The following is a 120,799-nucleotide window of genomic DNA, read 5'->3' on the forward strand; positions in this document are numbered from 1 at the left end:
ACCTTGATGGTGACATTGACAAGAATGGATGCTAATTGTACGACTGAATCTCTACCTTGTGGCTTTTTAAGCAATGCAGTGTGCAAGTGAAAGAGTTTTTAAGGAGCATCAATCAACCGAACTGTGAATCTCTCTGCTGCAGAACTGAACTCCATGGCAACATTGATAATAAGTCAAAGTGAGGATATATTGCATCTTGCATCACACACAACCTGCAGATTATGATGATTATCTTCTGAGTGTCGGGGATCTCTCAATACTGCCATCGTGTTATTGATCACAAAAACAAAGTCCTTTAAATGTGCAGGATTAAAATATACATTCTCAGTGCCAGTCTATTTTGCTGATAAGCAAACTGAAACATCCAAAATAAATATACAGTTGTGCAACATCTCTAGTTCAGAAAGCATCTCATGGAAAGTATTAATAGTCCAGAGCCAATGCATTCCTGCTTCTTTACTTATAAATGTTCTTATATAAAGTGGAAACAGCTTTTTAATTTGGAAACATAATTTTAATTTGTTTTTCTTGTTTTTGAGCAAAGGGTGACTGCACATATTTCTCTGAATACATTTGCCATTATGATCTTACTAAACTGTGAACGATACTGTAGTTATATGGTATTGCTATAATGTTGAGTAGTGTTAATCACTGAGTTCTCCCTTTGTGAGTTAAAATGAATGCTTTAACATGGACTTAGTACAACAGAATGTAACTTATATGACAGTAAGGTAGTGTCTTTTTTTTCTTTACAGTAATAAGCAGACGGGTTATTTTTCGGAAAACCTTTGTACCTTTTATCTGTTTTTATTCAGTGGGGATTTTTTTGTCAGTTTCATATTCTTTTTCTTTCATGGGACTGAAACAAAGAGATACATTTTTAACTTACGGATAGGATATTCAAAGGTAATAGTAAAGTTTCAGGTTTCATGGAGCATGGAGAAGTGACCCGGAGGCCAGTGGCAAGTGTTGTAATGTCACACAAGGCACTTTAGACGAGCCAGAAAGAAGAGAAGGTTAGGATAGATGTTCTACTTGATAGGGCTTGTTGAGGAAGTACCTATAGAAAGACACACATGCCATTTCCTGCAGGAGGCCCAGCAGCTCTGATCTGTCCTCAGGCCTGTTTGTATCATGCGCTGGCGTACGTTAAAACCTGCGCTTGATTTGGCACACTGTTTACTGTAAAGAGCAGGCAAATATGTCCTGAACTGCTGATGTGTGTCCCACGTAAATCAGTCAGTGCCTGATAATAAAGTCGCTCTGTGATTTATCAGTCTGGTGCCACTGCCACCATTGCCCCACGATTACGGGCCTGCTGTCAGATGTGCACAACCGGACCTTTGAAGCCAGACCTGAGAGACTTCAAGGACCGGTGGGCTTCTCTGACAGCAGCCTCGTCTGTCAGGCAGGCGACTCTGGCTCTCCCTGGCCACGCCATTGGCCATCGCCCGGACTTTGATCCCATCAGCGCCTCAATCATTTTAAATCCCATAATTATTTGATTGAAATGATAACAGAGGCTTGTAATGCAGTGCGCTCACCCAGATCTGTGACACCAGGGCCCAATATGTCGCTTAAAATTCAAGGAGCGCGGAGGAGCGTGCTGTTAACAGTGAAACGATTATTACTATGATTATGTATACAGCGATTGATGTAGGGTAAAACAATGCACTGAGAAACCGTTTATGCAGTGGAGACGGACACTTACATACAGTACATGAACTTACAACTCACTCACAACTCAGCAGCAGAGTGTCGGGTCTGTCCTGCGGGGCTGAGAGGGGGTTTTCAGCACAGAGACGGGGTAGAAAGCTGCAGCTCGGGGTGGTGACAGGGGAGGAGTAGGGGTGGGGGACATTCTGGAGCCGGGGGAAGGCACAGGCGGCCCAGAGTTTTGTGGCGCTAAGCTAAGTTTAAACCGATTGTACAGGGTGCTCATCTGCTTTAAAGGCCTTAATTGACACACAAATAAACCTGATTACACACCATGAATATTGTGGAGAAGAAAACGAAAAAGGGGTTGAGGTTTTTGTAGGACAGGACACTTAAAAGGTCATCGGTTGAGGTTGCGTGACCCAGTTTGGAGGCTGACAAGAACTCTGCCTCTCATGACATTATTCATATCCAGTTCAATCTAGCTCAGTGGTTCTCAACCCTGGTCCTGGTGTAACACAGACCCTGCTGTTTTTTTTTTCCATTCGAGCTCTCAATTACTTAATTGAACCCATAATTTAATTAATAATTTCCTAAATCAGAGCTAATTTAAACAGTAGGGAGTTTAAGTTGTGTAAAATTGAATAAGGAACATATCTTATTAAGGAACCAACTGTTTATCAGTTACACAATTTAAAAAGTCAAATATAAGCAAATTATTACTTCAATTAAGGGTTCAATTAAGTAATTGAGAGCTCAGTTGGAACAAAAACTAGGCAGGGTAGGGGCTCCTCCAATACTGGTTTAGATACTGAGCAAGTAACACTCAGAGAGAAGGGGAGACGCACACTGACACCCCCACCTCTACCCTCAGAGCTCGGAAGCAATTTTTCAACCTGAAAAACACAAGGCCACAGTAAGCCAAGGTAATATTGTAGCAGGGTAGTATACAGTAAAATAAATATTGCTCTGGAATCCCCAGTAACTGTGGTTATGGTGCTGTTTAAACTGGACCTGGGACAAATGTAGTTGTGAATTATGAAAATGAACAAATGAAAATTGAGAATTAAAGGGTTCAGATATTGAAACAATACGCGCATTTACACAGCCATTTCTGATGCAGATCAAATGTACCTCTCAGGGAGATGGTACAGATCTGGATCAAATGCATTTGATGCTGGCAGTGTAAACGCTCGACCTGCTCAAGTTCCGGCATGCACTGCGGCAGCGTGTTTTAGAGACGGGGGGGCAGACCGACAACCTTCACGTCAGTGGAGCACACGTCCCTACTGCCCATATTATAAACACAATATTGTTAAAACAACACTAAATGGCACTTATTTTATGTTAGCAAAAATATATAATTGTATTTTTATCTTCAATGCTTCGGTTGTGAAAAAATATGCAAGTGCGTTGGTTTTACTTGTTATAATAATTCGTAACGAGATGAAGACAGTTTTCGGTACAGCACTGTGTTCTAAAAGACTAATTTAATAAATTCATATAATGAAGCTTGGACTTGCGTGCCAGTGCACATGCGAGGGCCCCTGTGGTGGCAGAAAGTTGATCCTGATCAAATGGCCGTGTAAATGCAACACCACTGATTGTGATCAAATTTTCTGATGCGTTTGATCCGGATCAGAAATAGTCGTGTAAATGCGCCTATTGTTTCACAAACTAAATACTGTTTTTTACGTAAACTTTCAAAGTTGAACATATGCATTTTGAAACAAAATAAACTACTCAGAAGAGCGACAGGTGTAAGTGGTAATTGATGAAAGCTGAACCGGTTCGGGACAGTTTCTGCTCTAATTATCAATTTTATTCTGATCAACATTTCTATGGATCACTGTGAAAACTACATGCATTTAAAAAAATCGTAATTTTGACTTTATATTACACAATAATATATATTTATTTTCACAGTTAAGCACAAACACAGTTTATGTCCTCTGTAGAAGCCCTCTGTAACGGTTGGCCACCCCCCACATTGAATAAAACTATGCAGGTGGATGGCCTGGTGTTTTACTAACCAGGAGGTTTACATCTCTTGCTGAATTCGAATTTACCAAGATTTTAGTTTAATTTTATGTTTGGAGGAAATAGTGACTTCATCAAAAATACATATATACACACACGAAAGATACTGCGGACTCCTGAAGTGTTTCTACACCTCTGAAACGCTGCACTTGTACAGCAGAAGAAAAAGATCTAAGCTGGCCACAGCAGGAACTTAGCACCCGCATTTGGCGAGATATTTTCTCTCGGTCTCTAGGCAACAGAAACCTCAGTGTCATGCTGTGCTGGAGTCGGGGGAAGTTGGGGGAGGGGGGCAGTGTAGGCCTCGCTGCAAAATAACCCTTTTGACACAGTCAGTTTCACAAAAGCACACGGGTTACAAACTTCACATCCGCAGGAGCGAAACTGAACTGAGTCAACGGGCAGATTTTTAACCCCCTAATTCGGCATATTTCGCTATAATTCATTTGGTCTTGCTGGGTCGTTGATGTTTTATTTTCTGGACCCAAACAGAAGGGCCTTAATAGAGTTTCGTTTCCCCTTCCAATGTGAAAACACTCTCACCAAAAGTGCACTACAATCATTCATCACAGACTTTCAGCTCATGGAGAAGGGGGGGGGCTGGTGAGAAGTTTGGGGAATAGGTAAGAGTTTAGATTTATGAATGATAAATCCGTTGCTGTACTGTCAAGATAAAGTGTAAAGCACTAGTCCACATCCCAGGCATGCAGAGAGAGGAGGATGGTCATTTCATAGAGCTATCTTTACCTCTGCTCTTCCTTCTGGTGACACTAAAGATCAGGTATTACAGTAAGAGGTCACAGTGTCCTCTCCAGTGTGTGAAAGTACTACGTTGCTCCTTCACAGGCCTCTGTCCTGCACGTAAGTCACAGCCGGCTTGACCATACCCTGGTACATACTAGGGAAGTGTATTGGATTGCATCAAGCGCCTATTTGTGTCTATCCCAGGATTACCCCTAAAAATAAGTGCTTAATACAATTCAGGGCGATTCTCCAGCGGTGTAAAATGTTCCAGTTAAAATCAGTATTATCCCAGTAGGTTAGAGAGCAGGATAATTAAATCACCGTCTCAGTTTAAAGTCAGTTCACTTCTGGGTTGCTAAAATAAAGTGAAGAAAGCATTTAAAAAGAAAACAAACTAAGACAATAACAAAAAAAACTATATATTTTGTTTATTTGGTTGGAAGAACCTTCAAAGATTCTAGATTTTAATTTCTTTGAATGTATTTATTTATTTATTTTGGGGGGGATATGGGGCTTTCCTGCTTGATTTAACCCCAAATTCACAGGCTTTGTATTTTAATTAAAGTACAGCGGTCTAAATATTGTATATATGTACACTGCCCTGCTGAATTTTTCTTTAATCCTTTAAAACAAAACTTAATTCTAAATAACACAGCTTACAAAACCTAGTATTTCATAAATGTTATTCACTGTTTCAACCACTTTTTGTAGTTTCCAAAGAAAAAAGTACTATTCCTCTTTCAGTTCGACAACATTTGCACAGGATATTCCCTGCCTTCAACATGTCCATTATCTCTAATTGTCAGCCGCTTTAAAATCTCTGTCATGTGGATAAATATATATATATATATTTAAATTCTGATAAAAACTACCTGACCTTTAACACACATTTCTGTGTTGTTTTTGTTGTTCAATATAGTCTTGGAACAGTGAGACTTGAGAGGGAAAAAATATAGTCACCAGGAACAAGTCTGAGATTATATTTTTCCTTCCTACACTGGAAAATATAGCATTGTTGTCCTTTGTGCTTCTCGGCATTGAAGAAGAGTTGAGAAGTGGGATTGACAGCTAGTGTGTTTTGAAGTGGCCGGTGGGGGAGGTTAAACCGAAGCGTGGCTTTTTTCTTAGCCTGTTTACAGCTAAAATAACGCGGGGACCCTAGCCATTTCTTCATAGTAAAGCATAAAGCAGACAAGAAAATCATTCCTAGGCAATAAAATGCAAAAGTAAATGCAGGCTTTTGTCAGCTTTAAACAGACTTTATATTTACACAGGGTGAAACTGATACAATAGATGAAAAACCTTCAGCTCCTGGGGACAGTAGTTAGTGTGTGTCCTTTTAATGTGCGTTTCCATATCCATATATCTGCTAATAAATATATACCATAATGAAGGGGTCTTGGGAGAGGAACTATGGGTAAGGGAGACACCGTGACGCTGAGCTGGAGGGTGTAGGAGAGGAAGTGCGGCCTGCCACCGAGGGACAGGGCCGAGGGACAGAGTGAAGGCCTGTCTGATCCCAGCCTGCCACTCGTGATAGGACTTATCTGAGTTCACAGGCATTTCCCTCCCCTCCTTCCCCAGGCCCACTCCGTCTCTCCCTGTTCTCAGGCTCATCAGATCCCTCACTCTCATCCTTATCTGCTTTATCTCGGCCCCAGGCTGCAACTTCTCATTGTTGGAATTACACCTCCTCCACGCACACACACATGCACACACACACGCACACACACATAGACACACGCACACACACTGCCAATTTCTGAGAATCAAAACGTAAACACAAACACTATATTTTTCTGCACAAGTCTTTGCCCTCAGATTGACTTTTGTTTTTTGTTTTTTTTAATGAAGCGTGGTAGAGGAATTGTAAAACCCACACTGTCCTGTGTTTGCCTCCTATGTGGCAGCGACACAGGCACATGGTGTTTCATGCAAAATTGCTTTTCCATCAGTCACTTTTCTTCCATTTTACCTGCAAATCAGTACACTATTCTGTCAGTCTTTGAACCCCAGCCAAAGATAAACCAATGCTGGTCGCTGAAACAAAAAGCTTTCAACAGGTCTCCATTGTTAAAAACCAAAACTGGAACTTTTTGGAAGTTACTCAATGCAGTCCAGCCTCAGAACTTATAGAACAACTTACAGATTTCAAAATACTTCATAGCAAGTGAGAGGGGGGAAAATAAATGTTATCGGTCTACAATTATATAATTTATGATTAATCTGATCTCCTAACATATAACCAGTATGCAAAATATAACCAGTACTTATTGATAATGAGTTGTCCGAATATTCAAAGTCCTAAAAGACTCCAGGGGTGAGTAATCAGGGAGTTTTTTGGGGAGATCCTCTTATAGTGCAATCTTTATTCTGTAATCAAAGACACAAACCACAGGCCAGTCCAGAGATGATAGGAAATAAAAATTCTCTGATTTATCTACTTAATGTTGCATCAGCTGTTGCTAAGATCACTTTGACCCCACCTCTTGCAGTGTCAGAAGAGGGATTGCCTAAGATATTTGGCCCAATACCTCATTTTATGTAAGCATTGCAAAAAGAATGAAGTGGTGTATTTCAATATGCAAGACACCTATTACCATAATTTGCTGAAAGATTTTACAAATAGTGCTTTAAGTCTATTGTTTGGAACTGGCATAGTGGTGACCAGGTGTCCTGGATGTTTGTGACACCAAATCAGACGCCCTTTTATTTTTAAAAGCACTGGACCTGTGCAACAGACAGCCGGCCGTGAAGACACTGCAGCTGCTAACCACGACACCGAAGCCTCTCCTTTACAGTAGGGAGGACATTCGTGCACTTAAGAAAAGTGAATTGTACGCCAAAGACTCGAAACTGCAAATAAGAGGAAGTTGCTCGAGTTTATGAAGCCTGTGAAAACAAAACAAAAAAAAAAGGTCTCATAAGCAAGACTTCCTCTTATGAAACTCAAATTGGTCTTATTGGGTGTGTGTGTGAGAGAGAGAAGGGAGAGCATTTTAGTGAAACTGCTTTTGCAGGAATTACAGATCCTTTTTCTCATAAAACAGACATGGCCATTGTCCAGCTTATGTTCTGCAATGTGTGTGTGTCATGAGTAAAAGATCAAGCACCAGACACCACCACTAAGGAAAGTTTATATTTATTTAGCTTATTTCCTGAAGGCTGCCAACATAATCTATTACTTTGCAAATTAACTTGCACAACAATCCCATTTTAAAAAATGTGTTGCAATACTACTTTCTAAAGCTATATATATCACATTAAAGTCATTTTTTTTGTTAGGGTTGCTATTTTACAAATGCCCAAACGGTAACTGAAATACAGCCAGACGTGCCAAGCTTTAAGCAACCAGAAAATAGAAAAGAAAAAGTGCAAAGGTTATGGTGTAGAAAGTGCCCTCATTAGCACTCAGATATATTAATACTCACTGGGGTTACAGTAAAAGGGGCTTAGTCTTTACCATATATGGCTAAAAGCACTGAAGGAGTCGACCAATAGAGGCCGACTGTCGCTCCGTGTGATAAGCCGCTGAGAGGGCTCGCAATGTATGTACGCTCTGTCTGGGGGTGGGGGGGCGGCGGTTTGGTGTGATAATCAGGTCCTTGTTTCTGTTTGAGTCATGATCGGTCTTCTTTTTCACCCTGTTTTATGGACCTGACTTTAATTTAAAAGGGATTTGTGATCAGGGGAAATACAGCTCCTATCTAGTTTTGTTTTTCTTTTCTAACCTGAACATTTTAGCTTCCAGGAATGGGTGCGAGGCGAGTTTGATAGCTTTGTAAGTTTGGAGAACATAGATGGAGGTTTGAACATTGAAAAAGGGGGCAAATAAACCACTGATTAATCAGATTTCTCCTCAGCAGGGTCCCAATCAGGCATGAATAAGATTTCAGCCAAAATGAAAAATGATACATGATTTTTCACCTCATGATTGGACAGACAGACACATAAACAAATATATATACATTCAACATGCTTACATAAACTGTCTGACCAAACAAGAAAAACACACTTTATTTATCATTTGAATGCACTACTGTATTCTGGACTACACAGTGGAAATTGTTATTCAAGCACACTTAATCCACACACACAACTTGGTACTATTAGTCATTTCTGGTGCAACTATTGAGCTAGTACTACGGTAGGTATATGAAGGTGTTTTCTGCTATTCCGGAAACTGCTTGTGTTTCTCGAGGACCGCACACATCTGCACACCCTGCACTTTTCACCACATGGGTCCAAATCTTTTTATTGTGGTCCGTTAATCAGAAATGTCCTTGTGTCACACTCCTTACATTGTGTTGCCAGCTCTGGTGGGATGTGCTCCACAAGGACGACTTGGTTCATATTTTTTATTAATGGGGCTTATGAAATCCGTCCTACATTTAACTGATGACGTGTGTTTGGTTGCTTGCTTGTTTATACATTTAATACCCGAATAACAGATAAGTACTCTTATAATTAAATAATGTTCTGAATCTTATACCTCAAGTATGAAAGTAGCCTGACTTGGCACTACTACAGGTACCTACACATAAACAATATACTGTACTGTACGCTACACTATAATCTAAATACAAATTTTCTGTTCAATTATTTTGGTATATATATATTGCATATTGTGCAATAATAAACGCCATTTAAGCATTGTATACACTGATTTTATGTAATAATAAGCATTTATCAGAAGTTTTTAACTATGCAATAATATTGATGCATCTTGGGTCTCCTCTGACACTATTTCTTGTCCCCTACGACATTTTTTATTTGTATCTGACTATTTGTGGTCATGTATGACACACTTTAGTCCTACATGTCATTTTTTGCTCTAGTAAGACATTGTGTGGTCACGTGGACTTTATGGTCGTGATGACATTTGTTATTTCGGTTTGACACTTTATCGCTGTTCAGTACCACAGTTATTGCTCTTGTATTTTTTATATAAAAACTATTATTAATTAGTAATAAAAATGGCTTAATTAGTCATGGAGGCAGTTTCCATTGTGTGAACAGTTCAGCTGTAGAAGGAAAACTCTTAGCAGTTTGGTTTTGTGCTACTGTAGTGTTACTGTAGTATTATTTCTAACCTAATGTATACCTCTACTACTTACACTAACCTATAAACTATCACTGACAGTAACCTGCATATGACCATACAAAATAATACATTTACACATGCAGCATATAGTTACATGAAGATAAAGTATCTTTGGATATTTTTATTTGTAGGTCAACAGAATTATTATTATTAATATTATTTGTATTGCAAGCCTGCTAGGATAGTTATCTGCATATATTTAATTTAAATCATAGATTTTAAAGACCATTAAATGACATAACCCTATTTCAGGCCTTTCCATTAGGTAAGTCCAACCCTGGTTTTGGTTTAGGCTTAACATTAGGAATAGATTCTTTTTAGAGTCCTAGTTAAGCTAGATTTGAATTTAGACATCAAAATAGAGGTAGTGTTTCAATTGTCAGGTTACTGGTTTAGATTTACTAGTGATTATAATTGTCTGCTACCGAATATGTAACGTTTCTTTGTTTTAATGTATGTTTTAACATTTATAAACTTAATATATATGGTGTGATTAATATATTTTAAGCAACACCATTTGCTGTGTGTCGGGGTCTGCAAAAGGTGAACTTTCAAACATGCTATAAGATGACCTCACATCTAAACTAAATGCCTTCTAACTGAACACTTAAAGAAAGTTATATATTGTAAATAAAAGCACATATCTTGATCTCTACATTTTCTATAAGCCCTCATAAATTGAAACAAATCCATTGTTTTAATTGAACTAGCTTTAAAAAAAATACGAAAGAAAGAAAAAAAGCAGGCAGATTGTGGTATTGACAAAGAAGAACAGTTTTAGCGACAGAATATGTGCATTTCCTGCCGTCTGTGCAGCACTTCAATGAAACGAGGCCAGGGCATAGCGTTACAGGAAGGAAATGGTGAGTGGAAAGCTAGTCCTATTTTGCAAAGGTGAGATCCAAGTCTCTCAGATAAAACTGATATATGTTGCCCGTTCTATTAAAGCAGCTTTATTCAACAGAGCTGCTATTACTGGCAAAACCAGGACAGACACCAAAAACTAGTGGCACCTGAGACTAGCATGCATTTCCTAGTCCACACGTCTGCGATACATGTATAGTCTGAGAGAAAGACAGCAAATCAGCAACCAAAAATACTTTCTACAGTAGTAAATGGTTTAATCTGTAACCATTCAAATTTCTCACTTGAGCACACAGATTTAGTACATTCAGTACCAGATAAAGGTGACACTCGATTTGATTATTATCATCAAAATTAAATGTGAATATAATGCAATAATATATTGGGCCAAAGAAAATGAGAAATTAATCTGTAAAAATAACCTTGAAGAGAAGAACATGTAGATGCAGAGAAAGATTAAAATTCATGGTTGTTAATAAATGATTACAATATGTATATGCTTTTGTACATAAACTGTAGCTGATTTAAGCCCCTTCATTTGGTATCTTTATATGTTCTGTGTTTAATGACTGATCACCTGCAGCATTGTGTTTTGTTTTTAGCAGGACACATCTTCTTTTCTCTGTAAGATTTTAAGCTGTTTTATAGTCCAATTAAACTTCAGTCAATTAAACCAACCAATTAAGTCTTAAACCAGTGTGGATGCCGCTCAGCCATCACCTACATTGAAGCCGTCTCACTGACAAATCAATAGACCCCTGACCTTTCACAAGTATATATTAAAAGTGTGACACTTCAGCATATTGCTAACCAAGAAGGAAAAAGGAGTCGCCGCAGATGTTTCTCTGAGGCACGGAGATCAACAGCAAACTGTTTGTTTTCTGGTGCTAAAATACATGAAGCTGCTACTCATTAGCTGTCTGAGAAATATGAAACGGTTCCTTTAACCCAGAGCATGCGTTTCTGAAGCTGTGGTGAAGAGGTTCTCAGGCAGCAGGAGAGGGCTGGGCGGGGAGGGCGAGAGCTTGCTGAAGTTGTCTATGCAGCTCGATGGTTATCAGAGCTCCAGCGCGCTTGTGTCTAATACCTGCGGTCAGAAGCCACACATCATTGTGCAGACAGAAAACTAAGTGAGCAAATTAAAAAATATATTTTCAAAGTAGCTCTGACCTTTCCTCTGACCAAAGGATTTTCACACCAACTGCAGTTTCCATTCCGAAACATGTCCTAAAAAAGACCTCTTGGAGAAAATGTTTGTTTGTACTTTGTTGAAACCATAGTTACTATGTTGAGAGACAGGAATAAAGGTGGTTTCCATCATTACCACATACATAATCCTCATCTGTAAGATTTAAACATGTTACACAAGCAGAGTAAGGTTTACTTCTGAAGCATGCTGCAGGCCCAGCCATTGGTGCTGTCCACCGGGAGCACAGTGTGTGTCTCCAGCCTTCCTTTCCATGAAAAATGGGTGGAAAAGTGTTGAAATTGTTCTGTTCCCTCCAGATTTGATTGGGGATACATTAGGAACTCTGAGGTCTATATCCATCTGCTCTTTAACCAATAATTGTCTTGATTTTCCACAAGATGTTCTTACCCCCTCTACACACTCTTTGTCTGTTGAAGGCTTGTTGAACACCTTCATCTCTGATGATCTTCTTCTGCAAACAGATACTATTTGCCAAGTTGATCTGATGCTCTTGAGAAATCCAGTGGAGTATCTAAAGATGGCTACTAAAGCCATTTGAAAAACACTCTACTCAAAAACTCGATCCCGAGCCTGTCCTACATAAAAACAAATCCAAAACAAGGAAATGGATGACAAAGCTAGAATTGGATTGGATTGGATTCTAAATGAATGCACAAAAGCACTAGGTAGCCATCTTGGTGCCGCTCCTGCCACTGAACCACAAACTGTGACTTTAGAATTTACATTCATGGGACTAACACTGAATTAACCCCGTGAGGGACAGACACTTGACAAGACTTGATTTTACCCGACACAGCAGCCTGCATCAGCCTTAAAAGATCACTGGGCTACTTCCTGTTCCTGGTCCTTCCTCTCTCATAGAAATGCACAGTTCTAGTCTTCCTACTTAAAAGCATTTGTATCAGTGCCGAATCCCTCCAGGTGGACCGATGTACAGCCTGTAATCAGCATTGTTTACCCCAGATTACAGTAATCTCCTTTACCCTACACTAAAGGCGCTTATGTTTCCACACACTGCGAGGGCCAGGTACAATTTATCATCTTCACGAGTCCTTTGGTAGCTCTGAAGGTCACACTATAACCGTGCCTTTTGAGACAAAAGCAAGTGACCCGTGCTTAGCTTTCTGTGGGGGATAAAGACTCCAGGAAGATTGTCTATGGCAATTTTCCTCTCTATTATTATATTTAGTTCTGCCTTTGTTTGCTGTCTCAGAACATGAAGCTCTACTTTATCGAACAGGAAGGATCCGATTGTGCTTTTTAATATAATCGTGTGACTATTTCATCATTGTTTCAAACAAGAAATGTAAATAATAAAGAAATGTCTCCAAAAGTGCACTTAGTCAACTGCTAACATTGTGGATTCATTACTCAGTTTATTGGTTGTAATGGAGTTCACACTGATGCCTCAAATTCAAGAGTTATTTTATTTCTTACAGATCTGGGATAGATTTTATAAATCCAACAGCAGTGTATAATTTCCTTTTCAATGGTGCCTATGTCTGCAGTAAGGGTTTGCCAACTGGGCCAGTAATAAGTAATAAGTAATGTTTGGCCTGTTTATACAAAATGATAATTATTTTATTTAATCCTACAATTTCAACATGGGGGAATTCATTCTGGTATATATGATTAAACTGTACTGAGAAAATCACCCTGTCAAGACATTTAGATCTCTTCTTTTGAAAACATTTTGTTTCTTCATTCAGTCCCAAAATTGTGAAACCAAAACCTAGGCCATGATTTTGATGTTTTCACCTATTGCAAATATTTTTGTATTTTCTGTAAACTAAACAAGAAAAATACAAGTTGATTTCGTATTAGGTTTTTCTTTTCTTTTTTTCATGAATGTGCTCAGGGAGTCTGAACCTATTTTTAAGAGGGGATTTCCCATTTTTAACAGTTAGTGATTATGCAAAAGTATTCTGAGTGTTCTTTGACAAGGGCCATGAGTGCCTTTACTAATCAGGGTTTTCATCAAACTTGGGTTGAACGATTTTTAAAGCCAGAGATATCAAGTTCAAGAACCATGTATGGCTTTTCATGACAGAAAAGTGTTTTTCACTTCAGAAAGGAAGACTCACAGACTTTAAATATCCTCTTAAACAAAGAGGCAAATGGTTTCAGTTGGAAATGCATTTGAGAACCCTTCACTTTCAACTTGGTTTATTTGCAATGACACAAGATCTCAGGATAATTGTTTGGAATAATAATTAGAATATAATTGAGGTTGCAGCTATTTTCTCACTACTCCACCTTCTCTGCAGTGTAGTAAGCTGCTAGTGTACGATATAAGAAAGTATGAATGGCATTGTCTTCAACCTCTAAAGCATTTTGGTTTCCTAGAGGTGAGAGGTGGCCTAATCTTCTATTTTTTGATTGTGGACAAATTTAACATGCCTCTAGGTGTCGCAGTGTTTTATGGGTAATCTGGATCAAAAAGCAGGGTTGAATGGAAACAGTTTCAGGGAAGCTGATTGGAAATGTCATGGTCAGTCCCTGAAACACAGAACTACATTTTCAGTCAATTGCTTCTTATATTTATGCATTATAAAACCTCTTGAAAAAAAGTTCCATTTGAACCAATAATAAGACCAGTGAAGTCCAATGAGAGTGAAGAAAAGCCTATGGGCCTTATGAGCCGACACCAGTGCTATCCTGGTATAAACCACATCCATGTTGGTATCTGAATGGGCAGTGTGGGAGAGATTACACATTCAGTCCTATGAATTTAAGAGAGTCCATTTATCCCATCCTGCCTTGAAACGTTTTGCAAATGGTCAGCGAACTCTGATCCAAGAACTTAATCAGGTGAACCATTGTCAGGTGTAGCCAAGAACAAATCTTGACCCAAACACTGTCCACCCCATGAAGTAAAGACCAGAGCTGTATGTTGACAGCATATTTGGGTTCCTGTTCAGTGGGTTAGGGCGGTACCATGACAGTAAACTTTTTTTTAAATAAAAATGTGAAACTGACAGTTTTGCTTATTGGGGGCTCCCCTTGAATACTTACCGAAAATCTTAATGAGTCTGAAAAACATGTTTCTAAGAAATTACTGTAAGTGTTTACAATGTTTAAGTTGCCTCCCTCGTGCATTTTGTGAAGTCTGCAGTGAATACTCCTGGCCCCCTTAAAGGTAGTGTGAAAAGTGATGTGGGCACCGAACTCAGGGGAAAGGGCAACAGTGGCATCTTCAGGATTGTGATATCTGTGCTTTAATTCAAAATTAAAGCAAAACATAATTTTAATGAAAATGCCAAGCTGGTGGTGTGTGACCGTTTAATCAAGAACGGTCCACCGAGAACTCCACACAGCAGGATAACATATTGCCCCTCGGGGACAATAAAAATTGATTGATTGATCAATCACACCTGGCAACTCCCTTTTAAGTGACTTTACGTAGGGGTTTCCATTTTTGGCCCCAACCTGAACGTTGCTTCAAAACAATTTGTTGAAAGCATTGGATTTGGGGTTGATTTACATTGCAGCAAGTAGGTACAACTGATTAATGTCTTTAGAACAACCTAGTAACTGGGTTACAAGTCAAGTTCGTTAATTAATCAGTACAAACATCTGTGGAGCTATTTTTTTTTTCTTCTGGAGGGTTAGGTGTTTTCATTTACTAGAAAATAAGTTTGTGGAAGAACAAAAGTGCTTTCAAGTAAAGTTTGATCTGTAAGCTGCTTTATTTGACTGCCCTTGCAGAAATACATCATGTCTGACATTTGCTGTCACACAGAAACTGTTAGAGCTGGGAAACCAGTTGTAGGCCATATACTTCAATGCATTTAGGCAGAGCGTTAAACCACAACAGCTCCCCGCCACAATCAAGTAAGCTTATGTAACTGTTTTTTTGTAATCTGTAGGTTACAATAATGCTCTCCTGTGCTTCTTAAATGTTAAAATTTTCATAGCGTTGGTTTTTGCTGGAGCATAGACTGTGTGAGAAGGTGTGATGGGGGCTGGGCGACAGGGGTGAAAACATGCAACCTGCAGAAGCCAGTCCTGTACTTTTTTTTTTCAGCAGTTTGTGGTATTGAAATGAAAGTTTCCATCTGAAGCACGTGACGCTTCTTATCGGAGAGGCATCAAACCCCGCGCCCCACAAAAATTGAGAAAAACAGGCGATGCATTTATAAGAAGGATTTTGTTTTCTTTCTTTCTGCGAAGGAAAGAAAAAAAAAAACGTTTTGGGTGGCACACTTTCACAAGTGAACTGAAAACTGCACGTCACATCTAGTGATGCACTTGTGATTTTTTTTAATGAATAATTGTGTAGTTTCTCGCTTTCTTTTCTTTGCACTTCAAGTCATTCCTCTCAAGCAGCCCACACATGATCTCCCACACAGAAATCATGCACGATTACTGTACAAGTCAATATGTATTTCCTTAGACATCCCATAGGAACCCTTAATTTTTCCTGAGCAACCCATTGTCTTGTATACTTACATAGTCCCCCATTCAGCAGAAAAGATCTCTCTAGCACCCACTGATTGTATCTCAAAGTGTACATTAGACTTCTTTTTAGTGTGTTGTCCCCCTGTCATGTATGTTTTACCACCATTAACATTTTAGGCTTTTATAGGTTAGGTGAAAGGATGGCACTCCAAAATAAGTCCACCTGCCTTGTTTTTTATAGACAAACCCAAATTCTACTCAGCATATCGTTTAGTTTTCTCTATGGTAGCTGCCCAACCTCTGACAAATGTGTCCACACACCCCAGCCACTATGGCACCATAACACAATCGCAGCTCCTATTTTGAAACTCTCTCTGGGGCCACGGGTGCAGGAGGCCTGGGTCTGATCTTATCCTCACCTTTTACCTCAGGAAAGTGTTTTATGAGTAACAATAACATCTTCAGCTTCCTCTGAGAGCTGTCCCTAGATCATTATCCAATCTTGCTATGTGACTGCCCTGGAGTGTCTGCTAAATTGGTAAAGCCAGGAAGTGAGGAAACCGCTCTCTGTTGATTGATATCTCGGGTGTTGGAATGCAACCTCACCAGGCCGGCACAGAGATCGACCGGGCCCCTTAGCCACGTCCACAGGCACACGGCTTTAGTCTACATATGAAGAAACCTGCTCACTGAAGCTTCCTGTCGCTGTTTCACCGACTCTTACACTCATTTTCTAACTCCAGAGTTGGTCTGTTCAATTAAAACCAGGGATGATTCTCCAACAATGCCCTGGAGTACTGTGTCCAAAGCAACAAGACTGCTGTCCATAGCCATCCGAGGCCAGGTTTCAAATGTGACGGGCATGGGAGAAGTTTATTTTCCTTGATGTTTATAGTATTTTATTGTAATTATTATTAATAATGAGTGTCATAGCAGAAACTCTTACTCAGGGCCAGTAGTAAAAGTGAAAAAAACAAGCCTACATAAGGAAGTGCCCTACTTACGTGGGTCTGGAACTGGATTACTAAGCGACACTGAAATCGATGCTGATAGTCTTTTGTGATTGATAAGGAGAGCGCATGTAAGGAGTTATATGAGACTGTCCAATCTCATTACAATCTCTCATAACTAAAAATAACATTCCTATTGCACATTTTTTCTGTAATGATAGCTGGATAGGTGTGTACATAAAGCTAAATAGTCATTTTATTTTCTCTTTTACATTGTCAATTGTTCAGTTTTTTTAATCGCATGATAATTGATAAAATGGGATGATACTGGATTAATACAACACATATTTATCTGCACTGTCCCAAAAGAAAGTACCTTTGTGCACAAATCTACATTCTTAATCAATTTCCCATCTTAGATATTAAATGTAACTGAATGCACTGAACACCTGCAATACACAAGTGGATTACAATTTCTCCACACGTGTCCCTCATGGAGAACTTTTTTTCTCTTTTGAAAATGTCGATACACCAAGTTCTATTCTCTGATTTTCTTTTACTTTTAGTGCTTGTGAAAGGCAGGAGAAAATGGTGTCAACAGGAAGCGAAAGGGCTTCCTCTCGCGTCTCCACACGACCACCTTCACGCTGATCTGAACAGCGAACCGGAACCGATGTCTGTGTAAAAGCCACGGGCGTCAGCCAAACCAAGGCTGCTAAACTGTCAACAACTGAACCTCACTTTTGTGGATGAGGGTTTAAGGTGAGTCAACCAAACCCAGCTCCACTTGTGAGCCAAACACGGCAGCTCTATCCTGAAACTACACCACTCACAGATAATTCATACCCATTGACTGTAGCTGGGTGATACTTTCGTGCTGAAGGGCTTGTGTAGTTCTAGCACCACCTAGTCCTCTTCTGTGTCACTACACTTCCTGTGAGCCCCGGTGTCTTTCGGTTTTCATTCTAGTAGAGCTCTGTTACGTAACTGACTCAGTTGAAACTAAAAAAAAAAAAACAACACATTTAAGATTACTGGGAAGTGAAAGATTGGGAAACACCCTTTAAAAGGTTTATATAAGCAAAGATCAGTCAGATTACAACACTGCACCCTGAGCTGCTAGCCCAGGAAAAAACATGTTTGTATAGATAATATATAGTAGCGCTTTGCTGCCACTACATGGCCTCCAAAAAGTACAGCAGGGGTTTTCAACACTGCTACTGCAGTACTTCTTAATCTCATCATTTTCCTTAGTCCCTAGTTTGAAAAATACCCTTTAATTTGCTATTGCATTGCTATCAAGAAATACATACAAAAAGCCGTTGCCAACTTGTTTGATAAACTGTTCCTCACCTACACCAGTCTAAACTCTTTATAGGTTAACAATTAAGTGGGAATTACATTATCATAAACTTCTATAATGAGCATTTTTTGTAATTTACATTCCATTTATAATTTAAAATTGCCCCTAAATTAAACCCTGCCCTGCGTTAAGTCAAAAATATTAAGAGTGGTTTAATGCTTTAATGAATGAATCAAGAGTAAACAGTCTAATTAAATTATAGACAAGGTTTGTTTATTCTGGTGACAATAACCCATTTTTAATGTGTTCCTTTCACATTCATCTTTAATTAAAGTCAAAACAACTTTATTATAGGACCACAAGCTCCAAATGATATTGATATTACCAAAAATATATCAAGGTTAACAATTCTAACTACCAAACTGTATTTTACTACAATGGCAGCCGACATCCCTTGCCCATCTTTTAGTGGAATGAAGACACATGTGATGTTACTCACTGGATGTTTAATTAACAAAATAAATCTTCGCACAACACTACAGAACAAAAACTTGATTGTGACTGTCGTTAAAAATGGATTTGTTGAGTACTGAGGGAGTATTTGCTGCCATTAAAGCAATACCGTGTCCAAGTTTAACAGGCATATCTGAAGTCTAAATATTTACATGAACCCTCCCAAAGGAGAAAGCCGGTTATGTCTTGACGGCCGTGTCTCTGGATTTGTAAATCACTCCTCTGCTTTTCAGTTCTCTCACAATGCCTGGAAGGAAAACAAAACAGATTAGTAAATAAAATGGTAACTCCCAGGAAGACCTCAGGAATGAGTTTAGCTTAACAAGCCTAAAATAATGCTCCTGTCCCTTTTCCGTCAGGGAGATCCGTTTCAGTTCAGAACTTCGACTCTGAACAGGACAACACAAGTCTTTGACATGAAAGCATTTCAGTTTTAACACAGAACACAGTGGGGGGGGGGGGGGATGTCTAGGTTGACATTACTCTAGGCCTTGGATAAGTTCAAGTGTACAGTACCCCAAGTACAAAGAAATGGTGGGTGTTTAGACTGATACAGTAGTTATTTTCTTCACATTATCATGGGGTGGTTCACTTAATGGGCTGTAAACAGAAAACAACCTCTTTTATTAAGGGTTGTCTCTCCACAGATTTCTGAAGACTCCACAGATTTTATAGAGCCTTAGAATAGCTTTCTTGGAGGATCACAGATGACATCTTCTTGCTTAGAAACGCACTGAGCTGCACCGAATTCAAGCACAACCCTATCAACTGTGATTGTGCAGATTTCCGGATTCCAAAAGAACTACAGGACTCTTGGTAGCACCAGAACTAGTTGCAGGGGCGGCCAGAATAGTTGTGTATGTTGTTCTTCAATGACTAATGAGAGGACCTTCACGTTGGAAAAAATACAAATATAATAAAACAATGGGGCACACCTGGAGGTAATCTTCCGGTCACTGTGACGCCATAGACACCTGGCTTGAAGTTACCTGGAACAAAAAGATCGAGATACAGTAATTCAGTGGAGAATGATGAACACCTTGTGTGTCACAGGCGTTCCTGTATATTTAAATGCCAGGGTAATCACCATAGTACAACAAATATGATCAACACAAGCACACTTACTGATTCTTTGCCATTTTGCCACCCAGCTATCTTCTGGGCTCATCATTGCGATGACCCTGCAAGGCAGAAACAGTGCAGTTTGCATTTCGGACAAAACAGATCTGTACCCCTTTTCTGTGCACAAACCGAGTCATGCATGGCCACTGATGGCTAAATATATCACTAAAACAGGAACAGACTGACTTGAACGATAAGGCTTAGATGTGCATTGCCAATGTGAGCCCAACACTGTCACTGACCCGTCAAACGAGGAACTAGTGCAGTCATACACCATCTCCCGGTTTCCCTTCATCTGCAGGTAGGCTTCACAGTTATCGCAGCCGTCGTACTCGAACTGGTCAATAGTCTGCGTAGAAAACAGGAACACAAACAGGCACATGGCTGCCATCACCATAGTATAGAGATAAGGAGTTAGTGCGTTTTCTTATAAACTATTTACTGCAATACACTCACAACGTCACATTAGAGGTTATAGTTAATTGTATACTTTATGCTCAAAATTGAGACTCAGTTTGTCTAGTATTTAGACACGCACATGCACTAAAAACCACTACACATGCATAGTAATATGTAGATACTACGGATAAGAAAATGTTATATTGCAAAGATAAATATATAGCGTTTGCCCCAAATTCAAAACAGTGATTGTTAGTTTTCAGATAATAAATACGTTACAAATACAAAACGTATTTCTACTGCAAATCAAAACAAGCCGAGAGGCTGCTTTAACCAATGCACCTACGACAACAAACGTGAAGGCCTTGCTTGTACAAAATCAAGCTATATCACAGTCATACCTTGATGAGGGAGCACAGGAGACAAGCCCGCAGATGCCGGAGGTCCTTCGGGACCGTTTCCAACGCCATTCCGGAGAAAGGGGGATAGTCTGTAACTCTATTTCAACGAGGATAGCAATGCCGTTTTCTGCTTTCTTGCAAATCAACAGTACACGGGCACTTCCGTCGAGGTGCAGAGTACGTCATCTCTCTGCGTCGGAGACACGCTGCGTCACATGTCTGCGCTGCTTGTCGCATTTGTGCAAGAGACAGCTGTCATATTCCTGTGATTGTTTTACCTCATAGAGCGCTATGTATTAATTTATACAACACTATACATTATAATGGAAAGAAAACTGTAGGACGGCCCTCATCACAAGCTTGTGTGTTAGTGTACAATTAGGTCCTGCTGTGTCAATTAAACATGATTGCCATTACTAAATACAGGGGCGCTTTTTTATATTGACCCACAGTTTTCATTTTAAGGGTATAATAAACTCACTTTCTCACGACGTAGTTTTGTACGTTTCTCTTTAAATGTATAATGACGTTGTGCATGGTCATTCCCTGGTCACCCAAACATAAAATAAATGAATGCCTTAATAAATATAATACAAAAAAAGTGTGCAAATTAATGGATCAAAGACTGATGTCAAAAGGAGATGGTGGACAAATGCAAAAGTCTGCATTAAGTGATTTGATCTTGTAATTTTGTGAGTTGAGTCAATAAGATGTATTATTATTATTATTATTATTATTATTATTATTATTATTATTATGAATGCCGGCTCGCGGGCACATCTGGCGGCGCGCGGGATCTGAAGAGCCCCGGGGGCTGCGCGCGCAGAAACGGTTCGGTTCGGGAACCCAACTCAACGGTTCCGAGCTGCGACCTGCGGACGACATGCTGAGGCAACCCGGTCCAGGTGATACTGACCAAATCCGACTTTAGATGAGTGATCGGAAACGACGCGAAGACGACACGAACGGGCTCGATCCACGTGTTAAAGCAGTATGAGCTGAGGGCTCACGGCCGCCATCTTCCCTGAGCAAAATCAGCGCATCGCGAGTGACCGCTGCAAACGAGCTCCAAACACATTAACATACACACCGTGTGATCAATAGAGTATTAGATTTTTTTGTTTTAATGATTAAGAATGGCAGATCTGCTATTATTCTGTGCCCTAACTCCACTATACTCCTGGCGGGTGTGTTTTAATGTCTCGGCAGCGGCGGGGAGCCCCAGCCAGGATAATGAGGAGGCGCTGCTCGTCGTGCCCATCAACCCTAACAACTTCCCCGCCAAACTGTGGCGCATCGTGGGCGACCCCGACCTCGGCTCGATCCGCTGGGACCCGGCGGGCGAGGGCATCGTCATCGACCAGCGGCGCTTCGAGGCCGAGCTGCTGTCGCCCCGCAAGAGGGAGCAGCACGCACAGCTCTTCAAGACCTGCAACTTCACCAGCTTCGTCCGCCAGCTCAACCTCTACGGCTTCCGCAAGGCCGTGCTGGGGCGCCTGGCCTCGGGGGAGCCGCCCGCGCCTCAGTCGGGGGTGCAGCACTACTTCCGCAACCGGCATTTCAAGAGAGATCAGCCGGAGCTGCTGGTCCATATGAAGAGGCTGACGAGCGGCAACAAGGCCAAGATGGAGGCGGGGCAGGAGGTGCCCAGTCGGCCCCCCAGTCGCCAGCGGAGGCTGCTGGCCAATCCGCCTGACAAACCCGGTAAACAAACTAATTTGACAGTTTGAGGAGCTCTGTGTTGAAATCTAAAACGTGTTTATTCTATTTATGTCAAAATCCGTCCTTCAAAACACGTGTGGCCTACAGATGTCGCCGAATTGTTATTGTTAATTGTGCTACATGTCATTTACTCTTTGTAAAATGATCTAAACATGTTTATAAGACCAGGTTGAGGACATAAAAGGATTTTGGGTGACCCTGATTGTTTTGCTTGGTTTGGGGTTTTGTGTTTGCTGACAGGTGCTGGGACGGCTGGTCTGACCCATCGTGGCTTTCATGGGGGGAACACGTCCCCCTACCCGCGTCACCTGAGCGTGATGCCCCCCGTGAAGGGTTACGACCGCACCCCAGTCCCGCTGCCCAACTGGCCCAGGGCCGTGGGCTTCCACCTGGGGCAGGGTGACGTCTCGCAGAAGGGAATGCCTTTATCAGCCACCCCACACTTCCCCAATGGGGGGCCGAGCACGGGAGCCCCCGGACAGAAATACAGTGACTTCATCCACCCCTCCGGCCAATACCGCCCTAGCTTTTACTCTTCAGGTAGGCCCTGTTGTCCAGCGTCACACTATCGCCTTGGTACGTTTCTAGTTTGGACAGGGTTCAAGTGCCATGAGCGGCTATTAATGAACATTAATACGGAGGCTTAGTTATCAATAAATGGTGACGGGTCAGTGTGTGTGGGTACGTGGTTCTAGTGATTTATTTCTTGGCGGACTGCCTTATACAGGGCTACATTTCACAGGAAGGGTTAGACAGAGGTCAGGGCCTCATGTATAGGAGCTCAGTCACACCTTCGCATTGTTCCGAAGGAAGTACATCAATTAAAGATAAGTGCTCTGGCTACAGGCAGCCTCTCAGGGCCGATGGAATCTGGTTTTTGCTGCTTCTCGTTCAGACGAGGAGGACTCATCGCGTGCCGCCAAAGAGCTGTGAATGTGTCGGGTGTGTCTGCCCAGGAAGCTCATTTAAATAACACATTCCACTGTGCTGCATTTGTTTTCCAGCCGTGTGTCAGTGCTGTTCCCCCGGCCCGGCTGTGACAGGGTGTCCCGACCAGAATCCTCCCTTCTCTCCTTACAGCTACTATCAAGTGGGTGAAAACTGTAGTATTTTCAGACAAGGTTCCCTTACTAATTTTAGAGTCTCTTAACAACAAAAGAAAACCTCCCCAGGACAGACACACCTATATTATAGCCAAATGTGAACAATTCTCATGTTGTTCAGTCTAAAAACGATCCTCAATTAGGGTGATGCAATGGAGGTAATAGAGATTGATTTTAAAATATGCTACATGATGGAAAGGTGATGATATGAGTGATATGCATAGGATTCAGATGGTGAAAAACAAATCTCAACACAGCTGAGTAATACAAGTCCTTTTCTGTGTACAGTGAACGGCTGGCAGACACAAACTGAACAACGGACAGGCCTGCTTGCTCTGGAGGGCCTCGGGCAGGTCATTTTTAGAGACCCACCTCGCCTCCTGTTGAAAAAACATATACTTCTGTGCAGAATATATACAATTTTGTAAAGTGGGCTATAGCTTCTTTTGGGGGGGATTAATTGAATTGTTAATGATTGAATTGAAATTACGCATCAGTCACCACAGTAAAAAGACTGAGCATTTTTTCAAGCTGCCTTCTGGCAACTCGGCTACTGATCAAAGTGAGACAGAGGATTGAATTCCCATTTATGCCTCAATATGGTCTCATAATTTAATGCTAAAACTCAGGTTAATATGCACAAATACTTTGAAATCCTTCCAACATGGCAGACCCTTATATGTCAGTGATGAAGTTGGTAATTGTCGTACAAAAAATAATCCTTGAACAGAGCTCTGCCAGAAAAACAAGTATTTTATGTCAGATTTAGATTCAGCCACATTCAGATCTTTCAGAGTATTATAATACAGTCAGGGTCAGAATGGCAAAGTAGCTACTGTGAGTCACTGGACACCTGGGTTTGTTTATCAGAAATGCCTTAACACTAATGCCCAGTTTCGGTGAATCTGTGTTCCCCCTAAAATAAACAGTGGACAAGCTCTCTGAGGTATATTGTGAATGTATGGCTTTATTTTCAATGCTATACAGACATAAACCAATGGGAAGTCAAAGGGTTTTCTGGTCTGCGTACTCAACACTGTAATACTTATTATAATTCTTCACAATCTTAATAGATATATATATATTATTTTTGTCTTGTCTTGTATGTAGCATCCATATCCATTGGAATTCCTGCACCCTGGCAATCAGAGCTGGCAGGCCGGCCCAGTGGAAGAAGCGAAGAAGACTGACATTTGCCTGGACACGGTCTTCCAGATGGCGAATGAGCTTCAGGACTCTCCGAAGCATCCGGTGGTCAAAGTGGAAATCCCGGTGAGGCAGTCACAGGCAGTCAACCCCCTGCCTCGACCCAGCTGTGCTCTAGCCCCTGTCTGCTCCAATGCTTTACCTTTAGTTATGGATTCCACCCAGAAGTCCTCCTATGGTCGTACCACTGTGACCAGCTATAGCTACTCTGTGCCGCCTAGTTCTAGTTCCACCCTTCCAGATGTTAGCCCAATGAAAGGCAAAATGAAAGGTGTATGTTTGGCCATACAGCCCTGTTTCTCAGAGGAGGTGAGGCCAGCCATTCGGGTCTTTGCCGGGTTGAAAATTAAAAAACGGAAGACTGTTGTACTCTGTAGGTCGGAAGCTGTGGTTACAGTATTTGGTGACGTTCTGATCTTATTTCAGGTTCTGGACGATGCGGAGGATCTCTCCATTCGCCGTATAAAAGTTTCTGAACTTCTGTCTGCTAGCCAACCCTCTGAAGATGGTGATACAGAGAAGACAACCTCGTCTTCTCCTCCCGAGACCAGCGAGATAAGGAGCAAACAACAAAACAGGTCCCCCAGTAAGAGCCAAACCTTGTACCCCTTCCAAACAGATTCTAAATCTAAATAAATATATAGTGCTGTTTATTGTAAAGCTTGTATGTATAATAGTAACCTCAAAGCTTTTCCAGTGCCAAATGAAGGAGTTTTGAATGATCTGAACTTGTTTGACCGGCTAGTGTAATTCCTAGATGTTGGCCATTGAAATATATTTTAAACCATATATGTTTAACAATTTCAAACAGTTATTCGTGGTATGTATATAGACAATACATGTTTTTATTTGTTCAGATCTTAATCTGCTGGTGGATGTGGCCTGCAAACAAGAGCCCTGTCTGGAAATTGAGGAGAACTGAAAGGATGACCAAGAGAAACCGACTCCTGGGCACAGCACCGTAGAGATGAAGTCCTAAGAACTGCCTGTTGGGTCTCCTGATCCCTGCAATCCGTCAGGTAAAGAGAGAGAGACGAAGATCTGATGAATACTGCCAGAAATACTGTGTTTTTGAGTCATTTAGTTCCTGAAGTATTTATTCGAATTAATTGAGTTTAGTTCTGTTCTCATCTATTTATTTATTGTACATGTTGTGTATTTATCAGCCTTGAGTAATCAGCTATGTTATGTTGTTTTGGGGACTTTCTATCTAAAATATATTTAGTATATTGGTGAAAAAACTTTTTTTTAAACATGATACTTGTAGTTTCCAATATGACGATGTTGGTGTTTATGTTTTGTTTAATTTATTTTTTAAGTGTCATTGCAATTTTTAATATAGTATTTAATAATATATTTATATGGACATGAAACAAATACAATGGATCGTTTAGGTCTGTATTTAACTACTAACTTACATATTTTATTTTAAGAAAATCGTCCGTGTCAGTGTGATATTTATTAATTGAAATATGTTATTTATAATATTTTATGGATCAGTTTTTCTTATGATAGCAATACAGCATCTGCATTTTATTTGAATTGTACAAAATGATCTGTGGAAAAAAGTTTAATAAACACGTTACCTGTCATTAAAAAAAGAAAAGGAAATAAAGTATGTATTTTGTTTTCTGGCACTTTGCTCTGCTTTTGCAGGTTGTGTTGATCTTTTTCAAAGTTCTTCATGTGTACAGATATATCTCACAATGGGAGCCGGCTGGGGCCACAGTCAGGTGTTTATACTGCAAATTCCACAGCGCTGAGTCAAAGGAGGGCTAATGATACTCGGAAAGGAAGTTGGAAAGCATCTTGATAACCATTTCACAGCTGCACATCTCACACAGAGTTATTTAACCCAGCGAGGTGGAATGGACACCCCAGGAGGAACACTCCCCTTGCAAAAGAGTGTGATTGGACGATTTAGCAGTCAAAAGTACATGGCATCTACTCTACTGAAGTCTCTGCTCTGATTCTTAGCAAGGATCCATCTTGGGCTCTCAGGACTTCAGCACACGCATACTACTACTGCTGTGCAAAAATAGCCAGAACGCTCGGCAGGGCTGGTACGATGTACACACAACGCAGTTGGCAACAACAGATGCGGTGCAAACAGCGCCAGGACATTTTGCTTGTGTTACCGTCACTTAACTTAATTTTTCCCCAAGTGGAATCTAAATAGTCGATCTAATCTGTAGAAAAGCAACCGAGTCAGTCTAGGGGGGGGTGCCGAGGAAAACCGGCACACGTAGCTAGAGTCACTTTTTTCTTTTCTTAAGTGAGCAGCTGAGAAACTGTCAATAAGAAAAGAAAATCCATTAGATTACCGTCAGTGGCGTCTGTCTCCTCTTCCAGTGAGAGGCGAGCGTCTTCAAAGGTTTGAGATAGTGATCGAGATGTGCCTGCGTTTCTATTAATTTAAACCGGGACAATGAAAGACGGTTGTACAAACAGTCGCCCCCACCACCCATGGAGGCGAGTCTAGCTGTAGATGGAGTCGACAGAGCCAGATAGATCGAGATCTGAGGCATTATCCAACATGAAACGGCTGTGGGGAGATTAAGGGTGTTGGGGTTTGATCAGTGGAGCTGTGAGTCATTCGAAAAACCGAATTCACCCCTAATCCTTTAATGTAGCTGCAGAGAGAAACGGGACCCAAATGTAGCATTAGTGTAAGATTCCATTACCTCAAGTGTGGGTTGGATTAAGCCTGCTGGAGTGTAACAACAAATACAGGAGAAAGGAAGGTCTCTGCTCGTATTATTATTATTATATTATCATATTTAGCAGTGGTTTACTGCTAAAAGATTACATTTTTAAAGAGGGCCTGTACAACGACTAACTCAAAAGCCCCCCTGAGAGATCCGACTGAGTTTGAGCGTATGGTTGGAAATGCCAGGAGAGAATTGCGACAGTTTTAGCGCCTAAATTCAAACCGGGACAGAAGGAAGCTTACCTGCCATTTGTTGTTTTAACAATGAGACCTGATTAAAAATCTGAGCATCCATAGGGGGTTGAAACCTGTGTAATGCTCTGTTGCAGCCATTATAAAGTGCTGGCATAATAACGCCCCATCATATTGGTGTAGTGCACCTGCCATGCCCCTAGAGGGTGCTTGAATTCAATAACAGTCGAGTGATGTGGACACAAGCAATTAATGCCCATTGGATGGGTTTAGTGGGTTTAGCAGCGTTACACGATGACTCTTTCATCGGAGGCAGCAGAGCGGGCCAGGCCACGATGACTCACCCTTCTGATTTCTCATTAGGGAGTTTTTGGCAGGGGTTTTTTTTTGGGGGGGGGGGAGTTACACCACCTTTGGGTGATACGAAGGGAGCCAAAGCAATAAGCCCTGGGCTGAGGAACGGTATGCATCCGCAGCTCTCGCTAGTAAACTATGAAGCAAGGTGGAGCCCCAGCCTTTAAAATAGAGACACAGCGCAGAACGTTTTGATGTGACCGAGTCGGAGAAGGAATCGGTAATTATGGAGGAATTTGGCTTCCCATCAGACATTTCGTTTAACCCTTTTCAACCTGAACTCAATGGTGCACTTCTCTCTTAAATGAACTTCTTCTCTCTATCATATGAGTTCTGGTTTATATCTCAGGTCTTCATGGCACATCACTCAAAGTGGGCCTATTCAGACTGGTTTACATTTCAGAACCGCTCTTAATTATTGGACCCCTTAATTTTCAAGTTTGAGAAGCAATGACAAGGTATCTGTAATGTCGAGTCCGTGCCAACTGAAGCCAGCTTCTCATGGGAGATTTTCATTCAGACAAATTCCCAATCTACATTTTGTCAGTCCAGTGAATTATTTGTGGAAAACAAAAAGCTTCTGAGAGGTCACTGGGAGGAAGTGTACGAGAGGAGGAAAACGGCTGTTGCACCATGGCTCTGCAGACACCAGTCAGGCAGCATCCACCGAAACGTACACAGCGCTGACCTACTTCTCCACGGCATTCATCGCGCTCGGTCAGAGAAGTCTTTTCACAATCTGTGTTGGCTGCTGGCAGCGTACATCAGCGGGGCTGGTGACCATCCGAACAGACACAAGACACAGTTGCACTGAATAGACATCATAGGAAAGGCAACTGGGAAGAGATGGAGGAGGAGGAAAAGGCAGATGGTACTTTAATCTTAAATTCTCTCATGCGTCTCTTATTATTTCAGACTGGTAGGAAACTCAAATCGATGCTCTGTATACATGATATATTTTTAAGAAAGCAGGAGAAAATATGTAATTGTAATAATGCCATATACAAATTTGATTATGCATGATACCCAATACATAGCAATGCAGTCTAAAAAGTGTGCAGCAAACTGATCTCACTTTAAAACAAATGCATTGTCCGATCAAAGAAAACACATATGCATTCATGAGCCTTAATAAATATGATCAGTTGCACATTTTTTTTGTGCTTATTAATTTCACGTATTAATTATTATCAGCTTGTGTGTGTGTGTGTGTGTGTGTGTGTGTGTGTGTGTGGAGGGGTAGTTTATTTTGCTTTGAAACTTCCCCCAACTTCTTATGCATGCACAGACTGCACACATGGCCACATTGTTGGTCAGTTTAATGGCCTGGGGTGGCTGTTTTCCATTTGTACTGTATTTATTTGAAGAGCAAGGCTGTCCTCACGGCCGCTGCCTGTGTTCCCGGTAGAGGGAGCCTGCGGTGGCCGTGCTGCTCCACCCTCAGTGACAGGCAGTCAGCAGGTAGACAGTGAATGAGATCCCAGGGGAGGCAGGCTGGGAGCAGGCAAAGCAGACATTGCCAATCGGCTGCCTTTCTCCGCGCAAACGTCTGCTCTTCTGCCCGATTGATCCTCCGAGACCCCTCTTGGGACTCATTTCACCCGCATCGAGATCCGACACGACTTTAAAACCGCCTTTGGACACACTTTATTGATACCTATTGGATTTGTTTCTCTCTCTCTCTCTCTCTCTCTCTCGGTACGCAGGGATTTCCACGTCTGAAATGAAGTCGTTGCGGAAGGATTGCGGCTGGATCTGACATGCGGGGACTGATCAAGTTTCAGCTGCGGGAGAAATCCCGAGTAGGTCTGAACAGTCATCGGGGGGAAAGCGTGCCTGGATCATGATTGATCAGCTTCATTGCATACGAGTCAATAAACGTCCCCCCTGCGCACCAGAGCTCTGAGCTCCACGGATTTGCTTGCTGAAGTTACGGGTCTTTTCTAAAACTTTTGCAAGCAGCACAACACGCTGCAGCCACCGGCTCTCGTCCTGGGTTGGTTGCACGCACCCACGGTGGATATTTGCGCAGTTTCACGCCTGTTTCGACACAGGGATTTGCTCTGGAGGAGTTTTCAAACCACTGCTGTCATTGTGGGACGTGTGGATTAAATACAACGTGTTTTTCTCATTGAGTTGTTCCAGCCAGGCATGACCCGTGTCCAGTGTTTACAGCGGGGGGGGGTCATCATATTTCTGTCCTGCTACACATTTCCGAAAGGGGTTTTTATAAAGCCTCATGCAACTCTGTACTAAACCCTTGGAAAGCACACATCCGCGGCTTTCGAAGCGTGGATTGACCGCCCCGCTGGAGAAAAGGCAGATGAGACGGCCAGCGGGGAATGGGACATCTTAAAATGTGTCCAGCGAGACGGAGGTGTCCCTGCATATTTTGAACCTGCTTTTGCATGCGATCATGTCGTCTCATGTGTGGAGACAATGTCTGGCCTTTCCTGCGTGTCTTGTTTGCAATGTTTTCTGGAGCAAAATAACGTGTTCGCCCGAAAACAGAATGGGCATCACGGTTACAACTGCACTCATGCTGGCGAATTAGACGTCCGCAGTGCATCTTAAATCAGCCGACCACACACGGTTTGGGATACAAGATAACAACTTTGAACCTGTGATCCATTAATAAAAGTTTGGATTTTGTTGCTACAACCCACGTGTACTCATCCTTGGATACAACTCGGACTTGCACAGGCTGTTGGACACTCTTGAAGGTGTCGGAAAAGCGCTGGATTTGCCCTCTCCTTCTCCTCTTCTCTACTTTGCTGGCCGAGTAACCCGAGTAGGTTGACCGCTTTGCAGTGCACAATGTGCGGCTGGGGCCCGCCGCTGCAGCCGGTGCAATGACCCTCACTCCGCGGCAACTGGCCGGGCTCTGGCCGTGGCTGGTCATGGCGGCCCTGCAGGTGGTGCTCGGGCAGGCGGGGCTGGAGTTGGCGGCCGCGGTGGAGACGGAGCGCTCGGCGCCCAAGGCTGTCATCAAGGTGACCCTGGTGAAGCAGGAGCCGCCGGGCAAGTCCATCACCCTGGAGGGGGTGTTCGCGGGAGACAAGGCGAAGGGCTCCGCGGAAGGGAAGCTGATGCAGGTAGGTCTGGACAGCGGCACTGGAGGGTCAAGGGGCTGCAAAGCTTGAGCCTTCTCCACCTTTGCATGTCATGTTGCCAAAGAGCTAGCATAAGACGTGAAATACCATTACATACTGTTTAGTGTGTTTTATTTCTGTCCAGTTATATAATTGCCCCCTTTCCTTTAAATTAGGTAAGTATGTTGGTTTTAATACCAGTTCACCTATTTGATATCGCATAATAGCCTAATAATAATATAATGACAGGATTTATAGTAATAACAAGAAGAATAGCACAATATCGAGTGAATATATGGATACATCTCTCTTCTCCAAGGCCTCGTAATGTATCTCCAGTAGTGGATGGGTTTCTCTGAAGTGTTGGGAAGGTATGCAGAAGTTATCCTAAAACAATGTGCACATCTCTAATCAAATGCAAGGTGCTGGAGGATTGGAGGGCCACAGGTGATGCTTAGTGGTTATGGATCCACCTCCTGTCTTCAAAATATCTCGACCCTTTGGCTTCTATTGTGAACATGAACCTCAAAATGGATCACTGTATCGGTGGTGATGGACACAAGCATGTAGACGTACTCCAGATTATTACAATTGGGGGGACAAATTCATGTTTATTCTTTAATAAAATAGGTTGCTGCGTGAATTTATTAGCCTGCAGCCTGTGTTGAGATTTTTGATTTATTGAGGGCTGTAGTTGGGGGAAAGCTAAATGACAAAACTATTGTGCTTTGCAGCCCAGTTACTGTACTGCTCAAGAACTGTTGCTATCCACAGTTACCCCAGTGTCAATCCCAGATGTGAAGTCTTGCCCTTGCAAATGAGTCGAGCCACTGAGCCAGAGCTGGTTGCATTATCAGGGATGCTCTACGCAGCGAGCCCAGGCTGCCGGCCCGTTTGGTATGTGTGATATGCTTTGACACAGCAGATGATGACAGAAGTCCAAAATGCTTTGACCGAGTCTGTTGACATACAGATTCATCTCGCCGTCTTCCACCTGTTTTTCTATCCTTATATTTTACTCATTGTCGGCCTCCGTAAATAAAATGTGGGGTCTTAAAAAGCATGTTAGTATTTTTGTCTCCATAAGATATAGATTTGCAGATTTTAAAAGCCTCCAGGCCCAGATCTGACTTTGAGGTGCCACAAACTGAACCGTTAACCACATTCATTGCTTTTGAACTCAGTATTTCTGTACAAAAATAAGGAAAATCTTAAGGTCTTGAAACTTCCAGGCATTAGGTCAGTGCTTTTTCTCAGTGTGTCTTAGCAAGATTGAGGCACAAAAACTACAGCACCATAATTTTTTGACATAACCTCCATGCGACATATTTTTTCCAAAGGGGAACAGATTATCCAGACATCTCATGGGTTATCAACACTTCTGCCTTTTCCATCTTATACTCTGTCTTAGCATAAATAAGATATCTATGTGTTTTTGTGCCGCTTTATCCCTTGGTAGAGAGGGTTTGCTTCTGTACTGTGCCTAACCAGCCCGTCTCTTAGATGCCTTTATTGTCTTTAAGAAAGGCTGAAACGATAGACAGAGGTACAGTATTATAATTATTATTGTTCATTTCTTGGCAGACACCCGTATCCAGGGTGACTTACAGTTTACACAAGCATGACAAAAGTGCAGGAATACCAATCAATACAAAATTCAATTTTAGCACCAACTTGTGTTGATCTCTCTCTGTTCGCCAGGTGCGAGCGAGAACCTAAATGGAAAAACCAGACACTATAATCTTCTGTACTAAGCAGGCAGTCTCTAGTAGTTTGGGGATTAAAATGGCCTCATTGGTAGGCAAAGCCCAGAACACTTTCCAGCAAGGAAGTATGAAAGCAGGAGGGTATGGTTATTGAGAAAAACTTGTTTATGAGTTTTGGACCCTTTTAAAAATATATACAGACACTATATATAGACACTTACCTCCTGAAAAGATTTTGGCTTCAATCTCCCTTGAAGTGTAAAGGTCGTGCACCCAGCCATGCTCTACTTTTCTTGTCCGAGTTTCTCTAAAGTAAAATGCAACCAATTTTGCGTCCTCTTTTATTTCAGAGGTGCTGTCCAAAGACCAATTATCAGCCTAACATGAGGTCTTGATTTTGCTTCCCTGTCTTCTCTACAGAAAAGCAGGGATGGTTTGTGTTTAGCTGCTGGGGTGAAAGATGGGAGAGTGTGATATTGTGAACAGGGGTAGCGTTCCAAAAAGCAACTCGGAGTCACCGCTTTTCGTCTGACTAACGGGACTCTTCGGCTTGCGGAAACACAAACGTTCCGCGATGGCAGCCGATCGGAACTAGCCGAAGTTGAGTTTTGAATGAAGCGCAGGGAGACGGCAACGTGGGCTGTGAAGCTGCTTCCCTAAAGGTGGTTGTTCTGAAAGTGCACTGTGCAGCCGGGCTGGCCTGTTCAGACAGGCCTCTCCCACTCGGCACATTGCTTTATGTTCCTGTCCTCGGGGGGATGTGGAGGTAATTCAGAAATGTAGAGGCCCTTTCTATTCTTCTCTCTGTTCACACCCTCCCCAAGTTTGTTGAACAAAAGTAAATAGTAAGCTTCGGATACTATATAGGTCCAAGGTATGGAGGACTGGGGCAAAAAATGACAATGTTAATTACTGAATCTGGAGATGTGGCTGAACAAAATGTACCAAAATCACAGTTACTTTAGATTTTTGATCATTTGTGTAAATTTGTTTTGGTTGGTCATTGCTTGGCTCACCATCGTGACGTGTACGCAGTGGTTATCTCTTCAGAATATCAACAGTTACATCTTTGTAAGTCTATCTGTTTGAATGCCCCCAACTATCTAAAGATGTTTTGGTTGTGTTCATTCACTTTGATCTTCAGACAGGGTGTCTATTAAAGTTCCAGTGATCGTTAAAGAACTTGACTCGTTTTAAAGTACCGCATGATTGCAATGGGTTGTCAGATCAGTTGAAGGTTTTTTTTTTTTTTATGGAAAGAGAGTTATTCTAAACTATTGTGGTTGTTTTAATGTGTTGCCGACTACTTCCCCAAACCCCTTTTGAAAATGAGATGCGAATTGTCAAGGGGTTTTATCCCAGATAGACACTTTTTTAAATAAATGCATACATTTTAAATTATGATTTGTAGTTCTTAAGTGTTCAGGCACCACAGCGTACATTGTATACGGATCAGTTACTGAGGGGTGAAAAAACGCAGACAACTCATCTAAAACAACGAACCACTTAAGTCTCTTTCTGAACAAAAACTCCTGAAGGTGAATCTTCCCACTTTGCGGGTGTGTCCTCCGCCGAGATCCGCAGGCTACTGTGAAATTCAGCTCCCTCAGCCAGACTGGAGCATGACGGCACAGTCTTCATACCCCAGTGTAATTACACCTCTTTGACCACGTTTGATCTGTCAAACAGAAACCTTTTTTTTAAATTCCCTCAATGTTTTTCTTTCTGTTACTGCAAGCCACAGGTTGATTAACACCAGAACCAATCTACGTTCTTGAATTTTCCAATCGTTAATGAAAAACAAGAACAGACACGGTATTCAAAAAGAAATAAAGATCCATGTGTATGCAGTGCCTATAGAAAGTCTGCATCCCCTTTAAAAAAAATGTAACTTTTCATTACCTTATAGACTGGAAATAAAATATATATTTTATCCCCATTTATCAACACATCCTACCCCATGATTTCCTAGTGAAAGAAATATTCTAGACATTTGTAGAACATTTTAAATAAAAACAGAAATATCTTGGTTGAATAAGTGTCCACCCCCCTAATATCAATCCCAAATTAGCTTGGGTCTAAACAGTTGCCTTCAAAATCACACACAAAGTTAAGTGGCCCCCACCTGTGATAAATTGTAGTGAATCACATGATTGCAGGATAAATTCAGCAGTTCCTGTAGGTTCCCTCTGCTGGGTCGTGCATTTCCAAGCAAAGACCACAAACGCCAAGGAGCTTTCAGATGAACTCCGGGACAAAGTTGTTTTAAGGCACAGATCAGGGGATGCATATAAAAAAAACATCGGAGCTCCCAAAGAACACCATCCCTATTGTGAAGCATGGTGGTGGCAGCATCATGGTATGGGGATGTTTCTCATTGTCAGGGACTGGGGCGCTTGTTAGGATAGAAGGGAAAATCAATGGAGCAAAGTACAGAAACGTCCCTGAGGAAAGCCTGCTGGGAGACTGGCAGAGAAGTTCACCTTTCAGCAGGCCAATGACCCGAAGCACACAGCCAATTATGATATCTTAATTTAGTATTTTTAATATCATTTTTTTCACAATAAAACACGTTTTCCCCTTAACAGTGTGGAGTATGGTGTGTAGTGGAAGAAAATCCTAATTTAAATGCATGAGACTGGGAGCATGGTCATTAATCTAGGAGTTGTCTCATCTACGGCTTGTTTTTACTCACCTTGTTGTGTAGTGGTTTCGCTCCTTGCTTTTAGGTGAAACTTGAAAACAGTACAAACTGAACTGACTGGAGCCTGATAGTGTGTAAAATATAGTATTGGAACTCAAACTTCAGATGCTAAAGCCTGGGTTAACTGGGTCATTGTTTACTTGGCAAACCTTTTGCCATAACAGTTGGATCTTTACATGTTTACAGTCTGAGCTGAATGTGACTGAGGTCTGCTGCCTCATCATAGCTGGGAATTCAGTAGCTGACAAATCCCTACTGTTCTAAATTATCTACTGAAAATCACCACTTTCCTTTCCATATAAGTTGATTTACTGAAATAAGAATGAAGTGTTCATTTTTTAATAAAGCATCTGCTCTGAGGGACCAATTTTCTCATGCCTTTGATGTTGATTTATGCAGCATCTCATATGTTTAAAAATGTGTGAGGTTAACCAGGCTCAGCCATGCATGTCCAGACACAGCCAGCGTGTCAGGCACGGTAACTCGTCTCGCCCAAGTCAGTGAGCGAGTGACGGAGGGGTTCGCCGATAACTTGGGCTGCTTTGAACGCAGGAGAGAGGAGAGGGCCATCCGTCGTCTTGGGTTTGCAAATGCAAAGACTGGTGCACCTTTGAAGTTAATCCTGCATCGGGCTTCTGCCCAATTAAAACCAGCTAAATGATGTTCAAGAGCTCGCTTGCGCTAGGACCCCTTTTAATTTTCGACTGTGAACTTTGTGCCGATGAAAGGTGGGATTGACCTTTGAGAGTTCTTCTGAAAGCCTCAGCTATAATTGGAGCAGACACAATGCGAGACATTTTAAATGCTGATTCCCTCTAATTAGCTACCATGCTTGTTATGCTAAGATATCGTCTTTGAACATCAGTATTTATGTAGGTCATGGCGATTTTGAAAGACGTGTTTTATTTATCCTAACTAAGTAATATGTTAGCAGGCTTGTAGTGGTGCATTATATACGTCTGGCTTCGCAATGGCTGGACGGCCTGCAGGTTTTGTAGGACACATAACATATCTGATCGCTAGGGTCGCCGGCATACAGGAGAAACCATGTACAGGGTGATGTTACATATAATTGATGTATCCTTTTGGCTTCATCTGCAAAATCTTGACATACATTGAACATGTTGCCATATGTGTGCACACTTTTCTAAAAGTATGTGTTATGATTTAAATCATAATAAAAGGCATACACTAACTAGTTAACCTATTTTTAGCAACGTGGACTAGTCCTTGAGGGCTGGGGTGCAGATAACACTGTTTTATTCTTGAGCGAGGTATTGTACCTCTTTCTTCAGTCAACCAGGTTATAGAGAAGCAGCATTCAGGGAGGGGTTAACTGAAACTAGTGTAGGTTTGCATAGGCCTGATGTTTGTTACCTAATTTATTAAGGTAATACAACAAGGCACATATTCTTAATTTAATCTTTTACAGCACACCGATCTCTGTTGAATTCTGTCCCCAGCCTATTTTATTTAAATTAATAAGAAGTATAGTCTATTATTGTGTTTTTCTCAAGTGGGAACACTTCTGTGGCACACCCTTCATGCCTGAATGCGCACCAATGCTACGGCACCCTGGTTGGAAAATATTGGATTATAATTGTATGCTCTGCGCCAATAACACCAAAGATGTCATTGGAGAAAGACCTGGCCTTGTGAGACACTTTTCAACTTGTTTGACGGGTGTAATTTTCTTTAGAAGAGTTTCCTTCCACATGAATCTTGCTTCTGTGATTTTAGGATTCAAAAGCATGTTCGTTATGAAAGATGATGCATCCAGCAGCAAGGAGAAGCAGCTTTCTGTACAACCTAATATCCCAGTTGTGTTTCCCATGCCGTGTGTTGCCTACAGTGTTGAACACAGACCTCCCTGTTGTGCGGTGAGACCAGGAGAACGAGAGGAGCTCGGCTGTGGACTCCCTGGCAATACGGTTTACAGTTTAGTCTGCTGGGGGCGATCAAAATGAGTAAAGTTGAAACATGAGATGAAATAATTTAACCGGACTGTTTACACTGCACTTCCGATTTCCCCCGGCCCAGCTCCCTCTCTCCTGCTCGATTTCCTGATAACGGCCTTTGAAATCCCAGAGATAACAACCTCCGCGCAACTCCCAGTCCCCCCACTGATCCCATCGGGGCATATTTTTATCCATTTGTATACTGCCCTGGGTGCAGCTGTCAGCAATCAAAGTACAGTGCATTTTTATAGTCTAGCGGGCCCGGCCGTGGTGGGGGCCAGCTATCATAAGTGCTTTGCTGTTTAGTTTTTCTTTGTCTTGCCACTGCAGGTAGTCTGGTGCGTTTTAACTTTGTTCAGACCATTTCAGCTGGAAGAAACCCACTGAGCCGTTTGATCTCCAGTTAGGAGGGAATTTCACCGACACGCGCTCTTCTTTCTTTTTTAGCTTTTTTGACTGAGCTGCCCATCTGTAATTAACAGTACCAGCCCGTCGACGTCCACACGTGATTTGCGAGTGCGTTGCGTTGCTAGAGAGGGTAGCAGTTGTCCGCGATCCCTCAATTGCCTGCACCACCACGTTTAGTCTGACAGTTTGATTCTAATTCGCCGTGTCTACAAACATATTTGACAGTCCTGATGTGGTTCGCTGTTGAATTTTGATGTGGAAAAACTGGGGGGCCAAAATTTTTTAATTTGACTGCATCTGTATGTCACTGTGCAAGTCAATCAAAAACCAGTAAATGCATCTATTTGTGATTTATATTAAGCAGCTCAGTCACAGTCACATTTATTTTTCATAAAATTAGGCATGCTTAATTTCTGATTGGCCTTCAGATACATTTGCTTGTGTTGAGTCAAGCGAGCGCTTGTTTGTGCGACTGTCGGTGCAAGAAGGAGTTTATCTTGTCCAGAAGAGGGCAAGGCTCCGTACGTGGGGTGTCCTAGCCAGTAGCTTTTACACCTTCGGCCATTATGTACCGGTCTAGTTTAAAGGAAGGATGCATATATACTGTACAGTTACTGTAATTGCAGTTAAGTGTAAACAGGCTTACGGAGTATACGAGCCAACCATGATGGTGTCCCTCCCTGTGTTCCCAAGAGTTCAAATAAAGAAATAAACTTCTGTAGAATCCAATAGGAAAGCAGACCCACTTTCTTACCCTAAGTGAAATGTATCCCGAAACAGTCTACATGATCTGACATGATTGGTTTAATGTATAGATATATTCTTTTCAACTAAACTAAAGTCGACTATTTGGAAAGACAATGCCGATGTCATCTGTCTGCTGCCTGGAAATGAGATTGTTCACGTCTTCCTCTCCGGCTACATCCTCTTTTCACCAAGTGAACCTTATCAGCAGCTACTGTGCCCTGAGGAAATGCTGCGCAATTATAGGAGGCTAATTCCCGTTGTCTTCGGCCCCATCTCGAGAAAAAATGTAGCTATATTTTGAAGCTGCACTGTTTGTTTATGTGAGTAAGTATGTATTGTGCCATCTCCTCTCTTCGACATCACCAGGACTGTGACACCAAGTTTTGCTCCAGTTGCATAATGTGTAGAACAAATACCAAGTCCTGTTTCCCCCCTTTTAGGATTTGATACACAGATAACAAATGAAAACTTTAGGCACTGTCAGATAAGGGTTACTTTGGTCCTTTGTCTGCAACAGTTTAGACTTTTACTGGGTATTTTTAAGTAGGGGGGGCGCTAATATTTTCAGTTTTGCACTCTTTAAAATTCTGTAATTTCCCATCTTCCTGAATGTACTTTTGTTTGTTTCTTTCCCTTTGGGTTTTCATTTTTCTCTGCTTCCTTGGTGCAAACGCCTGCAAGAGACTGTGGCCCTCTTGGTCTCGCACACGATTTTAAACTTTGAGGCCCTTGCTGTCAGCTGGGGGTCCCCAGTGATGCCTGCTCCGCTGTTTTGTTACGGCTGCATGTCCCTCTACATGGCGCAATATGGTAAAGGCATTAATAGAGCCGCATCCTTGAACCAGGCCGGGGAAGCTTTCGGCCCCCTGAAGAAAGGGAATAATGGGATGGATGAATGAATGAATGCAATTGGTTGTAGAAGGAAGCTTGTAAAATGTTTGTTAATGTAGTAATATAATAATAATGATTTCCCTGAGCCTACAAGCTTATATACATAGGAATCTCTCGTGTGCATAGTACAGTGTAAGAGAAAATGTTCTTACTGTCCCCTTGTTGTTTTTCTTTAGTGTTGCTCTCATTCCACAAGCTTCTGTTTGCATAGCTGTTGTATCATGGGAGGACTGGCACATTTCGCCTCCATTTGTTAAAGGAAACCGTACAGAAGGGTGGCTTATTTTCCTAATTGTCTGATGTTCTTTTTCCTGGATCAGGGTTTTTGATTTTTTTTCTAATCAAAGACAGTATTGCATCATGTAGTCTGCCGTTGGCTCGTGTATCTCTGCCTGCTCTCTTGTCCGTCATCAACCAGATAAAGTGGGACCGGCCGCCCAGCCGCCCATGACCTCGGCTCACTCCTGTACCTTTGATAACGGTGGCAGGCAGCCGTGCAGTCGCAGTCCTGCCTCTCTCAAGGCCTCGCTGCGTTGTGCAGAGACGGAAACTGTCTCTTAACAGCTCCTGTGAACGGCTTGTGACTGATGTGTGAAACTGTCCGGGGGTCAAGACTTTTGTCCTCAGACATTTGGAAATGAATGCAGGGTTGAAAAATGTAAGCAAACATTTTTAGACTTAACCCCCCCACCCGATGGATTTCTCTCGCAGTGTTTTATGTTCTCGGAAAAACTGAGTACGTTTCGATTTTTCTTTAGCATGCAGAGAGGTTGAGGTTATTTTATTTGCATCATTTATCAAACCCGACCAGCAAACCAAGGGGACTGAGTTATGGCATGCATGAAAACATATGCAATTACAATCACATATGACACTTCCTTTGTGCTGTGTTGTGTATTTCTGCTCTGGCAATGTGTTTGTAAAAGCGGTGAAAATAACAGGTCACGAGAATTTTAAATGTAAAGGTCATTGCGATTAAATTGTTATAGCAAAAAGCCAGTTTTCTGTTACAGATTATGTTTGCATACATTGGATGTGTCCTATAATAGCCTTTTTGGCATCTTTCTCTCATCTGGTGTTTGATGAGCACTTTCAGAGCTCGGAGCTGGCAGTGAGGATCAATCTTAAAGACGCAAATGACTACGGTTAGGTTTTCTTGCTGCCTGCTCTGCAGTAAAAGCAAAAATAGCAGCGCAACGCAAACACTGGAGACAGGAAACACTTCATTTTCAAAGAGACTCTCCGGGGGGAATGCATTCATCACGATCTGATAATTAAATGCTTTCTCTTCAAATTTATATATATATATATATGTAAGTGATAGACAGTCTGTGTAAATGGTAATTTAAACAGGTTAGTTTCAGAACAGCTTTGTATACAATACACAACTTCTCTAAGCTGCAGTGCTTCTAGCTTGTTTAAAGACAAACAAGAATATTTAATCTATGTCATTGTGGCCGAATCGGAGAGTGCACCAGGTTTTCTCTGATTTGAGCTTCGTCCTTCAGCTTTCAAAAGAACTAAACGCACACGTTGCTCCTTCATTGTGTATTCTGATCTATAAATCATGGGCACACAACGTAGTGTTAAATGCAGGCTAGTCAGAGGCAGAGGTTTCCCATAACTCTCCCTCCTTTTTATGTCAGCCTCACACAGGAGAGACCCTTACCGATGTTCTCTACCGCAGCCCAAACTTCTGCATTTTATAGCTGTCCCATTTAACTTGTTTTCTGGGCTGATTTCATTACTTTCTTATCTCTTTAGGGTTCCCTCTGATGCCGTCCTTTAATCCCTGTTAGATTAGGACTTCTGCGGCGCAATGGGAACTTCATTAACAAAGCAGGACTGCCTTTATTAGAGGCCTGTTTGTACATTTATCTGTTTAGGGAGGGAAATCATGCAGGCCAGTCTATCCAGGAACATTGCGTCTGGGAAACCGTTTGGTAGGGAAAAGGAATCGCAGTAAAATGAATGATTAATAATAATTTACTTTTCTAGGATATTGGTTGCAGTTCTGCTGTTTTTTGTGCTTTTTTTTGTTTGTGTTTTATGATATCATACATGAACGCTGCTTTAATGGGGAAAAAAAAACCTTTATTGTTGCACCCTTGAGGAATCGATTCAGGATCTCTATCTCGCCACGTGAAATGGGAATTTAATCAATCATCCTTCACTGCAGCTCAAGGTTTTTACGGATGTTTGTGAGCGGGAGCAACAACAAAAGCAGTATTGTGCCATCCCGCAGACACACAGGCAGACGGGGAGATGCTCAACTCTGTGCACAGTCACATGAGTGACTTTTTGCTCTGTCTTTGACCTCTTCCTTGTCATAGTTACTTAGCTAAGTCATATCGTTCTTTTAAGATAAAGGTGCCCCTTCCTTATCCCCCCCCCCTTTCTTTCATCCAGGAATAAACAGTTATCATCCTTGTCTTCATGAAAACACACATGCTCATACACACCCTGTGAAGGAGACGGGTTTCGCCTTCATCCACCCAGAACAGCGGTGTTTATCAGTACGCCGTGTGTCCCGACACTTAGTCACCATGACAGCATCTCTACATAGGGTTCAATAAAGTAAGAAAGTAAAACAGAGCAGACAAAAAGAAAAAAAAAAAGAGACAAAAAAATCTCACCACAAGTTCAAACAGCCAGAGTTTAATTTGCGGTGGCACCTTTTGGCAGTGCGAGGGTAGCTGGTGAGAGATGCAGCTTAAGATACTGTTCCTCAAAATAGATCGTACGAAGGAGGAGTGTTCTTCCAAAAAAACAAACCAAAAAAACATTTGGCTTATTTATATTTTTTGTATTTATAGCCGGGTTTCTCAATTCTAGTCCTGCAGTGCTCCTGTCCCTGAAGCGTTTTCATTCCAGCTGCATTCTTGGGCGCTTCGTTTAACCCTTAATGAAGCAGGCGGATGAGCTGTCGAACGCCCTGCTGTTGTGACTTCGAATCTGCAGCCCTTCTGTTTGTCCTTCTCTGGCATGTTAATCATTTAGAGACCATGTTCAGATGTGTTATGGATAGTAGATCACAGATCAACATTACTTAGCCCTCAGTTTGTTTCCTTGGCCTCTGTATTAGTGGAGTGCGAGTACGTGGACAGTGGTAGAGGTAGATCTACAACGATGTCTTCTCTGCCTTTGAGCCTTATTTTGGTACGTGTGATGCTACGAGGCATTAAGCACCTTTTCTCCCCAGCGTTCATCATGTTTGTATTTGGCTTCATGCATTCAGTAAGTCATGGGCGTTGCCTTCTATGCTCATATTTAGACAACACGTCTCATTTTCGTGTATTCCTAGCGGCCACCTACGGAGTTTGGGTAAGCCGCTGTTCAGCTGGAGACGTTGCTTCTTATACTTCACGGATGTATATGCTTTACTCTGTTGGTCCAATAATAATGTATTACAATCCCAAACCAGGTTGTTGACGTGTGCAGAGTTTGACCTCTCTCACGCTCACACACCTGTGAAGGAGGGAGGAAGAGGAGGTGCTTTTAAATTGATTTGTGGGGGATCTGTAGGTTAAACAGCTCTTAATCCCAGTGAATAAAGAAAAAATATGTATTATAGTGGGACATTGCCCTAATCACTATACAAATAAGCAGATGTCATCATAGTAGAGTGAATACTGTAACCAGGTGATGTCACATGTTAAATCAAACATGTCTACAGTACGACTCCCAGATCAGACAGTCTTGGCTACCCATCTCTCCATCTGTAACCTTTCCTGTACTCGGATGTTTGTAAGCATGGAAGAGATGTTTCAGGGAAGATGAAGCGGCCCGTTGCATTCCTGTCAGAAATGTAGTTGGTGCATCTGCCTTTTCGTGGTGTCCCACTTGTGTGAGTCTTGTAAATCAAGGTCTCTTCATACCCCCCAGCAAAACGGCACCCTGGACCTCAGCAACTGGCAGCTTGAAGTGCTTATCATGTACACATGCGGACAGCCCTGCGCTCTGTTATGATTAGATGATTCACGAATGTGTTTAAAACCGGCATGCCATGCATTCTTTTGGCAGCGTGCGTCTAAGTGTTTGTTTCCAGTGAATATGCATAAGAATTAGTGCTGACCTCAAGCCTGGCTTCTCCTCATTAAATGCCGTTGTTCGTGTCTCGCTTTGTTTCAAGTAAACACTTTGGCAATGAGTTGGAACCCACACGTAAAGCCTCACAGCTGCGTTATTTGGCCCGCTGGGACTCCCTCCATCATTGTCTTTGATATGCTTTTAGCCGCCTCCCCACACTCAGAGATACGAGGCACTGCCTAGAAGCCTTGAGGCCCAAATCCCAGTAGTATGGCTTCACACCGCAAGAGCAGAACTCTCGGTTCAGTTATTGTGTGGCGGATGGATGGAACGAGATAATGAACTCAGAACCAACTCCGATAGTGAGTCATTCCCCCCTGGATACAGAAAGGCCTCTGTTAACAACACAAGTGGCTCCACTTAGATCCTCCTAGATGTTTGCACTGCTTTAACAGCCCTGCAGTTTTAGATGAGTTCCCTACTATAGCCTATGTGAAGAGCTAAAGACCACATGATGGTGTCCTCCAAAAGGTGACCTCTTGGGCCAATAGGCTTTGTATGTCATTGACTATTTTTCAGGAGCCCAAACTCCTTTAAACCTATCCCAGTCTTTCCTCTCAAACCCCCCCCTCCCTTATTGGGTTTATTTATTTTCAAATAAAACCCAATTCCTACAAATATTGTTTTGGGGAAAGAGTACGTTTATTTAATTGAACAGATTATGACTGACGGGTTCATTCCCAGCAGTGTGTAAAGGAGTGATTGGAACGGGGAGACGTTTGTGTTCCATGCAAGACAGGTGACGACATTCACTTGCATATTTCCGTTTTATTACGGCCATAAATACTTTCATCCTGGCCGTTTAGGGAATGAAAAGTTAGTATTCCTGAAGGAAGAGTTCCCTGCGACGCAGTAAGTGCCAGTCAGTGTGAGGAGGCCAGTGCACGTTGTCTGTACCCTCTCCTGAAGCCAAGTTAAACAAATCTAACCCCATTATACAGGTCGGTTTATCTTGATTGCTTTCTTCTGCTTGCACTTCACATTATGCGCTCTTTAATTAACCGCGACACGCAGAATGAGAACTGGTCTCTTGTACTTTGAAACGGCCTCTATCAGGGACTACTAGCAGGTCTGTTTTGATAACAGCGGCTATTTAAAGTGAGGAGAGTTTACCCACTCGTTGCTTTGTTCTGACTGCAAGGCAAACAGTCTGTCTTTGTGGCCAGCCCAGCTTACGGTTGCCTCCTTACCCGATAGTGTGTGTATTTAAATCCGTGGGTTGAACTTAACCACAGACTGGGGTCTATGTAGGCCTTTTGTAGATCTTTCTACAAGCAGACTTCATGAGGTTGGGTGTGGATTGGACCCTACCGATGTCGTGGTATAACCTGCATCTTAGCATCCCCTTCGTTAGCTGCAGTTTGGCTGGTCCAATGCGTGTTGTTCGCCTCACAAATTTTGATTTAAATGATCTAAGAAGCTGTGGAAAGCTAGACACCCAACGAAGCATCAAAGCAACTCATTAAATCATTTTTTTTGAGATCTACACACCTAGCTTGGAAATCTAATGTGTTCAGTGACATGGTGTCATAATGGGATATAGTCACTGCAATGGGAAAAACAGGCTGTGATGGGGAGCCTCGATGACAGTCATATTCACAGTAGATGATATGGAGAATGGCATCAGTGTGTTTAACACCCCCCCACACACTTTATCGCAGGATATACAAGTGAGACTGTCACACAAATGTGTCTTTGGAAAGATGAGAGGGATGCTAAAGGCAAAACTAGTTTTATTGGATAAAATCAAAGACCGTCGCCAACAGTGTCCTGACAGTTGCAGACAAATCTGTGTGCAGCCGTTGTATTACACCCGAGCTGTAAACACCTGCTGTTAGTGTGTGTGGGGGGAGTGGGGGATAGGGACAGACTTCTTTCACTGTCTCCCACTGGAAACAAATTCAATATCTGTAACTACCTTGCAAATATTATACAGAATATCTTCAAGCCCAGGTTGTTTACAGGTTTCTGTTTGAACCTGGCACTGACTGGCAGAGCAGGCTTTATTTAGATTCGTTAAAAAAAAAAAAAAAGAAAGAAAGGCCCAGGCTGAATATTTAAATGAACACTAAACACCAGTTCAATCCAACGTGGAGAGATGAAAGGCGATTTCTAATGTAGTTCCTGACCTCCCTCCGCGGTGCTGCCTGAACTGTTTGCCGTCTCTGTTAACTATTACCAACACTGTGTACTTTGGCAGAGCTCCCAAAACTGTTACACACACGCGGGCGATTATCAAAGGAGACGGCAATACAGGGCTGGAGACCTTCCAAAACCCCAGCAATCTGCCGTGTCACTGCAGCGCTTCACGCACCGCGACTGCGCCGTGCACAGTGTTGCTCAACCGTCACCAGAATTCGGCTCGTTTCATTATGCACTGATTTATAAAATTGGTATTCCACAATATTCCCCTTTTTTCTGCTCAGTACATAAGCTGTATCAAACTTATTTGTTTCCCATGTGAATGTATACATGCAATAACACGGACACAATGTGTCATACTTCTTATGTAAGACAGCAGGGTGATTTCCACATTGTGTGAGTGAGATCAGCGGTGCACAGGCCCTTGGGGAATACTGCCCAGCTAAACACGTTGCTCAGATTCAAGACAGAGATGTAACTGGGGATACAAATCTTTTTCTCTAATGGGAATGACCTGTTTTGTGGGTGCGTAGACCGTCTTAAGTATGTGGTGGGGATACACGCCTAGGACAGGCCATACTTACATCTCGGCAACAGCACCCACATTCCCAGCCGAGCCTCGGAAGGAAATGCATTCTGGGACGCTGTTGATCTTTGAACTCTGACCTTCAGAGTTACTCGATACCCGACAATAGGAAAGTACTGAATAGATACCCACATCCGTGAATTGCCACACTGTTTTGTTTCCGTTGTTGTTGTTTGTCACTGGATAGGATAGGCGGTAAATTGATTGTATATATATATTTTAAACCTTTTTATAGCCCCCCAACTGGACTGGATTCAGGGTTGTAATCCCTGGCCAATTTTCTTCTTACCTTTCATGGGAAAAAAAAGGCGGCAGACAATGCCAGCTCCGAGCTCTTTCATCCACGACCTGAATACATGATTCAAGGCATCTTAAATAAGTCAAAATAAAAGCCATTTTGAAGCGCTGCTTATCTTTTCATTGAAGCCTGAAAACAATGCTCCCGCACAGCTGGGAAACCAAACAGAGATGTTAAAGGGAGCAGATCCGTTTTAGTAGCGAACAAAGGCCGAGGAGAAAACGCATACTGTGGATTTGCTTCCCAGACAAAAACAAAGTACAATAAAACCATGTGAAGACAAACACCGAATGTCCTAATATTTCTTGTCCATAAACCAAAAACTAGCAATTATGGTTGTGTGTGTGTTTATACGTATATAAACAAATCCTGATTTGAGTTGATGCATTTGGCACATGAAATAAAACCAATGTTGTTAATTGCATGAGAGCCAATAAAATTGTTATCTAATCATGGATATCAAAGTCTTCCAGGTGACTCGGAAGCACCAGCTGTTTGTTGCAGTCCATGCTGTGTGAGCCCTTTCACTTTACTCTACCAACCTCTCTGTGTAATCTAGATTTAGTGTCTGGGTTATTTAATGCATGGAGTTTTGTATCCAATCAAATGGCTGACTACCAGTCAGGCGGTTATAAATGAGAGCAGCGTAGCACTTGTGTGAGCAGAGAGGACATGTATGGTGGTATAAATCTGAGATCAGGAGGAGGACCTGGTGGCTTTGATTTTCTCCAAGTCTGGTCGAGTAACGCTTTTGTTTTCGGGTATAATAATTTCCATTTGACTCATTTCCTCACGCTTTTCAGATGCCGAAACGGGATACTGTAAGAACTTGCTATTCCAGGCATATTCATTACATAGAAGATCTGATAAAGAAAATCAGATAAGTTCCAATATAATAAACTCCAAATATTTGATCTTCAAAGGTATGGCGGCTCATTTCGCCGAGAACTAAAACGACTATGCTGCCAGTGGAGAGACGTGGCCCGATCTGTTTCCTTTGACATTGTACTACAGGCACATAGAGGTGAAAGTTGAACGTGTCATTGCTTATTCAGTCTCTGACCCTCTGAGAAGGTGACACAAGCCTCCTCGATGAATAAACTAGTTCATCAGCGCTTTGCTGGTGAAGAAAAGGCTCAGTTTCACCCTTTGAAAGTTTAAAGCTTATACTCTGGATCTGCCTCAAACCAGAGATTGTTATTAACCAAGATACACTATTTGAAGCAACTAATCCATTATATAAGAAATTAAATTGAATCTAAAAGCTATTTGTACTCAAGGGCGAAACTGACAGTCCATGCTGAGTGATCAATTAAGTGATTTATTTGTTTGAAAAAAATCTTAAGCTGTTTTTATTGTATAGATTTTTTAAATAATTTTCTGCATTAAAGCTCATGCTCACACAATATCCATCACATTAACCTTACATGCAACACATTCCGAAGTAGTGATGTTTTCATCAGGGGCTTGATATACATGCATGTGATTGAATGCTTTTTTGGCTTCACCTGACCTTGGGTTGCTGGTGGTTTCAACAATAAGCTTTCTTTTGCATGACATATTTTATAATATCTCAAGGTGCTTTACCGTGCTTCAGAACACAAGGATGAACTGAAATGGGGATGCAATCTGAACTTCTGCCATAACTGGATCGGTCAGCTTGAAATCATTTAAAATAAAATCTTATTGGAAGAGAAAGCCAAATGAAAATAGCTTGTTTTTATAAGAGGTGTAAAAGTCCACACAGACAGAGAGTTTCTAATGAGCCCCGGGCAATTTCCCCGGTCTGGGCACTGAAACACAGAACGTCCTGTCACCCAAACGACACGGAGAACAGCCTGGCCATAACTTGCCAACAGCAACGCATTGGGCAAGCCAATAGGTAGCACACAAAGGACCAAAACCATGTAAGCCAGCAATAACGTTTAAAATATCGAAATGCAGGTATGCAAGTCCACCTCCCAGAAGCTTTGGCATTTGCAAATCTCATTTTTATCAAGATCTGCATTACACAATTCATTCTAATGTAAACTGTTGAGGCCTGATAGAGCACCATAAACCATTCTCCTAGCAAGGCTCCATTTTTAAAGCTTTGTTTCCGAGCCAGAAAAACTTTATTGAACTTATTTCTGTGCTGCGCATTCATGTTTAACCTTGAGAATGGCATCTTGCGTAATTCACTAAATTGTGGCGGTTTAACTAGTTTCTAATGGTCTCTAACAAGACATGAGTTTTAATTAGGTTTATACTAGTAGAATGTAGGAACACTTATACATTTAGGTGTTTTTTAGAGTAATACTTTGGCTGCTTTAAATGAGTAAATGCCCAGGAAGGCAAAAACATGATTTTACAAATACAAGTGTAACATTAGACCCATAATGCAACACTGCTCAACTGACACAACCTTTTTCCGACTTCTACCTAGGTTTTGTTATCTTTTGTTAAGCCAATGAAAAGCTTTCACATGTCCACAAACAGACTGGGGTGTGATGGCCGTCATTTTGAAAAGGTTTCCCTAATAATAATCTGTGGTAATTAGGCGCGTGTTGCCATTTTTAAATTTCTTGCAAGGATAACGACTGTGGGCAGCCCCTCTCTCTTTGGCGGCCGCCCCCCCAACACGGCCTCTGCAGTCATGTGGCCGCTACAGCTGATGCACCAATAAAACGTGTAACCAGAACACAGAAACACTAATTCCCTTCAGTCTTTCCTCACAGATAACTGCCCGCATGCATTCGTCGGCGGCTAAGTAGGGCTCAGTCTGCAGCACAGGAAAAAGGATGCTCTGTGTGACTAGCAAACATGTTTGTGTGTGCAGTCTCTATCCCTCCCTCACTGCACCGTCAAACGGCCCAGCTGGCTTTCGCACTGACACTGGATTGCTGACACAGAAGTGTTTGCACGTCAGGGTGGTGCTGTTGCTTGAACGCTGCTTTTGGGCCCGTGCGCTCCTACCACCCGACGTCTGTGAGCGATGTTTGTGCAGTTTTGATGCCGCATTTAATTCAAGGGCATCTGTGGCAGAGTAAGACAAAGATGCGTTTATGCCGCAGATAATAGCCACAGGCTGCTGTTCCGATAACTTCTTCCAGGCAAAGTGGATCTGGCAGCAGTCGGGGGAGAAATTGAATTGGGTCACGACAAGAAGTTCTGCACGTTCTGAGTTTTCCGTTTAATTCAGTTAACGGAGAGCACCGTAGCTGTGCCAGATCTCTGCTTAAGAAACCTTTTGAAGAGAGGGATCATTGAGGTGATTATGCATATGTCCGTGTTGATTTAATTGTTATGCATGTATCAGCTGAAGATTTGGGTGTTTAAGAAAAGCTGACAGTTTGAAAATGGTAAGTTTTAGGAATCTGTAGGAAAACAGATTAAGGTAGAAATAGTTTTATATTTACATGTAGAGCTGTTTCAGATTTTTGCATTGATTGATTTAGTTTCATTTTGCATTAAAATTATTTGTTTATTAATACAGTTTGGGTTACATAGAGAAGGGGTGTGTTAGGGTTCAGGCTTTTTGGCCTAAAATGGTGTAGGTAATCTTACAATGGTATCAAGTCTCTGTTTGGCACTACAATGCAGAATCACAGGTCAGAATAGGCCGCATCCAATTTTTTTGCTGATACAGGTATAACTATCGATAAGTCTAACACTAAAATGGAATTAAGGCTGGGAATAAATCAAAACTTTGACCCACCCGCTAATAGAAAACTACAAACCTGTACATCATAGCCATTACATTTATGATTAGAAGAAAGTGGCATCTTACTAAAAATGAAACTTAAGCTTAGTTCAGTTCTGTGGTTTCTATTAGCGAGTGGGCCAAAGTTTTGATTTAATCCCAGCCTTAATTCCATTTTGGTGTTAGACTTATCAATAGTTATACCTGTATCGGCAAAATTGGATACTAAAGACATTTCATAGTTAAAAAAAAAAAAGACTCCTGTTTTTCACTTTTTCTGTTCATACTTGTACTTGGGCTATTTCCTTTAATCTTTTCCCCTTTGCACTCCTTCACAAGTGAAGTTAGTGTAGCCTAAATGCTACTCTTTCAAATATAATGCTTGTACTTTCCTTTTTTTTCTTCCTTGAATCAGATATGCAGTATTGTCATGGTAATGCAACATAAACAAACAGAGCCGATCCAGGTATGTTTTCTTAAAAAGAGTTGGAACCTGCCTGATGGCATTTCTGATTCACAGCCTTTGATCAAAGCCTCTTGCTGCCAAATAGCCCAGACAGACTGTAACAATATTGTATATTGGTAGCGGTGATGCAAATCACTCATCAAACGATAAGGATGTTGTCTGGAGGATCCTGCCACTGAAGGGAACCGCCAAATCACCTGTCGCTGCGTCGGCCCATGAGTCGGCACTCTTATCATCTCAGGTCCATGCTTTCATTCATTTCAAACAATGTTTTTGCAATTTAATTTAGTTGAATGAATATTGTTCTTTAAACTATTGTTATTTTTCATTCATTTCGTTTTTTGTTTTTTTTTAATATTGATTCAGCCAAGAAAAACCGTCAAGATACCAGTCAAGTGAACTACGTACGCCCAAAAAAAGTGCCTATGCCGCTATTTATGCATTTTAGACCCCAGTCCACTTGCGTGTGCTGTGATGTCATTTTACTATCCCTGGGGACCCGTGGATTGTCCTTTTGTGAGGCGGTGGCTTCAGAATTGGACCCCAGCAGGCCCCCCATCCACCCCTCTATAACATGGGGTATAAAAATAAATAAAAACCCTGTTTGGCCCCCATTAAGAGGGCACGGATATTCTTTCAATCTCGGAGTGAAACAATGCGAAACACACCATGGCTTCACTCCGCTGCCCAGAGAGACTGATGGCAGCCTGCCGTTCACATGTGATGTTCCCCAAAGGATCAGCACTGACTCTCTGCTCCTGGTATTTCCCCCCCAGTGTCATTGCTGTGTGAGGCGCCCACGGGGATCGGGGCAGAGGCAGCACGAAGGGCATGGGGAGACCAGCCGTAATGAGGCTGCTGTTGGGGTGTGCTTTTGTGCATCCCGTGGGCAGGCTTTCGGTTTTGTCATTGTGTGTTTAAGGAGTCGTATGTAACAAACTAATTACTGGCTGAATAAAAAGATGCTTTGTTTGTTTTCGATTGGGAGCTATATAATGGGCTAGAAGTCCTTACAGGAAAGCAGGGAACAGTGGAAACCGGCTTGGTGCCAGCCCCTAAACCCCACCGCCTCTTTCTCATGTGGACTAGGGGGTTTATATGCTGGTGGTGATCTCTGAAATATGATCAACACACACATACACTCCCTCTCTCTCTCAGGAGGTTTCCCCCTGTAAGAATGCAGGCAAAACCCAGACTCCAGTTGGGTGGCATACAGGAAGTGAAGGATTTTTCTCTAGAGTCCCCTGAGCAATCTTGGCATGGGCTCCCCTGGTCTGGCTAAATGTCCCCCAGGATCCCCCGTACAAAAACAAAACATTTTTCATAGTGTTAACACGTACTTCATCTCCCATCAGAACATCGCAGAAGGGAATTGTGTGCATTTGTCTGGTGAAATCCTAACTCTGAGCATTTGAAGCCTGTCAATGAAATGCCAGCAGCTGTTTACCGCCTTGATGCTGAAATTCCTCTTCTGTTCTCTAGTCCAAAGCCCCACCTCCATACCCCACCCAAGGAAAACAAAGGTTTCTGTGAGTATGGAACCACATTCCCAGCTGGCATCGTTACTGGGGCACAATGCAAAGTGTACGTTTTCTTTCTTTGATACGGAAGTGGTGAATTACATGGCGTAATAAAGATAAATTGCTAGAAGAGCAATACCAACATTCAGCAGAGATGAGTTTATCTGGTCCAAGTAGCTGCATTATATCCCTAATTAGAGGAAAGTATTTGTATGGTTTTTGCAGCGTCTCCAAAAGGAAAATCATGCATTCATAGCGAAATCGCACTTATTTGTACATATAGAGATTTGTGAAACGCCACTTTGTGCTGTGGCTTTGCATTTCCAAAAGAATCTGATTTCCTGTCTGTGCATGTTTTGGAGGACATGTGCCTGTCATCTTTGTCTCTCCGGTGCAATGGGTATAATGGGCAGCCACTATTAGCACCTAGAGATTTTCTAAATTTGGGTATGTGAAATTAAAAACAATTGCAGATTCGAAATAATAATGGAAAAGAGTTATTTACAATCTATTTTCTTTTACATTTTTGTAATTAAAGGCTCACAAAGGCATCTCCCCGCCAGCCTGCATTGTGTTATTACAGAGTCTCTTGTTCCCCACTCTGAAATCCAGTATGTGTGCAGTGACATGTATTTGTGCCGTTTTAAAGTCTTTCAAGGCAAGTGTTGAAAAGGCCTATCAGCCATCTTTAAGCCCCTACATTGCCTAAACAATATGATAGACAGCTTTTAATAGACTCTAAGCCGAACCGAAGACGGGGGAAAAAAAAAAGAAAAAACTGCTTTATTTAAAAAAAAGTAATAATAAAGAAAACAAAAGCTCAGGCTTGGCTGGTTTAGGAAATTCATTTTCACGTGTCGGAGGCATGCTTTCCTTGGCAGAGCGCCACGAGACCGCTGTTTGTGTAGCCCTTGCCACTGATCTTATCTTTGCCCACGTCCATTCGGATTATTAACCCACGCCGTGTGCGATCGGCAGCTCCGCCACACATCCACATTTTTCCAATACTCCAGTGACAAATGGGATTAGGTAACAGAAATATGGCGCGGTTCTAATTAAGGAACAGCTGGAAATGTTTCACGCGTCCCGAAGGCTGTTTGCGGCCAGCGACGTGTGTTGGCTCAGCCTTGAAAATCCAGGGATGTCTACGGGCAGGGGTTTTCGCTGCGGTTCCCTCTACGCTAATCCTTTATCTGCAGGGAAAAACACTTGTTTGTTCATTTAATAGTCTTAGTCTTCCACACATACAGTAGACCTGCTCAGGCTGCAGCTAACGAGAAGCCAGGAAAACCCTGTGTCTGTGTTCTGGGAAGCAGTTGGGATGGAAGGACACCAGTTATGGAGTTGACTAGATTGAATGGTGGTGGGTTTGAATTGATGTTGGGTAGAGCTGTGCAAAAATGCTCAAGTGATTAATGTTTGGAAACCCTCAGATATCAACTGGGCATAGCAATAGTAATATATATTTTATTTAATATATTTACATTTATTTACTTATTTTCTTATTAACTTCCAAGATGATTCTCCAATTCATTTTAAAAATGGTGCAGTATTTTTTTTACTTTCACCACCTGGTATTATTTGCTAAATATGCACTTACAAAATATTTCTTTAAAGATTCCAGATTTTCATGTTTGGTGATATTCTAGCCTTTGGTGGCTTGAGAACAGAGGGCACAGCTAAGCTTTCTTTTCCATGGTATTTAGACACACGCTGTTGGTGATGTGTAGAACTTGGCCACAAAAGATTGTCCACTTTTGTAGTTCCCGCTGCCATATGGAAGAAATATTTGTATTGAGGAGGGGAAAGAGAAAAGATAATTGGCTGTGACTTGTGTAACATCATAAGAGAAAAATAAGTAGTCAGGTTTAGAGGACATTTCTATTGGGCCAGAGACGGGCCATCTTAATGAGAGACTTTCATTGTTTTTAAGAACCACCGCCTGCACGCAGCTGTGGATAAACCATCCAATATATTTGGCACGATGCAATTTATAGTTACAGGATTACAAAAAAGAGAGAGAATGAGAAAAAAATGAAAAACAAGCTAAACTCTGAACACAGAGAGAGACACTCGCCTGCTCGGCTGTGACTGTGTGGTCTTTTTCAAAGCAGGAACAAATAACTCAAGGCCTTGATCAACCCAAATAAAACACAGATAAAATCAAATCAAAGGGGAGCGGAGGGGGGGTAAAGTTAGTGTTCTGGCGCAGGAGGACAGCTGAGTCGAGCAGTGAGTGAGGAAGGGGTGGATTTTGCTTCTGCATCTCAGGAAGAATCGGCAGGTACGTGTCAGCGTGGGAGTAGGACAGAGCCAAGTCTATGGTGACACCGGGATTCTTAGCGGAAGTTGAGGGGAAATGTGGTAGACTCCAGGTGATTTGAGATGGAGAGATCAATAGGAGGTGAAGAGGACAAGAGACCGAAGAACAGATCAGATTTGGAAAGGTTAAGCTTGACATGATGGAGGAGATAGCAGAGAGTCAGGAAGAGGTGCGAGATGGGGTCAGGGGGATATGGGGGTCAGAAGAGTGAAAAGACGGGAAGATCTTGGGCATCTTCTGCATAGAAGTGGTAGGAGAACCTATGGGATGTGATGAGGTATCCCAAAGAGTGGTTGTAAAGAGAAAATAGGAGGGGGCCCAGGACGGGGCCTTGAGGCACACCTGTATGGAGAGGTTGAGGTGTGGAACGAAGATCCAATAATTTGTACACTGGAAGTCAAGGGGTTCAGCTTGTAAAAAAAAAAACAAGCAAAAAAACTTTGACACACTTTAACAATGCCTTGAATATGTTGCCTGGTATTTTTCCTTTGCAGTGTGTGTGGCTGTCTATTCGTATGTTCCTCTGTCCTTCTTCTGAATATTACAGGGGACTGGGTCATTTAGTGGCAGCCATCCTTTAAACGAACTGTACCAATTGGCTGCAGATTTTCAGATTAACAACCGAGAGAAATAAATATTTAAATCATGGTTTATAAAGTCCCGAGAAAACAGGAACAGAGCACACACAGACACTTCTCTTTGCTGCTCATTCTCTGAAACAGTGGTTTAGGAACAGTTTGTACACAGCGTGCTTCTCTCGTGGGCATGGCCTTAGGCCCTTCTCCAGTTTGAAACTGAAGGGGTTGCACACACCGCATTCAGAGAGGAACTGAGAAAACAGTTGAGCGCTTTTCACTGTCCGCACTGATTGCAGTCTATTCCAAACTGCTGCTTGCTTTCAGAGGGCAGGAATGGCCCTTTATCTCCATGTATCAGATATTGTTTATAGTCATAACACGAGCTGTTATCGACACATAGATCTCCACTAACAATCGGGATCCAATTGCTTTTCTATGTCACCATGCTTCTATGGAGAGACAAGAGCCTGTAACACTGGGGCAGTGCGAGAAGTCGATCTCTGAGATCTGAAAGGTTGCACGTGGAAGAAGGGCTCTGAAAGTTACTCTCGAATCTCAGGTCAGGTACGGCATGTGTGTATTTAACTTCTGCACCTGTAGGTGTCGAGAAGGTGTTAATGTAAGGCCAACACTGCAGTTAGCATCCCAAACTAAAACGTTAAAAAAAAAAAAGTCAAACTATAAGAAACGTAATCTAATTGTAATCCCTATTATATATAGGCCATCTTGTAATGTATTTATAAAAGCAAAATACTGATAAATGAGTGTATAAATAAAGTGCAACCAAGCTGTCTAGAACTAATAGAATCCAGATTGTGCGGATTGTTGGCAGTCTGGTCTTCAGCCTTGCTGTCGCTGAATGAAATATATCAGTTAATCAAGGGAGCAGTTTGTCAGGATCTGCTTTAAGAGTGGACATCAGTCCAGAGCAGTTGTTCTGAGTCCCAATCTTCTGTTTTTTTGTTCCAGTCAAGCCCTCAGTTATTTAATTCCTTCCTTACCTGAACTCTCTCTGAATTGTTTAACAGCTGGAAGTAATTAAAAATGGCCAATTAAGTAATTAGTGTTTAATTAAGTTTCTAATGTAGTCCATTTGACAACAGAAAACTGCAGACCAGCATACCTAGACACCCACCGGTCTAGAGCACCTACATGTGAAATGCCTTCGAAAAGTCATGTGTGCTACGGCTGACAATGGTGTTTGGTGGTCCAGCAGGCGACTCCCCTCTTTCCCGAACCTCCCTCCAGCGTTCCCCCAGCCCCTGCACCCCCCCACCCACTGCACGTCAACGCAAAATCCCACAGCTGACCTGGCGCTATTAAGGGAGAAAAGACGACAAGGAAAAGCTGAATAGCATAAATAGAGATGAAAAGCAGAAGATTACGAATTCATCCGGGCCTTTGAGGAGAACTGATGCCTGCTGTGTTTTTGCCGAGGGGGTCTATGAATCTAAAACAAATTCCCCTCACAGGTGCTGAGAATGGGCCGGCCTCTGTAAAGACTGTGTCACCCACCCTGCCCTCTCTTAAAGGCATTGGTTTTGATTCTGAACACCTCCCCCACCAACCTACAGCCTTATCTCTACATCTCCAGGTTCTTGGCGTGTTTCTGCACGTACTCTTTTATCCCCAATCAAGATTGCTTATCAGTCTTTTATGTGGAGGCATTTATTTTTCTCTCCGCTCACCGGTCTTTATTTTTGCAAGCCTTCATCATAAACCCCACTACAAGGCTTCGGCCCCAAAGGGCTGATGTCTCAGGAATGCCAATAAACTGAATAAAAGTGCCTACTGAGGTTATTATTACGGTGATAACATCTCTTTATGTTGATGTATTGAGAAGCTCGAGAGAACGGCCGTGCAGGAGCTATCCACGACCCTGTGCCCCAATAAAACAGTCATTTTTAACTTGCGTCTGTCTTAAAGAAATTCGAGGAATTTGAAAAGGCTCTCTTTAAATATCGTGCTGTTAATCATTGTAATTGGCGCTTGTTCCGGCAGGAGCAGTGTGATGATGTGAAGACTGAAATAATAGTGGTGAAAGTTCATTTCATTAGGAAAAAAAAAAATAGATTACCACACCATTCACTGGAGGAAGTAGTAATCTCACACAATGGGTTATTTTAATTTCTGTCCAGCAGGGACACAACAGCACATGTCTGACAGACTTTCAGTTGCCCGCGAGGAACAAAACTTAAAATTCCTTCTACTTAAGACAGAGGTATTGTTCTGTTTACATTTGCAAATCAGGAAAGTGGATTTGTGGTGTTATTTATGGCCATACCGATACAAGAATATGAAACGCAATACAATATGCACACACAATATTAAGCTGCATTACATTCCAAACATCATTATTGTTATTATTGTTTATAACCATTCAATCTGTCCCGGGACCTTTGTACACATTGTTAATATGGGCAGCCTTACATTGACACTGTACTTGTGAGATTGAGATCAACATGTTTCTTTTTTTTCCCAGCATGCCCACTGCATGAAGTGGGTAGCGTCACAGCTAAGGTATACCACATGCATACACAGTTGTAAAGCGCTTTATGGCTCCTGTAAGCGGCGAGGTCCCCTGCCCTGTTCAGTATGTCAATTGCAGCTCCTCGGTTGGGGAAGCACATGACCCCAAGTTGCACACCATTAGTAATAAAAGGTGTTCTCACAGCGTAACACAGTTAGTAGAGCCACTTGGGCCCCCGGGGGACGGCTGCCGCGCTTCTTCAAAGGAGAGGGTGGTGGGAGCCGGCTCTGCGTCCCTCTCGTCTGGGGGTTCAACGCTGCGTTCCTTCCACCGTTACTGAGCCAACCTCGCCTGCAGGGCTTTCGTTTGAATTTCACGGACATGTAAAGCAGCACTTGCACACAAGAGAAAAAAGGTACAACTGCCCGGAGCAGATCTGTAACTCTGCAGTATTTATAGCCTCTAATTAAGTCTTTAAAGGTTCGGCATCTTTTATTGCCACGATGGCGGCTCAGCGCGTGTTCTGGGGTTAATTGGAGTATCCTGAGTCACCTGCAGGGCCCGGTTTCTTCACATTTTGTTTTTTTTTAATCTGTTCCCCTTAGAAAAGACTTGGCCCAGAAAGACTGCGTCTTAATTGAGCTGCTGTAGATCATTTTAATTTCAACACAGCGCCTTCATAGAAACCTCGTTGAATGTTGACACACGCAATTATGTAAGGGTTTTGTTTATATATGTATTTAAGCTATCGCAGCCACGCTGATGGGTTTCTCCGACATTTTGGCGTGTGTGTACACTTGTAAATATTTTTTTTTCTTCTTCTTCATAGCTCACTCAAAAGGGGGTTATTTATAATGTGTCCGGTGACAGCGCACATTGGAAGTCTGTGCACATCGCAGCTGGCGCATTGTAAAAGGATGAGGAGGCCTCTATCACAGGGAACGAGTCCTCCAGATGACTGTCTTATACCAGCGCAGAATGCCGCAGCTGGTATTGCTATCTCGCTTTGATAAAGGGACACATGTAATGTGGAAAACACCCCGTTCCAACTAGACTTCCTTCTCAAGTTGGGAGCTAGCTTGCCAGTTGTTTTTATATTTCACTTGAGTTTCTGGAGCGCCGGAGGAATCCGACTCCACGACGCGAGGTTTTTGATGTTGTTTTGGTCTGCTTTTGTACTTGGCTTCCTTTTAAAGACATCGGAGTTCTAGAACCATTTCAACAGCAGTCCAGATTGTGTTGTCGCCGTCCAACTTTGTATCTTTATTTTTTTTTTGCACGTTTTAAAACATATTCATCTGTTCTGTTTTTATGGGATACTTTCTGGACTGCTACGCCATGCAGATAAATGTACTTGTCAGATCTGAGCCACTACATATTCCAGTTTTCGCCCGGCACTGTTTTATCCTTTGCTTCTCATTTTCCTCTTCACATGAGGCCAAGCATCTAAAAAAAAAAAAAAAAGGACAGTGCCATATTCAAAATCAATAGCTATCATCTGAACTGAAAGATCATTGTGACTTATTTTTAATTATCCTCTGTCACTTTCTCCATGTCTGCTTAATGTACAGTGGACTAAATTATTCAAACCATTGACTACAACCAACAAAGACTCAACTTTTCAAACTGTTTGTGACATTTTTCTCCAGTTTCTACCTAGACACCCCTGTGCCTGGGGTCAAAGCATTGGAGAAATGAGATCAGCGTGTTTTTTTACTCTCTTCAGCTCTCACTCCATTAATGCAGGCGTACACATTAGAGATGTAATCATCTTCCATTATGTCAAGAGAGAAAATATCTTCTTTCTTTGAAGCACTGCGTTTAAATTCCAGGATGCGTCTCCCGTGTTATTGCACGACTGCACGAGAGGAGAGCACTCCTGCGAAAGCCTTCACAAAGGGAACCGGCTCAAAGCGAGCTCCTCTGAAGAGCACAAAGGCAAGGCGAGGTTCAAGTCAGCACCACAAGGGTGTTTCATGACTATATGAAAGGGTTTGCCAAGGTATTTGTTATCTTTTCAAAAACCTACAATTAAAAATAATTAAAAAAAGAAAAATCTCTGTACCGAAATGGATTGTGATTATGGCCCGGTGGCTTTGTAAAGAGACCGCAGTCGAAAAGCTGGTGAGGGTTAAAGCGCAGTAGAGGAGATTGCTTAAGCTTAGTGAGCAAAAAGTCCCTGCAAATAACGTTGAACCACAAAGCTTTAAGACTGTGGTGCAGTGTATAGCACCTTGCTGACAAGAGGGATCCTAATGCACAGCAGTGTCTTCTAATTTTGACCGTAGTCTTGCTTGTAACAACAAAGATTAAATTGTAAATATCACAAGAGTCCATTTTGTCCCGATAAATGTTTTTTGGCAGTAGTGTACCTGCATGGGAAAGCAAGAGTTTTGGTCCATGACACCTGGTAGATCCCAGACTGATGCACAACAATCCATGAAAAAAAAAAACCTTGCCTCATTGGTTTCTGCTGATGAAATACCCAGTGTGATCAGATCTAAACTGAGATAACAGGGTGAAATATTAGCTTTCATGGCATTAATGAAACATTGGTGCTTTTCAGTCTTAATAAAGCTGTCTATTGGCCAAGAAACACATACTATAAGAGGTACTCTTTTAATAATGACAGATTCTTTTGGCACAGACGTTTGAGCAAATTAATTACTCTACTTGTACTTGGCGATTCCAGCTCTCGGTTGTCAGACGTCAACCCATGGAAGTCTAACTGACAGATTTTGTGGAGAAGATGCCAAACCTATATGTTTCAAGGGCACTCTCAGCACGAGCTTTGAATATTCTGAGAGATCTTCTACATCATCAGCTGTGATTCTGTTTCACCAAAGTGATTGCACTGAAAGCTGCTGTTCCATGATCTCCTCTAAAAATGACTTTTGTACTGTACTGCCAACGAACAGTGGTCATCTTTTGGCAAGGATGGAGTATGGAGCTGTTTACCCATACCTTCTGTCTCTCGTTCCACAGAAAAACTGTACTTATTTTCTACTCGTGGTCTCGGGGCCTCTGTCCATTATGGATCTTGAAGTTGTGGGGCCGCTGAAGTAGTCCTGTGACCCTCTTATGGGATTGAATGTGAAATATTGGTGTAATCACATGACATTGGACAGAAGGCCGCAACATTTGTCCTGTCCTGCTTGTTTGGTTGTTAGCAGCATTTAAAGCTTTACAAAGTAAGACAATGTGAAGGCAAACCCTGCAAACCCTGCAAACACTACAAAAAGATTGCACAATTCATGTTCTGAAGATGTATCTTGTAATTGTGCGGGATTTATTTTTCTTTCAGTGTCCTTTCTACTGACAATAAAATATTCCCATTAACTCTGCATGCATTTTTTTTTGGTACCGATTTATTGTTTCTGCTTAAAGAGTATTGTCATATTTCTGAGTAGTAATTCTACTAGTCTGTAAAAATATAATTTCAGTGATTCCAATAGGCAAAAGAGGTGATCGAGGGGGTTGTTGGAACCAAAAAATCAATTAGTCTAACATGGGTTAAAAGAGAGGGGTTGGGGGGGGGGGGCATTCTTGTGTGTTTTGCACAATATCTTTGAATCCCAGCGGCTCCAGAAGCTGCCAAAGCCAAGGGAACGATTCCCCCGAAACATTCCTGTGCTGTCGTTAAATCATTACTCCCAACGAGGCATTCCTAGTTTGTTTGAATTTGTGTTTTTTGATTTTTCTCCTTATGTTTCATTGTGGTTTTCTTGATTAAGGTGTAATTCATAACACCTGTCTCTAGCCTCCTCTGGGCGTGATGAAAGCTGGTTATGACTTTTTTTTTAACTGCCGAAAAGCCGGAGAGATTAAAAGAGATACCCCCCCCAATCTACGACCCCCCTCCCCTCCCACACACGAACCCTTACATAAAAAAAAAAAAAAACCTTCTGGCTAGATAGTTTGAAGAAGGTTTCTTCGCTGTAATTATACTATCTATCAGTCTGCATTCCTGTGTGTGTGTCTCCCCCCTCTTCAATGTACTTTGTGTTGAATCGGTGCTGATGCACTCTTTGTCATCTTTAATGGGAGGAAATGAATCAAGTGTACAGCAGCTTTAATGATAGTCTTATATTCCTTTCTTACTCTTTTGCTTTGTGAGGAAAACATTTCACCTTCAGGTCTAAAACCAAATAAAAGGCTTGTTTTTTATCAAACAATATATATACATAGATTAAAAGGGTTCATAACGTAAACTGTTCCTTAAGGTCTGGGTTGGGTAAATACTGCCCCGGATCGACGGTGTGTTTAATTCAGAAAGCAAACTTGGGACGCAGTATAGTTCAGTATGTTGTCACAGGGATTCTCCATGTCAAATTTCCCTGTCGAAGACTTGTTTAATTCAACACCGTGAACTCGCATAACTGTTTTTTAATGATTTATAGAAACTGATCCACTGTATTGGCCAATACGATATTGGCAGGATGTGAATGTAAATGTGGCCCTAATATCAAACCTCAGATAATGTCTCTGGAGTCAAATGATTAGGAGAAGAAAGGAAGTTGGCACTGCCCAAAACATGCCTCTTAACAAAATATGTAATAAGTTTACTATATCAAGAGCCCTGCCATTAATAAGTAATTTGTCCTCTGTCTAATAGCGATTTTATATCCTCCGCACTTCTTGAGGGCGGGAAAGAGACCAAAAACAACAAGAATGTAGCGTTTTCCCTTAATAGTTATTATAGTTGCCAGCGACTTCTTTTTTTGTGTGTGGTTATTTACTGCGGTTGACTGTGACTCTGCTCTGATCTGAGATATTTGTCGGGCAGGTGACTGTGTACTTGGGCAGTGTGTACGCTGGCACACCTACAAAGACAGCGACTGAAAATGGGTCTGGAATTTCATACGCTCTCCAAACGGGCCCTTATAAATCCCGCCACAGGTTTCGGATGAGGCAGTATCGCCAAATAATGATCTTTATGGAACGGTTTCCTGTTGGTTACGAAACGACACGGGGTGCAGACGACGCAGAAAATGCACTTATGGATTATTGCTGTGGAGCTTTTATTTTGTGTCAATTCACAGGGTTTGGAAATGAGATTGGAAGTCTTGTTTTATAAACCAACAATCCAATATTCCAAACTGAAATTTGGGACTGTGTGTTCTGTGAAGAAGAAAAAACAACTACTAAGGTTTCTTGAAACTGAGTTGGGGAAAGAGAGAGAGCTCTTTGAAAAAAGAAAATCGCAGGTGGTTTCTCGTACAAAGCGGTCTGTGCTGGGAGCCCCACTCAGGGGACGCATGGGAGAACAGTTGGCTTGCACAGGCATAGGGGTTTTCATCTTTTGCAATGGGATAGCAGTAGCAATACCTCAGCCCACCCTGTACAGTGTCGTTTACAGTAAGGCAAGGTCATCCCTTTGTCTCGCGCCCGTCTCGCCCTCAGAGTCGGTCTGCCAGCTTTGTTGCCCTGGGCCAAAGAAAAAAGCTTGGCAGCGGCGGAAGTCCCTGTAATAATGCAAACCTGTTGAGTGATACTGCGTGAAGTGAGATTAGATCAGGTTTCAGCGCTATATTGTAAAAGCTGGTTTCGTTGTCTGTGTGAATGAAAAGTGTATAAAGACAGATCCTCAGATCAGAGTCTTCGTTGGGCCGGGGCGCTATTCCCACAAGGTCCTCTAAGTGTTGTGTAACAGCTTTCTATTATTATTATTATTATTATTATTATCATCATTATTATTAGTTTATGGTTTCCCGTTCAGGAAATATCACTTTGGTATCTCTTGATTTCCGAATCCAGCTTGTGGGCAATGAGTCAGTGATCCCTATCCATCAAAACCAAGCAAGTTTGCAGCTTGTAAAGCAGAATTAATTATTAATTTATTTGATTGGATAAATGCGCTCGAAATGTACTTTTCAATGCAAAAAAGACTGCAGAACCATTCAATTACAAATCACTTATTTTTCTGATACAAAATTGTCAACATATGATTTTAGTCCTATAATTTTTACACACAGAAACCATAGTTCTTCGACAAGCTAATAAAAGTGGTTAATTAAAATGATCTTTAACAGCTTTTAAGTAAAAGTCAAATTTAACGCAACAAAGCCAAACCTTGGGAGGCAAGAGAGTGAAATGAATGCACAGACACGCAGGTCTTGACGCTCTCTTAGGTCCTGGTTGCATAAGCTCCCTGCTCGGGATTTCCTGTACCTCAAAGCATTCTGGGTTTTTCAAAGGCCTTCCCTTCCTCACACCTGTCACACTTGCACGAGTCCGCATGGTGTCTGAAAGATCACAACAGTGCTGCTGCTCAGTCAGTCTAATAGCTATATTCGGGGATCACACTTGAGGTGGTTTGATGCACCGATGGATAGATCCTCGTTTTGTTTTCTGATATTGTCATGTTCTCTGAAAAACTGGCATGCAGCCTGTAATGTAGGAGGGTGTAATTATGGACGGAGTTTGCTCTGTGGAAGACCATGTACTGCTACGGCAGCTACACACGATGTAGTTGTGCCTCACGGTCTACAGATGCAGCTCGTCTGAAGCCGTGGAGACACCTGGAGAATAACACCCAATGCGTAAACTGTGTGATGTGCTAAGTGTTCTTGAATGCAGGTTAAGGTTTGAAAGTGATTATATATCAGACCTTTTTAAAAACCCTTCAGGATGGAAAAAATAATAATTAAATGCCAATTACCTTCAGAGATGAGACACCACGTGACGATGCATGATGTTGTCTTTCTCGCAACCCTGCTATTATATTATCTGACTGTCAGGCTTATTGCAACTTAGCACAACTCCTCCAAACATTTAGGGTAGAGAAAAAAAAAAAAGGATCCGAATTTTGTGTTCTGCGTTGACTGTTGGACCTGTAATTGGGGGTTTGAGATCCGTCTTCCCTTTCAACTCGCTGGTTTCAGTCGATGGCTGAGGGGAAATCGTAATTCCTAAAGTGAATTGAAAACATAATGCCTGGTGCCAGAAGGGCCCTGTGTTTTGTTACTGAAAGTTCTGGCACGGCGTCCAGGCCTTGAGGAAAAGCTTAGTTTTTTGGTTCTGTAATTATGTCAAAAATACATTTAATGAGGAATGATGTATAAATAAGTACAAACTGCGTACAAAGACATGTTGTTCCTTGTGTATTTGGAGAATTGTACTAAGCGAATCAATGGCTAGCTCTTAAGCTTTTGATTGGTGTTAGATTGGCGACACACAAACAGGCCGCCCTTTGAAGTGGGCAGCATGTGAGCGCCGGGGTGGGGATCCCAGCAGGGTGTGGTCGGAGGAACCGCGTTTCCCCAAACCTGCCCTGCTCCTTTACCCCAGCTTTCATCCCATTGAACACTGCAGCACTTCGACGTCAATCTACACTGTGTACCCCGTACATGTTAAAGAACTGTCTGGTACGTGCAATGTGAGGCAAAGCCGACATTAAAGTACAGGAGCAGATGCCGGTTGGATCGGGGGGAAGGAACAGGTTTTTGGAAGCACTGGTCTAGACATGAAAGATGTAAATCGCCCGCTCAGATATTGCAGCACTTAAGTCTCATTATCATCCAAATAACTGCTTCTTGCGAGACCTGCAGGGCTGCAGTCAAACAAGCCTGCAACTGTTCCTGTGAGGAATGAGCCATTTTCTCTGCCGTGCCTCTTGGCTTGGTGCAGTCGGAGGCCTAAGCCATGTCGAGATTTCCTGGTTGGGAATGGCATGGCTGGAAAACGTCTCTTAAATGGTCCTCCATAGGTCAAAAGCATCTCTCTCCCCTCTCTCTTAGGTCTTTCTAATTGTACGGTTTGGTGTCAGAAGAGGCAAATTTTGGGAGATTCTTCTGGCGCATCTCCCGGTGATATTTTGAAGTGTTGTTTCACTGCTCCATCGTTAATCAACCTTCAGTTTCATATCTTGAGGATCTATTCTTTATATTATTTTGACCACAGGGACCAGAGCTGGCTAAGTGGCGTCTTTGCAGGCTGTGCTGTTGTTTTTTTTATCCACTAAGCAGAGCGCTTTTCATAGACTATAATTTGCCAAAGCTCTGTTTGCCCTGCAACCCACTTTGTAAATATCTTGAATTATTATCCTTGGCGTTTTAGGCCTTTATGTATGTATTTGAGGTCAAAGCTCTTCTGATTTCCTTTTCACCATAGGAGTCACAGTTTGACTCCCAGCAGTTGTTCTTGCGGCCTAATCCAATTTAATCCAACTGATGTTTTGGAACACATACTTTATATATACATGCAGATCTATTTATATCCTTGCATATGGAATTGTAAACCCCTTCTTTCACCAGTGGATTTTGTTTAGTGGGTTATTTTAGATTGTATTGCCTACTTGAACCCCTAAAAGGAAGAGTCCTGGGTTTTTGGTTATTTTTCTAGAAAATATCACATCTAGGAAACTTAACTGTCCTCTTTAAATGCGGTTTCGAATCTGAGGAAATCACATAAGCTGTAACCTTAGTGTGTAACTCCCAATGTGGCCCAGTCAATCTATATGTTTTTAGGTAATAACTTTGTTATGAATTTAAATGTTGTTGAGAGAGTAAATCAAATGGCTTTAGCAAATGGACATTAGGTATTCAAAGGAAATGGGCCCAGGATAACCGAGCTGAGACCTGTAACTTAAGTCCCATTCTGCAGAGGAGACCTCAAAACATGTCCAGTATCATACGTTGATTAATCCAGACAGTGTATAGCGGAGCAAGCGGTGCCTGAAAGTCTAGTGTCTGTTTAAGACATTCTCTCTGTGCTGGAGTTACAAAGCTTTCAACAAAGACGTTGAAAGACAGTATTGAGACGAGAAGGAGGCAGATTAAAGTGCACAAGCAGAGGAGTCTTCTCACGATTTCCATTTAATCGAGCCCTCGAAATCTCGGGGGCCGGGGACCACAATGCGATTCCTGCAGGCCGTGTTTTAATTGCCGGGGAGAATCCCTCGAGTTGGGGAAGCGACGGCATGGCTGGCATTCTAATGCTGGCTGTTTAAAATAAATCATCAAGAGTTTCTTCTGTTTTGCGCCGCACAGTGAAAAGACTGTATCGCGGTCGGATCTCCACCGATAAGGAAGATCAAAGAGAGCGGATGATTCCCGGCCTGCTCTGTTTACTTTGTCGAAGCAGCCTGAATTCCTCGCACTCATTTTTCCATGACATTCCAAGAAGCCCTCGCCATTCCTGTCTGCTGGCTGCGGCTCTGGCTGGGGTACGGCAGCCTCGCTGGGGTACAGCACATGTACGCGACACCACCGCGGCCCTGGCCTCGACATCCCTGGCCTCCCAACCCTCACTTATCAGAGGTTTCAGTGGTTTGACCTCCTCCATTTACTGGAACGGGTCAGACTTGGAGTTGTTTACATGAAATAAAAGGAAGTTTTTTTCTACAGTGTTTACTTTTCTTTTTTTTTTAACCCTTTCTGACTCTTTCACACCCTCTGGCTCGCTGCGTAGGATGGAGCCATACCAGTGGGCTGACAATAGATTGATGCATCACATCCACAGTGTTACAAATTGTCTGAGCTCGTAGTGCACCCCCATAACATCCTACAGCTATTACACGTACAGCACGGACCTGGCTTCTGCAGTGCCTTGAGCTCATCTTATAAAGGACTAAAGCTACTTCAGCTGCAGACATTTTTAATTGTAAGTTTTAACAAGTAATGTACAATCTTATGAGTTTCGTGTCTTCGTCCCTTTACCAGTCAGTCTCTCTGAGTCTTAATCAATAACTGAGACCGTCTCTCTTTGTGCCATTGCTTCCCCCAGCCAATGCCTTTGAAACGGGCTCCAGGATCTGGAAGCGAGGCAGCAATCCAGCCGGCAAAGCTAATGCGATTCCTCTGGGAGCATCTTTCATGTGGAGATCAGCGATCAAAACAAATCTGATTGAAATGGGAACATGCGACGCAATACTATGACTTTCTGCATAAGCGCATCGTTTCCACTTGGGGGCGGGGGGGCAAACAAATTAGTCCTCTCACTGCTTTCACATCAGTGGGCAGCGCACAGATGTTTGGTGTAATTGACTGTGTGTTCGGGAAGATAATTTTAAAGTTGCACCAAATTGCCGTGCACCACAGAAAACCTCCCAAGAGGCAGGGAAAGAGCGGGAATGTGGAGGGAGAAGCGGCGAGGGCGATGCGGCCGGGCACTGAGTCACCGGGTGGGAATGTGCTCTCGAGGTGGGGGGGGGGGAGTCGTTAGTGGTTCTCTGTGGAAGCTGACGAAGTGAAAAGTGTTTGCCCGCCTACTGTTTACCGTACCTAACACTGTAAAGATGCTCAGCTTACAATAACGCCGCCTGTCTCTTCCCCTGCTTCTATCTGCATGTAGGTCTAGCTAGTGATTTCCGGGATGTCTAGCTAGATTTTCAGAATGCTCCATTCTCCTTGACGTCAACTACTTCTTCTTATCCTCCTTCGTCTTCACCGAAAACAAAGGTTCATTGGAGGGTCTTTTACCTTTTAAGAGGAACCTGACCCCGTTCATGCCTAAAGTGTTACTCGAATAGAAGCATTCCACACCAGATTTAGGTGCTAGAGAGAGAGGGCAGTTTGCTCAGGATTTAGGTGCAAGAGTTTCCTCAGGTTGTGATTCATTTACCCCAGATGCCAAGGTTAAAAAAAAGGTTAAGTTTGCAAAAAAACTAGTAATTAAATGATCGTAGCCTGTAAGCGTTGAAATTCAGTGCTTAAGGGATAGACAATATCACCTGGAATGGAGGTATGTTTGCCCAGGCTGTGTTTACAACCGCTGACGGATTAAAAGGGAGAAATTCCAGAGCAGGTGAATATAGGCCCAATAGTGCGATTTTCATTTGGTGTGAAAGTCAATTTTACAGCTTTATGGCTCAATGATTGTCTCAGAGTTGGAGCGGATAAAATACCTAGCGCACACACAGCCTTGAACTTCGAACGGGTTGAAAATAAATACAGAAAAAAAGGTAAACAGCCCTCATCCTGTGTGAAGGAAAGTTATTAAAACTGCCGCTGACTTTAGTTGTTATGTCAATACACAGACCGAGCACCTTCCTCTCATAAAACCGAATCAAGGCAAATGCCGCTGCTCTTGCGCGTATTTGGACGCGTACTTCGGTGGGGGGGCGCGTTTGCAGGGCAGTTTTATTTCAGTTTACTGTTCCCAGTGTCCTGTCGTTCATAGGCCGGTGCTGACATCGCCAGTGTTTGTCTGCGCCGGGTGAATAGAGGCCGTGATTTCCGAGAGCCTGATTGTGCTAAGCGCAGTGGTGCGTTGGCACTGGGAGATGATGTGGCCAGTGGTTAGAGTTTGGGGGAAGGCAGGCAGCGCAACGAGGCAGATTAATATGGATCCAGCAGATCGGAAAGGGACACTGGTTACAGACAGCTATTTCTCAGATCCACCCATTCCAACGCGTTCCATATGTTTGTGCTGCATGTTTGTTTGTTTGTTTTTCCCGTCGTTGTTGTTATTGCAGACTAATGCATGTTTTCTTTCATGATTTTTTTTTTTCTCTCTCTCAACCCACTGCATCGATTACATCAGGGAAATATTATGTTTGTATATATTCCATAAATTAATCATTTTTTTCCCAGAAAGGATCGCAGAAAGAATGTGTTCATTGCCGGTGTTTCTTTATCCAGTTTTAGGAACCCACTTTGAAGCTTACGCAATGCACAAACTAGAAATATTTTGGCATTTCCCTTCTTTCCCTCGTTTGCCTTCAAAAAGACACCAGCTTGGACCAAAATGAGCCTAACTTTGTAACTTTGTAACAAAAGTAACTTTGTATAATAGAATCAGGACTCTGATTGGAAATGTAATAGATTTTAGCAGCCCTGACTGAATATTAGTTGTCTCAGATCTTTTTGTGGTAACACAGCTTTTTTTTTCCCCTTTTTTGCTGTACATTTAAATAATGATATTTAAAAAAAATGTATTTCAGAGGGCAGACAGTGCCAAATTCTATTTTGTCATGAATGCTTTGCTAATGGATTGAAAATCATGTTCAAAATGAGAGAAGGAGCCACCCCAGACGCAATGCTGACATCAGCTTTGAATGTTTAGTTTCATATGCTTCAAAGTATGGGATTGCTTTCCACAAGATGTCTATATGTATATGAAGAGGCACTTGCCAAGTTTAAGGCCTGCGTTAGCTTACAGTTGCTAAATACAGGCCTCCAGCCCGGTACTAAAATCGTGATTAACAGTCAGTGAGATTGCATTATTGCAGCAATGTCATAGTCCGTGGTTTGATACACTTCGATGACGAGGGACACGTTGGATTAACCCTTGAAAGGCTGCAGTAGCTAAAACCGTTTTGACTTTGTCAAACTTAAATGAAGTGCTTGGGAGTCAATTTGGATCAAGCTGGGCCTTATTGCCTGTGGAAATCTGTGAGCCGCAGTCTACCCAATCCCTGCAGCGGCTCTTGGTTTCCGGGGAAAGTGTTAAATAAAGACGCGAGGGGCTTTCTCAGCGCTCGGCTTGGTTCTTGGAAAGATGGATTATTGTAACATTAACAAGAAGACTGGAAGAGCCCGACTTCCATCAAAGGGGAAGTTCTGTGTTTACATTAACTGTGGACTTTGAAACCCATAACAGGGATCTTATGGGAGGCCCACGACCTGAAACGGAAAGAATCTGCCCAGCGAGTGTTTAAGCCGGGGAACGACGTCTCACCAGCGATGTGCTCTCGAGTACAGCTGCTCGTAAGAGCCTGTTGCCAGACATGAAGAGAGCAGATATTGTAAACAGCTAGCGGAGATCTGCTGAACTTTGATTATGTTCGCTTTTGTTATTCTTCTTTCAAGGGACACTTCATACATCCTAACGGCTCCTGATGTTTTATGTCTCATCTGTATTAGGGTCGAGCACCATGCGTTCTCCTTTCATTCTCTCTCGACGTTCTTGCTTTGATGGCCGAGTTTGCTTTGGTTAATGTCTTCTGTAGCTAATCACCGTAGCGGCAGTCTCCTAAATCTGCATGTAGATACGCAGATCTTAGGGTCTTCACTGAATTAATGTATTAATCTTTGACATGATTAGTTGAGTACATAACACTCCAAAGCAATTCTGACACTGCTTATAGAAAAGGACAATATAAATATTATATAAATGTTACGTCAAAGAAAATAGGATTAGAGTAGGTTCTAGATAACACTGTAAAAATCTGGTCTGGAATACCATTAGTTGTACTTGTCCCAGTGCTACGACATCGTCAGACAGATGCTTCTCGCAGCAATAACCCCCCGGATGCCCACTCCGCGGCCATCTTACCAGTCTGTGCGTTTGTGTCACACAATTTCAAGGAAATCTAGCATGTTAACATCGTTTTCTCCTTGAAAAAGCTGGATGTTATTTTCAGCGTTACCAATTAGACTGCTGACCACTGCTGAGCTCTGAACTGAGGCACTGAGATGCACTACCAGGTTGCTTTCATTTTGAACAAGCACCTACGGGCACCCTTTCTACTTTGACATGTTTTGTTGTGTTTTGCTCAGAGGGAATGATGGTATTTTCAGACGGAGCTGGAGCAGTTACCTGGTCTGTGTGATGGGTTGTGGTGCTGTGGTGGCACCGTTAGCACTGACAGGTCTTACAGCTTTCCACTAATATAGCACCACCTGCTGTTGGCTTAAAGGAACATCATGGTTGCCAAAGGGGCCTTCGAGGCAAGTGGAAAGTTCTAGATGCAGTGTCTTTTCTATCCTCAGGGGATAGATTGTGCAGTTTTCTGTTCATTTAAAAACACACACACAAATTGGTCATTAAAGTCAGTAAAGATATATGGATTTAAGAAAGAAATCTGTTTAAATTGCTAATGAAATAACCGTCCTCAATACGTTTACTTATTTTAATACTTAACTATTATAATAACTCTCTGGTCTTCTGCAATGTACGTTAGGCCCCAAATCATAGATGTGTACAGACTTATTTGATGTTGTCTAAATAGGACAGATTTTATGGGTTGCATAAGTCAACGTATCAATGATCGTTCCCCACTACGATGCACTGGATTTTCAGGCCGTGTATCTGAAAAGTGCATCAGTCCAGCACTCAATTGCTCGCTGACACGTGAGACTATGGCATTCACACACATCCTAATTCTTATATGTCACTTAATGCCGTGAGTTTAAAATCCATGAAGAATTTCTTTTGTAAAAGCTTGGCATGCTACACAAGAGGGAAAACATTCATACAAGGATATGCTTTTTGGAAGTTTAGAAACACAATACTTGCAGAGACTTTGAGCAGCAGTGTTTTTTTTTGTTTTTTTGTACTCTTTATTTTTTTAGGTATGCAGTAATTATTCTGAAGTCATTATGGGATCGGGTTTCTGTAAGTTTTTCATTGCGGTAACGGTTGCAGGATCGGGGGCCGATTGTCAATAAAGAGAGGAAATCTGACGCTGCACTGTTTTGACAAGATTCAAGTGGTAATGCTACGCGTACTTATATACTTTTTAATCGGAAAGGTATATAAAAAAATAAAAATAAAACAGGACTTTCCAGATGTTCTCGGAGGTGGTGAGATCGTCGCGCCTCGTGGAAGCGCTGGAAGGAAGCTGTGGATTCTGGGTCCAAGTTTTTAAACCAGGGGCAGCTGTTGCCCCCGAGCTTAGGAGACGTTTGCAAGGGAGATCCTCTCGGACGCAGTCCAGCTTCTCGCTTGGCCCGGTGTAGTGTTTCAAGGGTTGTCTTTGGGGTCTAAGTGGACAAGAATGTGAGGCGGACCCTGGTGACCTTGCATGGCTCACCTGGCTCAAGTGGTCAGAGCAAAAGGTGATCTCCACATCCTGGACAGCCCGGTTTCACATCTGTCTGAAACCTAGACAGCTGTAGCCAGGAGTCCAAGAGGTCACGCAGTGTTGGCCAGACCACATGAACCCCAGGGAGATCTCTAAGGGGCGGCATCAACTGGCAGCCCCTCCTCCAGCTGTCACTCACACCCGTCTGTTTCCCCTTCGGTCTGCAGTGTGAGAAACGGGCTGCCAGGGAAGTTGTTCTTGGACGAGGCTCCTGTTTTCTCTGGTTTCTCCAGGTCCATATGGAGATGGACTTACTACAGTTTGGCTATTCGACTAAAGACCCATAAAAATTACTATAAAACAGAATTGGGTTTTGTTTTGTTTTGTTCATTTTTATTCCCTTTTCCCCTTTTCACACTGGCTTAGCTGTATACATGGGTAAAGGTATCTAAAAAAGAATGTGATATTAAGAAATGTAGTAATAATCATAGATATTCTTACACACCCAGCTTTGAGACGGCATTCCCATGTCATACGCTCACCTCGACACCCACCAATGCAGTGAGGCTTGTTACATCGCGAATACCAGTACAATCCTCTGCAGTATAATGTGGTGAAAGAAAAGACAGCAAAAAGCAGCTCACAGTCACATATCTCACTGTTCTCCGGTCATTTCTTCTCATTAAAGTAGATTAAAGTGCCTGTATGATAGAGCAGATCTCAAGAAAGCAAAACTGTGAAAGGGCCTGCATTCGCTGGGCAATCATCTAGAAGCCGCAGTTATCCCATTGAAGAGACTCCCGTAATTTGGTTAGGGAAAATTTGAGGGAAAATAACAGACAAATTTCAGTGTGATTTAGGCAAAGACTCTATATGGCACTTAGTGTTAATGGTGATGATAACAAGACCAGGAAGGTTAGAACATTTTCCTGTTGGTGGTCAAAGCTAAATTGCTTCCAGAGAAGAAGAGCTCCTCAGAGTGGGAAGCCATCTGTGACAGGACTGCTGGTCTGTCCCCTCTGTGGAGAGAGACGACGTGTGGAGGGCAGGAAGGTGGAACGCGGGAGGCGGTTTTGACCCGTTCCTTGCCACAGGCCTGGCACGACTCGTGGCAGTGGCTGAAGCCAAAAAGATGCCCAGACGTATATTGGGGGCATAAATTAACGCACTCTCAATAATAGGGTGGACAAGTCCCCATCCCCCCCACCAAAGCTATGCCTGTGCAAAGGTGAATTGGCAATTTCCTCTTTTTTTATCTCCTCTAGACTAGAAACTTGCCTGGTATTCTTCTGAGGCTATTCCAGTGAGTACTTGTCCCTTGGAAAGATTTATTCATAGAAAAGGGGATTAGTAAAATAATAGCTCTCCAGTAATACCATCGTTTGTTATGCAGATCCTCTTCTCCAGAGACAAAGTTGGCAGAGCCAGAGACAGCTGGTTACCTTGGGTTGGGCATCTAAGGGACCTGTGCTGGAATCTAGGGAGACGTGCATTTGGAGATCAGGAACTAAGAATAGTCTGGGAATTTATAGGCTACTGTATGGGAATCCTTTCAAACAAGGGGTTAATTTAGATCCTGCTTTTGAACTAAGCTCAGAGGATGAGGGGGATACTGGTTAAAGCCAGCTATTCTGGGGTACTGATGTTAGAAAAGGAAATGCAGATAATTTAGGCATCTGCTGAGTTATGTGAGGGAGAGAGAAAGTAAAAAAGACTGATTTTTATGAGCAAATTACAATGTGGTCAGAGCCCAATCATTACCACTTCAATGGAGTATTACTTTTTTTGTTAAATGCCAAGTTACAGTCAGCCCTTTAATTTCTGTCTAGTAAATGCAGATTAATAAAGCAGCTGGATTTTGGGGTTCGGGACGGTCGGCCCGCTGTGTCAGGATGCGGCGGTCAGAGAGGGTGCTGTAAGTCTGGGCATCGATGGGAAGCTACCCCTGTATTTCAGCTGACGGGATGTGAACCGATCCAGTCAGATCCTTGTGGCCAATTTGAGTGAGTCAGTTATCCAGTTAGAAGAAAAGTTCAAATGAACTGCTTCTGGATTCAAGCAAAAGCAGATGTTTGCTCATTGTTTCAAAAAGATGAACAGCTCCCCTTCCATGTATGTACAGATTCATGAAAACTGGAACAGAGTGGAAGAGTCCCTGTAAAGACTGTTACTTGATGATATCCTTTCCCAACTTTTAATGGCAAACACAAGCATGTCATCTGGTCACTGAACTTGTAGCAGAGTGTTAGTGTCAGCTGCCAGGGCCTAGATCTTGCCGATGCAGATGCAATACAGTTGTGGCACATGATAGATTGAGGCAAGAGGCCATACCTTGGGTTGTGGACGGTGCTGTGTTGCTGTTTGTTGTTGTTGTTTTTTAATAGCTTGTTTGTTTTGATTGTACATCTTCCATACACATCACTAGCAACCCACATTACATCAAATCCAGAAACACCAAACTATTAATATCTCCCCAGCTTTTAATTTTGAGTGTCACACTGGGATCAAGGGAATCCCTTTGAAGAGCGTGTTTTCTTGTTGCGCCATGACATCATCTCAGCCACATGAAACGTCGTGACGGGTGCATCGTCCTGGGAAGTCCGCTGTGGTCGGCATCTCTGACATGCATGGGTCCACCGGCTGTGGAAAAACCCTACATGTAAATAATAGCTAAATAAAAAAAAGAAAACGCGTCCTCTGAAGTCAAAAAACGTTGTTGGTTGGTTTGCTGATAACTTCACATCTGGCCTTGTTAGTAGGTGGATCAAATTATGCGCCGTGGCTGATGTTGTGAGCATCGTGTTGGGTCCCCACCCTGTCACCCTGTTTCTAACAACAGACGGCTGTGTGGCTTAGAATCTGTGCCACTGTTTCCCTTTTTTTTTTTTTTCAAAAAAAGAAAAAACAGCTTCTTGACAACCAACAGCTTTAATGCTTAATATGGTTTCAAAACCAGAAACGGAGAGAACTCACTCGAGTGGCATTTATATTGCTGGCAGTTGTGCGTTTCCCATGCATCTTTAGGGTGGGTAGCAGTTGAACTGAAGTACACCCAAACGAGCAGTGTGCCCACGTGGATCCTTAAAACTCGGCTTGGTGTTGATGGAACAAAAAGGAAAAGTTTGAAAAATCAACACAGGCCTAAATTGAGACAGGAGGTAGAAAAAAAAAACTAAGATCACTTAGGATCTAAAGGCTTAAAAACAAAAGAAAAGCAGTCCTCAGATCCAAAACCGCTTGAATCTCAAACATGTCTTCGGAAGCTGCCGTGGCCGACCCCGTGAGACCGCTGTGGGGATGATTTCCTCACACTGTCTGATGTTGCCAGATGTGTTTGTCTTGCGCTGGCCTGTGCAGTCACTCTGTGCTCTGTGTGCTTCTTCCAGTCCCACCCGCTGTCCCTGTGCAACACCAGCGACGACGAACGCCAGGAGAGCATCTTCATCAGCATCGTCAAGCTGGAGAGCCCCCAGCACAAAGTGCACCAGTGCCTGCCGCTGCTGGAAAAGGTAAGGCGAAACCCCCCCTGCCCTCACACACCATTGAGCTGGCACCCTCGCGACACCGTTCGGGCAGGGGCTGATGGGAGTATAACTTGGTTTTCATATTGATCGCCTGCAGTTCACCATCATGCGAGTATCTGTGATTTTGAATGTGTGCAAATGCAGCGTTTAAGTGTAGTCATCATAGGGCCCTTTCATCACCACCAAGGGTAGGGTAGGAACAATAGGGGACATAGTTTGCACTTGTCTGCCGTGGCATTTGTCATCAGCGGTTAGAGAGGTCCCATAGGTGCAGTTAGAGAGCTTTCTATCCCCGTCCCGTCTAGTCATCTGTAAAATCTCCAGTTAAATCCGTCTCTAGGGTCAGGGGTCTGGAGGTGTTTTATTGGGGCACGTGTTGTCCACTCTTCTCCACTCAGGGAAAGTCTAATCAATGTTGATTCTTCTGATGAAGCCTGGCACTAGCTCTGGACAGTTGACAGTAGATTAACTTAATAGTTAATTAAGAGGAGTCGCAAATGCTCTGGACGCTGATCCAATCTGTCCAGTTTAATGTTTAACCTGTAAACCCTGAGGGGGGGGGGGGGGTGACATCAAAGTCTTCCTGTTTGATTTGAGTGAGACATCTTACTGGAAGTTTTCAATAGAGCTGTGTTGTCTTTCTGGAGTGGACCTTGGCGTTTTGCTTTTATACACACATATATATCTTTTTTCAGTCCTACGTTTCCTCGATTTGCAGGCGGAGAGGTGATGTCAGCCCGTCTCACTGGCTGCGTTTCAGAACACCCTTCGTCCTGTCAACACCTCTTTGGTTATCATTTGGCCCATAAGCTTAATGAATGCAAATTTACACGAATCCCTTTTGGTGGCATGCCATACAAATCATGTAACACAGTGGTATTTAAATGTAAATGTCACTGCTTGAACAACAGCCATTCACGTTAAAGAAATGGAGTAGATAGTTTATTTTTTATATACATTACAGACCATCCCACTTTGGGGAGATGCATGCTTGTAACTGTATGTGGGAGACTGTGTTTTCTGGCGTAGATGAATAGAGCTCAAAAATGTTGCACCAGCTGTCACGCTAAACTCTCTGTCGGGGAAGGACAGTTGCTGTTCTCTGTCTCTGCTTCCTGTGGCCGAGAGGAATTCTGTCTCCTCTCTGGATTGTCTGAAACAAAGGTCATAAGAAGACGCCTGTTGCTTTTGTGTGCATGCGTTTGTGTGTGTGTGTGTGTGTGTGGAGAGACCCCTTTACCTAACATAGAGTAATATTGTATTTATTTGATTCAATCTCTCAGTCTTCCGTTCAAAATGTTGTTTACTCCTTTCAAGACGATATATCTGCCCCTTTTTCAACATGCTAAATTGAGGGCATCAAACACATCTACATTGATATTATCTAAACTCCTATCCAGCTGTAGCCTGAATCTGATAAGCCCGGCGTTTGTGTTTATGTAAAGGATTGAAGTGGCGGCAAGAACATCTTACACTTTATTTAAAAAAAAATTAAAAAAATGGCAACATTAAACAACCTGCCTGTTAAGCATCAGGTAATTCAATAATTGCCTTTCCACCAAATACCATGAACAGTGTCTAGGCCCGGATCCAGACTTCTCCACAGTATAAATGTTATCAACTCAGAGCCTTCGACTTAAAATCATAATAAATACTTGTCTCATACTTTCCACATGACTTTAGTAAATCTGGCATTCAAACAATAAGCAGTTATGAATTGTGCTGTAAGCAGACCGACCGCTAAACACCTGCTAAAACAAATGTGGGTAAAAAGTATCTCCTTGTTGCATAACTGCCTTTGTCTTCTGTTGTGACTCCAACGCATTGCGGTCCAGGATTTATGACACTGACATGTTTTTATTAGGCTAAAACTGTGTGCCGCTCATGCACAATCGATACTGTTCATATGCGTACACACAGCCAGGGCAAAATTAGTCCTAGACTTTCCTTGCCTCATCTTCTCCGTCAAAAAAGATATCTTCACCCTTTCCGTAGAGCTAACAAGTGGCATACAATCACCTTCCACCCGGTTGGCTGTGGGTGTGTTCGTGCTTTTACAGTAGTCAAAAACGGTTATTGATGAGCTTTAATAAAAACCCTTTCTTGTAAGTTTTATAACAGCGTTTTCCTTTGTACTTATATACTCCCACAGTCCCAGTCTCTCTTGGTCCGGGTTAAAGGAGTGAGGAAAGACGTGATCGCGCTTCTCTGGTGAAACCAAATAGTAAAGACGCCGTGTTCTCGAATGTGGTTACCATTTGTTTTATTTGATCAGTGTAGTCAGTCACACCAGCTGTTTCCACACGCTCAGGACCAGACTGAGACATGTGATGCATGAGCCAAATAGAGTAATCTCCGATCTGTGCAATCATATGGTTGAAGTGTTTTTAAAGACAGGCTTTCTGTGGAGAGTTTTTGCAATTGAAATATGTACAAAGCTGCTTAAAGCTTGTGAACTTTCACCCCTGTGCTCTTGGAGTTGATGATTTCCTGTTTGCCCTTGTGTTGCAACTTGTCTTTGTATAATTTTGGAGGTTTTTTTTTAATCTGAGATGTATGTTGCCTGCTTAACTAACTTTACAGACCCACTCAGAAAATGAGTTGCTCTTGCCTGACTTACCTGGTGACTTGGGAGAGATTCTCCAAGTTAAAACCCAATGTGCAACCCCTCCTGGTGCATTCCTGACTCGGAGAGCCTCCAAAACGCTCGCACGGCCGCCTCAGCCACATTTGCGTTGAAGAGAGTCTCTCCGTATGCAAATAATAGTATCAGGATTTGCCGTGTAATTTCATGGCTCGAACACACAATTCCGTTAACCACATCAATTGCCTGGGCCAGGACTCTGTTTTTAGAGTTGTGTTGTGCAACCCAGAGAGCGCATGTTAAACACCACCGTTGGTTGGCTTTCCTCATTGTCACTTTTGGCTTATAATTGCCGTTGTCCTTAATTAACCTGCTGCCACTCAACCTGTAACTCCTGCATCTGCTCGGTATTTGCTGAGCAGCCAGGCTGAAACATAACGAAAGCATGAAGTGTCATTTCCTTTTGCAAACTTCGGCGCAGGGTGATCGTGGTATTTTGTAATTGCAGGGAGGGTCGCACTACAATTAGTTTTGAATGCTTTTAAAACACTTCTTTTACTTCTTAGCATGATGGGGTTTTTCTCTCGCTCTCTTTTCCGCGTGTCTCGACACGTTCGCAACTTACAGAAATCTTTTTTCACAATCGCATTCATTTGACTCTCGTTCTTTGTCTCCCGATCCTTTCTTATCTGATATGAAATATATCTGATGTGGCGATTTCCTTCCTCTCCAAGCACTTCAGGGCAAAGTGCTGCCTGTTAACTCTTCACACATTGTGGCGTCAGACGTTTTCCTCAGGTCATTTTAGTATGTTTCTACCTACAAGGATTGTGCTTCATGCAGTCCCAGGTTGAGAGTAGAGAACTGTGTCTGTCTGTTCTTCTGGTGTTCATCCGAGAGCTGCTGAAAATGTGCTTTGGGTGCCTTTTTTATTAAGAATGTGCTCAGAACACTCCTGGATTGATTCATCGATCTGGAAATTATTTTTTTGCTGCTCTTCATCTGGGCTGCGAACATGTCAGCAGGCCATGCCATATCGTGCTGCCGCAGTAATCAATCCTTCTTGTGAAAGGCTGGAATCTGAAGCGTCTGAGGTACAGAGGTGAAGGAGGAGCCCCAGGGATGGGTGCAGGGGGTTGCAACTCTTCAACTGGGTGACACTGGACTAGCGAAACCGCATTCTCACGCCTCGAAATCGCTGTGTGATCAGTGGCTCTGATTGTGTTCCTCACAGATGACGGTGATCGGGATGCCTGTTATCTGTTGATCCCCTAACTGTCTTTATGTCCCTTATTCTCAGACCCAGTGAACAAAACACACGTCCTCTCAAAAAAGTGCCTTACGGACGACTGCGTGTGTAAATGGCGTACATTTGCAAGTGTGCCGTACTTGTGTTGCGGTGTGCATGAACTCTGCTATAGCCCTTTCTCTGACAAGACTGTGATGCTTGGAGGCCCCAAACCAATTACAGTGCCTGCAATGCAAACTCCAGATAGTGCAAGTGCACTGCTAATGGGTACATCCCCAGCTTACAGGAAGAATAGCCCAGGTCAGCGGAAATGTTAAAAAACGGGATATCCTTCGTAAGATTAATAAATCAGTTCCTCCACTTATTTTTGTAGCCTTCTTCTGTTCATGCAAGGGTGACACTGAGACGCCTCCCACATTCCTCTAGATGTTTACTGCTAAAACGTCCGATCTACAGCGAGGGGAATTTGTTGTGTACGGACTCTGTCCGTAGTGAGCAGAAGCGGAGTGGAGATCATCAAGTCGGTGGTGGAAAAGAACATCTGGAAAATCCCTGAGCAGCACAGAGATGAAATACAAATGTAAAAAAAAAAAAGAAGAACCTAAACAGGGGAAAAAAATAGCATAGACTTTTTGTCGCCCTTTTCCTGTACGATGAATAAGATCGGTCGCCCGGCACTTTTACGACAGCATTAACGATGGCCACATGCCTTAAGAAAACAACTTCAGCTCAGAGACCACATGACAGGCTGTGATGTGGGTTGGCGATCTGCAGTAGGACAGCTAGCTGGTGTTTTATTAGCTGGGCTGCCTATTGCAGTATTAATTGAACTTGGGCCCTCTCTTCTGTGCCCGTAGCCTCTTGTCGTCTCTCACTGATCTTGGCATGTCTATTGACAAACGTTTAACAACATTTAAAGCCTTTTAAGCAGTGGCAGTTGAGATCCACACTGGGCACTTCTCCTTATTTATTTTTTGTTCTTGTTTTTGCGCACTGCTTATTCACTTGTTGTCATCCCCCCCCCCACTCCTCCCCTCTTTAAAACAACTGTTGGAATAAGACTGCTTTCTTTCTTCGGCTTCAGTCTGCTTGCTTTTCTTCATCTTTCAAACCTGTGCGCCGTGCCAAGCAATGATTAATGCTGCGGTCCCTGGTGAATTGCCTTGGAACACAATTTAAAGCAAAAGCGGCCCCCTCTCCGCGTCCCAGTCAGTCATTCGTTCCTAATGCGGTCTCCAACCCGGAGCTTGGCAGCGGGCAGGCGGAGCGTCTCTCCGAGAGAGCCTGAGGTCGGCAAACAGGCAGGCCTGACCTTAGCCTTTGCTGAATGTGCCACAGTTTGGGACATTGTTCAGCCCTGGCAGCACTTCAGACAGCCGCAGTTCCTCTATCTGTTTGACTTTTTAATCCGTTTAGATTGGTTGCTCGGGAGAATTTATAGATTGTGCAGTTTTAAAGGTGTGCTGCCAACTGCCAGAGGGGTTGCGTCACCCAGCCGAGGGCCTGAGAGATAACCAATCGACTGTCTGCTCCGGGGTGGAATTTTCCAACCGAGGGGGCGATTGCAGACCCCAGACTAGAATAGACAGACAGTGAACGATCGGGGGTGTGGGGCGGCTTTCTGTCTGTGGACTTTGCAGTTGCAATCACGCCCTGTCTTTTTATGATGCACGTACACAAAGTGAACATGACTGCTTTGGTGTGTCTTGTATACACATTAACTTCTCTTTTTCCTTTTCACAGCTTAAGGGTTAAGTGGCCGGTTGGCCTAGAAAAGTAATAGGATGCGTTGTATATAGTAGCAAATTGAAACGTATTTGTAGTTTCTGTATGATTAAGTAAGGCAAGAGGCTCTGGGTGGAAATGGGTTTGGCTCACAGTGTTATTGATTTATGACTATAAGTGCGAGTGCAAAATTCAGGGAAAGACATCAGATAGCCTCCCAGAAATATTGTGTGATGTCCCAGTGTTGTGGGTCTATAGGGACGTTCACTCCTGAAAAGTGTTTATCGGTCTGTAAGCGTGCATTCCTGGACTCGAAACTGATTTGCAAACGTCATGTAGAAACCCAGAATCTCTGTTTTCTGCACAGAACCATAATATATGTGTGAAATGAACCTACTTTTCTCACTTAAGTTTGACAAATTGGCTTATTGTGTGTTAAAAGAGAAAGAGGAGTGATTTTTACCCAGAAGCCAAAAATGTGAATGTTCGGCGTTCAGTTGTTCTTTTGAATTTCTATCAAAGGTTCTAAATGTTTTGTTTTTATTTCCTTGTCAAACACCTTTTGTTTAAAGTTATTGAAGAACTTAATCTTAGCTCACTTGGTTTAATATGAAGCTACTGAAAGTCGGTTAAGATTTAACTTCACAGGTCTGTCATCAGGCCATGCACGCCTCTTCTGCTAACCGCGAAAGCTACCTGAATTAATAAATAACTATATTACACGGTTTAATTTCTTTCTGCCTTTTTTAGGATCTCCAAAGTTCAATATAAACCCAGTGCTTTTGTGATTGCTGTTTATGCCTACAGATCTGTCACGAACTACACGCTTCAGGAGAAGTTATTAAATATGATGAAATCACAAATCGCTTGTCAACACGACGCGTTTTTTCTGCGGCTTGTTTTCTTTCTGTCTTTTTCTCTGTCAATCTCCTCCCTCAGCTAATTGTGCCACACGTCTAGAAGGCTTTGTGCTGCCGAGTTTAACCCCCAAACCCAGATGAGACCGGTGTGTCTTTTGTCTCTTGTGCTTTGCTCCATTGGAAAGTTATTTAAAAAGCCACTTTGAAGAAGAAGAAACAGATGTTGATTTCATGGTCAGCTGAAGATCTGAGCTGGACAAGCGCTTTCAATTCGTCCTGGTTTTCACAGATGTACGGACCCAAGCTTGGCGTGTGGGTTTCATGTGGTTGGGATGAATTTGTTTCATTGTTGGTTTTCTCATTGCTTTGCCTCAGTACGTTTTCCCCCCCCCCAAAAAAAAATCAAGACTATCAGGGCATCGGGCCACACTTGTATAGTTTTTGATAAATTGGAACAATGGTCGGCATTGTAAAGGGTTGCCAGCCGTGCACAAGTCACTTCACAGAGCAAAATTAAAAAGTATTTAAACAATGTGGAGGAAAGAGCTGGCTTTGGCTTTTGATGTTGTAACTTCAAGGATCTCGCTTTGAAAGGGTTGTTTTGCTGGCACTTAACTAGTGTGACCTTCGGCCCGTATTCAACCCTAGTAATGGCAGCGCGGCGCGGGAAGAAGGCCGCCCACCGGGTACAGCGACGACGCTTTCCTCCGATGGACAGCGTTGGCAGCCTTCTGGTTCTGTGCTATTTGAGGAAGCCGTTATACCTCCTAGATTATGCTATATGCTCAGTAAATACATAAAATAAAAGTCTTTGTGATGCCAAACAAATATAATGCAGAAAAATTAAGTGTAGAAGTTAGGCTTTAATGTTTGAGAGGTAATCGCCACACCTCACGAAGTGCAGATCGGCCTATGCTTTATGCACAGGGTCACCAGTTGGGCACCTGTGTGATTTTATCATAACGCATTGCTTGTGGATTGATCTGTATTAAGCAGTTGCAGTGAAGTCCTCAAGCTGCTTATGAAGTCACGATCTCGAACATGGTGGGAGGTCAGGATGATGTGTTTTAGGAGTTGTGGTGACGTGGAAACAAAAGCGCCAGTTGCTGCTGACCTTATCATTCAAAAGCAAAGGGATTGCTTTCCTGACTGGAGAATCTGCCTGTTTCTCATTTAAAGAACCTTTCAAAGCGTGGCACCTGTTAAAAACAACGTGCGAGCCATATAATCCCCCGAAAACACAACCAGGGAGCCCGCAGTGCCACGGCATGTCCTGGATGTTGATCTGCTTCCATCTAAAACATCCCATAAAGTCATCTGTCAGCAGCTCCTGGGTTTCCAATGAGAAAGGCACTCTGGAAGAATAAAGTAAATCTGCTTAATCTCCGCGTCCAAACAAGCAATAAGCTCCCATTGAATCGGCCGCGTAAAGCCCATGCTCCCCAAAATGGATTAAAGAACCAAATTGGTATCTGAAGTAAGCGAAAGCAAATCATTTTGTTTTAAAGTAAAAAGTAACGGAGGAAAAAAGTCATTTATTGACATTCTCGGCAGACAGTGGGGAAATTTCTCTGGTCATGTGACGCTTCAGTCATAAGGAAATAATCTGAGGATTCACAACATGTATTATAGCATTATAGATAATAAAACTCTGGCTTCACAGCAGCTCTGTGTTTTGTAAAGTAATAAGAAAAATAGATGAAAAGAAAAGGGTTTCGTCGACAAAATTCTCCCTCGTCAAAATAAGCAGTTTCAAAGAGGGCTGACTTCAAATGGGTTTACTGAGGAAGTTTGTGAATACAGCATTTTGTTCCTGTGTTACTGGTAAGCTGTCACTTTCTGCTACAAACTCAAAACTGAAGGAAAGTCCCCCTGGATAACTCTCCCATCACGGACCAAACCAAACTGTGTTTTATGCCGTCAGCCATATTTGCTCATGTGAATTTCACATCTTTTTGTCACAGTTTGACCTGTATTGGCAGCCGGTGAGAACGTGGAGAATCGGTCCTTTCTTTCCCAGACATTTCGGCACAAACGAATGACAGGCGGCCGATCCGCTCGCATGGGAGTCATTTCGGGACAGAGCATTAGCCCTGCGAAGTCCCGTGCCTAATGAGGCGACCCCTATTGGAAGTGACCGAAACTGGAAGTTACGCTAGGGGTGAGTGGACAGGTCAGGGCTAACTAAGTGGTTAAAAATGTACCCGATCGAGGGCTCTTTCTCTTTGATCGCTGGAGGGATCCCAGCATCACTGGCGCACCCCCAAGGCTTTTCCTCCCATTGAATCACTGCCGGCTGGGTTTTTAAGTGGTGCATTCCAACGGTCGTGGTTTTTCAATGGGAGATTCCAGTTTTTAAAAAGAACAAAAACCAAACAAATGCGCTGAATGTCCCTGATGCTTTACTGGTGGGAAGATGAAAATGGTATAAAGGCTCTTTCCCACAGAGGATGTCGCAATATGGAAAATAAACAAAATTGGAGATGAAAGTCAATTCAAATTTAATAAAAATAACAGGACAAATCGGGTGACATGAACACTGCCTTTTAAAGCAGTAACCGGTGTTATGTAGCTCATACTGGTGTGTTACAAGCGACTTGGCTCATCTCTGATGGTTAAGAAACATCCCGCAGGAGGCGGAGTGGGATGGGAGGGAATTTGAACTCTCCCGGTGGTGCTGAGAAACTGTGTGTAGGGAAGACCAAGTAGATCTGGTTGTTTTGGAAGATGAACATATTGATTCCAGCATTCTATCTCCTTTTTACTTCCTGTCATAACTGAAGCAATGCTATGCGGAATTGGTAAAGCAAACCGTCTTATACCGAACTGCCCCTCTGGCCTGCACGGCTGAATCATGAGGACCGCCTTCTGGAGCACTTTGCCTTTGCGGTGGTGCGTTCATCTGGCAAACAAAATGCATGCTCTTCCAGTTTTGCCCGTTTTGGTATTTTCGATGTTGACTGTAGCTGAGCAAACACAGGAGTTCCTGTATCAGCGCCCCGCTTTTCATGTGTGTATTGATTGGCAGGGTGAACTGTTCAGGACCTTGAGAAATCCAGCAGTCGCGGCGAACACTGGGAAGCGAGGCGGTGCGCTGTTTTCAGGAGGGCCAGCCGTGTCATAACAAAGACTCTTAAGATGACTTCACGGAGCCCCGCGTGAACCAGGAACTGGGAGGGTGTATGTGTATGGGGTGGGGGGGGGGGGGGGTATGAGAGAAGGCGAATGCCCTATTTCGACCTCCTCCTGCACTGTTATCTCTCGTAACGCAAGACTGTTGGAATTGAGAAATGCCTCTGATGAGTTCCTTTCACCCCACCCCAAATATTTCAGGTTCGTTGCGAGCCTTAATTGAGGAGCGAGAGAGTTGGTACATTGCTTTATTTGGAAGTTACGCTTGTTTTAGTTGGAGGACCACCTTCTTGTGCTGCAAAATCCTGTACTTCACACGCATCACAATCCAAAAGAACCACATGCTCAGTTTGAGCTTAATGTCACCGTCAGGGAACTGTTCAAGCTGTTGCTGAAGCAGAGGAGTGATCTCTCGATTTGTATATTGAAATAAACAGAGCCACTATGGGCAGACTGTGTACTGTGAACCCACTGCCACACAAAGTGTCCCATGTACTGCTCTGAAGTGCCACTAAAGTTATTGCCAAATTGTACATCCCTGAGAAAGAAAGGGTTACCAGTGGCAACTCTGATTCGGGGAATGTATTTCTGTTTGTTGTCAGTTCTTCAAATAATACATGACATCTTCCATTATGTTTTCATCTGGAGGAGACCACAAAAAGAGAGAGATAGTGCATTTCACAGCACACGAGATTTTCCGCTCAGCGCTTTTTATTGTTGTTGCAGCGGAGTGTGCCAGAATTACGTCAAGTTCACTGGTTTAGATGACATATGTTTTGTTTTCTTAATAAATTCAGCGAGTGAAAAATCGAAAAAAGCCTTTGTCTGGGTAAGTGTGGTTCAAAGCAGAGGTAGTAGCAGGAGTATGGGCCTGCTTTTTCCGCCCGCGTCTCGCAGCGCTAGACTGAAGGGTCTACTTGTATGTAGGAATGCAAAGTGTTTTCATGTCAAGGCACTCGTAGCAGCGCGACGCATCTTTCATTTGTCACTTCAAAGGCAGCGCAGGGTCAACCTTTTGTCAGCCTGTCGTCAGTATTTGGAAACACAGAGTTGAGAAAATAAACCACTAAAAATAGAAAGCAACACCATGCCTTTGGGTTGTTGCCATATCATAGCTATTAAATCATAGCAATTAAAATACCTTTAAAACCAGAACTGGCCTCATCACTTCACAAGTTCAGGACAAGGGAAGGGGTTAACCATTTATTTGCCGAGCCACTGGTCTGCAAGGTTAGGGAGACGAAGGGCAGGTTAATGCTAGGAACTATGCTCCCTCTATCAGGTTTTCAGGCCTCAGGCATTGTCACACAGTCAGGTGTGAAATCAGTAGTGGCTATAAATTAAATACTCCCAGTTGTTGCTGAAACATTTCATCCAAAAAAAAGGTGCCATCTTAAAATTATTACAAAAATAACTGTCAACTCTCCAAAGTGTGTGTGGTACATTTGGCAACGGCGATTCGTTTTTTTCCTTGGCATCTAGAATTGACAATAAAAATTGCTCATATATCTCAGGCCCGCGGCTGCTTATGACACCTGTGATCGCTGTAGGAGGAGCAGCGCCTTGTTTGTTCTGTAGATCGTTCCTGTTTTTGTCGGTTAGGTGAAGGTCCCTGGATTACACCTCCGCTGCAGCCCCCAGATGATGAGGTCATCGATATCCGACAAGTGTTCATTTCGAATCGGGCGATTTTACAGAGAACGTTGCAGGTGGATTAGGTTGCTGTGTGAGACCTTTCTTTGGTGAAAAATCGGTGTCTTGCCATGAGTAACATTTGGTCTATGACTAAGCTGCATGTCTTTTAGGTTTTACACAGCCTGCTGGGAATGCTGGGATTGGAGTGGAAGTTGGGGCTTTAAAACAGTTGTGGAGGAAGTCTGGACTTGTTTTTTAATACACATATTTTTGCCCCTTCTCTGCTAAAAAGACTCTTCTCAGTCTTTCACAGAATGGGATCCATGCTCAGCAATAACATCACATCCTCTGACTTATTATGAATTATGAATCTGGAAGCCAATTTTCAAATTCAATGGGCTGTGCGTTGCTCAGTCCTAACGGGGGCAGTTACTTTCGATTATCAAATGTAACACAATCAATAAGAAAAAAATAATAATTCCTCAATGATATAAAACGGTCAAGACATAAGCGACCACATGTGCTTTTAATCTAGCTATATCTGAGATGCAAAGAGAAAGACGACGAGACAGAATCGGCACCAAGTTAATTGGTTAATTGGTTTGACTTTAAGCAGCAGTCTCTTGGAATACGTATTAACAAATTAATCTGTACATTTATTTAAGCAGAAGAAAAGTCCCAATTCTTACGAAACAAGACAGGAATCCAAATTAGGCCTACTGCGGACAATGTATCCTAACTAGGCAGAGTTTTGCTTGCGAGTAAAACCGCAGTCAACAAAAACAAGATAACTGCGCATCAGTGTATTTTCAACTGGAACAAAAACCACTGCCAGTTCCCCCTTTCACTGGTTAGTGTAAAATTAAAGGGAAAGCGGCATTCTTTCTTTCGGGTGGTTTTGAGGTCGAAGAGTCAAGCTGATGCACGCTGACAGGAAACGTCTTCTAATTGCTGCTTGATTTCAGTATTTTTCTTCTTCTCCTTCTTTTTCTTCCAAAAGGCTCAATTTAATTCTTTCTGTATTAAGAGAAAAAATTGGCCCTCGACATGGGCATTAGAATGTAGTCTTTATAAGCCGGCAAGCCGAGGCATGCCGGGCTCCTTTTGAACTACCCTGTGCAAACAGAATGAGGTTTAGTCGGTCTTACAAGAGATTAACGCAAATATTCTCATACAAAATACTTTTTTCTTCTCTCACTCTTCTTCTCTTGCCTCGAGCCTAGGCGACTGCTCTTTCGTGCTGTATGAAATGTGGACGCAGCGGTATTGTGAGGGCAGGGTAGTGCCACACAAACATTTTGCAGCCAAACAAACATACAAACAGAAAACCTAATTGTAATAGACTCAACCTGCTGATCTGAGGGAGACTTGACTGAAATCTGTATCCTAAGCAATCTCTGCTTAGTGTTGGGCTTCAGGTTGGGGAAGAAACTGCAAACTCTCCTGTTTAATTGGCCGTGACGCCCTCATCAGCTTATTAACTCCTCTAACTTGAAAGACATCTATATCTGCAGCATCACTATACCTGAATTCCTGAACTGCTGCAGAAATGCCACAAAATACAACCGATTTAGTGATCCAACCAATTTGGGTATTCGTTTCCTACCTGAGAATGATCTCTGTCCAAACGTTCCCAAAGTAATTTTAGACGAGACAACGGATATGGATAATTCTTTCTTTTTTTCTCCTGCGCTGAAATGGTTGTGGAAATTGAAATGGAGTATATTCGGAAGTTAGAAAAGGCAGTGAAAACGCTGCGCCGTGCCAAGAAAAACAACAACAATAAAAGCTTTGAAAGCCATCCTGTTAAAGTAGTTAAAAATGGCAGGTCGGGTAATGTCCCCTTTCTTCTGGGGATTCATTCAGTCAAAGACGGTTTCTTAACACCTTTGTTGAGTTGGAGAAGAGAAAGGGGTGTGGAGAAGAGCATCAAAGAAAGGGGAAACCATCCAGAAACCGGAGCCAGATTTCGGGAGAGTCATCGGGGAAGTGTTCTAGATAGCCGAATGGGTGGCTGGGTTGAGATTTTGATACCGATATGCTTTCACTAAGCTTGTCCTACACCTACAAAATGCTTTTGCGCTAACCTGGCGTGGAAGATTGTCTCCGGATCAGTGAAAGCCAAGCGTGGTGTACGGGGGTTGTTGAATGAGATGGAGCAGGGGGCGGGCGATGGTTTTAAATAGAAGGGGCGATTAAATAACAGGACGTACTGTAAAAACTGGAACAATATCTGTCACTTGAAAGCACAGGAAAGAGAGACTAATTGGCTTCCCATTTTCAATTTCAATTCAACCCGTCGGAAAGTTGTCTGAAGCTCCTTGCGCTTTAGGTTCCTTTGCAGATTAAGATCTGAGAATGTTTAGTGATCAGATTTAGATCAATATATAGATATAGATTTAAAGATACAGTGAGGGAAAAAAGTATTTGATCCCCTGCTGATTTTGTACGTTTGCCCACTGACAAAGAAATGATCAGTCTATAATTTTAATGGTAGGTGTATTTTAACAGTGAGAGACAGAATAACAACAAAAAAATCCAGAAAAACGCATTTCAAAAAAGTTATAAATTGATTTGCATGTTAATGAGGGAAATAAGTATTTGATCCCCTATCAATCAGCAAGATTTCTGGCTCCCAGGTGTCTTTTATACAGGTAACGAGCTGAGATTAGGAGCACTCTCTTAAAGGGAGTGCTCCTAATCTCAGCTTGTTACCTGTATAAAAGACACCTGTCCACAGAAGCAATCAATCAATCAGATTCCAAACTCTCCACCATGGCCAAGACCAAAGAGCTGTCCAAGGATGTCAGAGACAAGATTGTAGACCTACACAAGGCTGGAATGGGCTACAAGACCATCGCCAAGCAGCTTGGTGAGAAGGTGACAACAGTTGGTGCGATTATTCGCAAATGGAAGAAACACAAAATAACTGTCAGTCTCCCTCGGTCTGGGGCTCCATGCAAGATCTCACCTCGTGGAGTTTCAATGATCATGAGAACGGTGAGGAATCAGCCCAGAACTACACGGGAGGATCTTGTTAATGATCTCAAGGCAGCTGGGACCATACTCACCAAGAAAACAATTGGTAACACACTACACCGTGAAGGACTGAAATCCTGCAGCGCCCGCAAGGTCCCCCTGCTCAAGAAAGCACATGTACAGGCCCGTCTGAAGTTTGCCAATGAACATCTGAATGATTCAGAGGAGAACTGGGTGAAAGTGTTGTGGTCAGATGAGACCAAAATCGAGCTCTTTGGCATCAACTCAACTCGCCGTGTTTGGAGGAGGAGGAATGACCCCAAGAACACCATCCCCACCGTCAAACATGGAGGTGGAAACATTATGCTTTGGGGGTGTTTTTCTGCTAAGGGGACAGGACAACTGCACCGCATCAAAGGGATGATGGACGGGGCCATGTACCATCAAATCTTGGGTGAGAACCTCCTTCCCTCAGCCAGGGCATTGAAAATGGGTCGTGGATGGGTATTCCAGCATGACAATGACCCAAAACACACAGCCAAGGCAACAAAGGAGTGGCTCAAGAAGAAGCACATTAAGGTCCTGGAGTGGCCTAGCCAGTCTCCAGACCTTAATCCCATAGAAAATCTGTGGAGGGAGCTGAAGGTTTGAGTTGCCAAACGTCAGCCTCGAAACCTTAATGACTTGGAGAGGATCTGCAAAGAGGAGTGGGACAAAATCCCTCCTGAGATGTGTGCAAACCTGGTGGTCAACTACAAGAAACGTCTGACCTCTGTGATTGCCAAAAAGGGTTTTGCCACCAAGTACTAAGTCGAAGGGGTCAAATACTTATTTCCCTCATTAACATGCAAATCAATTTATAACTTTTTTTGAAATGCGTTTTTCTGGATTTTATTGTTGTTATTCTGTCTCTCACTGTTAAAATACACCTACCATTAAAATTATAGACTGATCATTTCTTTGTCAGTAGGCAAACGTACAAAATCATCAGGGGATCAAATACTTTTTTCCCTCACTGTAGATCGATCACAGACATACAAAGTTTCTTTATGATTGCATAGTGTCCAGTTAGTAGTTAGCTTAGCTTGGTTTTGATTTGTGAACATTAACAGCATATAGAAACAGAAGAGGACATTGTATTACTGTGGGGGGAAACAGTTACACGTATATATCAAATGAACACATATCTAATGGGCTGGCTTATTTTTAGCATGAGTAAAACAAAAAAATGCTTGCAATATGAGCAGCCCTCTCGTCTAATGGACTTGGTGTTTGCATTGAGGATTAGAAAATCAAGAGGGTTAATTGCAGAGAACAAACAAGAAATGCACACATCCCTCCCTCGCTGATTGAGAGCAAGAATCCAAAAAAGGATCAAAGTCTTAATTGACACTGGCCTCAGTTTCCTCTGCGGTCTCATGAAGGACCGTTGAGAGAAAAAACTAAAAAGACTCCTCCGTTATTTGCTATTTCATTCAGACTATATTTTGTAAGAGTGGGCAGAGGGTAAATATTCAGCATTTCAGTGCGATTTATTTGAAGTTGTATTGAGTGGCAAGTTCCCAAATTAGCAAGGTGAGTAATAGCCTCATTAAAAATACTTGTATTTGTTTTCAATACACGCGAACGACACCAATTCCCACCAGCCTCTGACACCTGCAGTGAACTGTGCCTCGAGGAAACGCGCCGTGGTGTCAACAACTAGTGGTTAGTTATTTAAATGGAGCTGTCTTCGAGTATTAGAGTGCTTTAGAGTGATCCCCTCCCCTGCGCGCAGTTTCGGTTGGAACCCAGTAGACCCCAGAAACCCTGACTTGGGTTTGTCTTCTCCTCACCACGGGACATTGAAGTCTCTATCTTGGATGTGTTTAACAAGTCAGAGGGTATCAGATTTCAGTGGCCTTTTTCTGTCACTTTCTGTTTTGCATTTCAACTTGCTTTCACGGCATGAGAGAGAGAGAGAGAGAGAGAGAGAGAGAGAAGGAAGCTGCCACTGGGAGAGAGAGGGGCAATCAGAGTTACCACACCGCATTTCCGTTCCTCGTTTACAATTCACCGCTTTCTTGAGCTCTCTGGGAACTGTGGAGAGCAAGACAGAGACTGAGAGAGAGGTTTGTGTCCAGAGAAAGAATACTAGTACGGCCCCCACCCCCCAATACACCCACACCCACACCCACACCCCCACACGCACACACACGCACACACACACTCCTGCCACTGAAAACAGGGGGCGGCTGCAGCGCAGTCTGTGATTCACTATTGTTTGCAGGCCCATTTTGCCTGAGAACCTGGCGTCTACCTGCGCTGGCACGCTCGCCCCGAGCACCAGGATCAAAGAGCTCGTGAGTAATGTATATTCTAGTCAGCTACACCCCTTCCTTCTGCCGCCGGGTGAGCTCAGCCCCAGCCAGCGCGCAGATTAACACACTTACTCTCGCACTCACAGGAGGGACGGATTTAAAGGCACCCTGCCCATTTTTAGAAAGTATTACTGTTTGTTTTTATGTCTTTACTTTCCCTTGGTGAAAACTGCCCAGCCAAGTGATCCCGGCCTTCTCATAGACGCACACGCACACCCACACGCACACACACACACACACACGCACACACACACACACACACACCCTATACCACAGCCACATATACCAAAAGGTAAAACTGGATTACAGAACTGGACATGTGATATAAGGATGTTGCTCTTATTTCACGATTCAAACTCATCTCTAGTGATTCCCACACAGGGAACAGTAGTGCCCACATCTGATAAACTTGTGGTTATTCTTGTTTCCAACTTCCAACGCATAATTGGCCAGGAAATGACAGGCACACATTTGATATCTGTCAGATTATTTCTTCTTGTTGTAGGCTTGGTTCTTCTTTCTCTTTGAGGGGGTTGAGTGTCAGTCCGGTTTGACATCATTTCTAAACAGGCTTTAGGGAAACTGAAATACTTGTAATAAAATACTACAGTCCTGGACAGAAACCGACTTTTTTAAGTGAGATGGTCGTGTCAGACTCCACTTTATGAGAAAAGGAAAAAATCCCCTAAATTCTTCGCCTTAGTTACAGTCATAGTTAAATAAATGGATTTGGGTTGAGAAAATGGAAGCCAGAGCTCTTTCCTCTGCTAGGTGACTGTATAGAGAAGAAATAAGCCTTTATTTTTAGTTTGCTGTACACATGTTTACATGCATAATGATGTAAGCAGCGTTTCCTTCGTGTTAGAGTAATATTACAGGTCAGAGGAAGCAGACCTGAGTGGAAATGTGGCAACATAGATATATATATAATTCTTTTTTTTCTGCAAATAATGATTGCGTTCGTGTGAAGAGCGGCATTCCTTTCTTTATTACTTCCCCGAGGGAGAGAAAATGAAGGTGCCCATACACATGTGTGTCACACTTGTACTTTTACCTGAAATTTGGCATCTGTTGGCCCCATTGTGATCAAGTCAGGCATGAATGTACCTTGGCAAAGAGCTCGGGCGGTGCTGTTAAAAGTTGTGCTGACTTTCAGAGCGCACCGCAGACTCTAGGTCGTGCAAAATCCGCCGTGTTTGGATGCGCTTAATGACTGGGCGGCGGCCTCGACCGGTGACAACGTGACAGAGGTCCACCTTAATGCGAGTGGGCCGCCCCGGCGCTGGCAGGAGTCCGAGCTGATCACACGCAGCCCTTTGAAGCCACAGCAGGGCAGAGGGTTATGGCAGGGTGGGGTCCTGGCGGGGCTCCAGAGCCAGTAAATCAGAGAGGTGGTTCGCGGGGCGGCCCTGTCACCGAGATAAGCTCCCGCAGCCATGGAGGGAACGCTGTGAGACCCAGGTGCTTTGGAGTCTATTATTCAAGCAAATATTTGAAAGGTAATTTTAGTGCAGGGGGGTTCTAGGAAGGAAAAGGGACGGGGCGAGCTTTTCCAGGGCTGTGCTGTTTAAGGTCTTCGTTATGCCCTCCAGAGAATCAAATGTCACCTTTTTTTTTTTATCTTTAGGAGCATTGCAAAGTTTGCTGCTCTTAATTCCCTCTCGGCAAGTGTGAGTTTTGTTTGGTGGATTATTTTTTTGTTTCAGCATGAGGAAGAAATTGTGTGTAACAACAAATCCAAAGCAATTTTGCCAAGGTATATAATGTTTGATAGGTTGTAGGCCACAGCTTGTTTGTAAGTGGGAGGTGTGCAGTTTTCTTCTGCATTTGATTGAAAATGTCTTGACTCTTTCCACTGTGTTTTTTTATTTTTTTATTTAGTCATCTTCACTTTGGAAAATGAAAGTGTCTCAGAGCACTCATGATTCAGAAAAGTAAGAAGTGAAGCTCATATGACCCTCTTATAAAATTAAACGGGGTAAAAAAAATCATAAAAAGGACGCTATAAAAAAAAAAGAAGCTCAAAACCAAAGGTTGCTGTGAGTGTTTGAAAGTGCTTCGCTGTGTGTGTGGCTGGTACACTGTGTCTCTCCACGGGTTTGTTTATACGCAGTGCTGCTTTCTGTTTGCATATCCTTGGCCATGACTGTGTGTCTGTGCCCCTCCTGTACCCTTGACCCGCTCTGGGGTGACTGTGTTTAGGCTGGGCTCCAGTATCTCTGCACGGTGCCGCCTTCAGACACTGTTCGGATGTCACATAAAATAAATGTTAACCTAGCAATTGCTTTACTGAGAGAAACACAAATGTCAGCCCCTAAAAACCAAGTTTAAACACAATTATGATCTAAAAAAGTGAAAGTATATTGTTTTGTATATATATAAATACATTTCATTTGTTATGATTTCACTTCAGCTACTGAAAATACATATTTTCCTTTCAAAGACACAGTGGCTTTAATATGTTCAGCTCACTACAAATACACAACAGTTTGTTACGGGGTGGGGAATAAAAGTTGTCAAGTCTATTCTTCCCTGTGTTTTGATCTTGTCAGCAGAATTAACCCGTTTGTATTTATTTCAATAGATAATTTCTTAGTTAAATTTAAAATGACCTTCACACCTCAGACGAGTTCTGGCTTTAATTAAACACCAGCGTTATCATGTCTGGAGGACTAATCTGGGTTACCAGCCATCTGCCCTCCGCAGTGGGCCGGAGTTATCTTCGGTTATTTTCATTCGTCCTTTATTTTGCACTCAAAACCTTCGATTTTGTTTCTCGGCAACAAAACAACAAACATCGTGCTGTGGGAATGGTCCTCTCCTCGCAGGTCTGCTCTTTCCTACACCACGGAGCCAGTATTATGTCTAGGACACTTTTCCCAGCAGTCTTTGCTGGTGCGTTGGGAATAGTGACCGATGCTGAGCAGGAGCCAGCATTGCCTCGCTGACACCATCGGTTTTAGAACAATAATTTGATGAGTTAAACTACACTTTGCATCATGGGAAAACTATCATGGTTGCTCAGAAATGGACCAATAAATGTTATTTTAGTCCTGAACAAGTGCTAATCGAGGTCTGTGAAACCAGCCACTTAACGAGCACTGACCTTAACCTAAAAACCAACCCCAGTCTCACCCCAAACCAGATGGTGTCTGTACTATCAACTCATTCCTTCTGGCCCTACAGGGCATAGATTGGGTGGAAAAGATGAGAAATAATCGCTTAATTGATGTCCCTGTATTAATTTTAATAAAAGAGTTTGATTGCTAGTAGATTAGTTATAAGTTATAAGCCATTATATCATGTGGTATATAGTCACATGACCCAAAGCACATCCTACCAACACTTACCATGTGAGACTTAACAACCTAAAGAGTAACACACAATATGTGACCTGTCTCTCTCTCCAGTTTGATAAGGAATATTAAGGTTCCCAGTCACTCATATGTTTGTAATTTGCTCCATATCTTCATGATCTTTGACCGTTTTTGGAAACTGAATGAGACTCCATCCAGCCTGTACCAACACACATCTAAACACATCATGTGACCAGAGGAGCTTTTCCAGATCAGCAGGGACACACGGACCCGGGGACACAAATGGAAATTGGGCTTCAAGGCATTCAAGACAGAAAACAGAAGACACTTCTTTACACAGAGAGTCATCACAATCTGAACAAACTCCCCAGCGATGTGGCTGAAGAGACAATTTGGGAACATTCAAAAACAGACTGGATAGGATCCTTGGATCACTTAGTTATTAATGGACACCAAACGAGCACGTTGGGGTGAATGGCCTCCTTTCATTTGTAAACTTTGTTCATAAACGCATGAACCAAACGCGGCACGTAAATAAATTGTGAATGAAGGGAAATCTAAATGGAGGACAGTGCACGCCCAAGGCATCTGTTGTAGGACTTCCTCTGTGATCATGCTTGGCAAACTGCGGAGCTAAGAGTGATGAGCTCTAGCGTGCCGCATTAGTCTGCGTGTTTCTCGCCAGCACGATCTGATAGCGCGAAGTGGCGGAGCGGAGACCGCCAGAGGCACCGGTTTTGAGAGATGGCAGATAGCAGCGCTGTGAGAGAGCTTTGAAAGGGGTGTTTCGGTGGCTGGAGGTGGAGTTGTGTGGAGCTGGCCTGAGGACACAGGCAGATCAGAGCCATCCACCTCTTTGATTACACTCCCAGAGTTTTGGAAACAGCCCGGCCTGGCCCAGATTGACTTCAGTAGCAGGCAGCTGTGGCGTCCTTTGGCTGGGGGGGTGCCTTGGGGCTGAGGATAGTGTTCATTCAGCTTAAGATTTTTCTCCAGGGCCCCTCAGCTCCTATTTCTGCAGAGACTTTTCTGACAAGTTTCAATTTACACATCTTTCACTCCAAAGTTTATTTTTGTTTTGTTTTTTGGTAGCAGGTCTTCATAACCATTATCCACTTTGGATGTCTTAGAACACTGGTTTAATTATTTAGAGAAACCAATCATTTGTCATCTTAACTTGCCCCAGAACTGGTCGTGGGGTGATAAAACTTGGGTCCATTTATTGGATCAGCCATTTCGTTCTGTGTTTATTCAATTTATTGTGGCATGAGAGCACTTCATTTTAATTTATATTAAGGGCTGCTACCCCAGGGTGTTGTGGGATTTGTTAAAAGTTGTGTACCAACAGGAGAAAATCTAAACCGAAGGGAAAATTTGAAAGAGAGGCACAAGTATACAAAAAGTTCTTGGAAGCTGGCAGCGTGAAAAAATAAAGACATCATCTTCTGAAGCAACATGAAACCAAAGACAATACTGAGAGAAACCTATAATAATCTTAAGCCTCAGCTATGAAGCAAACAGACACAAAACTAAAAAAAATAAACAACAACTGTATGGAGATGTATTTAAGAATTCCCAGATTTAAGCTGAAATTGTAATGATACATTTTTCTGTAGCATAACATTACAGCTCGCAATAATAAGAAGTTTGAAAGATTAAATTATGTCAATGCTACAGTTTGCCAAAAAAAGCAGAACGTTTTCAAGAAGGGGGGGGGGGTCAATGCATTTCAGCTACATCATGGTAACTAAAGCGACATTTGGAAAACAAAATAAACCAAACGTACAGATCCGCCAAAACGTCCAGAGCAGGATTTATGAGAAAAGTGATATGCAGTACATTGTTTGTAGAGTCAGATATGAAAAAAGGAACAACATTCCACATTTCTTGGACTCAATTTTTTTTCCCTGAACAGAAGGAGGACCCCCTCGGTTCAGGTTGTGATTTGAGTCATTTCAGCTCCGGTTCCTCGCAGGGTAAACTCAGGGTACACAAGCCAGTCGAAACACAGACGGAGATGTTTGTGTGTGCGTTACCTGCTGTGCTGTACTCCTTTGTTTTGTAAATAACCTTAAAGCCATAAGAGGCCTTATCAACATTACCTCTTACTTTCCCAGAGTGGTATTTTGGATGGTGGAAACAAACACCAAGGCTATAGTTTCTGTAGATCTACTGCAATAAAAATATATTATCATGAGCGTTTCTGTGACTGTTTACATCGCGGGGATCCGGATGACGTCCCGTTCAGAAATCCGCCCGATCAGCAGAGCGCGTTCGTCATCTCTGTTGCTTCAAGACATTCAACGCTGTTTTCGTCTCTGCCATTTCCTACGGCGTCTGCGGCCGGGGCCTTGACAAACGGGCCGCAGAGCGTCGTTAACTGATTAATGTCTTAAGGAAAAGCACAAACGCCGCCTCGCTGACCCCGCGCAGAGAGCCGGGCAGTGACTTCTTTAAAACGGATCGTCAGAAGCCAGTGGCTTTTCTTTCTGACCCGAGTCTGACCTGAATTTGAATGCCCGTTAAGTCCTGACATCCGTGGCTTGTCTCTGGCGAGCAGGTGGGAGTTGCGGCTCGCTCATGGCTGCTGGGTCGCGGCGGAGGAAGTGGTGATGGTGGGGGTGGGGGGGATATCTCATTCACAGCTTTTCCATTCCATTCAAGTGATTCCCCCCCAAAAAACTCCTGAAAGAAAATGCTGCCATCTCCCTCACATACACTAAAAGGGTGACCTTGCAAGGGAGTGTTTAACTGTAAAATCTTTTCTCCTTTAACTTGTGAGTGTCTCTGTTCAATCACAGTACATATATGGTCTATCTTATTAGACAATTCCTCCATTTCTTTGTACAGGGTTTAGAAAAGAAAGAAAACTTACTTTCAATATAATATATTCTTGTCCAGAGATAGCACTCTACACTGCGTTGAAAGCTGTGTTGATCACTTACTAGCAACATCCGTTATTTACCTTCAGTTTCAAAACACAGAAGATGATTGTGTCACACCCAGAAAAAGTGACATTCTACGATTAAGTCACTACTCTGTGCCTACGTGGCGTTAATAACCTATCCAAGGATTATCCGCTTGTCACATTAACAGCGCCAGGTGAATTTCCCTCCGTCATTTGACTGGAGCGGCGAACTTCCAGCACCGTGCTAATTGGCCCTGTCATGTCAGTGCTGAGTTCCTGTGGCTCTGAGGATTGTGCGGCCGGAACGCTGATTAATGGGAAATAATTGGCGGGTTAACGCATCATTTGCATCTTGCATAATATCTTAACTATCGGCTCGTTTTCCTCCGGAAGCCCCTGGTAGCTGTGCTTTCATTGCCACCTAGTGGAAACACTTGTGGCTTACAGCAAGGACAGTACAGGAGAACATAGGACAGGTTACCAAGGGGAGGCGGCCATTTGTATGATCTGGGTTCTTTGGTCGATAGGAGCTTGATCCAGTGACCTCATTAAAAACCTTTTGAAGGATTGCAGCAGCCAGAACGTGGTTCTTGACCAACTCCCACAGATGGTGCCTGTTTCCGCTCATTGCTATTTCCACCACGGGTTTGAATTCAAGACTTCTCACAGTGTAGTCATGTGAGCATATAGCCTCACACATGGAATTTGTCAACTTCGGCTTATGTGAACTGTAAAATAACACTTATCGTTTTTAATCTTGCCCTAGGTTTTTGGTTGTGTGCACCTTCACAGGAACACACACACCTTTTTATTGCTTCAAGGTCGAAGGCATGGTTGAGGTTACTTTAATCTATTTTTTTCCAAGTCTGCGCCACTTCAGGAACGCATTGCATCGATAACCCACAGACGGTTCAGGCCCCGACACGCAGGGATCTTCTGCGGAGGGTGCTAGAACTGCTGTGATTAAAAGGATGAGACGTCACCAGGAGTCAAATTATGAGATTAGAAAATGACTAGAGAGTGATCTCTGCCGAGCGGTTTTGTGAGGCGCGTTCATACGGTTCACACAGGACGCTTTTTGCCCCGGAGTGCAACAGCTGAAGCTCAAAGTCAGTCCTCTAGCACTGCAGTCCAGTTTATTGGTGTCTTTAACTCTTAATAACCCAGTTTCATGTATAGGCCACAGATGATAAAATATAATATCCCAGTTTACCAGGCAGGCCTCTGTATGTTACATATATGACGTTCTTGGTTACTGAGGGTTAAATCCACACCAGATGAAAACTAGTGGCTATTTAATAGTTCACAGAAGCCAGAAGACCCCACATTACAGTACAGGCAACAATAGGGTATGAGGTCTTTGGATGACCCTTGAGGTTCCCTTGATGGGTCTTATATGCTTGTTGTGCTCTCTCCCCCTCTCTCATCTCAGGCTCGGCTGGCGCTGAACCGAGGGGCCAAGGCGGTCATTTTTGATGTGACAGACAACTCCAAAGCAGCAGAGGAGGTAGGCAGACTTCCCGGTCAGCCGGTATGAATCTGTGCATGAGTGACGTGGAGTTTGCTGAGAGCTGACCACGTCTCTCTGTGTGTCCTGCTCTGTGCACAGCTGTTGGAGTCGGACTACCTGTCCCACCCCGTGGTCTTGGTCCAAGCTCAGGCGGCCGAGTACCTGATGGGGCTGGTCAACAGGAATGAGGAGGCCACGGTCCGCATCGAGGTCCACATCGAGCAGAGCACGGTACGTCACCGCGTGGAAGGACCATTCCCCGTCTCCCTTTGTGCAGCCTGGGCAACCGTGCGTTATCAGCCCCAGCGATTGCTTTGAGACCGAATTCAAACAGGCAGCTATTGATTTTCTTAATCAAAAGGAGAGTGGCTCACAGCGTGAAGTGTTTACACTGGGAAGTCTGAGTCGAGGCCGAGTGTTCCTTAAACATTCCCTGCATTGTGTGCCGCTGAATTATTTCCTGAAGGGGCTTTAATGTCTTATCAACAAGGAGAGCCTCCAGGATTGCAAACGTCTATCGGCGGCTGGTGTGCAACAGGAGCCCTTTGTAGTTCTCAATGTTGTGTCCGGTGGAGACTTTTTCAATGCCGCGTTCATTTGTACAGTCAAAGCAGGTACTGTTTGTTTTTTTTGTTTTTTTTTATTGTGTTTATTTTCTGCTCCGAATCAGACTGCTGCAGCAAGTGCCCTTCAGGTAAAGTGCATTAGAGTTTTTTTTTTAAGGAAAAATAAAGTAAAACAGGATAGCTGAAGTCCCCCTAGCACATGTAGGTTCCTGCCGTAAATCATCTACAAATGTCCAGTCTTTTAAAGCCTTCACTGATGAACATGGGGGAAGGTGTTTTTCCGCCACTAACAATGGTCCGTTTTTGTGTTTGTCGATACTGTATAGTTTAAGTGAGTCTTTCTCGCCGCCAGCGGTTTTCAGTGACTGTAAGAGTGTTTCGTGTTGAGACGTCTAACACGGGACTGTACTCCTCATTGCAGCACAACTATGACGTGGGGATCCTGCTCACCGTGGTGATGGCCATGTTGGTGATCATCATGATTTTCGCTTTCCGATTCAAGTGCAGACAGACCAGGAACCGGGTACTTAAAATAGATTGTTTTTATAATGTTCTATTATTGTTCTAATGTTCCCCAGGATTTGTTTTGTGAGTTAAATTGATATCCCCCCAAAAAAATACAATTAAAACCCATTCAGAACTGCTGAAGATTTATTTACTTTTGTGTTTATTTTTACTGCTTCCGAACCATGTGTTGTTAAGCAATCGCAGGGTTGAAACTGGCACACAACAGTAACCCCAGTGTATTCTTTTTTTCCGATTTTTCATGTTTTTAGTTTTGTTTATTTGTTTCGTATTTGTCCACCAACCCAGGACTCCATGCACCTGCAGACGGTGCGTGCGATCAACCGGTTGGAGACGCGGACGTACAAATCCCAGGGCCGCTCTGGGAGTCAAAGGTCAAGAGGAGGAAGGGACTCTGGTAGCAGCAGCAACTCCAGTCCCGTGTGTGCGATCTGTCTCGAGGAGTTCCTGGACGGACAGGTACACGGGCTTCCCTCGGCCTATCAGTAACCACCCTGATATAGTCCAGCTACATACTGGCCTCACTGAGAACTGTCGCTCAGTGACTGGTGGTTCCCGTCAGTCAAACCAGAACTGCTTTGCTGATCAAATATGGGTCATCTTTTCCATCTGCACCGCCCAAATAGGAGTACTATTTCTATGTCTCTCATTTGTGTGTTTTTTTTCTCCCAGGATTTGCGCATCATTTCTTGCTCTCATGAATTCCACAAGGAGTGTGTGGACCCCTGGCTGCTGCAGCACCGCACCTGCCCCCTCTGCATGCACAACATCATGGGTAATGTTACAAACGTGACTCCCGTCCATGGCGCGCAGTGACCCACAACACTGCTGCAAGCCTAGAATTACGACATTTTTCTGTTGCAGATATTTCAGCTGACCAATATTCAGGCATTCATCATTCCAATTTTAAACACAGTGAAACACAAACTAAAACAGCCCATGCCGTACTCTCCCCTCACCGGAAAGCCAAAGCGTGCTATACGACGACAAGCCGCAGGGAAAGATTCGGCACAGGTCCGATCCTCATGTAATTGTCTCGTCTCCTCTCATCTCTAGAAACTGACGCCGCCCCACAGCCGGCGCACCATGGCCGGCACCAGCAGAGTGTGGAGCCCAACCAGAGGTTCCTGCTCCTCCACCCCTACCCCCGACACCCCCCTCTCCACCAGCACCCCATCGCCATTCCCATCCGCCACTACCCCAGGGCCCCAGGTGGGCCGTTCCCACAGCTGGGCCGCTACGGCACCTCACCACGTTTGGACCACAGAGCCATGCGCTTCCCACCCGGCCGCCAGCTGGGCATGGCCCTGGGGTGCACTTACCACCGGAACGAGGGGCACCCGGGGCGCCATCACAGGACTAACACACTCTGCCATCCCTCTGCCCATTTTCCCCACCGGCCCTGCCCCCCACCATACCACCCCGTCCCCAGCTCCTGCCTCCATGTGGCCCCGGGCAGTGGTGGTGCCCCGGGCCGGCAGGACGACGGCAGCTGTTCGGGCGGCAGCTACAGGACAGAACGTAGCGGCTACCTGGCAGACGGGCCCGCCAGCGACTCCAGCTCGGGCCCCTGCCACGGCTCCTCCAGCGACTCCGTGCTCAACTGCACCGACGTCAGCCTGCAGGGCGTCTACGGCAGCTGGTCGACCTTCCGCAGCTCCCTGAGCAGCGACTACGACCCCTTTGTGTACTGCGGGCCGGGCCGGGGCCCTGGGGGCGGGGGCGGCCTGGACAGCGGGTCGAGGCCCAGGTCCCTGGACTCTGTGGTGAACCGGACGTGCCCGGAGGAGCAGGTGTTCAGCCACGTACACTATCACCGGCACCGGCACCATCACTACGACGACGGGGACCACAGTCAGGGTCCGGACAGGGGGTCCGACGAGGAGTTCGGCCCCGTGGCGGCTCCTGTCTGGGACAGCCCTGAGGCAGAGCCGTGCCAGTGCCCCCGAGCTGGTGACCCTCTGGACAGGTTGCCACACAGGGAGGTGGAGCCGGAGACCGAGCCGGCCAACCCCTCCCCGGGCGTGGCCTTGCTCCCTCCGCCACAGCCCCCGCCGCCCTGCTGTCACCACGGGCCCGGCCGCCACCATCGCCACCCCCACCGCCAGAAAAAGGGCAGCTGTGTGCTCGAGACTCCTGCCGTGCACTTTCACCAGAGCCTGGACCTTCAGGAGGACTGCAGCATCCACATCCACTACGGGCAGGGCTCTGGGTACTGCTGCTCCCCGGACATCCCCGCCGTGCTGCCCGTGCCGCTGGTCCTGGACTCCACCAGCTCCGCCGACTGGCCCTGCTGCTCCGGGGCCCACGTGGTGTGGCAGCGGCAGCCGCAGCTGACGGCATCAGAGCCACAGCTCCCGGGACCAGGGGCCCCGGCGCAGAGGCCGTGCGGGAGAGGGCCACAGGCAGGGGCCGAGGCCTCTACAGACATTTGCTCGTACTGCCAAACTTTACACAACAATCAGGGTAGGTTCGCTCTGCTCATACATCCGTGTTCTCGCACCGATGAAAGTGTAACAGTGTGCAAAGGGTTTGAAGGAGAGGTAAAATAAATTAAAATGAACCCAATCTGTGCATTTTCGTCATCTGTTCATTTCATGTGGTGCATTTTTACAGTCATTTTTACTTTTCATTTTGTTTCTCACATTATTCTGAAACAACATCCGGATCTGCTTATGCATACATTTTCGCCGTTTCTTTTTGTACATGTTTGTATTAAGGCCTTTAATGGAATTAACATGTCAAGGGGAAAAATGCAAAATACCGCAACAGGGAAAATGGTACTTTTTCTGTACGGCCCTTCTAGAGAGAAAAAAACAACCTGTGTCCCGTCTTCTCTTCACAGGATCAGAAGAGGAGTCTGGTGTGTGAGCACACAGCCCCCCCCCCGGAGTCACGCTGCTACGCAGAGCCTTAATGAACAAGCAATTCACAGAGTCTTCCAAATGATTCCGTACTGTAATTACATTAATTACGTGTCTTCCAGTGGCTCCAAGTTCCTTAAGCACAATGTGATCTGTATTGATTATATCAAATGGCATTGTTAGGTTCATGCTAACCTTACCCAGTTCATTCAGGAGGTGTTTGTAATCCGTGGGGAATTTTACTATTACCTGTTTATCTGTAAACAGCGCCTGACTTTATTGAGATGTACCTTGAAATATCGCGAGTCTAAGAGCAGCACTCTGACCAATGAGAATCACTCACAAAAGTACCGCCCCTGTCTGGCCAAGTGATCGTGTTAACAACACTGGCCGATGCCTACAATATCCCCTGGAAGTAAAGTTGCATTTGCTTTTAATGTTTGCGATGAGAGAGAGCGAGTGATAAAAAATATATTCAATTTAGAAATATATATACGTTTGAATTGTTTTAAATGTATTGAGATTCCTGTGCTTGGAACTTTGGGCTGCTAAGGAATGTAGCCCAAGGGAAATTTAACAATGTGGAGTAATGTGTTTAGCAAATTACAGTATGACTTAAACAGATAAGTTAATGCATTTCCCAGTTTCCTCAGTGACCCATTCTTGGTGAACATTGCCAGGGGAGGCAACGGTCTGAGATCACAGTCTTTCTGAAACAACAACAGAAATCTCAGTTTCTGACCTGTCTCTTCATGCTTTAAAAACACTTTCAGGCCGCAGTTGAATGCAGGGAATATTAGAGTTCTCTATTGTACACGTCAGGAAACTTTATTTTGTATCCATATCATTTAGTACCTCAGTTGATTATACTTATCTCAAATACTTATCAAGTATTTACATACCAGTTCCATTGCAATATGACTGTTTTAGACTGTCATCATGGTTGACTGTATTCCATTACTGGAAGCCCCCCAACAAGATCAAATCCTTATCCGTTAGACTGTTTCTTAAGTGAAACCATCCGAAGAAATGACTGACATGAATTAAGCCAATATGAATCAATTGTTTATTATTAGAGTTGGAGTGGGACAAGAAGCCTGAATTGGGTGGCACAATACTCATCTTACTTTTTATACATCTTTAAGACTGATTTATCAAACCCTAATTCTCAGATCTACACAATGAGTGTTAGATATAGGTTTCCGTAATGTTGGATAGGCAGTAACCGTCAGAGATCCAATGGTGAACATTTTGCACACCAACAAGCTGTGTCTGTAGAAAGATACGTTTGGACTCTTTCTACCGGCCTAAAGCCAAGAGGTCCTCTTGTGTTTCTGTTCCATCACATCTTATGATTAAAAATGTAATGTCATGTTTAAATGTTTCTGTCACATTCTTCTGTAAGTATTCCTGTTGACAGTAGCGTATGGTGTTCTAACCTGCTTTTTTCCAGACTACCTCAAATTACAAGCAGTCAGGGCATACAGAGTACCACACAGTGTGTTGGGCTTTCTGTCCGTGCGTCACGACAAAGCAAGAACGCAATTCAACAAAAACCTTCCTATCATAGAGAGATTTCCTCTTAACTTTCCCCCACGAGACCGTTCTCCCCGATGCACGCGCTCAGAGTGACGTCACTGAGGAACTGGGCTGTGCGCTAGTAATTCAACAAGGGCAGCTGTTTTTATTTTTTTATTTTGTCTTATTTTTCAGTTATTAGAGAAACAAATTGACTGAAAAATGTACACTTTCACAAGCTACTTTTCTGTCTGTCTACTCTTTCATGTTGCGTGTGGTTGTGTGTTCAGAGTGGGTTTTTATTTGGCGAGAACCAGAGATTGTTGACCAGAGGAGTTTGAAAAAACTTGCGAGGTAAAAAACAAAATTGTGTGTCTAAGATTTGACATCTTCACAGCATATACCAATTGAGAGTGTTTTAATTCGATTTTAATGTTACATTTGTTTTGTTTTGTTATTGTTTTAAGTCTTCATGCATCTAGCACAGTGAATCTCAGGCATTTAACATATCTAAGGTGTTGAATGGTTAAACAGAAGAGTTTCAAAGTTAGAGTGTATATATGTATGTATATATATATATATATATATATATATATATATATATATATATATATATATATATATATTCATACAAGCTGAACTAGGGCCCAGATTGAATCAGAAACTTCACCCCAATCATAAATTCAAAACCCAATACTCGATGGCGGCCTTCTATTGGACAGATACAGAAAATCTGCGGCACACATGCGGCCACAATGAATAACAGATGTGGAATTCTGGGAAGTTTTGGTTCAATCTGGGCCTAGACTTAAAGTAGGCTGTCCAATGCATTCAAATCTCCCCAAACAAAACACCCTGAAACAAACAGCAGCTAGAATGTGAATACGTGATTTTTATTTTATTTTTTATGATTTTATTATTTCATTTTGTGTTTGTTTTTCACCTTCTTGGATAAGCAACAGTGTTCCTACAGCCAGCGGGAGGGTGGAGAACCGCAGTGTTTTGAAGATGAAGAGCTAGTAGCACTTAGCCAATTATGTTTGTAGTTCGGCGATCAAGTAACATTACAAAAATCCTTTCTGTTTCAGCTCATCACAAGCCTAATCCATTAATGTATTTGGTGTCTCCTGAAACCACACCTGGTGCCTTTAGAATTGGGCATCGTTCTACCAAAGCAATCCTTCGCAAGTGTGGTATTGAAATAATCGTCAGCATAATGTAGTTTATACATTTTTAACAATACCTGATACTTTATTTATTTTAATTTTACCAATGTCATACAAATTGGAGCTCTGAGTACGGCTCACACCTCAGAGTGAAACGTAAGAACTATTTGTGACATTTTGCCTTGAAAAAACACATAAAGACAAAAACATAAAGACAGTCAACCACTATGCAGCTATTGCCAGAACAAAACATTGATCCTTCAGTTTCAAAGTTTACTCAAAGTCAGGCAAAAATAACCCCCCACCTCCGGAGCCCTTGTTTTTATTATTATTATTATTATTATTATTATTATTATTGAATCTTTTGAACATTGAATGAGCTGAAACTGCCTTTTTGTAATAGAGCGTGATCTCGATACTCAAGGGATCTGACAGTATATTTTTGCGATACTTTTGTGTAAAAAGTTAAATAAGATTTAAAAAAAATAAAACAAAGTGTTGTATTTTATATATAATAGAACATTTCAATATGGTAATATGTCGCTAATATATTTATTTACTAATATATTTATCCATTTTTGTCAGGTCTGTTAAAAAGAGGAAAAAAAAGGAAAAAAAAAATCTGTTCTGTACTATATATATATATATATATATATATATATATATATATATATATATATATATATGATCAGTGTCATCACAGAAGTAAAGACCTGGCTCCATTCCAATTATATATAAATAAATTATTTTGAAATAATATCTCTGACCGTGTTTGTGTTCTTTCTAACGTGTGTCGTTCTCAGCTCACAGGTAACCCGGGGCAAACTGATTTTCATCTCCTTCGTTGTAGGGATGGTAACTCACTTACCATATAGTCCCTCTCTACCCGTTTTCGGTTTCCTGTTTTGAAGGAGTCTGCAGCTTATTTTCCAGCCATAAAACAGGCCCATCCCAGACATTTCACATCATTCCCCTCTCTCAAAGTTCAGATTTTGAGAGTTTAGTTTTATGTTGTTTATTTTCTGCTCTTATATATTCGTATCACATCTTTTGCATGAAGCTTATGGTTTATGAAGTCTTTCTCATTAGGCTTTCAGGTAGACTTCTTCACCTCTTCAGTACATATTAGGTCATCACAGTTCTTCAAACCAAAACATTCTGGATCCACGTCTGTAAGTCTTGTGTAAATGAATCAAATTGGGATGCAGGACCTTTTAAGAAAATGCTCTGATGATGATCGGGGGAACTTCTCAAAATGGACAACTAATGCTTCAATAAATCTGGTGCGATTCTAAGAGCTAGTCACTTGACAACTGCTGGTATATTGAGACTCGATTGAAGGTGAATACAATATTTAAATTAAGGCTGTTGATACAAGGGACTTAAAAATATATATGAATTATAAAATGACTGATATTTGGACATCAACAATTTCGGCAGAGATTTAGATATATTTGTTTTTATTGTTGTTGTTATCGTAGCCGTCACTGTCGTGGTCTTTGTTGTTGGTTAATAAAAAACCTTGGGCTGCCCGTCAGGAGTCAGGGCGGTCAGGTTCCCGCGGGCTTCCTGGTCCTTCTCTATGGCCTCGAACAGAGATTTGAAATTCCCGGCTCCGAAACCCTGTGGAGGGAAAGAAAACGCGAAGCTCTCGGTGGCTCTCAATCAGGTTTCACAGGGCACACATTTAGCATTCGGCGTTCACCGCATTTCTCTCTAGGCTGACATTCTTGGATGAAGAAAAAACGAATTTCTGTGGTTACCAACTCCTACTCTTTTATAAGCATCCTGGAGGATTTATGGGACGCCTTGCAACCTCACTTTGCGAGAGGAAAACCGAGAAAGGAATTACAAAGTGTAAAGAGGTGGTGCTGAGTGTTTTATGGGCATCACCCACAATGCTTTTCATGTGTGGCAGTAGAATCAAGTTCGTGATGATGTTGGCGATCACATCGTTGTATGGATTCCTTTACTTTGTTGGATCAATTTTTTTTTTCTTATGTGGTGCTCGCTTATAAACATTTACTGTCGTATGTACTGTAAATGGGAAAACCATGAGTTTAACACAAAAAGAGCAAAGTGAATGCATGATAAAACTATGGAAAGAATATAAGGTACTGCTGTAAAATTCCCTATTGGTTGCACGGCCTAGTTAGGAAACTTTAGTAAGGACTTATCCATATTCACATAACTGAGTTCTGGACTGTCAGGTCAACCCTTGTCTTTGCTGGTTGAGGCACTCTGTAGCTCCCCCTGTGTTTTGAATACTTTGAGTAGATTCAATGACTCAGTTTCAGGTTAATCGTGGTGCCATTGGGTCAAGGATCCAAGATTCAAAGGGGTGCATTGAGACCAACTGCCAGTGGGCTTTTGCTGAATTCATCAGCTACACTGTTGGTTCTCCAGAGATGTTACAGTTCGCTTCCATACTTTCTATGGCGTTTTTTCTTCTTCTTTTCAATGTAAAGCCTTTATGTCACTCTAGTGTGTGCATCGGTGTTAAAAGGCTCAGAAGAGTAAGCACCAGTCATTCATACAGCTGTGAAAAGAGTGTTGATTTTAGCCTCGCCGAGAGCTGGGAGATTGAAACGGTCTCTGTTGGTTCTGCTCTGTGGCCTGAATGACGAGGAGGCACTGGATTAGCGGGGCTGTCATGCCATGATGTATGTCTCCTATTTATTGCCTGTGGGGAATTGGCTTGAAATGCAATAAACAATATAGGGAAGGTTCTGCTAACAGAGTGAAATATGGCTTTCCCCTCGGCCCAACATCCACTGTATGAGGCGTTAAATCCAGTAATCCCCTCTCTGACAGTTTTAAAGGCTTGCATGGTTGTAAATTATTTGGCTGAGAGTCCTTGTTTCCTGTCTAGTGCTTTTCAAACACGGTGTAGAAAATCCTCTTTTCTCAGCTATGAAAGTAATAACACGTTGTCTGTTATCTTATGTTCTTTAACTTGTTACTGACTCTTCCTGGTGTCACAGCAGAGACTTGACAGCAGAAACCTGTTAGGAGCTTTTGTAAACAGAAGTGCTGACTGTCCGATGTGCTATATTATTTTGTTATATTGCGTATGTTCTTCTCATATTAATCAAGTTTACCAGAGTAGTACGCCTGGATGAACTGTGTGCATAAATTACCCTTGTATTGTCGTACAGGTGCAGAACAGAGACACAGGCTACTTACGAAGTGATTGTGTCTTTGAATGACCTCCAGGAAGAGTGTGGGTCTGTCCTGGACTGGCTTGGTGAAAATCTGGAGAAGGTATCCCTTGTCATCGAAGTCCACCAAGATTTTAAGTTCCTAGACGAACAGAAATGGAAATATAAATATAGGATTATGATTAGATTAAATATGATTATAGTTCTATTTGTATTTATTCCATAATTTACATTTAGGACAGAGTATGACCCTTGCTTGTCAACTCCAGAACTATTTATTGTCAACATCGTGATGGCCAAAGAAGCCTTTGATTTACAGCAATACCTGTACACAGTACCTGCAGTTTTGTTAGGTCTTCCTTCACTTTGATTTTGGCCGTTTTCAGCTTCTCCCGAAGGCTGACATAGTAGGAGTCTGGGGCGGAGAGGAACTCCAGTCCACGTGCCTTCAGATTGATAATCTGAGGAGAGAAGCAAATACAGACCTTCACCTGAGGATCTCCTTCTCCCCGTCCATCACGTTAGGACCACTCTGAATCCACCTAGCTTCTGCAGTGCAGTAGGTAACCCAGGATGAGAACCCAATTAGACTGGAGATGATTGAGTTTATGGTAAGGTTTAGTCAGTGGTAGCAGTGGAGGTAGGGATGGCTATGATGGGTTTTGCAACTGGGGTGGTTGGCAAATGCTCAGTGTGCGCCTTTTGTCTTCATATTATGATAAAATCAGACAGACCAAAAGAGCGCAATGGCCCGACTCACAGCCTGGATGATGTTGGAAGTGTTGAGAGCAATGTGTTGGACGCCAGGTCCTCCGTTGTAATCAACGTACTCCTGAAGAGACAGAAACGGTCAACAGGGATGAAACATGGCATGGGCAGGCCAAAATCAGATAAATTTATTTTTCTGAGCATTCATTTTGTCTCCCTTATACATCCCTCATCCTCTCCTGTTCTCCTGAGTTCACAACACCTCTTTCTTGATTAGTTTTTCCCCCTTCAGTTTGTAATCTGAAATTGTCATCCGCAAAGGGCTTCCTAATCTTTTCCTTTCTCTGTGTCCCGTACCTGGATCTGAGATTTCTTCTTCCCAGGAGCTGGCTCATTAATGGGCATCTTGATTGTCTCCTCGTAATTGGTGACCACGATGGACCTCAGGGCGCTGTACTGCGTGTGGATCTGTTTGTCGTCGATCGACCAGAAACGGTGGAACATCAGACACTTCTGGTACCTGAGGGAACAGACGTGTCACCAACAGAAAGGGTAGAAACACTCACCTCTTCCATTCAGAGGCGCCGTTCTGTTTGAAGTGAAGCGAGTTTAATGGTGTTAAGTGAACTGTGAAAGAGTTTACAAAGGTGTAGGCTTTAGCTGAGTTGAAAGCCTTGAGAAGGATATGTGAAGTATACAGGAACACTAACAGAAGCCCAGTAAAATGTACCAAGGGAGCGCCAAAGCTCAAACTCAGTCAATATTTCAAGGTGTAGGAGTAGCTCAGTAAGCCCAGGCAAAGTCTTTGTTTGGTTACCTGTAAATTAAACAATAATGGCAGCTTTCTTCTCCCTCTTTAGACAAACACTGCGTTTCCGCCATGAGAGAGACCTGCGCGACCCTTACCAGTCTGATATTGGCACCATATCGTCGTCTGGCTGGTTTCCCACAATGTGATCAATGAAGTTCAGACAACCTGGTGGCCTACACAGCGGAAACATCGTGTGAAAGCAGGTTTGATTGCGTGAGAGAGAGACGGAGAGAATGCATTATTTTTTACATAGAACCCAAAAAAGCCTGATCAATTTCGTTGGCCACATATTTCCTCTGATTTCGATGATCCACCCAATTAAATATTTGTGACTGTTTATCCTGGAGCTCAGAGCAATAGCACATGCTTACAAACACACAATTTATGTTTTCATAGGGCCAGGTTTGGGGAAACTGATACAATGGCTTGGAGATGTGTCAACACATTGTACAATTGTAACAACAGACTGAGCTGTGAGAAGTAGTTGGTTGCTCACAGCTGGGGCAGCAACGGGTCTTTGAAGAGGGGCTCTTCATATCCGGGCAGAAACAGTCCTTTGTAGGGCACAAGGTACTCCACAAATGTGTGTGTCGTGTCTCCATACTGGTGGGGGAAAATAGCACAACTTTTATGGTTATGGTTTGTGGGATTATAGTACGAACATTATATATCTATCAAGCTGTTTACTACCAGGAGTGTAGTAGGCTAATGTAGTGCACTGGAAAAAACAAAACGTGTGTTCAGTTCTTGAATGAAATGTTCCACTTAAAATTGTGTTATGGTTGTCATGTTCAACGGCATTTAGTTGTCTGTGCTGGTGTGGTTCCAGAGAGTTTTCTCCAATATCAAAAGTGGCTTTGTCTCATAATTTGTTAATATATTTTCAATAGTAGGACTTTTCAAAATGGCCGCCTGGGGGATTGTCATTTGCTGATATATAATAATAATACCAAAAAGTTCAACCTTGAGAGCAGTGTGCTTAAAGCAAATGTTTATCCTCCCTTATCCTTGATGAAAGAGTTTTGTGAGAGGGAGTGCAGATATGTGACTTGAGTCTGCCTTTGTAACTGAGCTAACTTAAAAATAATTAAAAAGCAAACAGAAAAGAAACAGTTGCAGTTGAACCACAGCGGTAGTCCTGCTTGGAGAACATTGAGAGGTTTGCTTCACTAGGGGAGATGTATTTCCGGGACTTATACACCCTACTGAGAACTCACTGTTTGAACAATAGCAAATTTCACTTTCCCGTTGGCGTCCTGCTCAATCCAGGGTTCCTTGACAATCACGGCTCCTCGCTCTCTGGCTTTCTGTGGAGAGATATCAACACCTCAGTCACCTGTATCCCAGTGGAGAGACTGGGACTCCAGCTCATACACTGGTCATAAATCCACACAGGCCACCATTCTTCCAAATGAGGTTGCAAAGAAAACACACTCCCTCAATAAACACAGACCCCTGCCGTGCTATAATGAGATCACATATCATAGAACTGGGACTGAACATCAAGCACAAAATCTAGCTGACCAAACCACAACCAAATCTGACAGCTTGGCCTGAGGTTGATATTAATATCACTGGTGTTGAAATGCTGTGCAAAGTTGGACAGTTGCACTATTTTCGTGAGCTCATTATAACACAGGGGTCTGTGTAAGACTCCTTTTTCGGATTAACATCTTGAGCACCCTCCAGTGGTCATCTCTAGATGGTTCGGGCCACTGAGTATACAAATCCACAACACTGCTATACCTGAAATCCCAATCAAAGGGAGGATTATTCTGCCACCACGTCTCGTTTCCGCAGCCTCCTGGCATCCGGTACCAGCTCCTATTTCTGCAGCTCTTTCAGTGTGTGGTTTGGACAGGGACCCTGCTGAGCTCAGCACTGTGAGGGCTGGCAAACAGAGCAGCACTTTTGATATGAAACGGCACCTTTCGGGTCCAGAGAGCAGCCCTATCTCACTCCAGGTTAAATAATAACTACAAGCAGTGAAACAGTGAAGCAGAGCGAACTTACAGGGCAACTAGCAGTATTGCTTCTGAGCAAAGTGTGCTCTCATTCTCGCCATGTTCTGGGCTACGATGGTAGCTCCCCATTTGCTATCCACCCAATGATAAACAGCCGGCAACAGTTGGGATTTTATGATTGGTGGACAGGTGGGTGTTTTGATGCAGTATGGCCCTATTGGCCTCTATTTTTCTCTGGCCAGATATACATCACTGAAGTTTTACTTTTATTTTCAGAAGCTGGTGTCCGAATTGTGCTCTAGAAAACCGAACACCCTAAGACAGTGACACGGGCACGTCTGCAACTGCATAGTCATGACATTTTTCTGTGTTTACAGAGATTACAGAGTCAGAATTACCTTCACTAGGAAGTCACAGTCTTCCACCTGAAACGCTATGTCCTTCACAGCATCACCGTGCTTTATCAAGTGCTCTCCCATTTCTAAAGAGTAAAGGAAAGAGAAATGTAAATGTATACTCTATTCATTTAATATTCAGATTAAACTCTTTAAATGAGTATTATTTACTCACTAAATAAAAGGAAAAAAGAAAAGCAAAAAGCAATCAGAGGTATATCATATATTTTGTCCCTAAGCAGAGCAATAATTAAAGTCACATCAATTATTTAAGAATGTTTAATATACTGTGTGTGTGTGTGTGTGTGTGTGTGTATATATATATATATATATATATGTATGTATGTATGTATATGTATATGTATATATGTATATATATGTGTATATGTGTATATATATATGTATATATGTATATATATGTGTGTGTGTGTATATATATATATATATATGTATATATGTGTAATGATCTCGAGCCTCACTAAGAGGCCTGGGCCTTTTAGGGATGCAGTAAGATCATTGCATTGTGGCACAGGAGACTGGGGTTCAATCCCCCATCTTGCTGGCACCTAAGACCCCTCAAAGGTGTTACAATATATTTATATTACCTTCATTTCCAGGGTTCAGGGGAGACTGGAATATAAACAAGATCTGGAGAAAGACAGGAATGTCCCTTTATTTATGAAGAATGACATATGGGTTCCCTTTGTCCTCTGGCCATGGATTGTAAAGCAGTTGTTAATCACAATGTTGTGATGCATTTTGGGGGGATTCTAAAGGAACTGAAAAAGACCTGAAAACAATCCAGCTGTTATGGAGCCGATTTCAGAGACACGATTACAGCAGGTGACATTTATGACCCAAAACTCCCCCGACTGTCCCTGGCTTTCTTTAGCTTCTCCATTTCTAAACACGCTGTATTGTTTAGCAGAGTGATTCATGCCTGACAGAACCTGCAGTCTGGAGATGACTGCGTTTGGTGGAGAAGTCATCACGGAAAATGGCAGACAGTGACATCAGGAGAATGTGAACATCTATGTAAATGAGGACAAGCAGGAGGATATTGTAAAGCTTCATTTTAACAACAGGCCTGATATGAAGGTGTTTAAAGCAGGGAAAGTAAAACCATCATGTTTTTGGCTTCAGATTTATGTTTTGTCTGGAACACTGCTACTGCACAAGAAGAGACAAAGCTGAGGCGACAGACCTTGTCCTGCCGGATGACGTGGGACACCACCTCTCTGCTTCCCGTCTCCAGACCCTTGTAGGCGAGGGGCTCAAAGCCCATCTTGTCGCAGTAAAAGACTGCGGCCTGTGAGGAGAGAGCAGATACAGACAGGTTTACAGACAGCAGAGAGAAAATGCACAAGAACCACACAGAGGGAAGACCCCCCAGCTTCTCACAAGTCCCCATTCGGTTTGTTTCTCTCTCTTCAGGTTATGTCAGTAACAGTCATTCCCTGAGATGTGATTTATGGTAAATCCCAGGGAGTGCGTCAGTAAGATCCTGCCTTCTTGGGAAAACGCTACGGTTACAATGTGCAGCCTCACTCTTTTAATAGCTGTAAATTCACATTTCCATTTCCCGTTGCATTACTAGGTATTATTTAGCTGACCAACAAAGGCGTTTTATATTACCTAGATCTTGTTTTCGAATATACATTAATCCTCAGTTTAGACTTCCATTAGTCTCCAGTTAAGACTGACATTAGGGTCAGGGTTATGTTAACTTTCACATCTAGTTTCAGACTGAAAAAAAGCTTCAGATAATAATAATGCAAGTTTTAGTTTTAGATACGGGACAGGTATCTTGTCTGTGGACAAGAATGGACAGTGGCCTACAGTACGAAGTCTTATGCGTAGGGGTGCGATGCAGTTGAGAATAGAGATCTAGATCGGCCTCAGCTGAGCTACCTGACCAGCACCCTGGCCATGAGGAGATCTCAGATCCCCTCCACTCTTATCAATTATCTACCACATTTAACATTGTAGATAAAAATGTCAATATACAAAGGGTGAATGAACTCGGCTTTGATAAAAGGAGACGAGGAGATGCACGACCACCCGCAGAAACCACTGGCGCGCGTGTCCAGCCAGCCTTTGCACACGCTGTGAGACGCACGTAATCACAAGCACAGTTCAGACAAAGCTGCAAGTTAAATATTACAAAGGTGGTTACCAAAAATTGAAGCTAAATTCAAATCAATGTATAAGAAAAAGTTAAAAAGCAAACCGTCCCCGTTAAAGACAGGAGACAGAGCTGCAATGGAGATGGAAACAAATGAAACCTTTTTACCCAGGAACTACTTGTGTTTCAAGCCTATAATGGAACTTCTATAAAACCAGAAATGTTATGTTCACAAGTTTGCCCATATCAACGACATAGACCGGCCATGTGACTCGAGTAATACTTAAAAATTAGTCAAAGGGCAATGAGAAGCTTCTGGAACTGAACCCACCTGTTTGGCATTCCCCACCCAGAAGGTGACATGGTGGAATTTCAAAAATCGGCCCCTCTCAGGCTGAGGAGAGAAGCGCAGACTGTTATGTGTCAGCTCAGGTAATTGATTTACAACGCTGATTTCAAAAACAGTTATTGCCATCTACAGCTGTGAGTTCGAGAATGTAACTGTCAACAGTCTCTTTAATTGAATTTAAAGTTTCACATAACATCGATTTAATGTAGAAAAAGTTATTCGTCTTTCTCGTGCCAAAGATAATTAATTACAGCACAACCTTATTTTGTAGAAGAGTGCCAGCCTTGTATGAGAAAATCCTACCTTTTCTCCTTTGTCGGTATAGGAGGTCTGAAAGAAAGTGGAAAAACATCAACACTTTAAAACACTTACGTTTGAATGTAATAGGAGTAAGATGTATGCAAACCTAATGATTGTTCAGTAACAACAAGGCGTGTGTCTGCATATAGAGTGTGAACAAGTGGATGAGATTAATCCTGTTAATTGGCTCTGTGTTTTCAAAACCACATTTCTTTAATTTGTTGAAAGAGGTTGAATGATCCCATATCAGCTAAATTACAACAAGAAAACGTCACCGTGAGCATACATTTAGTCTTACAGCAATGCAGCAATGGTCTGCAAGATACTTAATTTCTGTTTAAGGTAGAGTGACAGGACAAGACATCAATCTGTAGTTGATTTGCCAAATACAAATCGAGTGGCACCCACAGTTTTCAAGTCTCCTTTTCCCTTCCTTTAAAGCAACAATTTGATTCTGCAGAATAAACAGGACTTCTTATTTCAAATGCACACCACATACAGTGCCAGGACAAATGTTGCTGAAAACTGACACTTAAAATAACGGTATTGATAGACAAAACCCTTTTGTTTTTTAGCTGCAAGAGAAATGACGAGCAATCTAAGAGAGAAGATGACTACAGATAAGAAGACTGGATTTCTCTCACTCACCATTGTGGTTCCTATGATTGCAGGCGGACGGAGAGATACCAAGCAGGTCCACCGCGTTGGGACCCTGGCAGATAAGTACTGAGAGAGACTCTGCTGATTGGTCCCTTTGAAGACACCACCTCCCACCTCTGCCTCGGAGGCCCATGGGGAGCCCTGACCCACACTCTCCCAGGGTTATCGATTGTCGAATCCTCTAGAACAGTCCTGGGGAAAGCGCTCACAGGCCAGGTTTTCCCTTTTGCAGTGGATAACTCGAGGAATTTTGTTATGTATTATTTTTTGGTTTTCTAGACTTGTGGTGCCCTTTTTCACCGCTTTACAAAGCACCTCTATATTTCCAGGTGTTCGTTCGTCTGACCTCTGAGTTAATGGGGATGATTGAGTGCAGAACTAAGAATGATGAGCATTGGAGGGTTTGATACAGTGTTCTTATTACCTGCATCTGAACAGCTGTTTTCACACCTCTGTACATCTGTCTCAGCTTCTGCTCATGTTCTATGATCGTCAATTCATCTTTGAGTTGAAATCGTCCTTTGGGTTGACTCTGCACTAACTTTTTTTTTTTATTGCAATCAAATCCACCCCTTCCTCCTGTCTTTTGTTCAAAACTAAAAAAAGATCCTCTCAGCAGTCTCCACGTTGCGTTCCTTTGACTGGTTGTGCCTTACATGCAGGAGCTAATTTTTTTCCCATATCTCTGTCTCTCTCTCGAAATATACATTCTGGTTGTTTGTGATTAGATTGATATTTGGCCATTCATGCTGCATAATCAAGCAAAATAAGTTTCTGCACACAGCCAGTGCACTAAGGAAGACACTCGCAGGATCACGATGATGTGACATAAAAGGAAAATACACAATTTCAACAGCTTATATAATATATATAATGTCATCACCTATGTCCTGTTTTTTACCTGCCTTTTTAAACTGTATTTTGCTAATACAGAAACATCAGGGTCACAGCTTAAATGATGACAACATATGATTAAACCGTCCACAACAGCACACGAGCTTTACAGATGTTGTCTACTGGGCAATATGTCCTCTAGGTGGAGCTACTGTTAAACTTTTTTCCCCCCCCAAGCTTTTACTTGCAACATGCCACTAAATTAAAACTGTTTGCATCTTTAAATAAAGCATTATTCTGTGTAACAAGACTAAGGAAACACTCAGCGTGATAGAGAGAAACTCAGCAATGCCCAGGAGAACCATAAATATGCATGAGAAAAAAAACTGTCAAAGGCATGTGGTTTTGGTTGAGTAGTTGTTCATGGGGATCAGTAAAATTACAAACAGGTTTTGTAATTGCCTTGGTTATGTGCCTTTTTTTTAAAAACAGACCGATTCAAAGAACTGTCATGGTGTACAGGTGGTATCTAACTGTACTGAGCTCACCTCTTTTACAGGTCACTGTCCGTTTCACAATGTTCAATGCTGCCAATTATGTTTTGCTTTAGATGTAATCCATGTTTCAAATCTATACACCCAATTCAGATTATTGTCAGATATTGGCAAGGTACGTATTGCAGCATTAAAGGGTATGACCTTCATAGATGGATTTCAAAATCCCTCATCTTTGGACAACAACAGAGACCAGAGAGCTGTTTTTTATGTGTCACTTATTAAGCCAAGGAGCTCAGATCCTGCCATTTTATTGAAGTATTGCCGTTGATGGTGTTCGTGGAGCTCGGCTGAAATGCTAAAGGTTAACGGTCGTGGTCTTGTGCACTCAAGCAGTACTTAAAAAGGGAGGTCAAGGGAGAGCTGAGGTCAGTGCAGGTGAAGAAGTGAAGATTAATATGAAGGCTGAGACCAAAAATAGCCACAGCCCTTAACTACAGCACTCAGGCCAGTAAACATTGGTCAGAGGAGAGAGAGAGTCCTCATTGCAGGAGACGTCAGATTCAAAACAGAAGGGACTGCACTGATGTGAAACAGTGTTTTAATATTTTATTTTTTAATATCTTACAATGTGTTTTAGTACATTATAAAATTATACTAATTCAGGCTTTTCGGCAGAAACAGAAGCAGCAAATTATTCCACAAAGCTTTCACTTTCACAGGAACCACCTGACTTTTATTAATCATGATATCACAAGACAATCACGAGGTTAAAGTATTCTTAGACATACAGTACTAATGTAATGAAAAGGAAACGCATTTTGGCCTAGAACTTTTGTTTTAACTTAACTTAAATCAATTACACTATCTTTTGCAACATATAACTGTGTTCTGGTCCCTTTATGTTTTACATTTATAATAATATTAATAATTCTATTGCAATGATTAATAAGGTAGAAATTCATTCTACATTATTACAGCTTATGCTTTCAGTGGGAAACCGAAAGAAACATGTAGGGTGTTAATGGCAGAGAGAGTGCTGGCACAATAGCTCAGAGAGTTTTAAATGCTGGTGATGGCCAGAATTTTTGATCTCACACACCAAATGACACTGAAACATGATCACAGATGGCCTGATTTGAACTGCTGAGCCACAGTCTAATTTAGGATTGGAGGACAGATACACCAGAGTTGAATACTGGTCTAGTGTTACCTGTGGATAAACGAATGCCAAAAGAAACTTATGTAGTGATAACAAACACTCTGCTCAGCCAGGTTGAAGCAGACAGAAAAGATAGGCTGTTTAAATGCCAATGCATAGCAGGATTATCCAGGGGAGGCCTGAATGTTTGTGATTGTGCATTATGAATAGAAAAAGTGCCATAGACTTTTGCAGCACTGAGATCTCACACATGAGCCTCACACGCTCACCTCCAGAGCACAGCGCATGCATCTGGAGGACTGTATCTTGAAATGGACGTCAGCACTTTCCAGAAGAGTAGGCAGTGCAGAAATGTCTCTTGCTCCACTCCGATAATGTCAGCGAGGAGAAACATGGACGGTGATGTCATTGCACTGTTATCACTCTTCATTGGAGTGGGAGCAAACAAGGCTGGCTCGTGCTTTGTCTTGCTGAATGGGAATATCTTGGCACTGGCTGAACAAGATGAGAAGATGATACTCAACGCTGGAGTCTCAATAGTGAAATGTATTCAATTAAAGGGAATTTAAAAAAAAAAGCTTTTAAAGCTCAACAACAAACAAAAAAGTCAATTGTGGCCCAGTTCCTGAATTTAGTTTCATAATAGAATAGACCCATGGACAAAACTAATTCAAAATACAATATCTGGACAGTTGTTGGAATCTGAAATTCAATGAAGATTTCAATTGGATTTTTCTTAATTGAATATTGAGAACTATTTTACTTATTTTATAATTGGTTTTCTTTTGCAACAAGTCACTGAGGACCCTCTCTTCATAATTTGCACATATCATGCATATATTGTTTCCAGTTACAAGACTATTTAAAAAGACCCATTTAAAATGTATTTCACCTTATTTTAATTCAAATTTATATCTGTGTATTTTCCTCTCTTTTTTTCCGAATAGCCCAGGGAGTTTTTCAGCTCGCAGTGGGGACAGATCATGAGCATACTCTATTGAATCGCCTGTACATGCGGCTTAACATTGTATGACTCGCTGCCGCGCTGTGATTTTCTATTGGTCCATTGCT

The 120,799-nt window shown here is 42.8% G+C and overlaps 4 protein-coding genes across 4 annotated transcripts; 2 read left to right on the forward strand and 2 right to left on the reverse strand.

Moving 5' to 3' along the window:
• Positions 1–18,523: 18,523 nt before the first annotated feature.
• On the reverse strand, positions 18,524–20,897 carry supt4h1 (SPT4 homolog, DSIF elongation factor subunit). Its single transcript, XM_066695811.1, has 5 exons — positions 20,708–20,897; positions 20,150–20,256; positions 19,911–19,966; positions 19,721–19,774; positions 18,524–19,032 (listed from the first exon to the last, which is right to left on the reverse strand). The coding sequence occupies exons 1-5, from the start codon at positions 20,774–20,776 to the stop codon at positions 18,965–18,967; spliced, it is 354 nt and encodes a 117-aa protein (XP_066551908.1). The 5' UTR covers positions 20,777–20,897; the 3' UTR covers positions 18,524–18,964.
• A 77-nt stretch (positions 20,898–20,974) lies between these two features.
• Positions 20,975–26,110, forward strand: hsf5 (heat shock transcription factor family member 5). The gene is made up of 6 exons (XM_066695810.1): positions 20,975–22,411; positions 22,670–22,969; positions 23,434–23,519; positions 24,643–24,804; positions 25,165–25,324; positions 25,596–26,110. The coding sequence occupies exons 1-6, from the start codon at positions 21,844–21,846 to the stop codon at positions 25,658–25,660; spliced, it is 1,341 nt and encodes a 446-aa protein (XP_066551907.1). The 5' UTR covers positions 20,975–21,843; the 3' UTR covers positions 25,661–26,110.
• Positions 26,111–29,344: 3,234 nt separating this feature from the next.
• Positions 29,345–107,518, forward strand: rnf43 (ring finger protein 43). Its single transcript, XM_066695162.1, has 9 exons — positions 29,345–31,089; positions 75,730–75,852; positions 100,049–100,123; positions 100,226–100,357; positions 101,114–101,215; positions 101,506–101,676; positions 101,890–101,992; positions 102,274–103,683; positions 104,063–107,518. Exons 1-9 carry the CDS (start codon positions 30,847–30,849, stop codon positions 104,086–104,088), a joined length of 2,385 nt encoding a protein of 794 aa, XP_066551259.1. The 5' UTR covers positions 29,345–30,846; the 3' UTR covers positions 104,089–107,518.
• Positions 107,519–108,208: 690 nt separating this feature from the next.
• hpda (4-hydroxyphenylpyruvate dioxygenase a) lies at positions 108,209–117,307 on the reverse strand. Its single transcript, XM_066695163.1, has 14 exons — positions 117,227–117,307; positions 116,582–116,608; positions 116,261–116,323; positions 115,009–115,113; positions 114,410–114,452; positions 113,808–113,890; positions 112,663–112,752; positions 111,942–112,048; positions 111,541–111,618; positions 110,992–111,154; positions 110,687–110,758; positions 110,265–110,387; positions 109,952–110,068; positions 108,209–108,388 (listed from the first exon to the last, which is right to left on the reverse strand). The coding sequence occupies exons 1-14, from the start codon at positions 117,227–117,229 to the stop codon at positions 108,275–108,277; spliced, it is 1,188 nt and encodes a 395-aa protein (XP_066551260.1). The 5' UTR covers positions 117,230–117,307; the 3' UTR covers positions 108,209–108,274.
• Positions 117,308–120,799: the final 3,492 nt, after the last annotated feature.

The sequence above is a fragment of the Amia ocellicauda genome, chromosome 22 (genome assembly GCF_036373705.1).
Source record: "Amia ocellicauda isolate fAmiCal2 chromosome 22, fAmiCal2.hap1, whole genome shotgun sequence".
Classification (NCBI taxonomy): Eukaryota; Metazoa; Chordata; class Actinopteri; order Amiiformes; family Amiidae; genus Amia; species Amia ocellicauda.

What these genes read in the sequence shown, in the direction of transcription:
- supt4h1 (XM_066695811.1), bottom strand. Translation starts at nt 20,776, where the DNA reads ATGGCGTTGGAAACGGTCCCGAAGGACCTCCGGCATCTGCGGGCTTGT. An exon ending in TCCTGTGCTCCCTCATCAAG is followed by an intron (nt 20,257 to 20,707) that starts GTATGACTGTGA and finishes TTTTCTACGCAG; the next exon opens with ACTATTGACCAGTTCGAGTA. An exon ending in GGCAAAATGGCAAAGAATCA is followed by an intron (nt 19,775 to 19,910) that starts GTAAGTGTGCTT and finishes TTTTTGTTCCAG; the next exon opens with GTAACTTCAAGCCAGGTGTC.
- hsf5 (XM_066695810.1), top strand. Translation starts at nt 21,844, where the DNA reads ATGGCAGATCTGCTATTATTCTGTGCCCTAACTCCACTATACTCCTGG. An exon ending in CTCCTTACAGCTACTATCAA is followed by an intron (nt 23,520 to 24,642) that starts GTGGGTGAAAAC and finishes TCTTGTATGTAG; the next exon opens with CATCCATATCCATTGGAATT. An exon ending in ACAACAAAACAGGTCCCCCA is followed by an intron (nt 25,325 to 25,595) that starts GTAAGAGCCAAA and finishes TTATTTGTTCAG; the next exon opens with ATCTTAATCTGCTGGTGGAT.
- rnf43 (XM_066695162.1), top strand. Translation starts at nt 30,847, where the DNA reads ATGACCCTCACTCCGCGGCAACTGGCCGGGCTCTGGCCGTGGCTGGTC. An exon ending in GCCTGCCGCTGCTGGAAAAG is followed by an intron (nt 75,853 to 100,048) that starts GTAAGGCGAAAC and finishes CTCTCATCTCAG; the next exon opens with GCTCGGCTGGCGCTGAACCG. An exon ending in AGGAGTTCCTGGACGGACAG is followed by an intron (nt 101,677 to 101,889) that starts GTACACGGGCTT and finishes TTTTTCTCCCAG; the next exon opens with GATTTGCGCATCATTTCTTG.
- hpda (XM_066695163.1), bottom strand. An exon ending in AATTTGCTATTGTTCAAACA is followed by an intron (nt 112,049 to 112,662) that starts GTGAGTTCTCAG and finishes TTCCCCCACCAG; the next exon opens with TATGGAGACACGACACACAC. An exon ending in GACCCGTTGCTGCCCCAGCT is followed by an intron (nt 111,619 to 111,941) that starts GTGAGCAACCAA and finishes TCCGCTGTGTAG; the next exon opens with GCCACCAGGTTGTCTGAACT.